The sequence below is a fragment of the Trichosurus vulpecula genome, chromosome 7 (genome assembly GCF_011100635.1).
Source record: "Trichosurus vulpecula isolate mTriVul1 chromosome 7, mTriVul1.pri, whole genome shotgun sequence".
NCBI classification, from domain to species: domain Eukaryota; kingdom Metazoa; phylum Chordata; class Mammalia; order Diprotodontia; family Phalangeridae; genus Trichosurus; species Trichosurus vulpecula.
The window spans coordinates 245,354,599-245,498,777 of NC_050579.1; the positions used below are offsets into that span (position 1 = coordinate 245,354,599).

The 144,179-nt window shown below is 45.9% G+C and overlaps 1 protein-coding gene across 2 annotated transcripts; it reads right to left on the reverse strand.

The window, feature by feature from the left end:
• Positions 1-19,523: 19,523 nt before the first annotated feature.
• On the reverse strand, positions 19,524-115,288 carry FOXP4 (forkhead box P4). Of its 2 annotated transcripts, none has more exons than XM_036768848.1 (17): positions 115,205-115,288; positions 88,984-89,233; positions 64,651-64,740; positions 53,391-53,513; positions 52,171-52,251; positions 48,285-48,432; positions 47,764-47,971; positions 47,358-47,462; positions 46,308-46,395; positions 45,300-45,383; positions 44,670-44,874; positions 44,474-44,550; positions 42,256-42,357; positions 25,572-25,693; positions 24,115-24,181; positions 23,210-23,379; positions 19,524-22,259 (listed from the first exon to the last, which is right to left on the reverse strand). In XM_036768848.1, the coding sequence occupies exons 2-17, from the start codon at positions 89,215-89,217 to the stop codon at positions 22,112-22,114; spliced, it is 2,052 nt and encodes a 683-aa protein (XP_036624743.1). In that variant the 5' UTR covers positions 89,218-89,233; positions 115,205-115,288; the 3' UTR covers positions 19,524-22,111. The 2 variants fall into 2 exon arrangements, with proteins under 2 accessions (XP_036624743.1, XP_036624742.1); XM_036768847.1 differs by having other exon boundaries at positions 52,171-52,257.
• Between the last annotated feature and the right edge of the window lie 28,891 nt (positions 115,289-144,179).

Sequence of the window (144,179 nt, forward strand, 5' to 3'; positions counted from 1 at the left end):
TTGACTGTTGGTTTATGAATACCAAATAACGCACCCTAGGTGATTGGTCCTTTTGGGGACAACTCATACGTGGGCAGGGTTTGCCTAGTCCTGTTTACTTTCCTCTTGAAATAAACCTGCTTGTTCTACTGCTGGATGAATATAGATTCCCCATACAGTGGCAGGAATTCTTTGGGGAGATTTTGGGTGTCTGGTAGGGTCCCAAAGGAAATTTGCCTGGACTTTCAAGGAAATTGTCCATGGTATAGGAACTGCTGGAAGAAAGTTGTGTGTGTCTTGTGTAGAAAGGGACATTGGGAGATTTTATCCAGACCCAAGTTGGATTGACCTTAAGCACTGAGAGAATCATGGAAAAGTTTTCACTCAGGAGAGTTTGGTTCCTCAGCTAAAGGACGAGAATATGATTTCCAATCAGCCTCAGATAGTGAATCTTGGTGAGAGTGCCACATTTTCTGGGAAAGCTCTATGGGGACCAGTTTCTTTCTGAGGTAGGAGTCTTGATTTCTATCTTTTTCTTTCCTTTATTGCCTTTGGATTTAGGAATGCTGTTTAAAGCACCAAGTTCTGCCCTTACTAAGTACTAAGCAAGCAATCATCTTTCACAAACACTGTAAAATGCTCTTTGTTGAATCTTCATAACTATCTATTTGGAGACAATTGTGATTTCTACCTACATGTATGGGGCTGTATAAAATCTATACCACCATGCCTGTTTTGAGACTCTTTCCTGTATGGCTCTGAGGAAGCCAACTTTGATTACAATACTTAGGCCTAAGATCAGAGAACTCTTCTGAATTGAATTGCAGATAGGGATAAGGTGTTCAAAATATAACCCAGTTGATTTGCTAAGGATGGCAAATTTCTAGACGGAAAGAAGAACGTAACAAGGTCAATGAAGACCTCATCCCTTGAGCATGCCCAATATTTTCTGCCTATTTACAATCCATGTAAAGACTTGGTGAACCTATTTCTAGAAATGTGTGATGGGGTAGAGGAGTTTCCTTTCTTGCCTGGAGCTTGTGCAGATACCCTCTTACATGGTGACAAAAAGCCTTCTAATTAGAAATGAGTGTGCATACAAAAGGCTCAAAGGGGCAAAAGCTATCTCTTCCCTGGAGGTGAGTGAAGCTAGAATTGTCGTGGACCTCTGGTGTGGTAAAGGCATGGGCCCTTTCTTCTACTTGGCTACCATGTGGCCATGAACTCATGACACTTGTTTCTTTTACCTCTCAGTGTTTATTCTTTCCTGATCTTAGGTGAATGAGTAATGGAGACAGAACAGAACAGATCTTTTAGATTCATAAGGTTGTAAGAGCTGTCGAAGATCCCCTCAGCAGTAGTAGGATCTGAGTTTGGTGAGGAGAAACTACTTGACTCAGTTCAGCAGTGAATCAACTGTTGCTAATGTCCGACAATCAAGAAGTACCCTTCCCACAGGGCTTTGAACACCAGACAGAGGTGAAAGGAAGGCCCTGGAGTTCATGAGTAGGGGACTTGAAGTGGTCAGGCCTGCTCTTTAGAAAAAAAAAAAACCTTTGACAACTGAGTGGAGAATGGACTGACGTGAAGGAGAGTCTTGTGGCAGACAGGCCAACCAACAGGCTATTGCACTAGTCCATGTCTGAGATGATGAGGGCCTGTACCAGTGTGGTCACAGTGTCAGAGGAGAGAGGAGGGCAAATGTGAGAGATGTTACAAAAGTAAAATTGATAGGCCTTGGCAATAGATAGGATATGGCAAATAAAAACAAGTGAGGAGTTAAGCCTAACCCCTAGTGCGGGAGACTCAGCGATTGGGAGCATGGTGGTACCCTTGACAACAATAGAAAACATGTCCATAGTTGGAGGCGGGTAATATTTTTTGTACTTTAGTCTTTTTTATTCATTCGCAACAAATCTTCTTTTGTAAAATCTAATTAATGATCCTTGTTGGCATTTATATTGTACCTACTATGTGCCAGGCACCATGCTAAGCGCTTTACAAATATCGTCTCATTGGATCCTCACAAGAACCTTGGAAGGCAGTTGCTATTATTGTCCCCATTTAACAGATGAGGAAACTGAGGCAAATGGAAGTTAAGTGACTTGCCCAAGTTTACAGAGATAGTAAGTATCTGAGGACCAGATTTGAACTCAGGTCTTCCTGATTCTGAGAATGATGTTCTATCCGTCATACCCCAATCTGTCTCCTAGAGGATGTTAATTGATATTAGACATCTGGTCTTTAAAATTTGAGTGTACATACTAGATGGGGGCTCAGAAATGATAATATTAAAAGATAAGCCAAGATGGCAGAGTAGAAGGAAGTAGTTCGGCTTAGCTCCCAAGACTCTTCCAACAATGACCTAAGAAGAACATAGGATTGAGTAGTGATTGAGAAATTGAAGGAGAAACTATAGTGGGCCATATTTCTAGCTCACGAATGTGATCTACAGACAAGCAGAGCAAGAACTTTGGAACAGGGAATATCATAGATTATGCACCCTGAGCTCCAGACTAGGCCATCAAGGCAAGGACAGCCAGAGCTGATTTCAGACTCAGCCCCTGGGCAGCAGCTCAGAGTCTCCCAGAGGGGCAGAGAAGATCAACTCAGAGCCTCAGGGCCCTTAACTAGGCTAGTAGCAGAGAGATGTCCAAAGCTGATCCAGGCGAGCTGTGCAGGGTCTCCCGGTGAGACTGGAACCTGGAACCTTTGGCTGTGCCAAAGAGACCATGGGCCCAGCTCCATAAGTACTCCCCTCACCATTATGCCTCTAAACAGATGAGATGAAATGGTGTGACAAAAACAGCTCTGACTCTTTCAAGCCAAGGAAATTCAAGGCTAGCCCTAGTAATTCACTTTTATCCTGCATTTAGAAGTTCTTTTCTCCTTTTGGAGTCCCTACTAACTTCATTTCTGGCTGTGGAGTAATCAAAAATGGGAAAGGGAGAGGGGTGAGGGACAGGTTATGAAGGGTTTTAAGCCAAACAGAGGAGTTTATATTTGATCCTGGAAGCAATAGGGAGCCAATGTAGTTTATTGAGTTGGGGAGTGAAATGGTCAGAATAGAGGGCAGAGGGAGCAAAGAATTTCACAGTCCTCAGACTTTCTCAAATACTCAAATAGATCTATAACCCCATCAACACTGGAGATCACAACTTATTCTTTCCTCCCCACCTGTGCACTTCTTGTCCCTGTCTTCCCTTAAGTGTCTATATTGTCAGTGGATCAATCTAATTAAAGATAAAGAAGTATATCACAGAGGACTGGCCATTATTAGGTGATGAATTCTTTGGCCATGATCACTGAGTCATGAAACAAGTGACCAAAATTTCCTTCTCCAGGAAGCCCTTGCCCACCATGGTAGGCAGAGACTCTTGTGTATCCATGCTATGTGTGTGTGTGTGTGTGTGTGTGTGTGTGTGTGTGTGTATCTCCTGAATCCTCCTTTATACCTGAAACTCCTTCAGTTTGTCAATTATTTCTTCAAATTTTTTTCCACAGTTACTATTCCTAACTGTATTTCCCTCCATCCTACCCCCCCCTTTATTCTATTTCCTTTCTCCTTTCACCCTGTCCCTCTTCAAAAGTATTTTGCTTCTGACTACCCCTTCCCCCAATCTGCCCTCCCTCATAATCACCCCACCTCCTTCTCTTCTCCCCTCCCCCTCCTACTTTCCCCTGTAGGGTAAGATAGATTTCTATACCCAATTGAGTGTATATGCCATTCCCTCTTTGAGCCAATTCTGATGAGAGTAAGGTTCCCTCATTCCCTCTCACCTCTCCCCCACTTCCCCTCTGCTGCAAAAGCTTTTTCTTGTCTCTTTTATGTGAGATAATTTGCCCCATTTTACCTCTCCTTTTCTCTTTCTCCCAGCACATTCCTCTCACCCCTGCCTTAATTTTATTTTTTAGATATCATCCCTTCATATTCACCATTATTTGTATATTAATATTCTTCCTATATTAATCACTCCTTGTGTTCAAAAACCCATGTTGGGTATTGGGTGTGTGAGTGAAAGGTGGAGGAAGGGGAAGGAGAATGTTGCAGAAGAAGGAAAGTTTTTGTTGTTTGTTATGTTGTTCTTGGGTGTTTTGTTTTGCTTGGTTTTTTTAAAGACTGAGTGTCCCTTTCTTACCCTACTTATAGGCCTGGTTCTACTCTCATCAGCTGAGGGACCATGGCCTACATGAGCCAGTTATCCACTCCTTAGGCAACCTAGTGTCCCTCATTCCTAAGGGCTCATCATGTTAATGCCAGACAGTGTGGATGTACAATTGGCTCAGCGTATTCCAGCTCAGAACTCCAAAGCTACAGATATCCCCCAGTCTAATTCGCCCTTGTAGCAGGGATTATAAGTATGTGGCATCACCTTATGTAGTACCTACATCTGGAAAATTTCTAGTCTTATTAAAGATACCCCTCAGAGGTCCTTCAGTTTGGGGAAGATACAGACCCTATCCTCCAAGTTTGATACGGGTGTCAATGAGGGTGTCAGTTTCCCTTCCAATAGGAGGTTCTCAACAAGATTGTGTAGACACAGTCCCTACTTTCAGGATACCCTCCAGGGGAGATATAGATTCTGATCTCAGGTAGTTATATTCTTATGGGATCATCTGGGGATGTACGCATAGGGGAGAACCTGAGAAAAACGCCAAAAGGCAGAATTGACAAAAAGGAAAATGACAAATGTTGGAGGGGAAACCAGGTACATTAATACACTCTTGGTGGAATCATGAAGTGGTCTAGCCATTCTGGAAAGCAATATGAAACTATGTCCCCCAAACTATCAAATTGTGCATACCCTTTGACCCAACAGTGGTTTACTGCTCATCCTATACCTCAAAGAGATAAAAAGGGAAATATGTACAACATGTATACAAAAATACTTATAGCATCTCCTTTTCTAGCAGCAGAGAATTGGGGCGCTCATTAAATGGGGAATGGCTGAACAAGTTCTTAAAGAAGTGATGGTTATTATGCTGTAAGAAATGATAAGGGGGGTAATTTTAGAGAAACCTGGGAAAGACTTGTATGAACTGGCATAGGGTGAGGGTAAGCTGTGCCAGGAGAACAATTTATACAATAGCAACAATATTTTGAAGACAAACAACTTTGAAAGCTTTAGGAACTCTAAACAACATAATGACCACCCACAATTCCTGAGGACTTAATTATGATACATTCTACCCACCTTCTAACAGATGGACTCAGAGTGCAGACTGAGACATAGTTTTGGGGATATGGCCACTGTGGGAATTTGTTTTGCTTGACTATACATGCTTATAATAGGGGTTTTATTTTTCTTACTTTCTCAATAGGGAGAGAGGTAAAAGGCAGAGAAGACAGAGTTTAGCGAAAATAAAATAAAATTTAATTAAAAAATAAAAAGCTGACCCCCCCCCAAATGATCAACGTATGACAGAATTCCTCTTCCCATACTTCATCACAGAGTGGAGGTGACCCTAGGTTCCTTTCAGAGGCTATATCAGCTGGGCTTCTGGTACGATTGGGTGACAGATTGTGTTTACTCAAGGGCCAACCTAATTAAGAATGCAGAAGTTCATCACCAGAGGGCTGGCCTGGTGATGAATTCTTTGGCCATGAAGCAGATAAAAATAATAAATGGTTTTTAGTTCCATGTAGCACCACTCTCCCATACCATCCTCCCCTGCTTTTTCTTCAGTGACAGTCTTAGAGCAGCACAAAAGAGGAGGCACAGAGTGTGAAGAAGCTCATATTTCTTAGACTTTTTCAAACAGATCTGTGATATTAGCAATATGGATGCTTTTCTGTGTAACAGGGCATTCAATGAGAATGTACCTGCTTCTGGCAGACCACATGCATGGCTAGCACAGGGTTTAGGCTCTTCAGGGATCAGGAAACCCTTGGCTGTGATGTAGCATTGAAAGATTTGGGCAATCAGAAGAGGACAAAGCAATGACCATATTGGTTACTGAGCAAGAAGGGCTATTGACTCAGTGTATTTTTTTCCTAATATTTTCTTTTTATTTTTAAAATTATTTTTATTTCATTAAATATTTCCCACTTAACATGTAAATTTTTTTAACAGTCATTTAAATTTTTTTCAGTTTCAAATTTCCTCCCTCCTTCCTAGCCTTCTGCCCTCTTTAAGAAGGCAAGCACTCTGATTCTGATGATACACGTGAGGTCATGCCAAACATATTTCCATATTAACTATGTTGCAGAAGAAAACACAAACAAAGTGAAACAACAAAAATAAAGAAGGGTTAAAATATGCTTCAATCTGTATTCAGAGTTCATCAGTTCTCTCTCTGGGGGTGGATAGAATTTTTCATCACGGGTACTTTGAAATTTTCTTGGATCATTCTATTCATCAGAGCAGCCGAATCTTTCACGGTTGATCATCTTTACAACATTGCTGTTACCATGTCATGTTCTCCTGGTTCTGCTCACTTCACTTTGCATCAGTTCATATAAGTCATCCCGGGTTTCTCTGAAACCATCCTGCTTGTCATTTCTTATAGCACAATGGTATTCCATCACAATCATATGCCATATCTTGTTTAGCCTTTTCCCAATTCATGGGCATCCTCTCAATTTCCAATTCTTTGCCACCACAAAAAAGCTACTATAAATATTTTTGTACAAATAGATCCTTTTCTCTTTTCTTTGATCTCTTTGGGGTACAGACCTAGTGTAGTGAGCGGTATTCCTGGGTCAAAGAGTATGCACAGTTTTATAGCCTGTTGGCCATAGTTCCAAATTGTTCTCCAGAATGGTTGAATTGGAAACTTCACCAACAGTGTCTTAGTGTTCTAATTTTCCCACATACCCTTCAGCATTTGTCAGTTTCCTATTCTGTCATGTTAGCCAATCTAAAAAGTGTGAAGTGGTATCTCAGAGTGGTTTTAATTTGCATGTCTCTAATCAATACTGATTTAGAACTATTGATAGCTTTGATTTCTTTTTCTGAAAACTGCCTGTTCATATCCTTCCCTTCAACCATTTATGAACTGGGGAATGGCTCTTATGTTTATAAATCTGAATCAGTTCCCTATGTGGCCTTTATCAGAGAAACTTGTTGCAAAATTTCCCCCCAGTTTCCTGTTTTCCTTCTAATTTTGGCTGCATTAGTTTTGTTTGTGCAAAAGCTTTTTAATTTCATGTAATCCTTGTATTTAATTATTATTTATTTATTTATTATGTAATCTATTTTATTTCTCATGATCCCTTCTATCTCTTGTTTGGTCATAAACTCTTCCTTTATCCATAGGTCTGACAGGTACATTTTTCCATGCTCCCCTAGTTTATTCATGATATCACCTTTTATGTTTAAACTATTTATCCATTTTGACCTTATCTTGAAGGTACACCATGTGAGATGTTGCTCTATGCATGGTTTCAGCCAAACAGTTTTCCTGGGAGTTTTTGTCAAATGTTGAATTCTTGCCCTAAAACCTCGGATCTTGATTTACCAAACACTAGATTACTGTGGTCATTTACCGCTATGTATTGTATAGGTAATCTATTCCTCAGTGGATCTTTAAAAAATAAAACGTTACCTGCCCTTGGCCACCCTCTATCTTTCCATTAGCTGAATGCGTCATTACCCTTTGACAGAATGTTGACTGCTCTTATGTGGCAAGTGGAACAGGGGACCCAACTTAACCTAGGCCACTGGCTACCTTTGTCAATTTGTGTTTTCTTTCCTGAGCATAGGTGCCCAAAGAGCAATACTGATATGGACATGTCCAGTCTTGGAGGCAATCTTGTGAGTTCCAGAAGTTGGAGATCCTTGCTTCTTTGTGCATTGGTAACTAAGGTGGGACTTTCTTACTGTTTTAGAATGATAAATGAATTAAGTCTCTTTGATTGAGCCTTACTAGGTGCAAAGCCCCAGGCCCAAACCCCTAATTACTAGGTGCTAAGCCTATGTGGGCATGAAGCCCTCAGGGTCCTAAGGGGAGTTACTAAGACCAGAGCCAATAGTAGGAGCCTAAGTTCTGGGTCTCAGATGACATTTGATGACAGCTAAAGAGTGTATAAAAAGAGAGAACAGAGCTATTTGCTTGGGGCTCTGAGCCACAGGAGGAGTGGTGTGTGACTCTGGTCCAGCTGTGGTTATGAGCTCCCCGGCTCCTGAACTCAGATGTTGGTTTCTTGGTAACTATGAATTGTATTTAGTCTGTTTATAATGTATGTTTGTAATTTGTTTGTATTTGTTCTGAAGTTCAGGGTGCTGGCTTTTTCCCCTGAACTAAGTGAATGATATTTGTATGTTGAATTGAAATAAGACTGTTAACCCCTTAACGTTGCTTTCCTTAGTAAAGCAGATCGAAAGAATCTGTGCTGGCAGCATTCTTGTTGTTGGGCTTGTGTTGGTCTTTCACCCCCACAACAGCTGCTAGCCGAATTGTTGTGACATCTTGGCCAGAGCTGATTGATGGAATAGGGAGTTTCTGCTCTCTGTCAGCTCCTCCAGAATTTACTAATAATTAACACTGCCACTTACTTAAGTTTTTAAGGCAATGCATGCTTGTGAGAGCCCTTTGTATTAAACATTTATTTTGTGTGGAGAAAATAAATACCTTTCCCATACCTGATTTATATTGTGCATTGAATATCTTTGCAAACTTCCATTATAAATAATTTTTTTCTTTGGTATGTGAAGGGAGGTGGTATAAAGAGCCAAGGAGATACCAAAAAAAAAGTCTGATCTCTCATTCTGGTTCTCAAATGCCTTATTCCAGAGTTGAGAAGGACCTTTTAGTGGAGAAGGTACCCAGTTCCTTGGGCCCAGTAGCTAGGTCATACAGTCGAGAGCTGGGCCTGGAGTCACGAAGAGTTGAGTTCAAACCTGGTCTTAGATATTTACTAGCCATGTGACCCTGTGGAAGTCACTAAACCTCTGCCTCAGTTTCCTCAGCTTTAAAATGTAAATATAAGTTTTATTCAACTTTAAATTTAAATTTAATGTAAAATTTAAAAATTTTAACTTTAAAATGTAATAATAGCATCTGCCTCACAGAGTTGTTAGAATAAAATGAGAAAACATATTTAAAGTGCTTCATAAACCTGCAAGCACTATATAAATACTACCTGTCATTATTATTATGACTGTTAGCTCAACAGCGATGCGAACTGAAGTCCATCCATGCCTCGCCATCCTGTGCATCTCTTACTATTGTTCTCCCATAAAGTCAAGAGATTGGGAGAGTGGGGGAGGGGGTCATTAACATGCTGGAGTCCTTACTTGATTTCTCTTCACACCACTGCTTTATCAGAAAGGAAGGAAACAAGCATCTATCAAGTGCCTACTATGTAGCAATCATTGTGCTAAGCACTTTACAAATATCATCTTATTTGATCCTCATAACAACCTTGGGGGTAAGTGTTATTATTATCCCTGTTCTATAGATGGGGAAACTGAGTCACATAGCTAGTAAGTATCTGGGTAGGATTTGAACTCAGGTTTTCCAGATCCTAAGCCTAGCGGTCAGTCAACAAGCATTTATTAAGTGGCAACTATGTACCAAGCACTGGGAATACAAAGGAAAGCAAAAGATAGTTCCTTCTCTCAAGGATTTCACAGTCTAATGAGAGAAATAATATGAAAATACAGGACAAATTGGAGATAATCAAGTGTGATTGGAATAAAGTCAGCTCACATCCTACCTTCTACAAGAAGCCTTTCCTGGGCACCCTCCCCCATGCTGCTTATTTCTTTATGAAATTACCTTCTATTTACACTGTGATTTCTTGTATTTCCATAGTTATTTTTGTGTTGTGTCCCCATTAAAGTGTGAGCTCCTTGAGATCAGAGACTGTGTTTTTGCCTATCTTTGTATCCTTGGGGCTTAGCACAGTGCCTGGCCTATAGTAAGCACTTATATCTTGGTTGACTAGCTAACTCTTTCTTACCATCTGGTTGGTCACTTTTCAACTCTCAATTATTCTGGCTTTAAACTATAGTGCCCTCTCTGGGAGTTATTCCCTCACCTCTCCCTAGTAGTTCAGATCCTCCAGAGGGAGGCTACCCTGAGAGTTCAATGGTATTCTGTGGGTCTCGAGTCCTAGCACTAGCAGTCATAAGCCCCCACCAGTGCATTTACCTTTAATAGTCAGACAGCAGACCTACTTAGCTCAAAGGAAAGGAGTTCACTAAAATGGTATAGTAAGAATAATAACTACAAAATAGTCCTCCTTAATCTAGGGTGCACTTATCACCAAATACAATTAGTATCTGTAGGAAGAATGGAAACAAACTTCTCTGACAGTGAGGTGTATAGTGTAAGGAACACATACTGTAAGTTAACTCATGCCTCTACTGCCACTGGGCCCCAGTGCCCTTTCTCTTTTTGTGGTGTTCTTCCTCTGCTCCGCTCCCTGGGTGCAGCGTCTCTGCCGGGATGGTTGCTCATCTGGGATACCAGGGCTTTGGACTCACAGCTGTCAGGGCTGATTCTCTCCATAGTCTGCCAGCCTGGTCTCTCCTCTGCTGCCAAAGGTCAAGATCTTTGAAGGTGTTTCTTGCTCTCTCAACTCCCTGTGTCTATGCCCATCAATGAACATTTATTAACTACCTACTGTGTGCCAGGCACTGTGCTAAGTGCAGGAAATACAAAGAAAGGCAAAAGACAATCTCTTTTCCTTTAAAAAAAATTTAAATTAAAAAAGTTGTAATTCTGACCTATGGGATTTCTTGACACTTTCTAGAAGAGTGACAGAAGTAGATACATCTATGTACTTCTCATTACCTGCCCCTTCTGTGATGTCATCAACTAGTCCCGGGTAGGGGGAATCCCACCCTTCTCCCGCATGGTCATGCTATTCTACTGAAATTGCTCTGTCAACAGTCGCCAGAAACTTCCTAATAGTCTAATCCAGTGCCCTTTCCTCGGCCCAGAAAGTAGAACCTTAACTTCTAAACACATTTCACATTATTGACTGCTTCCTCCTTCAGTAGATTCTTTCTTTCTGTTCTTGACTTCAGAGATTGCAGATTCTTCTGGTTCTTCTATCATTTCTCTTTCTTTTGAGGTTCCACTGCCTCTTCATATCCTCCTATCACAACCTCTTGTTAGTCGCTGAATTTCAAGCATCCTCTAAGGATGACTCCCTATGGAGCATCTACTACTGGGCCTTTCAGTTCAGTCATTTTCAGTTGTGGCCCCACTCTTTGTGACCCCATTTGGGGTTTTCTTGGCAAAGCTAATGGAGCAGCTTGCCATTTCCTTCTCCAATTCATTTTACAGATGAGAAAACTGAGGTAGCAACCTGGGTTAACTGACTTGCCCATGGTCACACAACTAGTAAGTGTTCGAGGCCAGATTTGAATTCATGAAGATGAGCCTTCCTGATTCCAAGCCTACTACTCTACTCACTGTGCCACTTAGCTGCCCTATACTGGGCCTTACACCTTGCTGAACTGATGCAGCTTCCTGGGGGCATCTGTTCCTCTTTGGAGCTGGCCCAAGAAAACTTGGTCTTGACCCTTGGACTTTTTTACCTTTCATTAATTTTAAGACACTGAGCCTCCTGATCATTTTTGGTTTCTGAGCCTTCTTAGCTTCCTGAGTTTGGACATCTGCTCTGGCTGATCCCTAGTTACCTTCATCTTTCCTCCTCTTTGTGCTGTTCTCATGATATCTTGACACCCACTGTCTCCTTCCCTTCTTATTCCTTCCTCCTCACAGTACAGATCATAAGGGTGTATGTTCTGAGGTATATTCACCAAGGAGAAGAGTCATGTTAAATTTAAAAATGGGGCTGCATTAATTAAAAGTACATGGGAAAGAAACTACCCAGCATAGGCCAGCTGGTATAGGACCACCCAGAATCACCATCTAGCTAAAATGCCCAGGGCTGAGTTGAGCCCTCACATGTTTGAGAAAAGATCCAGAGGTCTTAGTGGACTGCAAACTCAAAAGGAGTCAGCAGCGTGAGGTGACAGCCAGAAAATACTCTGCTTTGGTCAGACCACATCTGGATTATTGTGTACATCTCTGAGTGTCATGTTTTAGCAATAACATTGCAAGGAAGGCAAATAAGAGATGAATCAGGGCTTTGAGTCCCTAATATATGGAGGATCAATTGAAGGAGCTGGGGATGTTTAATCTGGAGAAGAGGAGACTCAGGGGAGACATGAGAACTGCCTTCCAGTATTTGAAGGGCTGGCATCTGGAAGAAGGATTAAATTTGTTCTGTTTGTCTCCAGAGGGCAAAGTTAGGAGGAAGTTGCCAAGAGGAAAATTTAGGATTGATGTCAGGAAAAAATTCCATTAGAGTTACCCCCAAAGTGGAATTGGCTGCCTTTTGAGATGGGAGTGGGCTCCCCCATCTTGGAGGGTCTTTAAGCAGAGACCAGATGAGTACTTGTCAGGCATGTTTTGGGGGGATTCTTTTTCTAGTATGGATTGCACTACCGAGCCTCAATCTCTTCCAGCTCTGGCATTTTGTGGTTCCATTTTCCTTTGTGGTCCCCCAAGTAAAATGACAACTCGTTTCAAATGCTACCCATCAATTTGGGATTCCCTTACCTGAGTGCTCTGAACTGACCTCAATCCTCAGTTCATATTCCTTCTGCTTCCCTCTTATCCCAAGCACAGGACCTCACTATTGCATCAGCCTCCTACTTGGTCTCCCTGCCTCCATTCCCTCCCCAGTCAGTGCAGAATAGAGAAAAGAATGCTAGATTTAAAGCCAGAGGACCAGAGTTTGAATCTCGCCACTGCCAACCTATTTCCTATTTGGCCTAGACAAATGGCTTCCTTTCTCAGGGTTTCAGTTTCCACACTTATGAAGTAAGAGGGATGAACTAATTCATCTCTAAGGTCCCTCCCAGCTCTAAGTTCATGATTGGTCTGGACACAGGCTTAAGACTATGCTGTCGAAAACACTGCCTCGTGCCTATGTTTCCATAAAGCTAAACTATTGGATGCCCTTAAAGGGTCTCCCTTCTGGTTCTTTGGAGGATTCCCTTACACTCCCTCCTTCCCTCCACAGGGCCTAGTGCAGAAGCGTGTTGTTGTTGAGGATGATGACGACGGCGATGATGATGATGATCGATGACGATGATGATGATGATCGATGACGATGATGATGATGTCCAGACCTGCTTATCATTGGATAAGGAACTCTGTCATCCATCTTCTAGGGATGACAATCTCCACCTGCCTCTACCTAGAAATTGAGTGCCTGGCTGAGGGTCACACAACCAGTATATGTCAGAGACAGGAATGAAGCTAGGTCTTTGTGACTCTGAGTCTCCTTCTCTCTCCATTCTAACATGTGGCCTCACGTTATTTTTATAGTAGATGACTAATAAAGGCCTGTTGATTAATTGCTTTGAGGTCTCAGCATTCAATCCCAAGGACTGTGAAGGACAAGAATACAGGTTTACCCCTAACCTCCTTGATTCCATCCCTATTATTGATTCTTCCTCTCCAAGAAGAAACAGTTTAGAGAAAGAAAGGCAGGGAGGGCAAGGAGAGATCCCTGGCATTGGGAGCTGAGCACAGACTGGCTGGGGCTTGGGTGATGTCAGGATCTGGGACCCCTTTAGCTCTTGAAGCTGCAGGAAGATCTGAGGTCAAATCCTGCTTCACACATTTGCTAGCTTTTGGCCCACAGGTGAGTCACTTAACCTCTCAGCCTCAGTTTCCTCATCTATAAAATGAGAATACGAATAGCACCTACCCTCCCAAGGTTGTTGTGAGGATGAAATGAGATCATATTTGTAAAGTGGTTTGCAAACCATAAAGCTAACAGGTCCATTGGCTATAATTGTTATTATGCCTATCTTTCACCCACCTCTGTGCCTCTAATTTTCCTCTTCTCCTAGGCCTGCATTAGCTCATTAACCCTCCTCCCTGCCCCTATCCAGACGAGCACAGAAGGCCTTTCAGACTGGGCTCGACCATGACATAGTCCCTTGGGAGGGGCTGTGTTATTCTAAACTTTCACTCCTGGCAGGATGCAGAACTGAAGAGGAGGGAGGACCATGGATGTGAGTGTGAGCTTGGGTGACTGATTTCATGTGTATATATGTGTAGCTGTGTATACGTGATCGTAGACAGAGGTATGACTGTTTTCGAAGTATGTATGGGCACGTGTGTGGCGGTGCCTGAGTGAGTATTTACTGTGTGGATCATAAAGTCATGGATTCTTTGAGCTGGAAGAGCCTTTGTGCACACATGTATGTGTGTGTTTAGAATGTGAACATATACATGTATGTTTATGATTTGTGTGTGTCTGTATATATGTACTTAGTGTCCTGTCTATGTTACTGAATCTGGATTTAAACTTCTGTGTGTGTATATCTGTGTGTGGCTAGGGGGTGTCTGTGCATGAGAGGATGTGCCTATGTGTGTCTGGCTTTACTGTGTTTCTAGGTTCAGACAAGGCCTCCTTTGTCCTCCCCATTCCTTACTCCCTTCTTCATATACATGGCCCTTGTTTGATTATTTTTATAGGATTCTTTAGCCTCCTTCACTACCCCCCACCCTCTCTGCAGTGGCTCAGCTGGTTGAAGTATGGGGGCTGTGGACAGGGACGCCAGGACCCCCTTCTCGACTCTGTAGAACTCTGTGCCTAAGCTTCCCCAATGAGAGTTTCTGGAAATGAAAGGTTTGGCGGAGGGAACTGAGGAAACCAGATTTACCAAAAATTGAGATTAAGCTGTGGGTGCCTACCCCCTCTTCCCACCCACCAATTTCTGAATATTTCTGTTTGTCTCTTTCCCTCTCCCCTTCTCTCTCTCTCTCTCTCTCTCTCTCTCTCTCTTTCTCTCTCTCTCTCCCTCCCTCCTTCACTCCCTCCCTCTTTCTCTCTCTGTCTCTCTCCCCCTTCCCTCCCCCCTCTCCCTCCCTCTCTCTCTCTTTGTGTCTTTGTCTGTCTCTCTCCTTCCCTCCCTCACTCTTTCTCTCTCTCTCCCCCTTCCCTCTTCTCTCTTCCTCCCTCCCTTTCTCTCTCTGTCTCTCTGTTTATCTCCTTCCCTGTCTGTCTTCCTTCCTCCCTCCCTCTGTCTCTCTTCTCCCTCTTCACACCTTCTCCATTCTTTGTCCAGGAGATTTCTGAAGGGAGGGGGTCCTGAAAAGACCCCCCAAAACATCAAGGGGCTTAACCTGTTTTTTACCTCATCCTGAAGCTGCAGTTTGGGGCCTTCTTAGGGCAGAAAGGAGTGTGTGTGTGTGTTGGTGAGAAACACATCCCTGCACCTCCTTCTTCTTCACTATCCTGATCCCTTATCCCCCGTCTTCTACCAAAGGTCAAGTTCAAGGGAGAAAGCTCAGTGACTGCTTTGTCCAACACCCCCCTCTGCTGGTCATTTACAGTCCTGCAATGAGAAGCCTACAGAAGGTGGATGGTTTGGGGAGGACTGATGTGTGTTTGTGTGCGTGTGTGTGTGTGTGTGTGTGTGTGTGTGTGTGTGTATGCACATTTGGGGGATTGTGTTTCTGAATGAGAGAGGGACCTTCTAGGAGGTAGGGAGGGGCGATTTTTCTTTTTTCCCCCTCTTCTTCCACTGTCTGGAAACTGGGCAACAAAGAGTACTCAGTGGAATTCCCTCGGGGACCAGCAGGGAGAAATTGCATTGACATCAGGAGGGGCAGGAATCAGAGCCACTCGCTTGCTCCCCAGAACTTCAGAGATAGCAAGCAGCCAGGAAGGAGGTTTGATCATTGATCAAAGCATGATGAGGAGGCAAAGGGACAGAGCACCAGCCTTAGATACAGAGGATCAGATCAAGCCCTAGTGCTTCCACTTACTATTCATGCCACCCTGTCCATTGTATCTCTCTGACCCTCAGTTTCTCCATCTAGAAAATGGGAATATTCATAATCCTAGATGCAGCATGGCACCATGGATAGAGTCGGACTCAGAACCAGGAGGACCTGGTTCAGAATCCTGCCTGGTGCATACTGGTTTTGTGACCTTGGGCAAGTAATTTAAACCTATTGGCATCCCAGACAACATTCAAAAACTACAATTTGCAGAACAGAAGACAGAAGCTGGTCTGCGCTGGTAGAAGTTTCCTCATTGGACTTCCCTAAATCAACTAAATAAAGATCTGGTATACATAACTAATAATACTTGCCCTCCCTGCTACACAGGGTTGTTGTGAAGACACAGAGATGTTAGGCATGAGAGGTGTTTTATAACTAGTTAGCACTAAATAAATAGGAGTGATCAAACTGCTTGAGACCCAGGAGTGGGTGAGTGTGGGAGGCTGGGAAACCTTTCCCTGGGATCTCCTGGCACAGGAAGGAAGCCAACTGGTCCTGGTTGGAAGATGGCCCTTCTGGTTTTGAAGCAGGAAAGGATGGATGAGGTGAACTTGAGAGAGACAATCCAGAAAGATGGAATTAAATTTAGGAGTCTAAACTTCATGGGGTTCAAAGATGGACTCCCTTCTTTTCTCTGGGCTCTCTGCTTTCTACCTGCCATTCCTAAATCAGTCTCAAAGGCATGAACTCTACCAGATTTCCAGATCCCTGAAGGGTCATCTTCTGTTTTCTGAGCACAAGACAGAGGGAAGTAAGGATTGAAACTTTGCCTGAAAGGCCTGGAGTGGAGGCAGCTTGGTACGAGGGAAAAGAACACTGGCTGAGGAATTAGGGGATTTGGGTTCTCATCTTGCCTCTGACTCTATCTGGGTGGTTGTGAACAAGTCATTTAACTTCCTTGAATTTCTTTCGTCTTCTGTAAAATGAAGAGGTGCATTAGGTGCTCTCTGAGGTTTCTTCTTGTTATAGTTCTACGATCCTCATGAGGTTATGACGTTAGACAACTGGGATGACTTTTTGGAATTTGGATGGAAGTAGGTGGCGGTGGTGAGTAGAGCCCAGCAATCTCATCCTTGTGAAGTTCTTTAGTACAGGGCAGACCCCTATGGAATGGAGCAAAGGCAAAGTTTTGGACCAGAGGCAGGGAGAGGAGTCAATTTGCCTCCAAAGCAGCATCCTAGATTCTTAGTTGCCTTTTGGGGGCATGGGGAGGAAAGAAGGGGGAAGGGGCATCATTGTAGGTAATTCACTTTATTGCATTATATATAATGCTGTTGTCCATACAGATTACATGCAGCTAGTTCTACTGTACAGGGTCCGCCTGTCTGCCGCCATAGAGCGGAGGGAGGGTAGGCGGAATACGAATACACGGCAATGCTATTCCTTTATACAGCACAGGATGGGATTGGGCCTGGGCTGAGGGGAGGGTACAAAATCCCCTGTCTATCCCACCTGACCCCCTTTACTCTGTAGCCCCCACTAGAGGAGAGGGAGAGAGGGGGACCCCAGCTCTGAGCATGTGTCCAGCAGGATGGAGGGAAAGAGTGGGGGAGATACAGAGCAACACGTATAGGGGCTAAGAAAGATCAAGCAAGAAAGACACACACATACACATACACACTGAGCAGACAGAAGGGGCAGGGACGGGGGTGCTTTAGACACACAAATAACAGACAGAGAAAGGCAGAGAAAAAGGGAGTGGGGGAAGGGGGAAGGAAGGAGACAAGACAGAAATCAGGCCAGAAATAGAGAAGGAATGAGGCCACAGAAGAGAGATGACACATTAAGGAGTTGGAATCCTCAGGCCCACTCCTCTTCCCCACTCCCCTTCAGTCTGCAGTCAGTGCTAAACATTTGACATTGCCTACAGTGAGGGTGCTGGGACCCAGTACTGTACTTTTCCCCAATGAAGGCTGCCCTCCCTCTCCCCAGGCCCATCCTCCCTCAGCCCTATCCCTGAAGGACCCTGGTCTAGGAGCTCCCTGGCCCCCAAAGTGTTGGGCTTTCTGGAAAACTCTGGTGGTGGTCATGGGTGGTGAAAAGGAAGTGTGAGAGTTGAGACTTGGGGTCCCTGTGACTGAGCCTCAGAGGAAGGTATATAGCACACAGATGGCATGAGAAGTAAACAGGCAGACTTCCTTCCATCTATCAGGTCCCCATCTTGGGGGTGACATTGGGGAGAGGAATGAGAGAACTCATGATTTGTAAGGGATGAGTGTAGCTGGGGAGCCAGAGTGGGGCAAAGTGAAAAACTGGTCAGGAAAGGACTTTGGTTTAAGCATTTTCAGGGTCCCTCCTGTCCCTTCTCTTTGTGGGAGGCCAGCAGCACTCCCCTAGGCATCCACTGACTCTACATCCCATCCTGGCTACCAGCTAGAGCAGCTAGTAAGTCACTACATGAGACAAACCCACACAATCACACACACACACATTCAAGTCTGTAAGCATGTGCCCATATACAAATCCTTACAGTGCTGTATATACATACATACATTAACACAATTGTGCATGCACACACACATACACACACCACCATAAGGATGTGGGCTTGCTGGCCCAATGTTCCAGGCTCAAGTCTTCAGAACCACTTTCCCTTGTAAGAGATCTTGTTTCCATCAAGGAAGGAAGGGATCTTTGATCTGATGGTCAGGGTGACCGTAAGGAATAGTCCAAGAGGAAACAGATTCTGGAAACTGCTTATGTCTCCCCACTTCCCTGTTCCACTCCCAGACACACCAGCCTGGGGAAAACAACAGAAAACTTGGGTTCCAAACATGTGTAAAAACATTGGATGGCATGGTGTGGGGTAGGGGATTTGATTTAGGAAGCAAGCAGGAGAGGGAGAGTTAGAGAGAAAGCTTTTGGGAGAGAAACCGTAAAGTATAAAAAATGAGGGGTTTAGGGAGAGATATGGGGAAGGAATAGGAACCTGGAGCTGGGATGGAAGGCAGCAAGAGGCCGTACCTCATCTACCTGGGAAGGGAAGGTATTAGGGAGGATGTATGTATGTGTGTGTGTGTATGTGTGCATCCTCAGCCTTCTTGGGGATGAGGATGTACGTGTGCGTGTGTGTGTGTGTGTGTGTGTGTGCGCGCGCGCGCATCCCCAGCCTTCTTGGGGATGAGGGAGGATGGACGTGTGTGTGTGTGTGTGTGTGTGTGTGTGTGTGTGTGTGTGTGTGTGTGTCCTCAGCCTTTTTGGGAGTGAGGGAAGACCCAGATGCTTGAAGAGCAGCAGACAGAAGTGGCAGTGAGGACTGGGGCCAGATCCAGAGACAGAGACCTGGGGGTGGGGAGAATGGTAGCCTGAGCAGAACCTAAGACTATCAGAAATATTGTTATTATCCAACACTCTGGCTCCTCCCACCTGACAGGCCACTTTATGGGGAAGCTGTGCCCAGACCTAGCTTGGTAGGAAGGGAAAGGAAAAAGAAGCTAAAGTGAGAAACTAGACTGGCAGTTCAATCCAGAAGCCTACCTTCCCAACCAATATATCCCTGTGTTCTATTGTGAATGATACTTTGAATCAGACATACAAAGGTGCCTGGACACACATGTTGGTTTTAGGAACCCATGGGTGCACATAGACATTCCTGCTCATTCATACATGGCTGAGTGTGGTCAAATGGACTCACATACATACACAGAAACACATACACACTCATCCACTCCTATGGAAATGTCCACTCCCATGCTTTGTGTTCCATGCTCAGGTCCTTCTGACTTAACCCCATCATACACCCTCCCACTAGGTGACACACACTGAGGGCCTAAGAGCAGAGGGCATTTAATATTTCTGCACAAGTCAGAGGGCGAGGAACAAAGTGGGATGTGTATCATGGTTAACAGGCACCAGGGACCTTTTGCCACCCAAGTCCTACTGGGGACTTGCGAGGATCACAGTCTGTGGTGGTAACTGGGTTCTTTCTAGACAATAGTCCATCAGGTCCCCCTCCAACCCCTTCCTGGTCCTGTCCCTATCAGAGGGACTAGTTAGGGGCAGGATGGGTGTCAGACATAGCAGCCTGACATCTTGCTCTTCACCTGAAGTTGGAGTCCCCCATAGTGGGGGGAAGGAATGACAGCTGGCTGCCCCTTTACCTGCTTCAGCTCTCTCCCCAGCGAACCCTCAGAATCCAGCCCTCCCCCTTTGTGTCTCCAGCTCTAGCAGTAGTAGGAGCATGATGATGGGCACACCAGGAACCAGCCCAGGGAGGACACTGGAGGTTGATCAAGAGGAATGGCTGGCTGAATGGCTGGCTGGCTGGGACACAATACTGACTGGAGGTGGAGGGGGGTAAGAGGGAAAGCAGGAAGAGCAACCTACAACTGTCCCCTCTCCCTAGAGGCCCTTGGAGACAGCCACTGTTGCCCCAGGGGGCCTAAGGGAGCTCATCCCATTGGAGCTCTTCCTTCCCCTCAGATCCCAAGCCCCGACTGAGAGGGGAAAGGGAAGGACAGCCGAGGGATAGAATGATGAGGAGGGAACAAGTGTAGGGAAGCTTGTCCCCAGGTCCCTTCTGTGGGCAGCTGAAGACCGGGGTATGGAAGAAAGCCATGGCCACCAACGGACACTGTCAACTTTGGTTTAAAACAATAACTTAAGTGGAGGGGACTCCCCCCTCCCTCCAGCTTCTAGCTTGGCAGGATGAGGGAGCCATGGGGGTGAGGGCGGAAGGTCAGATCAGGAATGGAGGGCAGGGGGTGACAAAGGAAAAAAAAGCAAACAAAAAGTTTTGGTTTCTGCTTCTGGCATAAGAAAGGTCTTTGGTCATCTGTTTAACTGGGGAAAGAAGAGAAGGAATTGAGAGGGGCTGTGAAATGGTGGGGGGCAGGGGGCGGGAGGAGGATTAGGAGGGAGAGCTTTGGAAGAGGTAACCCATTCCTCTGGCCTTGGCAGCTGGCCTGCTCCTCCCACCTTCCCCAGACCCCGCCCCACATACACAAGCCTCTTCTAACGCCACTGGAGGCTGAGGGGCACACTTCCTCCCTCAGCCAGCCAGCTACAGCAGCGAGCTCCATGGGGACACCTAGTGGAGGCCATGGGATTTTTACCTTCCACAAGTGGGGACCAAGGCCTTCAGTTTCGTGGGTGAATCCCAAAGTCTCGGGGACATTTTCCCTCTTCCTCCTTCTCCTCAAGGGCAAATAATCTATTCCCAACCCCCTCCTCACCCTCACATCCCTCCTTCTAGACCCTCAATATCTCCCACTCTTCCTAAGAAGACAGGATACATGCAGGACACAGTGGAGATGGGGGCCCCACAGCCCCTGTTTGACTTGAGATGGCCGGAGCCAGATATCAACAGGTATAGCAAAGACAAGGGGAAAGTGTGAGGGAGGCACCATCCCACCTCCCCTGGAGAGGCCTTATCCTCATTAGGGGTATTTCCATCAACAGTCCCCTTCTTGAAGTTGCTTTCAGTCCCAGAGCCCCAGCTGGTCTCACCCATGTGCAACCCTGAGGCTGCTGGATACACAGGGAAGGGAGAACTGGTTTGTCCTGGGGGTGGGGGTAGAGTCTGAGATGCTCCTTCCCCATGAGACTGGTGGCCGGTGTTGATCATTCACAGTATGGAAGAAGGGAGCCTTGTATAGTACCGGGGAGTAGAAAGTGGACCAGACTTGGAATCAGAAGACCTGGGTTCAAATCCTGACTGCCGCTTACTGTTTGTGTGGCTTTAAGCACGTCACTTCCCTTTTCTTGGGCCTCAGTTTCCCCATCTGCCAAATGAGGGGGTGAAACTAAATCATCTCTCTGGCCCCTTCCAGCTCTAAATCCTTTGACAAGGTTGCCTTGTGCCAGGCTTCTTGGAGAAGCGGGTGCAAGGTCAAAGTTGGGGCAGGGGAAGGGGGGGGAGACAAATGCTGCCTTGGTGGGAATGGGGGTTCGTTAGCCCCGCCTGCGGGTCTCGGTGTTGAAGGGGGCAGAAAGCAAAGGTGGTGGGGAGAGTCTTGCTGGTGGTGGTCATGGTGAGAGGATGGACTGGAGAGTGAAGTCGAGTGGTGGGGAGAGGGAGGGAGGTGCTTGGACACAGGCTGAAGTCAGGTACTGGGGGTCCACACTCTCCTGGCTCTTCCTCCAGTTCTAGACCACCGGCCGCTGGTCTTAGGGTGAGAAGCAAAGGTCAGTGGAAGGGGAAGGGGGCCATCTCTGCCAGGGAGAGTCCGTCAGAGTCACAGGTAGGATGGCATAGAAGCCCTCACCCCAATCTGCTGTCCTGGAAGTGCCTTGAGGTGGGGCTAGAAGGGGGCGTAGAGGAGGGGAAAGTGAGAGCCTGAGGAGGGGGTCTCCTGAGCGAGGGAAAGGGGGAATGTTCACCCCCTTCCTTCCCTGCTTGCCCCTCCCCCAGAGGCCCTTACGACAGTTCCTCCCCAGGCAGATCCTCTTCAGGGTCCCTGTCTTCTGGGGGAGCCCCAGTGCCGGGGTTGGTGGGGCCCAGGGTGGGCCCAGGCCGACTGTCCTCCTCCGCCTCAGCTGGCTCTTCCTTCACCTGTACCTGGTGACTGCAGCAGTGGGGAGAAGAGATGGATGGATGGATGTTTGGGTAAATGGACACAAACCCCAAGCAGGAAGAAAGACCTTTTACCCTGACTCCCCACATTACATTCATCCCCAAGACCTGCCAGTCCCTCACCCCTGGCTCTACGGACCATAACACTCCTGCCTTGCTGGGGCCTGACTCTCTGGCATGAGGTCCCAGTCTCCCACACTCCCTGGGTGCCTCAGAACCCCACCTATCTCACAAGAGAAAGGATCTGTAGAGAAACAATTTTATCCTGCTTAAGGAAGAGAGAGACAGAGACAGAGACAGAGAGACAGATAAATAGACAGACAGACAGACAGACACAGAAAGACACACAGCAACAGAGAGACACAAAGACAGAGAAAGAGTATGTGTGTGTGTATGTTTGCAAACATGTGCTGTCTGTGTATGTTTGTAAAGTTTGTATGTGTATGCGGGTGTATGTGTGTATGTTTCTCTTCATCTGTCCTGTCCCAGGGGAGCAAAGATGAACAAGGACAGCAATGTCTTAACTGTATTGAAGAAAGAGATGAGAAAGGGAGAATTTCACCTGGCCTAGAAGAGGGAAGGCAGACTTTCCTGAACTGGTCACCAGGGAGAAGTCCCCCTTGTACTTGGGTTGGGGTAGGGAGGGAAGGGGGCGCGGAGGGAGGCTCTGATGTGCTCGAGGTAGAGAAGTGGGGGAGTGGGCATGTCATCTCTCATGGTACCAGAGGGTAGTCTCCCCTGGAATAGCTGAGGCACATGTGTTGCACAATGGATGGACTGCTGGCCTTAGACTCGGGAAATGTGTTCTAGCTCAGACATTTACTCAGCTGCGTGACCCTGAGCACTTTGGAAATCTTAAAGCACCATAGAAACTCTGGCTTCTGTTATTATTATTCCAACTTGGGGGGAGGGTGGCAATGCCATTGGATAGAGTGATCTCACCTGTACTGGGGTGGGGAGAGGCGTGGGGGACTGATGCTGCCATTGCTGGTAAGGGGCTCTACAGTACTGCTCACGTCCTCATGTCCGAGGTGCAGTAGACTGCTGGTGGAGCCGGGGTTCAGCATTCCTGGGCTGTTGAGGAGGGGGAAGCTGCTCTCTGCCAGCGCGGCCTAGAGAGGGATACAAGAAAAAAGGGGGATGGGCAAACATATTAAAAGGAATAGCTTGCCATGGCAGATATTCTTCTCCCCCTCCCCCATCGCACCAGCTGGGGAACCTCCTATCTGTCTGTCTGGGCTCACTTGTTATCCATTAACTCTTCTCACCCTCCTAGCCCTGACGCTTTAGAGACTGTTCTACCAGGCCTCCCTGGCCTGCTCTTCTCCTTGGCCCCACCCCACTGCAGCCCTGACCTCCCACCTTCTACCCTCCCAGGTTCAGCTCACATCCCATCCAGGACAGAAAGGAGCCCATGGGGCAAGGGGCTTCAGATTCCTGGGAGATAGAAGGCCTCTCCTGTGCTGGGGCTAGTGAGAAGAGAGATGAGGGAGGAGGGTCTCACCTGTACTGGAGGGGAGAGGCAATCGGGGCCAATCTTCCCTCCTGTCCCCCTCCCCCAGCTCCAGACACAAGAATTGGAAAGAACTGGAGGCTGTGTGGGAAGGAGGAGATAGAGGGGGAAAGGGAGTTGGGGGGTCTCAGCCAACACAGAGAGAGGTCCCTCAAAAAAGGAAATAAGTCTTTCTTGGCCCTCAGCTACCCTGGTGCTCTTTGGAATGGGAGAGGACAGGTCTTTGATGAAGGGTGAGAGAGGGCTTTTGGAAGGAACTGGGATTGAGGAAGCAAGGGAGGGGAGAATGAAAGAAGGGTGAATGGGACCCCACCGGGGGACAACAATAAGTCACCTGATAGCTGGCATTAAGTGCTCCATAACTGAGACCCGAGATCATGTTCTTCACCAGAGTGGGACTCCTTGGGGAGAAGAGGGAGGGAGAAATTTAAAAGACTATCACTTTCCTAGGGTGTGCATTGTGAGTCAGGAGGGAGAAACTCTTCCTAGTCCAGATCCTGGCCCTGGTGGGACAGTCATCATTCAGTAGCTAGGGTGACTAGGTAAAAGAGGTCATTCTTTGCCTCATTTCTTACCTAGCCTTAATCACTGAATGGGTGTTGCCTCAGTCAAACTGAGACCTGGGAAAGACCTTAGCTTAGAAAGACCGAGGTCTCCCACAGCATCCTGGGCCATTGCCAGTCATCCTGATCTTTATCTTGCCACTGGACCCAGATGGCTCAGGAGGAGAAAGTGAGGCTGGTGACTTTGCATAGCCCTCCCTCAATTAAATCCAATTCACTTGCACATCATAACATCTCCTTCTTGATGTCATGGTCCTCTTTGAGAACAAAGGACAAGCAACGAATGAACAAGTGAATGAATGAGGGCGGTTGGATGAGTGGAGGGAAACTCAGGTGGAAGAACATGACTATGGAGACAATCAACTGTCCTGCTCACATCCAACACCTGCCCTCTCCCCAAAATACCTCTGACCCAAGGGGGAGAGTCTGGTATTTGCCCCAGCCCTGGGAAACTGGAAAAGTCCTATGAGACAAGTGACCAGACACCTGGAGAGGAGGGAATCGGGATAGAACAGTTCTTCCCCAATCGCCTCCACACACCTTGAAAACTCTTCTTCTTCTCTCTGTCTCTCCCCCACTCCAATATATACTTTTATATACATATACATCGGTATACATTTACATCTATATACCGATATATAAATACATACATACATACATATATAAATACACAGTGGTACATATGGGGTCTAACAAGGTATATGTCCCCTTAGATAGAGAATGGAGGCTAAACATGGAATGCATATATGTGAACATGTGTGTGTATACAACATCTTTAGCCCTCATTCTATACCTCTCTTTTTCTCTTCATGGTCCTCCCCTCCCTCCTTTGTTTCTCTATCCTGGCTGGGGGAATAGGACTGTCATGACCAAAGCAATTCTCCTCATCTCCCTTGGCCCTCCATTATTTAAAGACTCCATGTAGACCATTCCTCAGCTCCTCCCTTTTAATTTCAACTCATCCATCCATCCATCTATCCATCCATCCATCCATCCACCCACCATCCATAAATGCCAAACACTAGATTCATATGGAGTCAAGGCTAGGATAGATGGGTGAGATTTGTCCTTGCAGTGGTGGGGATGGTCATGTGTATTGGCAGAGGGTGTGGGGGGGAGGTAAATACATATGTATGAACCTAGTCACATAAACACATGAACCGAAAAAATCTTTTTGCTGGCCCAGATGGCTGAGGTCCATCTGACTCAGGGGACTGAGCTCACATACCCTGTCATCTTTGGTGGTCTCCGCTTTTGGTACTCATGCTCATCCACTGTCCACACGGCACCCTTGACATTCTCTACTCGTACAAAGCACTTGTGAAGGCTCAGGTTGTGTCGGACAGCATTCTAAGAGATGGGAGGGAGAGGAAAGGGGAGATAACAAAAAGGACCTAGGTCAACATCATCTCTAGCAAAAGTGGACATGGAAAACACCACCCACCATCACCACCTCCATTATCACCAAAAGATATTCACAGAATGCAAGAATCCCAGATTCCAAAGGATACCCAAGGTCCATATCTAGTGGAACCTGTCCCTAAACAGAAATCTCCCTTTGACTTCTCTGACAAGAGGTAGCAGGATCACAAGGTCATCCATTTAAAGTTCAGAGACCTAAAAAGCACTTTAGGCCAACCCCTTTCACTCTTCAGACTAAGAAAGAGACTCAGATGTTGATTAACTTCTCTAAGACCACAAAGGTAGGAAGTGGTAGAGCCAGAATTTGAACTCAAGTCCTCTGATTCCAAATCCATAGTTCTTTCCATGGAACCAAACCTCAGCTTGAAGACCTCCAGTAAAGGGAAATACCCCTATGACCTCCTGCAGGAGGCAGTCCATTTCACTTTTTTTGTTGTTGTTTCAGTCATGTCCAATTTTTTGTGACCCTATTTGGGGTTTTCTTGGCAAAGATACTGGGGTGTTTGCCATTTCCTCCTCAAGCTCACTTTACAGATGAGGAAACTGAGGCAAACAGGGTGAAGTGACTTGCCCAGGGTGACACAGCTAGTAAGTGTCCGAGGTCATATTTGAACTCAGGTCTTCCTGACTCCAGGCCTAGTGCTCTAGGCACTATGGCGCCACCTGGCTGCCTCCATTTCACTTTTGGACGGTTCTAATTGTTAGGATGGTTTTTGTTTCCTTACACAATACCTGCATTGGTCTCCTGTGAAACTTCCACCCTTTGCTCCTAGTTCTGCCTTCAGGGCCTCAGCAGAACAAGCCACTAAACTTCTCTTTAATACCCAGTCTCCCCACTTTCCCACTCGCTGATGCTCCTTCCCAAGCAGGTCATGATAGCCTCCCCTACGTGACTGCCAGATTCTATTTGAATCAATAGCTCCCCCTCTCCCATAACATCTGATCTTTTTAAAGAGCAGAATCCAGCATAATTGCCTCAAGACACGTCACACCTGATCTACCCACAATCGGTCCAGAAACCATCCCTGCTCAGAATGGGGGGGGACGGACCTTAAGGATCATCTAGTGTAACCCCCTTGTTTTACAGTGGTGGAAAATAAGGCCCAGAGAAGGGAAATGACCAACCCAAAATCACAAAGCCGAAGAGCCATTACTTGAGCACGAATACATCAGAGGCTCTGTCCTAGGGGTTGTAAAGAGTACTTAAATGGACAAGACAAGGCCCCAACCCAACAGGAATTTACCTCAGCAGGCAGAGCCCCTGAACAGAAGTGCTCCCACGCTGGATTTGGGGTATGACTGGAAGAGCTCACCCAACGTGCCTGGGATTATTTATGTGACAGGCGGGTGGCCTGGATGACCTGGAAGCCTGTTTTATGGCCCTCTCCATCATGATTCTTCCTTCTGAGCTGTCTAGTGTGAGTCCACTAAAGGAAAGCCCTCCCCACCTATCTGCCCCTATCTCTTGTCCTGGTCCCAAGCTTGACACCTGGAAGGGCCCACATTGGTCTGTAGAAGCATCATCACCTCTCCATTCTCACAAAAACTATCTGCACTAGTAGAGGAAATGTCCTCATCTGGGAGTTCCCTTTACCAATGAAATCACTGGTCCAGTCCCTAGACCTTGTATTTACTGTATTTGGGGTATCTTCCCCAGGAGAAAAGAAGTTGCTTGGGAAGAGACAGAGCCGGTCACGTTCTTTGTATACCCTACTCTAGCACAGTGCCTACACAGTGGGGTCTTAATAAGTATTTGTTGAATTGAATAGCACAATTTTATTTTCCCTTGTGACTATCAGGCCCCACCAGCTTCCCTCCCACCTTTCTACTCCTCTCATCCCTGCCATCCAGACCCACCGCCCTGCACACAAGCTCTGTCCTGATGCTGCCTCCCCTCACCCCTTCTCTCAGCCTTATGCATTCCAACTTTACTTGCCCCCAGAATCAAAGGATCTAGGAATCTGAAAATCTGGAAAGACCTTGGTTCTTAACCTGGTAGCCATGAGTTTTAATTTATATTTTATTATATCTCATCACAACAATATATAATTATATATTATATTATAATATAGCTTTATATTTTATCAATATATTTTATGTGTATAATACTTATAAATATATATGTATACATATATTTATGTTTTATAGATATATTTCATTATAATTAGTTTCCTTTGTAATCCTATAAATTTTATTTTATGCATTTAAAAGTCTTATTCTGAGAAAGAGTCCACAGGCTCCCCCAGATTGTCAAAGTGGTTCATGACACAGGAAAGGTGAAGGATCCCTACTAAGAAGCAATCCGTTCTGCAACACATGATGTGAAGGATGGCAGAGGCGTCATAAAGGTAGAATTGATTAGACTTGGAAACTGACTAAGTATTGGAGATGAAGCAGGGCAGGGTGGGGTAGGGGAAAGAGTCAGAGCTGATCCAAGGTTACAAAGCTGGATGACTGAGATAATTATACTGCCCCAAAGAGAGGTGAGAGAAGCTTGAAGAAGGGCTGGATTGAAAGGCAAAGATGTTGAGTTCTGTTTTGGACATACTGATGCTGACGAGACAGCACTGAGATGACCTGTAGGCAGGATCAAGTTCAAAAGAGATTCAGGCAGGATAAATAGATTTAGGAATCGTATAGAGAGGGATAATATTTGAATCCATAGAAGCTATCGAGATGCTCAAGGGAAGAGGGTGGAGAAAAAAAGGAAGAGAGCTCGAGAGGGAACAATTCCACTTAGGGGTCTGGAAATAGATGAGGAACCAGCAAAGGAAACTGAGAGAATGGTTAGATAGGTAAAAGAATCAGACAAGTTGTCTGGCCACAACTCCCCCATCACATACTGGAGAAGCTGACTTTTTAATGCAAGTGTAGCAGTCTACATTTATCTCAATTACATTTCATCTTTTTTAGATGCAGCCCACCGTGCTAGTCTGTCAAGATCTTTTTGAAATCTGACTGTCATCCAGTGGGTTGGCTAACCCTTCCAGCTTTGTATCATTGGTAAATTTGATAAGCAATATTATCTATGCCTTCTTCCCAGTCATGATTTTAAACAACCCCATTTCTCTGCTGCCCTCAGTCGACAACCTCACTTTTCCTCTATCATCTTTCCCCGCTCTTCATGGTTATCCTGCGCTGTCCTGGGTACTCTCCCACCTTTCTCTTTGGCACCTGGCTCCAGTGTTCCCCCTGCCCCTTTCCTCTGCCATCATCCTTAGAGACCCCCATATCTATGCCACTCTTTCCAACTTTTCTCATAATTCCTTGGATTTTTCACCTCATGGGACTTCCATATCAACCAACCAATTAATTCAACATTTATTAAGCACCTACTAGATCTCAGACATTATGTTAATGCTAGAGATGCAAAGAAAAAGCAAAAAACCACCCCCGCCCCCAATCCTTGCAATAAAAAAGCTTACACTCTAATGGGAGACAACATCAAGTCAGTATATACAAGACACATAAGAGCAGATGAAAGGTATCACTAGCATTACTCAAAATTCAAAACCGAGAATAAAGAGAGAGGCATCCAGGGATAGAGTAAAACCACTGGATTTGAAGATAGAGGACCTGGGTTTGAATACCAGCTTTGCTGCTTATTTATCTGAATGACCTTGAGGAAGTCATTTCAATTCTATGGGTCTCAGCTCCTCCCCTGTAAAATGAGGGAACTGCTCTAAATACATAATCTTATCTTCAATTTTTCCATATTTGTTAGTTTTTTCAAGTCAGCCTCCAAAAACGCCCAGGTCTCTCATCTTCCTTGGCCTCATTATGCCCTCAAAGCATGTTTCCATGTCTTTCCTCCCTTTCACTCCTAAATTTTTAGAAAGAGTACATTTATCCCTTCCACATTGCAGGGGTTAAGGTGCAGTGCTCTTGCAATCTGGAAAATCCACATAAACATTTTTGATCCTCTCTTCATACCAGAGAATAAATCAGAATTTTTTCTTTTTCTTTTATGGGATATTTACCTTACCTTATTGTAAAATTTGGGCTAAGTATTTGGCCATAGACTCTGTCTTCTGTTGGCCTTCACATGTCATCTGCAGCTTCCACAAAACTCCCCCAAAATTGCCATTTAATTTCTTCTGCTGACCCGAGATATTGCAAAACCATGATGGGGAAAAGTCGTGAGATGGAAGAGATAACTATAGTCACTCACCAACCTCTCTGAATATAACTCACATCTCTGAGACCCTATTGAGACTGCTCTCTCCAAAGTTACTAGTAACCTTTTTATTATTAATCCAGTAGCTTTTGTTCTGGCGTCATTGTCCTTGGCCTCTTTACACTGGTTGGCACTTCTGACCAGCCCCTCATTCTTGATACCTTCAGCTTTCACTGACTCCCAACATACTGCACTCTGTTAATTTCTTCCTCTATTTCTCTGACCTCTCCGTCCCCAACGGCTCCTTTTCTTTCTCCCCATGCACATGGCACCCTTAAACATCGGGGTGTCCATTCCCTCAGCTTTAATTATCACCTCTGTGTAGATGCCTCTTAAATCTTTATTTCCAGTTTTGACTTCTGAGAGCTTCAGTTGCCTATTTCCACCTGTCTGAGGAATATCTGCATCTGAATGTCCTTCTGGAAGCTCAGACTCACTGTGAAAAACCAAACTCATCTCTCCTACTAAAAAATGCATTTTCTTTGAACTTCTCTGTTTCTGTTGATCTTCAGTCATAAACCCTCAGAGTCATCCTGGTATCTTTCTTCTTCACTCCACACATGCAAACAGTTGCCAAGTCCTATCAAATCAACCTGAAAATATTTCTCCCATCAAACTCTCTCACAGTGCAGCCCCTCATCTCCCCTTCCTTTAATTACTGTCTTCCTGCCCCTGGTCTCTCCAATCCATCCTTTACACTGCCTCCCAAATAACCTTCCTAACACATTACTCTGAGCATGTTACCCTCCGACTCAAAAACCTTCCATAATTCTTCATTGCCTACTGAATAAAGAATAAATTCATTATCATTCTGACATTCAAAGCCAAATAGCCAAGAGAGTGATAATATCATTATATAGTTTAAGGTTTAGTTCTGGATCTTTAATAGATGCTGCCTGTGGACACTGGCCTAGAAGGGGGAAAGAGGGGGGGGGGGAGGGAGAGGGGGGAAGGGAGGGAGGGAGGGAGAGAGAGGGACAAAGAGGGAGAGAGAGAGAGAGGGAGGGAGGGAGAGAGAGAGAGAGAGAGAGAGAGAGAGAGAGAGAGAGAGAGAGAGAGAGAGAGAGAAGAGAGAGAGATATGGCCGGAGGAGGAGGAAGTGGAGAGGAGGGGAAGGAAGGGGAAAGGAGAGAAGAGGGGAAGGGAGGGAAGCAGTGTAGCTCAGTAGAAAGAGAATTGGATTTGGCTTTGGAGGCCCTGGATATAAACCTCAGCTCTGCCACCAGCTACCTTTGTAACTTTGGGGAAGTCACATAACCTCGAGAGTCACTTCCTTCATTTGTTAAAAGAGAGGGCTGATTCAAAGACTTTTAATTCAGGTGGTAGTAAGATATAGTAGACAGATGGATTTGCAGTCAGGAATATCTAGTTCAAATCCTGCCTCAGATATTTGCTAGCAAGTCAGTTAACATCTCTGGGCCTCAGTTTCCTCATCTATGAAACAAGGGGGTTGAATTTAACGACCTCTAAGGTCCCTTCCAGCTCTAAGACTATGATCTTTTGTTTTTCCAACCAAACTGCACCACTCTGTGTCCTCTCATTTACTACCTTTGCACCTTTGCTTATGCCGTCTCCTCAGGTCTGGAATGAACTCCTCCCAATTCCATTTTCTACTTTCTGAAGCACAATTCCTCATTTGGCAAAGCCCTACTCAGTTCCACAGTAAAATCTTCCTTGATCCCACCCCTAATGCCCCCAGCTGAAAGCCATCTCTTCTTTCTCAGATCATAGTACATACCTTAGCTTTCTCCTTTGCACTCATCATACTCTCTCTTAATAACTTAGGTCACAGTCATTTTTTGTATTGGATTGGAATACCATGTAAATTGATGTAATTTGATTGGAATTTGGTAGGGGGACCCACCTCTACCCCTCATTGGACTGTAAGCTCCTTGAGGGCAAGGAACATTTTCCTCTTTGGCCTTCGTATCTCCAACATTTAGGGCAGTGTCCAGCATATGGCAGCCTATTATTATATTAACTGTATTATTAAGCATGTTCTTAATAAACACATTAAATTGCGGCAGTTAGGTGGCACAGTGGATAGAGTGCCAGGCCTGAAGTCAGGAAGACTCATCTTTCTGAGTTCAAATCTGGCCTCAGACACTTACTAGCTGTGTGACCCTGAGCAAGTTAACCCTGTTTGCCTCAGTTTCCTCATCTGTAAAATGAACTGAAGAAGAAAATGACAAATCACTCCAGTATCTCTACCAAGAAAACCCCAAATGGGGTCACAAAAAGTCAGACAAGACTGAAACAGCTGAACAACCACAGAATTGAGGAGCAACAGTGTGGTGTAGTGGACAGAGAACAAGCCTTGGAAACACAAGACCTGGGTTCCAGTTCTGTCTCTGAGAGATCAACTAGTTTGACTGGCTTCATGACCAGGACATATCATTTAACCTCTCAGTGACTCAGGCAACTCTATTTATATGACTATAAATTGCAGGGTTTTTATTAATATACATCAATAGGTATTCCTTACACCAATGAAACTACATGTGTTCACAGCCTGCCTCAAATACTAGCTGTGTGACCCTGGACAAGTCATTTGACCCTCAGAGACTTAATTTCCCCACTTGTAGAATGAGTATAATAGTAGCCCCCATCTCACAGCATTGTGAGGATCAAACGAGATAATGCATGTGAAGCACGTGCAAACCTTAAAGTTCTATGTACAGTTTTGCTATTTGAAGAGGTGTTAAGAAAAAAATGAAAGGAACCATTATCAAATAATGCAAAAAACCAAAAGATTCTGGGGTGGGGGAGGGATGAATAACATGACAATAATATCAACAAAAAGATCGTCAGAATGAAATATGAAGAATCACAATAATCAGTCTTGGTCTTGATGAACGGATAACAGAATACATCTCCTCAACCCCTCTTAATTCTAGTGCCTCCCCTCTGTTAATTAATTTCCTATTTATCCTATATATAGCTCACTTTGTATTTATTTGTTTGCCTGTTGTGTTCCTTCCCCATTAGACTGCAAGTTCCTTGAGGCAGTATCGGTCTTTTTTGTATTCCCAGCATTTAGCACAGTGCCTGGCACACAGTAGGTGCTGAATAAATGTTTATTGAACTGCATTGAATTGAATCTCCCTCCTTTCAGTAGATTAGAAACTGCAAGATGGTCGCTGTGTCACTTGTTTTTGCTTAACTGTAGGGGTTTTATTCTTTTGTTACCAGAGAGGGCTTAAGGGGGGTTAGGGAAGGAAAATCCAGAAATGGTTCTGATGGTTTTTTAAAAGGCATTAATTAAAAGAAAGTAAATTAAATTATATAGCATCGTGAAGTAGAAAGAGCAATGTGTTGTAGAAGTCAAAGACCCAGGTTCTGCCACTAACTAGCTATGTGACCATGGGATTCACTTCTCCTGTACGAGCCTCAGTTTCTTCCTTTGAAAAATGAAGGAGGTGTAGTAAATAATCTTTCAATTGTCCCTTCCCAGCTCTGACATTCTAATATTCTTTTTTTTTTTGAGGCAATCAGGGTTAAGTGACTAGCCCAGAGTCACACAGCTAATGAGACCAGATTTGAACTCAGGTCCTCCTGACTCCAGGGCCTCTATCCACTTCACCACCTAGCTGCCCCTATTCTAATTTTCTATTAAGTAAACTGAATCCCTTCACCTGAGGAGCCCCAGAGAAGTCTGGAGCACCCTTCTTCCAAACTCCCCTATTTCTGCCAAGAGACCTACCATCCTTACAATGACCAGATGCACATCCTTGGGAGTCACTCTTGACTCCTCACTGTCATTCCCTATATCCAAATCTGTTGCCAAATAATGTCATCTCTATCTCTACAATATCTCTCACACCCGATCCATTCTCTCCACTCACACAAGCACCATCCTACTTCAGAATCTCATTACCTCTCACCTGAACCATTGCAATAGTCTTCCATTTGGTCTCCCAGCCTCAAGTCTTTCCCCATTCTATTCCATATGATTTTCCCAAAACACAGACCTGTACATATTACCCCACCCTTCTACTCAATAAACTCTCCCCTGGCTCTGTATTATCTCCAAGAATGCACAGAAGCCCTTCTATTTGACATTTAAAGCTCTTCCCAAGCTGACCCCAGCCTAACTTTCCAGCCTAATTACATCTTACTCCCCGCCATGCACATGATGATCCATCCACTCTATGATCCAGGGTTGTTCCTCACACCTCTTCTCCTATCTCTTCGTCTTAGTGCTAGCTGTCTCTCATGCTTAGAATGCATTCCCTCCTAAAGTCCATCTCTTGAAATCATTAGTTTCCCTCAAGCATCATCTTCTGCATGAAGCCATTCCTGATCATTCCCCGCCCCACCCCCAAGCTAGTCAGTCAGTCAGTATTTATTTGGTCCTTACTAGGTGCCAGGTATTGTGCCAAGCCTTGGAGATACCACCACCACCAACAATAACAAAGACAATAAACAATCCGTGCCCTCAAGTAACATACATCCTAATGTATTTCCCCACAAGTTTATTGTATTATCTGTTTTGTGTAGGTTTTATTATAGTTATATATTCGTGGAAGGCAGCATGAGGTACTCAGTAAAGAGTCAGTCTTGAAGCTAGGAAAATCTATGTTCAGGTCCTGTCTCTGACATACACTATGACCTAGGAAGGTCAAACTTCTCACTATTCTAGGCTATAATTTCTAGCCTTATAGTCTCTCTAAGGCTCTAGATGGCAGAGAAGATGCCGATTTAAATCAGTAAAGAGAATTTCCTCCCTTGGGAATTCTCCATACCAATGATATCACAAATCCAATCCTTATCTCCTATTTTATGTGTTTGTGTGTATCTATTGTTTTCCCCTTTAGAATGTAAGCTCCATATTGGAAACTGAGGGGTGCCCATTCTTTGGGGAATGGCTAAATAAGTTATGGTATGTGAATATGATAGAGTGCTGAAATGATGAAGGGGATGGTTTTAGAAAAATCTGTGAATACGTGTATGAACTGATGCAGAGTGATGTGAGCAGAACCAGGAGAACAACTTATTAACAACAACATTATAAAGGTAACTCTGAAAGACTCAGGACTCTGATGAGCACAATCGCCAATCTAAATTACAGAGGACTCATGATGAAACATGCTACCCATGTCCTGACAGAAGGGTGACAGACTCAGGGTGCAGATTGAGACACATATTTTTGGGGTGCATGGCCAATGCAGTAATTTGTTGTGCATGATTATCTGTGTTTGTAATAGGAGCTCCCCCCCTTCTTTCTTGCTTGCAGAAAGGAATGTGGAAGGGAGAGAAAGCAGATTTTCGTTGATTGCAAATAAACAAATAAATAAAATTTCATTTAAAAAACAGAATGTAAGCTCATTGTGGGCAAAGATTGTCTTTTTTCTTTGTATTCCCATCAAGTAGCACAGTGTCTGCCACATAGGGAAGAACTTTCTAAATCTTAATGTAATCTCCTTGAGGCCAGGGACTGGTTTGGTTTTTTTGGTCTGTTTCCCCAATGACTAGAACTTAAATGCTTAATAAATGTTTCTAGAATTGAATAGATTGTTTGATTCATTCATTCATTTACCCTGTTATCAAACACTGCATACAGAGCCTTGTGCTAGCCTGTAAAGTAAAACAGAGGTTCAAACATAAAACATACAATGAATATGCATGATATCACAGGGTAAGCTGCATTAGAGGAGTGTAAAATAAAGTGTCTGGAGGGGAAGGTTGTTACAGAAACCTTCTTCCCTAAGACTAGGGAAAACCTTCAGTTAACTCTGTACTGTATTTATTTTGCACACTCTCATTTATATAATGTTGCCTTCCCTGATAAAATAAATATAAGTTCCTAGAGGGCAGAGACAGACTTTTGCCTTTCTTTGTATCCTCAGCATTTAACACAATGCCTGGCTCTAAGTGTTAATTAATGGTTGCTGACCTGACTTGGCCTAGTGCCATATGCCAGTAGCTGGCACATGGTAGACACTTAATAAGTTATTACTAATTGACTAATTTATTCCAAAGGACACAGCAAAGGGGACACAGTAATTATTTAGGAAATATTTGATCGATGAATGGATATTGACTACCTTTCATATTTATCTGATGTTCCCTGAGCATGTGAGTAGATTGTAAGCACTTTGGGGTCAGGATCTTGTCTTATACTCTTCTATATCTGGCAGAGTAGCTTGCATAGCATTTCAGTACAAAATGCTAGGCATAAGACTAATAGCTGATATCTACATATTGCTTTGGTGATTACAAAGCACTTTATATACATTATTGCATCTTATCTTTATTACAGTCCTGTCAGGTGGACTACAGATATCATTATCCCCCATTTTACAGATGAGGAAACAGAGGCTCAGAGAAGTTAGGTGACCAAAGTACCCTCCAGGTAAGCTCCAGAGGCTATATTTGAACCCAGATCTCTCCCCAATCTAGCCATGATTCCACATCCATACACAATTATTGATATGAATAGAATTGATTCGACTGGAAAGGAGGACAGAAGTAAAAGCAAGCAATCCAACTCAGCAAGGATAGGGTATCCCCAAAGTCTTAAAGCAGTTTTAAGCTTTCCTAGTTTACTTATGAAATACCTACTATGCAGAAAGCTCTGTGCTGCACCCCAGTTGAAATGAGATTCAAGTCTAGTAAGTCTAATAAGGCCATAAGACATGTACACAGAAAACTCTAATACACAGTAGAATATAAAAATGTAATACGGAAGAAGCAAACAACAGAACACAGATTTCAGGAGATCATTTCTGCCTGGGGGACCAGAGAAGGCTTCACTAAAGAAACAGCATTTGGACATGGGTTGAGATAGGACAGGAGATGTTTCAGGTGAAGAACATTCTAGGTGGAGGGAGCAGTGTGGTTTGGGCAGCCAAGGGCACATTTCAGGAAAAGGAGTATTTCAGTTTGGCTAGGGTACTGATAAGCCAGGCTGTAGGCTGGAGCTACAATATGGAAGGCTTGGACCTTTTTACAGTAGGAGATAGGGAGTCATTCAACGTTCTCAGGTAAGGAATCCAGAAAAACCACCACCACTGACACTTTTGGGACTGCCTCTGATATTAAGGTCATCCCCTTAGAATGCGGGTAGCCTGATCCCTTCTCTCCCCCATCTTGAGTTTTAGGTGGGGCCATGCCAACGTTCCCTCCCCTCCCTCTGTCATCAGCTGCCCCATTCTCCTCACTGTGCCCCGAACATCGTTGGTGCTTAATAACTGCTGAAATGAATTGAATCCCTCTTCTTCTTTCCCACCACGTCCCCATCTTCTGACCTACTTCTCTCCTTGCCCCTAATTCCTTTCCCTGTCTCCCATCTTCATTCCTGTTGCCTGGTCCCTTCCTCCCTCCCCACACCTGCCCTTCTTATTCCTGTGTCCCCGTCCCTGTCCCTGGTCCCTGACTCCATCTTTACATTTCTAAACAGAGAAGAAAGCGGGCAGGGCAGGCAGGCGCTGTGCCCCCTCGAGATCCCCTCTCCCTCTCTCTCTTCCAACTCTTGCCACTTGCAACTGGCCCGATTTCATTACCAATTTTAATTTGCCTCTAATTAAATCCTGTGTATTTTTCCGACTCGCTTGCTAATCCACGAGGGAGGCAGGCGGCTGGAGTGGAATCTCTCGGAGCGATAATTACAAAGGGCCTAATCACGCCGGGGCTCCTGCCTCGGAATAAATTTCCCCGCATTACGGGGCTCGGATCCTCCGCTTTGCAAATGAGAATGACCCCAATTTCCGAGGATGGCCTCACCGGGGCTTTTTTCCCTCATTTCGAAGCCTGATTCGTGATGAGAGACTAATTCGTTACGCTGAAACATTAACGGCAATTTAAGGGGTCTGGCGGGGGCTTCGTAAACAAAGGGACGGGCCCCACAACAAGGGCCCGGGGAGGGGCCCGACACCAGGAGGGGGCGGGAGGAGAGAGCTGCGGAGGGGGCCCGGGAGGACAGCAGCTCCGAGAAGCAGATGGCGTCTCCTGTCTCCGGGATGGCCGGGCATGGCCCCAGGCCCCCTCCCCATCCTCTCCCCCTGACCTGGTCCTTCCAGCAAAAGGGATCTAGCAAGAAGAGAAAAAGGGGTGGGATGAGGAGAGAGGCAGAGCAGGAAGGGCTAGGTGAATGGAGTGGAAGGAGGAGGGGAAATCTATGAAGCCAGAACAGAACTCTGTTTTGCCCCAGGGGAGATGAGTAGCAGAGGCTGAACCCCAGTGGCCTGGCCTGGGAGGGGAAGGGAAGAAATGGGAAGTGTGGGTAGAGGGAGAGACATAGGACATAATAGCAGAAGATGAGTCAGGGTCCAGAAATGAGAATGAGTATGATCCTAGGACCTCTGCGCCCCAAGGGTCAGGGGCTGGGTGCAAGAGGGATAGAATATGGCCATAGAAAACCTGAGGTCCATGGTGGACCACCCTTCTAATGTGGTACATTCTACTGAGTTGTCCACCATTTTATAATGAGGGAAAAATCAGAGTTGAGGGAAAAGTTGAGGGAAAAATCACAGTGAGGGAAAAATCAGAGTGATCCCAGACTGTATTCCCAAGAGGGTGACTTTCTCTTGTTCCTCTCCACCCCACCCCCACTTCCACCTACCCCCAATGTTGACCAGGCCATTGTCTATGTATTATCGATTCAGATCCAGTAACAGGGTGACACTGTTGGGTCTGGGAATAGGACTAAGGAACAGATGAAGAATTGACTAATGAGTAGGAAATCAGAAATAGTAGGAAGAGGGAAAGGCATAGGCACTGTTTGGCCTGAAAAGGAGAAATGAAGAGGCACTGCATATCTGCTCAAGCTCTGAAAAGCTTTCTAAAAGAGGATGATAAAGAGAAGCTGTATAAAGAGCCCTGGATTTGGAGGACCCAAGTTTGAATTCTGGTTCCACCACTTACTACCTATGTGACCTTGTGGAAGTCACCTTCTGTTCTGAGCCTCAGTCTTTCTCAGCTGTAAAAAGAGGGTATTGGGAGGTCCATTTCAGATCTAAATCATAGGCACTCTAATTATTCTCCATCTTCAGAGAGGAAATGGACTGCACTAAGGTGGATATAAATAAAATAAGGAGAGTGAATGTAGAATTTCTAGTTTGGGCAGGTATGTGTAGTGCCTATGGAAGTGGGATGCACAGGAGGGATTCACCTCCTCCCCACATACAGACCCCACCCACGGCTAGCACAGTTGTTAAGTAATGATGACTCCTTAGATGCTGTTCTGTCTAGAGGCTAAAGAGTAAATGAGATGACCTCTAGACCAGCCTGAAAGGAACTCCAGGGTCCAGGAGCAGGATATGCAAGTCAGAGGAATGACATCACTTAGAGCCAATCACAAGAGCTGACCCAGCTTGGTTTGCCACTACCTCTTTGGGGCCTTAGCATTCTAACCGTGTGACCCTGGTCCAAGGAATAGGGGTGACATTTTAGTTGAGTGACTCCACTCACCTTTCAGTCCTGGGAGGAAGCACCATGCGTAACACCTACTATGGCCCTAAACCAGGCATCTGTATATTCACATTCTTGTCCAAGGCGTGAGGGACTTAAAATGCCATAGTGGCTGAAGGTTTGCAAAGTGCTTTATAAATGGGATATCATTTGATTGTCACAACAACCCTGGGAGGTAGGTGTTATTATTACCGCTGGTTTACAATCTGAGGCAAACAGAGGTTAGGTGACATGCCCGAAGCTAGTAAGTGAACTGGGGTCCGATTTGAACTCGGGTCCTCCTAGCTCTGGGTCTAGTTCTCTACCCACTGAGCTGACCTGCTGTTCAGAAAAGTTTTCTGAGTTCGATGAAGGGCTGAAATATTCTTGAGGCTCTTTAATGACAATGTCAAAACTCATCTTTCCGGAATGGTTTAGGTAACATTTGCCTAGAGCTAGAAGGATGGCTGAGATGACCCTTAGAATTCCCTTCCAATCTTATAATTACCTATTTTGATGTTTTCCATAAGCCAGGACAGTATTATACTGATAAGGCAGTATGACTTAAGGGTAAGAGACTGGATTTTAAGTCAGATGAGCTGGGTCTGAGCACTAGGACACCTTACGGATGATTGTAGTGCAAAGAGTGCTGGATTTGGAGTCTGAATTAAAATCCTCATTCTGCCACTCATTATTTTTGCACCTTGGGCAAGCCACTTAACCTCTTTACATCTCGGCTTCCTCATAGGTTAAATGGGGGGGGGGGGGTTGGACAAGAGAAGATGCCCATCAGGGTCCCGTCTTGTTCTGAATCTATGATCCTGTGATCCTAATTCATGGAGATGTTCCCTTCCACCCCAGCACCTCAGAAGTTCCAACACTGGCCAGCAGGGGGACTCAAAGGCCAAAGATCCTGGCAACTCCCTGCATAGTCACTGCCCTTTCTCTTAGCCACCCTGATGGCCATGCTCCAGCCCTCTCTCCACTGAGCCACAATGCCCACTCTACTTACTGTATAGGCACCAAGTCCCTCATCTGACACTTGCACCTGCCGTGAGTGCGCGCTTTCTCTCTCTCTGTCTCTCTCTCTCCTCCCCTCCCCATCACCTTCTTTCCATCTGTTTCTCCATCCCTCTTTTCCCATCTCTCCATCCCTCTGTGTCTGTCCCTCCATCTCTTTGTGTCTGTCTTTGTCTCTTTCTCTTCATCTCTCTATTTCTCCATCACTCTTTTCTCATCTCCATCTCCCTGTGTCTGCCTCTTCATCTCTCTTTCCCCATTACTCTCTCTCCATCCCTTTCTCTCCATCTCAGTTGCAGTCTCTCCATCCCTCTCTCCCCATTTCTCTCTCTCCAGCTTTCTGTCTTTCTCTCTTTCTGTTTCTCCATCTCTCTATTTCTGTGTGTCTCTCTGCGTCTGTTTGTCTCTTCATCTCTCTTCATCCATCTGTGTGTCTCTGTCTCTGTCTGTCTCTGTCTCCATCGCTCTCTCCCTCTCTCCACCCTCCCCCCTTAATCTTGGCAATGAGAAAACAGAAGGCACTATCAGCATCCGGCCCCTAACTCCCTGTCCCATTTTCCCTAGCCCTCCCCCCCCCACCTTCTCTCTCTTGTCCCCCTAGGAAAACTGTTATGGCTGGAGGTGTTGAAATGACTAATTGGACTGAGACAATTATCTTTCTGCTTCTGACAGCTGAAAGGGGGAGGGTGTATGTGTGTCCATGTCTGTATACGTGTCTGTGCCCATGTCCACAGACCCATATTTGGCCCTATGTCCAATTTTCCCATAAACTACTCTTCCTCAGTGAGGGGTAGGGTCTTTGGAACACCCCTATGCTACAGCCTTAGTAACTCTAGGGTCCCTCTGCATGGTTTGGACACGCCTCATTAGCACCTAGCCACAGGCTCACCAAGGGGCCTGTGCCCCTTGCAGTTGCCTCTGGAGCCTGTGTGGTCACCAGGGGTCAGATCCCATCATGTTTCCCTTTGTAAGAAAACCTTCAGTGGCTCACTAGTATCTCTAGATTAAAATAAAAAACTTCTCAACCTAGTTTAGAACCCTCCATAATCTAGTGCCCCACTACCAGTCTTATTTCACAATACTCTCTTTTAAAAACTTTATGTTCCCCTTAAATTGGACTGTAAGTCATCCCTGAATTTTAAACTCTATCTCTCACCTCCCTGCATCCACACAAGCTGTTCTCCACACTTGGACTTCACTCTCTTCTCATGGCTACCTTTCAGAATCCTTGTCTTCCTACAAGGCTCACTAGAGGACACATCCTCTTTGAACTCAATCCCTCTTAGATCTTAGTCCTTTTCCTCACCATTGAATTTTCCTCATTTTATGCTTATTTGTGTAGGCGTTTTATCTCCCACCTCCCCTAAAATGCAAGAGGAAAGTACGGACCTGCTCCCCAAAGACAGAGACTCTTCCATTTTTGATTTTTTTTATCCTGAATATCTGGCACAGTAATTTGCCCAGGGTTTTACTACCAGCATATGTAAGAAATACAGTTTGAACCAAGGTCTTCCTGACTCTGAGGTCTCCTCCCCATCTTTTATGCCAAGCTGGTGTTGTACATAATAAGTGTTTAGTAACTCTTTGTTGAATTGAATTAGGGAACAGGGCTTAGAATCCAGAGGATCTCTGAGTAGGCATTTGAGTTCTAGGGGTTCATGATGATGATGATATGAGGATCCCCAATGATGTGGGAATGTCTGAGCCAAAAACATTCCCAACTAAGCCATAAAACAAGGACAGGCCTGGGCTTCTAGAGGAAGGGAACCTGACCTTTGGGCTATATGGCATTAATAGTCCTTACAGGAATTTCCTATCCTAGATGTGAATCTAGGGGAGGGCCTGCCATATTAGTTGGGGCCTTAGGAAAAGGAGGAGAGGCAAAGCAAGGTAAGTGTCTCACCTTCCAGGTGGCTGTATTCCTCCGGAAATAGGCGAACATCCTGGTGAACCAGTTGTAGATTTCATTCAGAGTAAGCTGCCTGTCAGGGGTCTCCAGGATGGCCTTCAAGGGAAGCAGAGGTCAAAGGGGTTACCTTCCTCTAGGGATAGGAAATCAGTAGCACTGGCTTGTCGTTCCTAGGATTCCAACCCTCCCTTGGGCCCACAATTTTTGTCATTGAGTCATTTCAGTCACGTTTGACTCTCTGTGACCCCATTCAGGGTTTTCTTGGCAAGATACTAAAGTGGTTTGTCATTCCTTTTCCAGCTCATTTTACAGATAAGGAAATTGAGGCAAACAGGGTGAAGTGATTTGCCCAAGGTCACATAGCTAGTTCATGTCTGAGGCCACAATTGAACTCGGGCCTTCCTGAATCCTTCCAGTACTCTATCCACTGTACCGTCAAGCTGGCTCTGTCATATGGTGAGTGTTATGGCTGGCTGATCGGTTCTGCCAATGACCCAGGAATCATTAACTTTGTATGCATGAGTACATATATGAGAGGAAGGGAGAGAAGAGGAAGGAAGGGAGGGAGAAAGAGAGAGAGGAGGGAGGAGAGAGGGTGAGGAAGGATGAGGGAACAAGAAAGGGAGGGAGGGGAAGGAAGACAGGGATAGTGACAGAGACACAGAGAGAATATAAAAAAAAAAGATGTGTGGATGTGTAACACAAAGAATGTGGATATGAGTGGAAAGTGGATATAGGAGGACAGACACAGTAATGCACTGTCGCTGGGGCTATGGATTGGTCCAGCATTTCTGGAAAGCAATTTGGAACAACATCAAAAGGTCACTAAACTGTGCATATCCTTTGAAACAACAATATAACCAGAAGTCAAAAAAAGATGAAAAGTTCTCATATGTACATATTTATAGCAGGTGTGGGACTAGAGGTGAAGAATGAGACACATTTTTGGACATGGCCAATGTGTGGATTTGTTTTGTTTGACTATACTTATTTGTTACAAAGCAAGGCTTTAAAAAATGGTGAGGGGGATTGGGGGAAGAGGGAGTTTAGTAATAAGCAATGACAAAAAGAAAAGAATGAAAACGCCATTGAAAGATTTTAAAATTAATTTACAAGCAAAGAGAAAAAAGTTCAGAGGGAGGTACAGATAAGCAAGACAGCTTTGAAACTCTGTTGAATTTATTTTATGCTTAAAAAATCCTATATATAATAGAGACTCATGGTTTCACAGGCAATCCTCCTTTTCAGTTCTTCTTTGAGCACGGAAATGTTTGTATTTGTTGTTTGCCAAGTTTAAAATAAATAAAAATTAAAAAGTATTTTTTAAAAAAGAAAGAGTATTAGATTTGGAGTCCAAAAAAGTAGGTTTGAATCTTTGCTCTGTCTTGAATCTTTGCTTATCATCTTGGATAAGTAACTTTCCCTACCCTGGGACTCAGCTTCCTCATCTATAAAATGAAGGAATTGAATTGAACCTCTTAGTTCCTTATAGGTGTGTTTGTCTGTCTCTCCCTTTCCCTCTCCCTCATCCTCTTCCTCTCCCTTTCTCCATATACATGTACATATGATCTCGTGACCAAAGATTCTATAGGTGAACAGGTATGTGTATATGTGTGTAAGCATAGATGTGGGAGAAAGGAGTAATTGTGTGTGCCTGTGTAAGAGAGACAAAGTGTGCATATTTGTGTGAGTGTAAGTGAGAAAGAATGTATATATGTCTAAGGAAATATGTTTGGTATGTGTGTGAGGTGTGTGTGTGTGTGTGTGTGTGTGTGCACGCGCACGCGCACGTGTGACTGGAAGAATGAGCTGGTGGGTAATGGTGAGAGAAGTTATATCTGAGAAACTGAAGGTGGGACTGGACTGCCATATATGAGACCATGTGCACATTTACAATGTACAATATAAGCTGTAAGGGAATCCACAGGCATGGGCGCACGTGTGTGTGAGAGAGAGATGGGAGAAGGATGATGTGTAAATGGGAGAGACAATGAATGCTCTCAATGTCCAAAGGAGGGAGGCTAGGGTGGTCAGGGAAGGGGGGCAGGGCGGGGCTGGGTAGGATTTAGGTAGTGGGAAAGGCAAGGGAATGTCTTCATAGGCAAAAAGGCAACTGGAGGCAGATTTGGGGGATGGGTATGAGAAGAGAAGGGAGGGCTTTCATGAATTGTCTTATCCCCAGCACTTCCATCTTCTTCCCTGGGAAGCTCACCTGTCGGATGAGGGACGCATAGGTAAAGGGAGGTCGGACATCTGCATTCTTGTAGAACTCATGATTCTGGGCCAGTTCTGGGGGAGAGAGATGAGGGATATGAGGAGGGCCAGATCTGTGACTCAAGGAAGCCCCCTCCCCTAAACCACAATGCCTCCCTTCTGTGGTCCTCCTGCCCCCACCTCCCCACCCTCACCAGAGGAGATGGGGGTGCAGAACTTGTCACTACTCCTCCTGCGGGCAGGGCCCCCACTGTGCAGAGTAGCAGAGCTGAGGCCAGGGGGGCGTAAAGGAGTAACAGGGGCGGCAGCTGAGGTGGGGGGGTGGGCGAGGCCGTCCGGGAATGAATCAGCTGCTGAGACAGTCACCTTGGAGAGTGAGGAACCTGACACCAGGTTCAGCTATGAAAAATAGAAAGGGTGATGAGAGCAGAGCTAAGGAGCATGGCAGGGACGAGCAGAGAATATCTCCTTGGATTCCAATGTCTTCTCCACTCTTACAGATCTCATGGTCAGAATGGTGGAGGGTGAATTTTAAAATTTTAAAATTTTAAAATTTAAAATTTCATTTAGGAAAGGGGCTAGTGGGGGAGGGAGAGAGCAAGGTTCAAAGGAAGTTGGTTTCTGAAGGGAAGGATTCTGAGGGGAACAGATCTGAACCATAAGGGTCTAAGGTATGGAGGCAATGTCCAGGGGGAAGGGCTAAAGGAATGGTTGGGGAAAGTGTCTGGGAAGAGGGCTCTTGGAAGGTCAGGCCCCACTGGAAAGTACGAGGGGTCATAGGGACTAGAGGGAGCAGGGGATGTATGGGGCATAGAGCATCTCACCGGCTGGCTAAAGGGCTTGGGTTCTGAAGGCCTCATGTGCAAATGGGCCATCATCGCCTGAAGTCGCTCACTCTCCTTGGCTAGCTGTAGGGAGGGAGAGAAGGTGGGATAGAAAGCCTGGGTTTCAGAGTCTTTTCAGGGTTTATTCCTCTCCCCTTCCATCAGCATCCAACACCATCCTTCCCCAATCTTCTGCCTCAGGGGGAAAGGGAAGGAGGAACCAAGGGGAGAAAAGATGACAAACACAAGTCTCTTCAGCTGCTTGACCTCACACTGGTATCCCACAGCACTATCAAACTCTAGGGTTTCCCACCTTTGTTCATGCTATTCAGCCCATTTAGAATTTAGCATTTATTCATAAATGCTTATTGGCTGATTGATTTACCCCCCAAATATTTCCTGAGTGTCTACTACATTAAGGCCCTCTGTCAGGCCCTGTGAAGAATGCAAGGATGTATCCCCACCCTTAAAGAATGGGCAGTCTAATAGGGAGGTGATAGTGCATACATATTTGTTGACATATTAATTTCTCTCAGTGATTGATTGGTTCCCCTGATCTGTCTCTTGGGTATCTGCAGTTCAGGCTACTATCTTCCCTATGATCTCTTCATGTACTTCATTCTAACTTTGCCAAAACCATTTTTTTTTTTTGCCACAACCTTTGCTTAAGACAACCCACTGGAAAACTGAGCACATCTTGTCTCCTGACTCCAGTAGAACCCATCTGCCAAGAGGATTGCTACTTATGTTGGACACACTAACTATACTGCTTCTGATCCTCCCAGGGCAAGACCCAGACCACCTCTCCAAGCCCACAGTGTGCCCTCTCTAGAGTTCAGCTCCCCCATCCAAGATAACCAGGAGAATTTAGACAAGGTAAGGAGATTGCTTTGGCTACATGGACACACGGTTGAGTCCAGCAGACCCCACAGGAAGGTGAGACTGGGGCTAGGGAGAGGGTGAGCAGGACACAATGAGCACCCTACATATACACACAGAGGGTCACACCTGTATCTCCAGTTGCTGGACAACCTGCATCTGGACCCGGCACTGGGCTGTGCTTCTGTCGTCAAGTGCATGTTCTGTATTGAGGTGTCTTCGTGGGGGGGCGGGGGGAGGGAAGAAGGGAAGGTTAGACTCGGGCTTCACCTAGCATATGCTCCCCATCTCCCCTGACTGTTCTCCCCCATCTGCCTTCCCTGACATACCTTCGATCCCCTCACACACAAAGACAGAGAGATAGAGGGGGGCAGAGAGCAATGGAGACAAAGAGACAGAGAAGGTGGCCAAGCCAGAAGAAAGGGAAGACAGAAGCAGCATCCTCCTAGTCAGCCTCCTTTGATGTCTTTGCTAAAATCCCAGCTACAGAGAGATCTAATTGCAAATGAACTAATTAAGTAAACCTCTGACGAAGCGTGAAAACAATTTGTTTGACCCTGATGCTGCAAGGGGCTGGGAGACAGCAGAGTTAATCAGTCAGTGACAGAGCCTGGTACCACTGTGGCAGCGCCAACCGCCTGTCCGCCCCCCTGCCTACCTGTCCACCTGCCCCCTCCAGGCCCCATCGCTGCTGTCAGTTTCTTCCTAATCCTTGACTGGGGAGACTGGGAGAATATAGGAACTGGACACAGTTCTCTGCTCACCCCTCAACCTGCTCTGTAGCTCCTTAGGAGGGGGAGGGGTTGCTTTAGTTCCCACAAGAGCTGACTATAGGGGCTAGGAAGGGCTGGATGGGGGCCCAGGTAAGACAGCTGTGTGACTAGACTGAGAGCATCCACTCACACTCACACCCACACATCTCAGCACTCCCTCATTCCCAAAACAGAGAGCAAGTTCACAGATTCAGTGGCTGGGGGCCTATCCAGGACTCGAAATTCGAAGGAGAAGGAGGACAGTGGTACTTGTGGGAGTGAGGGGAGCTGAGGCTAACTGTGGTAGTTAGTCAGTAACCAAAGAGGGGCAGGGAGGCAGAAGTAAGATGTGGAGAGTCAAAGAGGTGAGAGGGAGGGAAAGGGGGAGGGGCTAGAGGGGAAGAGCTGGGGGCAGTTGGGCACCTACTTGACAAACTGTCCCAGGTCTTCACAAAGGGTCTCACAGCCTGGCCACTTGCACTCCCCATGGCCATACAGGGGATGGGAGCCAGGGGTGTCCTCGTGTGAGGAGCTGGGAAGGGAAGGAAAGCAGGAGGTCAGGGACCTTGTACAGTAGGCAGGGGCCCCTGTTGCTGACCACAACACTCTTTAGTCCAGTTTAGTCCCAGCTCCCCCTCCCCCTGTTTTCCTTTGGTCTACCTTTCAGCCCTCCAGGAGTACTGATCCCCACAATCAACCCCTAGCCCCGACTCAATTTCTCCCCCAATTTTAAAAACTCCACAGTTCAAAATTCAGATCTGAACTATTTACAGTGGGCTTCCCAGAGTCATCCCCCACAACAGCTTCCTCTCAGGTTCCCTCTCTGAAGGTACCTGTCTCGTCGAGGTGTGAGCACAGTGGGTTGCCCATTGGGCAGGGTGTGGTGGGAGAGGGGGGGTGAGACCTTAGGGGGAACAAACGAGGTAGCGGTGGCTGCTGCTGTGGTGAGGTCCAGCCCCTCCTGCTTCACGCTGTCTTCAGCCGGCTGGGCAGCTGCCCCATCTCCCTTCCACAGCTGGGGCAGGTCGGATGGGCACACGGCTGCAGAGAACAGGGCCAGATAGACATCCCTCCCCTCCCTTAACCCTTTTTGGACAGCACAGGAGACACCTAACCTATTGGAACTGAAAGTTGGGACTATCTCCCCAGGAACCCTGGAGGAAGGATTCTGAACCTTCAGTGTGGGCGCTAGGAATGTGGGGTCACTGTAGGGGTCCAGGGAGTGGAAGCATGGGAGGCTCAGTCTAGATCCTAGGGATGACAGGGTTTCAGAGCCTCAGGGTAGGGGCTCTGGAGGCTCAGTCTGGGCCTGGGAGAACACAAGAGGTATGTGGGAGCTACAAGACTCACTCACCCTGTGGTAGAGTTTGGAGGGGTCCCGTTGCCTGGCTGGGCTGCAGACTGACCAGACCCTGCCTCTGCAGGTTAAGCAGGTGCTGCTGTTGCAGCTGCTGCATCTGCAGGAGCTGTTGCTGGAAGGCCAGCTGCTTGTTCCCAAGTGCCTGGTTCCAGGGAAGTAATGGTGCAAGGGAGAAATGTCAAATCAGGCCTTTCCTCATTGGTGATGGGCTCTTCCTGCCCTCCACCACCTTCCAGCCCCACTCCCTCTGGCTCCATCCAGCCTTTCAAGATTCTCGTCTCCTCCCTACTTCTCTTTGCCAAACACTGAAGTCCTTCCTTTCTTACACACACACACACACACACACACACACACACACACACCTATACCAAGTCATTCTCTCCCATCCCTTGCCTTTCTTCCCAGGGGCCATACCCCTTTCTATTCACTGCAGTAGGGGTGGGGGGTGGATGAGAATCTCTCTCCCTCCCACACCCGGCCCATCAGAGGGCTCTAGGTGCCACTCTGGTCTAGAACACAACTCAACTGACTTGAGGTCTCACATCACCCCCTTCTCTTTCTTCTAACAGCCCCAGCTTTTGAAAAAGCCACTGGTCCATAAGGCAGTGCTGAGAAGAGGGACAGCTCTTCCTTTTCCCTGGTCTGTCCCTCCCTCTTGCTTTCTTTTCTATTGCCACCTTCTCTCTTTTCTCTCCTGTTGTATTTTTCTCTCCTCCCTTCCTTCCTTTTCACTACTTTTTTTTCTTTTCTTCTGATCTTTCTTCTCCTTCCTCCCCCCACCCCCCAAAAAGAGACAGACCATAGACATCATCTATTCCAATCCTCGTGTTTCCCAGAAAAGGAAACAGGCCCAAAGACGTTCAGGCCAAAGTTAGTAAGGAAAGTAATAAGGTTCTCCGTGTTCTCAAAATCTCTTCCTCTTTCCACCACTTTTTCCCTCTTACTGAATGACCAAACTTAGAATTAGAAGATGGTCTAGGCAGTATATCTCACACAGCTCAGCAAATCTCTTCTAAAGCATCCCTGATATATATGGTCCTAGATTCTCAGCTTGAATAGTGATCCAGACTAGCTTACTACCTCTCAAGGCAGTACATTCCATATTTAGCCAACTCTAATTATTTAGAAAGTTCTTCCTTATATTGAGCCCAAATCTTTCTTCCTGTGACTTCCACCCTTTGGTACTAATCTTATCTCTTAGAACTTTGAAGAATAAGTTTATTCTCTCTTTCATACAACAGGCCTTTAAATACTTAAAGACAGCAAACATGTCCCACTCGTCACCCCTCTTTCCAAGTTCTCCAGACTAAACACATGCAATTCTTTAAGCTATTCCCATTACAATGTGGTTTCCGGACCACTCACTGGCCTGGTCACCCTTCTCTGGATTCACTGCTGTTTGTCAATGTCCTTTTTATCTCCTGCGTATTATCAGAAAAATTTCTCTCCATAAGCTAGGGGCTCCCCAGGGAGGACAGGAGGTCACAAGCAGGCAAGATAAACCCTATAGTACCATGTTCAATCATTTCAATATACCACCACACGCACCCCCTACACCCTAAACACACAATCACATATACCTAGGCATGTTTCTGCACGGAACGACTGACCACAGTAACCTCTTATGATAGATAACATGCTGGGGCCAGAAATGAAGCTTATCATTTCTGTCCCACCAACTTTTCCCTTCCTTCCTTACACCTACTCAGTACATACACCTAGTCACACCCACACACACACAACTCTGCCTTCCACCCCCCCCCCCCCCCCCCCCCCCCCGTCCCAGCACACACAGATTCCCACGGGGCCATTAAGCCATATGCACAGGCAGAGACAAGTCAGTCAGTCAGCAAGTATTCATGGAGCCCTTCAGGGCTGTGCCTGCCCTAGGAGCTTGCAGTGATGTCTGTTTGGGGCTTGCTAGTTATTGGGGAAACAAAACACAGGATCACAGATTTATAATGTCCCCATTAGAGTATAAGCTTCCTGAAAGTAGGGACTGTCTTACTTTTCTCTTCGTATCCTAGCACTTAGCACGGTGTTTTTACACATAGTAAGCATTTAATAAATCATTTGTTCAGAGCAGGGAGAACCCTTAGAAGCCATCAAATGTAGTTCCCTCATTTTATAGATCAGAAAATGTAGGCAGAGAGATGTTAAGTGACTTGTCCTGGGTCACACAGCTAGTGAATATCTGAGGCAGGATTAAAATCCATTCCTGACTCTAAGACCAGTGTCCTATCCGCAATACCACGCTGGCAGACAGAGTAATTGAGAGGAGATACCAGAGATAGTATACCAATTGTAAGAGTGAGTTGAGGTAACAAAAGAAGCCATCAGTTGTCCTGGTATGTTAAAGAATGTCTGGTTCCAATCATGGAAGACTCCGTTGGAGGAAGCTGCTCGGTACTGTCACTTTTTTCCCAACATGGGAGGAAGGAGGTTGTTCTAGACACAGAGCAGGAGCTTTCAGGAGGGGCACAGAAAAAAAGTGTGGCTTGGATAGGGTGGGCAGGCTTTGGAGAATTCAGAAGGCCATGAGAGACAGAGAGATAAAGCAAGCAGAAGGAAGGTTGAAGGATGGAGGGAACTTGGCAGTTGGGAAGCTGATGAATAGAAAGCCACAGTACTCAGATCCATAGGAGAGATTTAAAGTGAATGGAAGGAATGCTGCAAAAGTATAAAAAGCATGTTTGGCCCCAAAGAAGAGACTTGAGACTCTCCTCCACCCTAATCCTTTGCAGAGGGGTGGGACTGGGGGTGGGGGCATATAAAGAGGAGGAGTCCATAAGTGTGGACCATTGCTTATAACGCCAGATTTTTTTCCATATGTTGAACTGTTTTGCTAAGTTTTCTTTTCTCTCCTTCACCTCAAAAAAAAATTCTTTGTTTTAAGGAATGGCTCTTGGGAGGCATACAATGAGAAATAGAGGTGATTTTTTAAAAGATCCATAAAAATCTATTTAAAAAATAATAGATTTGAAGCACAGGAAGGCACAAAGTGAGATGCACACTCATACACACACACCTCCAGGAAATGTATACATATATAATGACAGGAATGTACACACGACCCGAGCTACACACTCACAACTAAATTCCCACACCATTGTTCCATATGGAACCCAACTGATCAGATGGTGGCCTGGAGATAAGATGGCACATAGAATAGAAGGAAAGAAAGAGTCATGGAGCAGCATGGGGAAAAACTGATCACCAACTAGACATCTAGGCGGCACAGTCAGGAACTTAGAAGTCAGGAAGACCTGAGTTCAAATACAGCCTCAGATACTTACTAGGTGTGTGACCTTGGGCAAGTCACTCAATCTCCACCTGCTTCAGTTTACTCAACTGCTATCTGGATGACCCAGATGGCTCTGGAGGAGAAGGTGAGGCTGGTGACCTTGCATAGCCCTCCCTCACTCAAATCAAAGTCAACTGCAAGTCGTGTCATCATCTCCCTGACGTCCTGGTCCTCTTCCAAAACGAAGGACGAACACAAAAACTCAACTGCAGAATTGTTGTGAGGACGAAATGAGACACTGGTTGGAAGGCACTTAGCACAGCGCCCAGCACTAAATCTATTACTATTATCATATCATTATAGATATTATTACTTTGTTCTGTGTGAGCCTGGACAAGTCACTTAACATCTGCCTTAGCTGCCTCAATCGTAAAGGGGTGATACTAATAGCACCACCTCCCGCTGTACTGAGGATGAAATGATATAATCCTTGTGCCTGGCACGGTGGAGCTTAATAAATGCCTCCCATGGGCCTCCCTGCTTCCTAGGATGGGCAGGAGGTAACATTAGTTGGGGGGAGTGGAGGGAGAGAAGGGCACAGGGCCCGGGCTGCAGCCCCTCAGGCCAGCTTCTTACCTCTTTGGGTTGCTGTTTCCCAGCTTGCTGCTGGGTGAGGAGCTGTAAATGAAGCTGTTCTTGTTGTTTCTTGTAATATTCCTGTAACTGGGCACAAGGGAAGGGTGGGAACAGGTCACCCAGGGAAGGAAAAACAAACAAACAAACAAACCAAAGTCTGGGTTGCTTTTCTTCTTCTTCTGCCTCATTCCCCAAAAGTGGATTCTTCACTGTCCTAAAGCTAGGGTGGGAAATTGAATCTAACTTGCTTGGCAAACTGGATCTAGGAGTTCGAGCTGGTAGACCCTGTCCCAGGGAAAAAGCACTGACTGGATTCAGAGGACCCAGATTTAAAACTCATTTCTGATGCTTACTACGTGAATGACCTATGGCAACTTAGCAGGGCCCCTGATTCCTCATCTGTAAAACGAAGAGTTAGACTAAAATGGCTTGGGAATGCCCTTCAATCAGTCTCTAGATCTCAGCTCCGATCCTATGACCCCTGCCTACTGAGAACTATTTTTGGGGAATGTGGCAGGGCAAGAAGAGAAGAGGTTGGCGAGAGAACAGACTTGGTGTCTAATGTCAATCACCAGGAAAAGGGATTCTTCATAAAGGGAGGGCATGGGTTCTTCCTTGGCCTCTGGGCCTCCTAGAGGAGAGATGAAGGCCCCCAGATATGGCTGAGGCAGGGGTTCTTAAATCCTTTGTCCCAGCCCTCCCCTCCTTGTAGGGGTGGAAGGAAGATCTATATAGGTCAGGGAGTTCATTTTTTTTTCCCCTCAGGCCCAGAGCTCTGGAGATGGGGGTAGGACTGGCACCTTAGGAATCCCCAGGAACTAGGGAGTAGAGTGTGAGAAGTATAACCCTTAACAAAGAGAGAAAGAAAAAACGACCTTTGACCTACACCCAGCTCTTCTAAAAGAATGCAGGCCTGTCTAGCCTAAGTAGTCTCCCTGACTGTCAAACAGGTTTCCGTCACCCTTCCAGGCCCCACCCCTCCATTGGAGCTGGGGGTTCCAGGTAGTGAATTGGCAGTAAACAAGGACCAGAGGCAGGAGACCAGGCCTAAGGGTAGAAAGGGGAGACCACCAGGAAGAAGGTGAAGAAGGTGGGCCCCTTGGTCCCATGCCTTACTCTACTCACTCAGTAACAGCCCTGCACTTGTGCAGCCGTCCAGGACACTGGTAGTGAGAGATGAGGAGAGGGGGTAAAGAGGTTGGGGATAGGTGGGGTCTCACCTGTTGAAGCATGATGGCCTGTTGTTGCTGCAGCAGGGCCTGGAGCTGAGGCGGTGACAGGATCTGCTGCATCTGCTGGGGGGTGATCATCTGAGGGGACATCATGGCCACAGACACCGGCACCTGGGGGCAAGGGGGAAGATACCATCCTGCTCAAACGCTGTCTCCACTCAGCATTCTCCAAGCCTTTCCCATTCCTGTTCCCAGGGGTAGGCATGCCATACCCCAAGACACAGAACCCCAGAAATGGAAGAGCCTCAGAGACCAACTTGGCCAACCCATACCTGAACAGGAAGCCTCTCTACAATGTTCCTAAAAAGTGGTCAGTCAATCTATAAGCATTCATTCATTCATTATTTATTTAGTCTACAAGACTACTATGTATGTGCCAAGCACAGTAGTAAGCACTGGCGATAGAAAGGCAAAAGACAACCCCTGCTCTCAAAAAGCTTACATTCCCATGACACCTTACTCTCCCCCCTTCCCCCAATCTCTTTAATCCAGTAACACTAGTCTCCTGGTTTTTCTACAAGCAAGACACTCTACCTCTTAGCATTCTCTCTGGCTATCTCCCGTGCCTAAAACACTCCCTCCTCTGTTCTGATTACTGACCTCCCTGGCTTCCTTTAAGTCCCAACTAAAATTTCACCTTCTACAGGATGCCTTCCTCAATGCCTCTTAACTCCTATGCCTTCCCTTTGTTAATTATTTCCTAATTACCCTGTACATAGCTTGCTTTATATATATTTATTTTATGTTGTCTTTTCCATTAGATTGTAAACTTCTAGAGGGCAGCTAGGTGGCGCAGTGGATAGAGCGCCAGTCCTAGAGTCAGAAGCTAAAACAGTTCCTAGCGTGTCTATTCTAACGAGGGAGACAATGTACAAACAACTTTGAACAACCAAGAGCTAAGTGGTGGAAATGGGAGGTAATCTTAGAGAGAAGGGACCACAAAGGGGGAGGGGGAGCAAGAAAGGCCTTCTGTAGACAGTGGGCATTCCAGGCACAGGAGATAGCCACTGCAAAAGGGGATGGGAAATGGAGTGATGTGTGCAAGAGAACAGCATACTTGTTGGATTGTTGAGTTTGTGGAAGCGAGTAAGTAAGATGTAAGAAGCCTGGAAAGGTAGGAAGGGCCCAAGATAGGAAGGAAATCTTTTCTTACATCAAGCTGGAATCTTCTACTCTCTAGCTTCTACTCATTGATCCCTGGAGCCAAGCAGAAGAAGTGCAATCCCTCTCTCCCAATACTTGAAGACGACAATCATGGCCCCTTCCTTCTCACCTCTATCCGCCTTCTTTTCTCCATGTTAAACATCACCCATTCCTTCAACTGAGTCTCATCTGGGCCTTGTTTCCAATCGTCCTGACATTCCAGTCACTCTCCTTCCCTACCTTTTCAATGTTCTTCCTAAAATGTGCCAATACTCCAAACCCAATACTCCAAAAGTCGTCAGACCAAAGGGACCATCTCCTCCCTAATACCAGACACCTCTCTTCTCTAAAAGCAGCAATAGCTTTATTGGCTGCTGTGTCATGCTGTGGACTCATGTTGAGCTTGTTGGAGAAGATGCTGATGGATGCCAATGCTTGGGTACCCATGGGTGACCAGGAGTTCTTAATGTGTGAAGAGAATGACTAGAGCACGGTCAACATGACCTAGGTGCTACTTTGGTTTTCTAATGGTGGGGATGGGCTGAATGGAGCCATCCTCACTCTCATATAGCCCTACTCCCTCCGAGGCAGCAGAGATACCTGGGTTCAAATCCCAGCTCTGGCATTTAGTAGCAATATGATTCTGGGCAAATTTCTTAACCTCTTTGGGCCTCAGTTTCCTCATCTGGAAAAAGATTATTATAAGAATATAGCAATATTTGTAAGTTCTACCTCACAGGGATGCTTAGAGGGAAGCACTTTAAAAGCTAAAACGTGAGTTGAGTTATATATTTGTTATTATTAATATATTATTTTTATATATTTATAGCCCTAGCTAGTCAGAGTCAGTGATAAAATCAGTCACTATGGAACTTACAGGCCCACAGTGGGGTTTAAATGTATGACCCCAGCCTACTAAGAAGAACAACCATTCCCATTTATATTACATTTTACAGTTTACAAATCACTTTCATCTCAACAACCCTGTACAAAGATTAGTACAAGTATTCATTATTTAGTTATGTTCAACTCTTCATGACCCCATTTGGGGTCTTCTTGGCAGAGGTACTGGAGTGGTTTGCCATGTCCTTCTCCAGCTCATTTTACAGATGAAGAAACTGAGGCAAACAGGGTTAGGTGACTTGCCCAGGGTCACATAGCTAGTAAGTGTCTGAAGACAGATTTGAACTCAAGAAGAGGAGACTTCCTAACTCCAGGCCTAGCACTCTTCCAACTACCTAGTTGCCTAGTAAAGCATTATTGTTCTCCCTTTACAAGGAAGGAAACTGAGTCCCAGAGAGGGGACTTGTCCAATGTCACATGGGTAGTAAATAACAAAAGTTGAAATTCCAACCCAGGTCCTCTGATTCCAAATCCATAATGGCATATGTGTGTACAGACACACAAAAGTACTCATACTTCGTGGACTCCTAGACCCCCCCAGAGACAGCTGGGTTTGAAAGTACCTAGGATGGAAGAGAAAAGAAAGCAGAAAACTGGATGGATAGATGGGGCCTGTACTCCTATCCTGCAACTGGCTCCTCAGCCACTTTCTCCAGGGGGAGAATTAGAGAGCCAGGCTTAGCTCCCTCATTTAGCTTTCAATTTCCATACCTGGAGGGGACTGTGAAAAGACTGGAGACCCTGACCCTCAGGTCTACAAGCCCACAGTACCGGTTCACAGCCTAGGGCTCAAAGGAAAGTTTGAGATCATCTAACCTTTATCTCAAACAAGAGGAACTGAGGCCCAGAGAGGGGCAGCGTTTGCCCAAAGTCTCTCAGTTAGGAAGCAGCAGAGTTGGCATTTGAACCTAGGTTTTCTAACTCAAAATTCAGTGTTCTTTCTACTCCATGGTATGCTAGCCTTTCCTGGCCTGTACTTCCATGCTCCTCTCTCTTATCAACCAATTTGAATTCTACCCTGACTGCCTTCGAGGCCCAGATGCAATTCTTCCTCCTCTGTGACAGACAGCCCCAGCCGGGCCGGTCTTACCCTTCTCCAAATTCCTGCAGTATTTGGCTGTCTTCACTGTTTTTATGCATATATTCTCCTCTCCCCAACTACAATAAAACCTGGTTAAAAGGGAAACCAACTACAGAATTCTCATTAATAAGAATTGTTTTTCTTCCCTGAACTCCACTTTTGGAGAAAGAGGCAAATGGAAAAAAAAAAAGGGTGGGTGGGTGGGTGGAGAGACTTTCAGGGATTTGTTTAAAAACAAACAAACAAACAAAGCAAGCCAAACAACTTCCAGGCTAGGTCCTTGGCTCCTTATATATCTCTCTTCTAAAGCCTTCCCTCCCTCCATTCCCCCTCCCCTCCAGATGAGAATTCCTGATCAGCAACAAAATTGGGAAACAAAACCACAAATCCACACAAAAGAATAAAGGCTCAGGAGACCGGGAAGCAAACAGGACATTTTTGTTCTGATTTTGTTCAAGTTAATATACACATTGATTTGAACAAATTGTAAATAATTTTGAGTTTTTGGTTTTATGTATGGATCATTTTCTTTGTTTATCTGAATATTTGTTTTTGTTCTTGGTTACTTAGGTTGGGAGGGAGAGAGGGAGGAAGGAAGGGAAGGAGAGAAGGAAAGAGAGAGAAAGTGGGAGAGGGAGGGAGGGGGAGGGAAAGAGATAGAGACTGAGACCGAGAGAAGGAGAGAAAAAGAGAGGAGAAGAAGGGGAGAGAGAGGGAGGAGGGGGGAGAGAGAGAGAGAATATTTATTTCTACGCAGAGTGTTAGGACCTGACCTAAAAGATTTTCAATCAGCAAAGAAAGTTTCCATTGTTTTCTGAGTACTATACTTAATAAGTCAGGAAAGTGGATTGAAAGAGAAATCCTCGGCTGTAGTCAACGGACTTAAGTTCAAAACCCCAGTAACACCACTAAGTACCCTGTATGACCTTGGACAAATCTCTTCCCCTTCTCTGAGCCTCAGTTGGAAAATGAAGAGGTTGCACGAAAATGATCACTATGGTCTCTTCCAGCTCTAAATTCATCAGTCTGGGATCGTAAGAAGACTTTCAAGAGTTAAAGATTATAAAATATGAGAAGAGTCATTGTAGGGAGTATTGGACCCCTAGAACATCGACTCTGCATATTCTATAATCTTTGGCCTTTGAAGACAGGCATGTTAATATACCATTGATGAAAGCAGGATTGGTTTAAGTTTTGGAAAGATATTTGAAATTGTGGTTTTAAAAAAAGTGACTACTATGTCCATACCCTTTGACTCACACCCTAGGCATATATGCCCCAAGGAGGTCAAAGATAGAAAGTAAGTCCAACATACACTAAAACATTTATAGAGACACTTTTTATAGAAGAACTGGAAACAAACTAGACCCTGATTGATGAAGGAAGAGTTAAACAAATTGTGATACAAGACTTTGATTATGAATGACTATATTGTAAGAAACAATGATTTTGAAGAATACAAGGTATAGGAAGACTTAAATAAACTGATACAAAGTAAAATAAGCAGAACCAGGAAAATTATATGTACAGTGACAACAACAATGGAAATGAAAAGAACAACAAAAACGGAAACTGAATGCTTTATAATGAAAATGATCAAGCTTGGTCTCTAGAAAAAAATATAAGAATACATCTCCCTCTCTTCTTTGTAGAGGTGGGAGACTATGCATGTGGATCACTGGATACATTGTCAGAATTGATTAATGCATTGTTTGTTTTGTTGAATGGTTTTTTTCTCCTTTATTTTTTATTAGGAATTGAAGGTGATTAAAACAAAAGATATGAATTAAAATTTCTGGAAGCAGTCGGAAGGAAAGAGAGAAGGAGGGAGGTGAGGAGGGAAGAAGGAAGGAGGGAGGGAAGAAGAGAAAGGAATGGAGGGAAGAAGAGAAAGGAATAGAGGGAGAAAGGGAGGAAGGGAGGAATGGAGGGAGAGAGGAAGGAAGGAAGGGAAGAAGGAAGAAAGGAAGGAGGGAAGAAGAGAAAGCAAGAGAGGGAGAAAGGGAGGAAGGGAGGAATGGAGGGAGAGAGGAAGGAAGGAAGGAAGGAAGGAAGGAAGGAAGGAAGGAAGGAAGGAAGGAAGGAAGGAAGGAATTCTTTAGGATCACTAACTTCCCAAGCTTTGCCTTCTATGACCCTGGGATACCTGAAAAAATGAGACCCCATAAGCTGCTGATGTCTTGCACATAGTAGGTGCTTAATAATACTCTTCAATCTCTGAAGAATCTAGAGAAATGAGAGGCAAGCTTTGTCAAGATTGGAGGTGGGAGAGAGAGGGACCAACTTACAAGTAGGAAACTGGTGGCACAGTATAGCTGGAAGAGTGCTAGATTTGGAGTTAGAGGATCTGAGTTTGAATCCTGACCATGCCACTAACTACATGGGAAACCTCAGGCAAGCCATCTTACCTTTCATTGCCCCAGATTCTGCATCTTGAAAATGAGGGAGCTGGATTGGATGGCCCCCCGAGGTCCCTCCTAACTCTGTAAGCCTATGGGCATAACCTCTCTCAGTAGGCTGAGACAGTTTTTCGTTTGCTTCCTCCATCTGAATTTTTTCCTTCTCTGAGACTGTCATCCCTTCCCTCTAAGCCCATTACAGATACTCATTCTCCCTTCTTTTTTTTCTAGCTGTCTCTTTCACTTTTAGTCTTCACTGTAGCCTACTATTGACCCCTGTGGGTCACTGCTTGACTAGAAACACATAGAACTAAAGAGGTTAGTTACCTAGCCCTGAGGAGTCAATTAGTCAGTCAACAAGCATTTATTAAGCACTAGAGTTGCTCTCCATTTGCAGGGGTCCAATTTGGAGTTAGAGAGTTCCAGAGTCACAGCTCAGGGGAAACTCCAAGGCCATCTAGTCCAACCCCTTCATTTTTCAGGTGAGGAAACTGAGGACAAGAGAGTTTAAGTGAGTTGTTTAAGACTATAAAGTGACAGAAGTGAAATTCGAACCCAGGTCTTCTGATTCCTAATCACTTGCTCAATTCACTGAACCACACTACCACTAAGACTGATGCTCAGAGAGAACTGTCCTGCCCAAAGTCACAGAGCTGGTAAGTGGCAGTTGTGAATCTAGGTTCTGAGATCTAATTCCAGTGTCCTTTCCATCTACACCATGCTTCCTTCTGGGGAGATGGGGGTGGGGGTGGAACGCACAGACTTGGCCCACAGCAGGAGAATTTGAGGTCAGACACAAGGAAGAACTTTCTGGCTAGGAAAAGGATGAGTCACCAGGAAGAATAAGTGAGAGAGGCTATGGGGATCTGTTTTCCAGGGAGAGACTAACCCTCTTCCCCTTTGGTTGTCTCATCTGGAGGTAAAGGAATGGATGAAATGATTCTTTAAAGGCCCCCGCATCTGAATCTGTGATTCAGTTTATCAAGACAACTGAATCTCTGGACCTGAGCCCAACCCCCCCTGTCTTAGTCCAAGAAGTTACATAGGATGAGCACCGCTCTCTAAAATGGCATAGCTGACATCATGATGCCTTTGGCCATACCAAGGAATAGTTGGCTACATCCCTGACCTTAACCCCTTTCTCAAGGGGCCTTACTTCCTCTGTCTCATGAGAATTGGACTCCAGCTTCCCCCAGGCTCCTCCCTCAGCTTCAGAGGCCTGGGTTAGGGATGTGTCAGGATGGGCATCTGCCAGATAGTGAGCTCAGCAAAGTTAATGAGTCACCATCTGGCCAGGGGCCAGCCCAGCAAAGTGCTTACTAAGGCTAAGAGTCACAGGCCACCCCTCCCCTAAACCCTCTCCTCCCTGTCCCAGAGCTAAGAGCCAAGAATCCCCCCCACAATCCTGACTTCCCCCCTTCCCCTGCCCCACCCACCCCCAGCCAAAGATCATTTACACTGAGAGAGGCTTGGCTGGAAAAGACTCAGGAGAGAGGATCATAGAATAGTGACAGAACAGGTTCATGTCAGGCTGGGGTCCCCCAGATGAATGAGACTGATGCAGGTTTGCGGCTGGAGCCAAACCCTCAACTGAACATCATGGAGTGGATAGGAGATATCTTGCTGTGAGATGAAGTCAAGAAGACAGACTAAATTAAGTGATTTCTTTTGCTCAACTATACTTATTTGTTACAAGGGAGGATGTGTGTGTGTGTGTGTGTGTGTAATCTTTGGGACATGACCAGTGAGGGAAAAAACCATCAATAAGATATTTTTTTTAAAACCTGGGTTAAAATACTATCACAGGCACATGTTAGCTGTGTGACCCTGGACAAGTCACTTAACCTCTGTCTGCCTTAGTCTCCTCTTCTGTAAAACAGGGATGATAATAATAGCACCTATCTCACAGGGTCATTGAGAGGATCAAATGAGATGATGCTTATTAATAGTGTTTTATAAACCTTAAAAGCTATATAAGGATTCCTTTGCCCTGGAAAAGGATGGAGAGAGAGAAAAGATCCAAGCTTAGGCTTGAGCTCTGACGGAAAACAATTGGGAGTGTCCCAATACAAGGTACCAGGAATGACTATACTCTCTCTACTCTGACGAACAGAGGACCAGGCCTGAATTTGAAGGAGGAAAGACTGAGGTGAGATAGTGGGTGAAACTTCTGAAATGCTGGAAGGAAAAATATCCTAGACATTTTTGCAGGGAATTTGAGGCTGGGAAACAGTGGGTCCTCAACCTCCATTTTTTTCAATGATTGAGCACCAAGCCCCTCATTCCCTCCAAGTCCTGGCAAAAGACATTGACCACCCCTCCCTAGGCCAGAGTCAGAAATTTAACACCAAATTTGGGAACTCAATTGAATTTGGCTGGAGAGATGTTCAGGGAACCCTTGGGAGTAGGAAGGGCGGGGGGAGGCCCAAGGAACAGGGGGAGGCAAGCAGCGGAGCAAGAAAAGAGCTGCCATCGATCTGTCTTCATTACCCATTTCACTCAAGTTTCAAATCAACAAAATACACTTTTCCGCTTCAGTGCAGTCTCTGTTCTCTCCCCCCCCCACACACTTCTCACCCTCCCCACATCTCCCTACCAGCTTCTGAGCTCAGAAGAAAAGCAATTTCCCCAGAAAACCTCCAGATTCCCCTACTCCCCAGACAGAACCTCCTTCCTTTGGAGTCAGGATTTAGGGAGCAGGAAAAAATAGATTAGTGTGTTGTGGGAGGGGGGGAGGGTCTTCCTTCATATCTGTAGAGAAAATTAACATGTCTAGATGATGAGTGAGGAGAGAGCAAAGTCTAAGGGTCCTAATTCAAATAAACATACCAGGGTGTTTCTCTAGACCCCCATTCTCGGAGGCCACCTTCCCTCAGGACACAAGGGGAGGCCCAGACTGGGGCTCTGTTCTCAATCATTGGAAGATATGACTTGGGGGAGTAGGGGAAAAGGTTCTGAAAAGAACCCCATCTGGCTCTTTGCCTCCAGTTACAAAGATCCCTCACCAAGTCCATACTGACTAGGATTGCTATTATCCATTATCGAATGAGACAATATTTATAAAGAGCTTAGTGTAGAGTCAGGGATATAGTAGGTGTTTAATAAATACATGCTCCAGTCCTTTTCTTCCACATATTGGGAGAGTCTCCTAGGAAAGGGATTTCCTAATCTCCCCCTCCCACCTGAAAAATCTTTTCTAATGCCAGACTCCAATCCAGAGTTGGGGAACCTGTAGCCTTGAGGCCACTTGTGGCCCTCTAGGTCCTCAAGTGCAGCCCTTTGAATCAAACCTAGAGGGCCACATGTGGCACCTGCTCTAATCAATCCTGCTGCAGCTCAACTTTATTTTCCTTTGTCCTCTCCTTCACACTGTTAGCAGCCTGCGGAGTTTCGGAGATTGATCTCCACCCCATGGGGTAACATTCGTAAAGAGTCCCCCCTCTGCCAGGGGAGGGGGGTATTTTTCCTGAGGATGGGTTTGGATGGAGGGACAGTGCTCCTCTATTCATTCCAGATAAGAAATTCCAAATTCCAAATAAATAATTCCAAAAAGTAATAGACCCAAGGCTATTTCCTCTGTTTTCTTTACCTTTAGGAAGGATCATGGGATAGCAGGTATCTAATTTAAAAGGCCCTTAGAGGGGCAGCTAGGTGGTGCATTGAGTAGAGCACTGGCCCTGGAGTCAGGAGGACCTGAGTTCAAATTTGACTTCAGACACTTGACACACTAGCTGTGTGACCTTGGACAAGTCACTTAACCCCAATAGCCATGCCTTCCCCCCTCAAAAAAAAAAATAAAAGGGCCTCATAGGTCATTTAAACCCCTCATTTTACAAATGATAAAACTGAGTCCCAGAGATTAAATGATTTGCTGGAGGTCCCCAGGATTTGAACTCAGATGCTCCATTTCCCTCCTCCCTGGAGGAATTGGTCCACTCAGCTTGAGCTGTCCTAACAGGTGAGTGTGTACAAATTTACTGGCCTACTGTAGTGTAGCCAACCCAAGACAATGTTTCACGTCCCATTCACACAACTACGAGGAAACCCAGGCCTACCTACAGAGGCTCTTTGAGGGTGTGAACTGTCTCCCTTTTGTCTTTGTACCCCAGAACCTAGCAAAAGTGCTGGCATACAGCAGGTGCTTAATAAATGCTCTTTCATTCATTCACTCATTTTTTCTGACTCCAAATACAGTATCCTTTCTACTAGACCACATGGTGGCCAACATCTTGGGTGGGAGGGCCTAGGCTGATTATTACGGTTGGTTTAGGAAGCTATTTCCCCCTAACCTTACCCACTTCTTCTCTACCAGCCCTGCTCTGGCCCCTTTGATCAGGACTTGAATTACTGTGATGATGTCTTACATCTCTGTGCAACTATAAAACTTCTCTCAACTATTTCAAAAACATGTCAATGTGCCAAATCTCCCACATGGGGGCGCAGCTCAGCCCTAGACCCTTCTTGCCATCTCCTTCCACTCTGCAGGCCCCCACTAAAGAGTTGGCCCCCTTCTCCCCAATCTCACATTATTCTCCTCTGTTTCCCCCCAACACACACACACACACACACACACACACACACACACACACACACACACACACACACAGAGTCTCCCACTCCCTTAGGACCCTCCTCTGTCCTCTCCCTGGCCCCTCCCCCCAACTCTCCCCCTTCTTAGCCCCTTCTCTCCTCAGCCCCCCAACTGTTCCACATCCCCTCCCCCCAGCCCAGATTCCAGATCCCCTCCTGTTCAGAATCACTCTCACCCTTCCTCTCTTAGATAAACTTCCTTTCAAAGCAGCCGCTTAATCCTCTCCCCCTATTCAGAGCCTCCCCCAGCTGCTGTGGGGAGGGGGGCACAGAGAGAGGGGAGGGGGGGGGACCACAAGGCGGGTTAAGGGAGGGAGGGGAGGGAAAAGGGAAAGGGGGGGCTGTCTGAGTTATGACCCATCCCTGACTCATGTCTGCAATTCTCCCAAGTTCTTTGTGACACAAAAAGTAAACAGAAGGCTGAGCTTCCTTCCACCACCACCCCCTTTCCCCTCCCCCTACCAGCCAGATGGACCGACAAGCTGAAGGGGGTGGGGGGAGCAGATTGTGCAAAGGAAAACAAAAGAGACAGAGAGACGATCACATAGAGAGACAGGGATATGGAGAGACCAGGAGAGGCCCCAGAGGCAGAGAGACACAGAAAGACAGGACGAGTTTCAGAGAAACAAGTTGAGAGAGAGAGAGAGAGAAACAGAGAGAGAGAGAGAGAGAGAGAGAGAAATAGAGAGACAGAGAGAGAGGGGAGGGAGATCATTAGGGGCAGAGGCAGAGATTCGGGCATGGAGACAGGACAAGTGAAACACTGAGAGTCAGAGATCCAGAAAGATAGAGAGAAGCACACATGTTGTAAGAGACAGCGGCATGGAGAGGCAGAAGCAGACAAAGAGATGGGCACCCTGGAAATGGAACCAGGCTCAGACAGTTAGGTGGGACAAACACTTTTGCCAGTGACCACGGCGGGAAGCCATCCAGGTGAGGTCAGCCCTGGCAGGGGGGCAGGGAACTGGGACTAAAAGCTGCCCCAGCTGTAGCCTTCTGTTTATGGTATTCAGGTTCCCCTTCTTTCCTGCCCGAGCTATTCTCCCAAGGGCTGTACCCCACAGTTTACCTTGACCCTTCCTGACCAATGCCTTCCCTTCACACCAACCCACACCTCACCTGATCTCCTTACCTGTACTGCCGACTGCTTGTTGTCATTGTTCCCTGGAGAGCTCAGGCCTGAGGCTTGCTGTAGCAGGAACTGCCGGGCTACTTGGAGAGCCTAGAACACAGGGGGGCCTGGGTCAGTGGAGGGGGCTCATTGGTGAGTCAGAGATTGGGGGGAGGGGGAGGCATCAGGTAAATATACAGTGAGAAGGGTGGTTCCAGGATCTGTGGGAGGATAAATGGTAGGTCAGAGGTCAATAGGTGGGTCAGAGGGTCACTGCAAGAGGACCACAAGAGCAAATAAAAGGTCAGGGGGTTAGAGGGTAAATGAAAGAGGTCAGATAAAAGGTCAATATGAGATCTGGAGTGCTTTATAAGGCCTAGGATTCAGTGGGGGGTTCAAGGATTGGGGGGAGAATCAAGAGTAAGAGGACAGAATGTGGAACCACTGTAGGATATGATAGGTCAAGATAGACTCGAGGAGTTTAATGAAGAGAGGTCATAGAGAAAAACATGGGGTCAGTAGTCAAAAGCAGGGCCTAGCAGTCAATATAGGGCCAATGTGAAGTCAAAGATCACTTTAGAGTTATTATGAGATTTGAGTGTAGATCTGGGGGATTGAGAAGCAGGGAGGCACTTCCATGAAAAGCACAGGGGTGAGTGTGGAGTCTTAAGACCAGAAAGAGTTCAATTTGGGATCTAGAGCAGTCTAGGCCTTTACAAGTCAGAATTCAGTCTAAAGAGTCATTGTATAGTAGGACAGAGTTTACGGGATTAAGTAAATTAAGTATGGGGTCTTACAAGGTTGTCGATAAGGTCAGAGGGCCAGTGTGTGGTCAAAGAAGATAGTGTGATTTATATGGGACCTTTCAGATCAGTGTGGATTCAGAGGAAACAACATAGCATGGGGTGGGGGGGGTTGGTGTCATTGTGGGCAACCCTATTCAGGGTTAGTTACTAACGGAGCCAGTGTGTGATATGAGCAGGTGGATAAGAGGCTTGGGATGGGATCAGATGGATCTTTGTAGTGACTGGGGGTGGGCAGTGTAGGCTCTGGTGGGTCAGGATGAAGCTGATATATCAGTAAGAGACTAGAGATTGGGGAAGAAACAGTGGCAGGTCCAGGGATGTCTAAGAAGTAAATCTAACTTGACTTTATCCCGACTCCCAGCACTGGGAAGTTTAAGCACTATACTCCTTAATTCAACTCAACAGCTATTAATGAATGGCTCTTACATGGAAATCCCAGTGCCAGATTCTGGACGTACAAAGACAGCACCAAAAACCCCAAAATCTCCTCTCAAGCAGCTTAGGCTAAGATAGCTCCACAAGGACATCTCATGGTCTAAAAAGAGTCAGTCAACTCAATAAAGCACTCACTACTGTACTTAGAGGTACTATGCAAAGAAGGGCAAAAATATGGTTCCTGCCCCCAAGGAACTCCCAGTCTAAAAGTGGAGGCAACATGTAACCCATTTATATCCAAGATATACACTGTGTAAAGGAGAGATAATCTCAAAGGCAAGACACTAGTAGTGTCTTTTAAATACTTTTAAATACTCCTCCTCCCCCTTAAAAAAAAAGGCTAAGTAATAAGGGAGAGTATGGAATGAACAGAGCCTTCCCAATCTAAATCTATGAAAATAAGGTGGTGTGGCTCATTGGAAAGAGCATCAACTCTGAAGTCAAGGCCTTGGGTTCAAACCCCACCTCTGATCCTTATTGTGTGTGTGTGTGTGTGTGTGTGTGTGTGTGTGTGTGTGTGAGACAGAGAGAGACAGACAGACAGATACACAGACAGACTTTGGGCTAGTCACTTAACCTCTCTAGGCCTCAGTTTCTTCATCTGTCAAGTGAGAGAGGTGGCCTCTGAGGGCTAACCTTACATCTATGATTCTACCTTCTGAGCCTCGTTTTCCATATCCCCTCATTCACACCATACTCACCTTTCAGATAAAATATGTTCCCCATATATACACCCCTGGTACAGAATTTAAATCTAGCCTCAATCGCTTACTAGCTGTGTGACCCTGGGCAAGTCACTTAGCCCTGTTTGCCTCTCCTCATCTGTAAAATAAGCTAGAGAAGGAGCCTTAGAGTTGAAATGAACTTCACAGATCCTCCAATCCAACAATAGCTCAATAATAGCCCATCCAACATTATCAGGGGAAGGTTTTTTTTGGGGGGTTGTTGTTGTTGGGATGACCAAGGCAGCCTGGCTTTTGACCCTGTGTGATTTCATTACTAAGGTTTCCCTTTTTGGTAAGGGGAATTTCCAATGTGGAAACCCCCTCTACTAAAGTATTTCAGCAACTCATTATTAAAGAGTTACTTGGGGGCACCCCTCCCATAGGATAAGTGACTTCTCCAGGGTCCCACATATATTATATGTCAGAGGGGAAATGAAAGTCTAGGTCTTTCTGACACCAAGGCTCACACTCAAAACACCATGCCACAGTCATCACTGTCATTCTTGGCTTTGGCCAAGGTTGTCACCACATGTTTAGAGTGGGTGCCTCTCTCTTAGTGGCAGACCTAAGGAGGTTGGTGTGCAAATATAAACAGATTGATCCAGGCTGACCCCACCCTAAGCAAAGCTGGAGGCATTCCAGCTTCCTCTATCACCCCACCTCAAAATTCAAATTCACAAAGTTTGTGATCAGCAGACCATAGGGTCAACAGATCTGGAGCTTAGCTGGGACTTAACCCATCAATCTCCTCATTTTATAGAGGAAGATAATGAAATGCAAAATGGAAAAATGACTCAAAGTCACACAGACAATAAGTGGCAGAACCAGGATTTTGGTCCAGATCTTTGAACCCCAAAGCAAATGTAACTCATCAACCATTGTTCTAAAAGCCTAATTGATGGCCCTCCTCACCCCCCATTAAGATATTTGCTTAATAGGGGTGGGGAAGGGGAGAGAAGTCTTAGGATAAGGAGGGTTGAAGAGATGTCCCACTTAAAGGGCAAAGTGTCCTTCCAGCCCCCAATTCAAATGTCCAACTCCAAGTTTAGCATTGTAGACAGTGTCACTGACCTCCCAGGTGGCAGTATACTCTGCCCTGCACCCACCCTGGGAGAATAGGGAGAAAACCTGACTGGAGCCTCAAAGCCAGAACATATTCCCACTTTTGTTGCCTTTCCTCATTCCTTCTTTGTTCAGTCTAGGGAGTCTTCTCCCCACCTCACCCCACCCCACTCCCTGAGCTCCTGAAGCAGGAGATCCAGAGTCCAGCTTTACTCATTTTGACCAATATAACCCTGAGGAAGTCATTTTCTCCTCTCTGGGTCTCAGTTTCTTCATCTATAAAATGAGGGAACTGGACTAGATCAGAGGTTTCTAACCTGGGATCCAGACTTGGGTACGGGAAAAAAAAATTAAACTTTTTTTCAAGAGGTTTCCTATGTATTTTACTTTACGCACCTAAAAACATTCTGAGAAGTCTGTAAGTTTTCTTGCACCAGACTGACAAAGGAGTCTATGACACAAAGAAACCCTTCAAGGAGACAGAATCTCTAAGCTGTCTTCCATTTCTCTAAGGACCCAGTGCCTAGCACAGTGCTTTGCAGAACTGGGGCTTCATAAATTTTGAGTTGAATTGAATTCTAGCTCTAAACCTTTGATCTCTTTTCCAAGGAGTTTACCAGAGTCTTGAGGTAGGGTACAATGGGTATGTTTCCTAAATGCAAGATTGCCTTCCCATCCATCCCACCCATTTAAGTCAGAAGAAGAGGTGGCAAGGTCAGGAGGAGCCGGTCAGAGACTAGATGCTGTTGATGGGAGAGCCTGAAGGAAGGGAAACAGTTTGCACTTCCAATCAGGGCAAAGATGGTGAGGGGGCCATTTTTCTCCACTCATCATTTCCAGGTTTGACACTGGTTCTTTGTTTGCCCATGAGGATTGAAAGGGGCTCAGAATACAGAGGCCAGGAGGAAGCCAAGGAGTTACAGAAGCAGTCCGAGGGGAAGTGGCCAGCAGAAGACATAAGGATAATAAACTGGTCTAGGGGAAGGGGAGGGGATAGGGCAGAAGCCTGATAGAAGAGGGCTGGGAGTTGGGAGGGGGGTTCGAGGAGGAGAGCACTTGGTTCCCAAAATCCCAGGGAAGTTGGGGGGACAGGAGAGGGAGGGGTATATTTCCAAGGAGAAATTGAGACTGAAAGTGGCTGACTGGCCCTTCTTGGTCTCTTGGGGCAGAGGGGAGCTGGGGGAGTTTGATTCACTCCCCGCTGACTATCTCACTTTGTTGTCCTCTGGAGCATGAAATTACAAGATTTACAGGAAAAAATGACACGGCCTTACAATATCACATGGGGACCTCCTTGTGACAGCCCTCCATTCCCCCTCCTCCTATTTTCAACCCTTGGACCTCCAGCACCAATCTGTCGATCCCAGGCTTTTGCTCATCTCCCTGACCCTCTTTATAGACTCAGATGAGTGGATGGGGCTAAGAATGATCCCTCATCAGGCCAGGCCCAGCTCTACTCCTTCTATGACTTTCTTTCTGCCTGTTCTCAGTTCCTCTGGATGCCCTACATACCGGGGACCCTGGGGTTTGAAGATCTTAGAAGCCACATGCCTGTCACTTTGGACCACAAAATGTCACCATTTAGCCCCAAAAGGGCTGGACAAAGGATAAACAAGATCAGTAATCCTAGAGATGGGGAAGTAAATGACCTGGCTATTTTCCTATCTCAAAAGATGGAAACATCAGACACAAACTGCCTCAACTACGGGGCTTCTGTCCTCACCACTACCATCACTACATACATGAGTCCTCTCTTCCCCTTCTCCCGCAAAATCAGATTTAAGTGGTTGACAGTTACTCCCCCAAATCTTTGACTTGTGAGCCTGCTGGTCCAAAGTGGCCTAAATTCGGGGAGCAGCTCAAGTTAATGGCCAGCAATCACTAAATCTTGGCTCTATTCCTTATTATCTATATGACCTCAGGCACGACATTTAACCTTTGTTGAATTCTTGGCTAAGTCATTTATTTCACCTCTCTGGGACTCAGTGACTCATCTCTAAAATGAGGGGGTTGGATCCTATGATCTCTAAGGTCCCTTCTAGCTATAAATTGTATGATCCAACAAAGCCACACGAAATCACTGAATCGCATTTCATTATTTACCTGGCATTTGGCATAATGGATAGAGCACTAGAGACATTGGTTCTAATCGCAGCTCCATCACTAATCTGTGGATCAGTCTTGAGTAGATCATTTCACTTGCATGTGACTCCATTTTCTCACCTTTAAAATGACAGGGCTGGTATTGTAGACAAAAATTTGGAATTACTTGAGAAAAGTTACTGACTTGCTTATACTCATATTGGGTCAATACCCTGCATTGACCCTCAACAGAGCATGTACCAGGTCAGAGAAGAAGAAGAAAAAAGAACTGGCCTATATTTACCAAAATATTCATGTCAACATATTCATGGTAGCAAAATACTGGAAAGAAAGCAGGTGTCCAGCAATTAGGAAACAGCTGAACAAACTGAGAGATACAGATACAGATATAGAAATGGATACCTGTATATGTGTGTGTGTGTGTGACCACTTGACTGTGGGCTAAGAACTGACAAATCTGAAGAATTTAGGGACACAAAAGATCATGGGATCGTAGGTTTAGAGCTGGGAGGGACCTTAAAGGCTATCAAATCTGTCCTTTCATTCTACAGATTAGGAAACTGAGGCATGGAGTTATTAAATGACTCGTCCTGGGTCACGCAACTAGTATCTGAGGCAGGATTTGAATCAAGTTCTTCCTGACTCCAAGTTCAGTGGCCTCGAGACTATGCCATGTATTTGGAGCCCAAGATGTGATGTAATGAGAAGGAAGCAGAAACAAGTGAACAACAAATTATACAAAATTACTACAAAATAAAAGATTTCAGAATTTAGAATCAATTTTGCTTCCAATTATCAAGTATACTTCCATCACCTCAGAATCAAGAGGTCAAGGAGCAAATGAGATAATATTTGTAAAGTGCTTAGCACACAGCCTAGCATACAGTAGGCGCCTAATAAATACATCTTCTTTTCCCTTCTTGGTAGGAGTGATAGAGTACAGGTACGGAGAGTCAACAGACCAGTAGGTGCTGTCTCAAAAGGCCTCCTCTCTTGGCTCCTGCCCTATCCTCTTTCCCTCTCCCAGACCAGTCCCTCTTGGCCTGCTTCTCCACCTCTTGGTTTAGATAGAATTTTTTTCTTTGTTGTTACAAGGCTGGGTTCTGTGGCAGGAGCAGGCTGATTATTGGGAAGTCATAGGGGTGTAGAAAATAAAACGCATTAATAAAACATTTCAAAAATTAAAATAAAATGAGGGGGTAGACTAGATGATATCTGAAGTCTCTTGCAGCTCTAACATTGTTTGATTTGCATATGAAGAAGTGCAATCACATGTATACATATATGCTTTTCTTCTAGCCCTCTGGATAAAATCATTGAGTCATCTTTTAAAGCATAGGAAAAAAACCAGGAGCGTTTGTCCCTATTAGGCCCAACCTTTCTCTCTCCCTAGTTAATCCTAACCAGGTTGTAAATTCTTTGAGGCCAGTGACTGTATTTTTTTTAATCTGCCCACAGATAAAACTGTGCTTCGGGCACACAGCAGTCGCTCAATACACAGTTGTCAAATTGAATTGTGTTTAGGTTGAATACAGGGGGCAAGTATAGACAGATGTATAACTTATGCAAATGATTTACATGTTGGTGAGGTCTTGAGGATGATAGCTGTCAATCCCCCTTCTCTATTACATACATTTCTTCTGTCAACCCTTTCATGTGTGTGCCATTAAGATAGGGCAGGCGTTAGGAGAATGAGAGCAGGGGCAAATGGTTTGGAATGGAATGAAGAATCTCTGAGGGAGGTCATCTGGGATCCACCTTCCTTGGTAGCCAGGGAAATCCCTTGCAATGCTTACCAAATCTCAGCCCCTGATTAGGTGAAGGCTAGACTTACTGACCTCTGGAAGGGAGTTATCTGGGAAAATACTGAGATAGGGGCTGGCAGACATAGAATAGAGATAAATACATACATGATTTAGGTTGAAAAAATCTTACTTTTCTACCCTTCCAGTTTCAGAGATAAAAAAAAAATTAACAGTACGGTAAAAATGGGGGGGGACTGAGACCCTCTTTAGGGGCATACACATCTGACAGAGGATACTTCTTCCTCAAGGTTATTGTCTGGATCATTGTTCCCAGACCTCAAGGCCCTTCACTAGCCCAGAGAGACAAAGAGCCACACCTAAGAATCCCACCCCTCTACAAAGTTCTACCTTTCCCTATCTACTATCTTTCTCCCTTCCCACTGCCTCTTTACCAAGGCTGTCATATATGCCTCTGAGGCTGGGGCTGGGTTCTCTGAGAGATATGCCACCGACCCTCAAAGGGACTTTCCCCTTTGGCCTTGCCTTCCCTTCCCCGAACAACTGAATTTGCTGGGTAACAGAATTCCTAATTATGACTCTGAAAATCAACACCCTCAAGTCTTAGGATGATAGAATTTAATTAGAGATCATATGTAATCCAACTATCTCATTTTATAAATTAAGAAACTGAGGCCCAGAGTGAGTAAGTGATTTGTGTAAGGTAGCAGCTTGTAAGAAAGTCAGAACTTAAACCTCTAACTATAAATCTGGAGTATTTTTTTCCTTATGACATTCATGTGTGTGTGTGTGTGTGTGTGTGCGCGCGCGCGCGCGCGCACGCGCTCTCTCGAACTCTCTCATGCTTCTCTGGGAAGGCCTTGGTCATTTTCATAGTGCCAAGCAGAAGGTTTTGCTCTTTTTTATTGAGAACTGATCTCCCTCTGTTTCTCAACTCCCCCCCTCAAAAAGTCCAGAAACCCAGTCCCCACTAATGAAACCCAACTCCTCCTCCTTCCCTCCACCCTGTTCAGGAGTCATTAGCAAGGATCTCCACAATTAGGAACAAATGGTTTATAACGGATGGCATCAGGCCGGAGGGAAAGTGGGAGGGGAAGCAGGGCTTGGGATGTATGTGATGATGACAGCTCCTGAGACTTTTCCCGTCCAAAAAAAAAAAAATTCAAAACCACAAACCAAGGAAAAAATAGGTCTAACCCCCTTTCTCCTCCAATTCTTCTCTAACAATAATAACAAGGACTGACGTTTATATAACGCTTTAAGGTTTTCAAAGCACTTTACCCACATTTACTAAGCCAGATAAGTTGATGGGGCCAGGAATAATTCCAAACCAGGTTAGGCCATGCTCCACCTCTGACTCTCCTTCCCTTCCTTTCACCTGGTCTGACTTCTTCCATGTGCCCTAGATACAAGAGGATCTAGAATTGTGCCCCAGAATTTGAGGATCTTAGAAGCCATGTGACTATCACTTTGGACCCCTGAAATGTCACCTTTTAGCTCCACATTGGTAGGTCCAGAAAGGATGGGTGATCCTAGAGATTGGGGAGTTGATCCTTAAAACCATTCTGTGAGTATCATTATTTTATAAAGAAACTGAGGATCCTGGATTAGTTGAGTTTAGAGAAGAAGAGGTCCTGGGAGAGGTATCCTCAGATGATGGATGGTAGCCCCACCTTGCTCTGGACTCCCAGGCTAAAAACGGCATTTTTGACAACCCTTCCCCTTCTGTCTACACATGCACTAGAAAGCAATTCTTCTGCTGCGGAAACTTCAATTCTGTTCAATTCAATCCAATTTGACAAATATTTGTCACACCTACCATGTGCTAGGCACCACAGGCAAGGTGTAGTGGCCCTGGGATAAAACAGCCCAGATTCCTGTCTCAACTCTAACTTCATACCTGTATGTCTTCAGCTAAGTCATTTCCTTCCTAAAGGTTTTAGCTTCCTTGGCTCCATAATGAAAGAGTTCCCTTTGTTGTTGTTTTAGGGTTTTTTTTGTGTGTGTATTCAAGTTCAGAATTTTTTTTTAAAAACCACAATATGCCACTAAGGTCTTTAAGGTGCCTTTCTAGCCCTGATGTTTTATGATACTGTGGCCTTGCTTTCAAGGAGTTTACAACTTAATATGGAGGGAAAGATGTTTGTCAATAACTATATTGGAAGAGAGAGTTCAGTCCATGTAAAGTGGAGCTCATCCCGGAAGAGAAGTGGTAGGCTTTAGATGGGAAACACAATACATGTTGTTAGACATGCTCAATGTGTTGGTTTATTTTTGTTTAAAATAAAGTTTGTTTCAAATTTGTTTTAAAAATAATCATGTAAAATTTTAAAACAATTAATTTGTTTCTAAAATAATCCATCTTTCCATCATTGCAATGGAAGTTTCTTTTATCTGGAAGTGAGAAAGCACTGGAAAATAACAAAGCCTCAATAAAACACTAGATTTTTTTGAACTGAAAAACAACAACAAAGAACATTTAAAAATAAAAATATATATAAAGAAGAGGTCCAGGTAAAATGTTAGAAGAAATATGACTTCTAGAAAATTCCGAGATAACAATCACCAAAGAATAGTGGATAGAGGGCAGGCCTCTGAATCAGAAGATCTGGGTTCAAGTGTCACCTCTGACTATGTACTATGACCCTGGGAAAGTCACTTAACCTTTGAATGTCCCAGGCAGGTCTCTAAGACTAAAAATTCCTGAAAAGGTACAAATTGATAGAAGCTGTTTCTCTCCTAGAGCTTACCACATAGATGAGATCACAGGTCTGGTCCAAAAGAAGAAAAAGAAAAAAAAAAGTCTAGGTCCCCTCATTCCTTTCATCACCCCTACCACAAAAACTCCTTAATCCTCTTTCCCTGGGAGGTCTTCAAGTGGAGCCTGAGTGAGACGATGGAGGAGATTGGCCTAGATGACAAGTGTGGTCTCTTCCAATTCTGAGATTCTATGGCAATGTGGCTCTATAGTTGTTTTGTGAATCTAATTCTTGTCTCACTGCTAATGTGGAAGCCCAGCCATTAGGGTGGAACGTGGCAGATGCCTAACAAAACAGCTTGAAGTAAACATCACAAGGAACCCCTTCTCTTTCACCGTGAGGGTCACCTGCCAATACAAGAAGGTCATTGGCAAGCATGTGGTGAAGAGCACCTGACCTTGGGAGGGAGGTGGGGCAGAGGTCACTGGGCCCCAAACTATTGGAGAGAGCCTGACCTGGAAGTGATCCAAATTTTAAATCAGGCTTTGTCCTCCAGTAAAGGAGAGTGAGACAGAGAAAGAAAAAGAGAGAGAGAGACATAAAAATGATATTAAACAGTGAAGGGGGGATGAAGGGAAGGAGCTGAGGGGTGGGGTGGGGGGGAACCATAAAATCCCGTAAGTGATTCTACACCTTTTTCCCTTAGAAAAAAAGCTTTTTGGAAAAGGCTGTAAATTATTTTTACACCAACCTCGTAAAAATGACATCGGCACATTCCCGAATTAGAACTATTAAGATAAAAACCAGAAACACACACACACACACACACACACACACATTCCGCAGAATACTGTGGTACACATAGTCCTACATAGGGAGACAGACACATATACGAGCATGCACACAAACAGATAAAACACACAAGCATACATATCACTAGCTATTTTGGAATGAATTTTCCCCAGAAGCAGAAGCAGCTGGGAGAAGGTAAGGTGGGGGTGGGGGTATATCTAGTTTGGGGAAAATCCCTTTTCCAATTCTCTGGCTCTGGATCAGCTCCAAATCTATGATCTTATGATCTCTGAATTAATAAATGACCTACTTGGCAATCAAAATGTATAAAAGAGAAACTCAATCTTCTGAAAGCCCATTTCAGACCTCCCCTTTCCTTCTTCAGTTCCCTCTCCCCTCCCACCAATAGGCCAACAGATCATAGCTTTCTTTTCTCCCAAAAATATGTCTTGCCTAGGCTACATTGTTTTCCCCTACATCTAAAGACCAGGGAGAATTATGGAAGGGCCCCTTACTAGCTCTGTATCTGCTGCCCTCCTGAGGAGGGAAGGTGGGTGGGCATTCTGAGATACTTTCAAGGACTGGAGTAGGAGACCTGATGAGTCTTGGTTGCACTGAGAGAGAGAAATAAAGCCTTGACAAATTAAACTTATTTTTGGAAGAATCCAAGAAGTCTGACTATCCCCTTAGGAGCTGGGTTCCCAGGAGAGAATCCAGTCATTTCATTTTGTCTGAGTTCACTCTCCTTACGTTGTCTCTGGAGGCTCCCTGGAATGCCTCTTTAACCCTACCAGCTTCTCTGCCCACCAGGTGGACTTGGGGTGAAGAAGCAGCATTACAGAGGACCTCCTAACAACTCATAGGGAGCAGAGATGCTGCTTCCATGTGAGCTGTCCCCAGAGATGACAGGATCCCTGGACAGAGGGAAAAGCCAATTCTCTTCTGATCCTTGTTCTCCAGAACACCTGTTGGGGGCTTGTCGAGGGGAAGGGGCACATACTCCAGAAGAGTAGTGGAGACCCTTCACTAACCAAAATGCTGCACCCTAACCCAAGGGTAGTCTCTATCAACATGGCTGACTCCGGGGTCACCGGAACATGGTATAAGCGAAAGAGGACTGACTTTAGAGTCAGAGATTCTTTGTTCTTATCTCACCCCTGATACTCCCTGAGTGAACCTACACAAGTCAGTTTACCTCTATAGACCTCAGTTTCCTTATCTATAAAAGGATTGGACGAGATGGACTCCAAGGTCCCTTCCGGCTCCGGATCTATTATAATCTTACTGAACAGCCCAAGATCTTCTTGAAAGAGTTGGGTGGGTTGGTCAGAGAAATCTGATAAATTACAGATAGATACTCAACTTCCCAAAATGGAAGGCAGTGTACAATCTCCCCCCCCCCTTTTTTCCTTTGGGACCTCTGTCCTATTTTGTCTCATCGTGAAAGTGAGGGGTTGGAAGTAGGTTCAAGGTGGAGAGAAGGGAAGGGGAGGGGTAAAAGGAGGGACTGATATTTCCAAAACAGAGCAAGAGACAGGTCAAAGCTTTTCCAGGCAGACATCCCAGAAAGATCTCTCCATATTGGCCATGAAATGAAAGCCCCCAGTACCCTCTCTTTTTATCCCCTCACCTCTGTCTCCATAATGCAGTTGCCTCCGGTTGGAAATGTTTCCTTTTTGTTGATCAAATGAGATAATATTTGTAAAAAGTGCTTAGCACAGTGCCTGGGACATAGTAGGCTCCATATAAATGCTTCTTTCCTCCCCATCCCCAACCCCCTTTCCTTGTCGAGAACTATAGTTCCAAAAGGGGCACCTGCCTAAATCAACAGCTAGCATGGGGTGAGAGGAAGAAGGGAGAGTAGGCTTCCCTCCCACATATCCCACAGTCTCTCATCCCTTGCTTCCCTCTCACATTCCCTTCAACCTTCAGCACTAAGTTTCTTCATTCTCTACCACCAACATTATCCCACAGCAGCACCACCCACGCCTAGAAACAAAGGGAGAGACCATGGCAAGCAGAAGGGTGTGGATAACCCTTCAATGTGGGGACCTAGAGCGAGGTTACAAGGGTTCCATTTGTCTTCAAGGTCTCCATGAACTCTGCTCTCCCAACCTCCTTCCCACTTTCACCCTTAGGCACCTCCCAGGTTTTGTTGAGGGTGGGGGGTGAAATTCAGGGAGGAAAGGGGGTAAAGGACAGAGTAACCTAGGCTCCCCAAGGCTCCTCTGTCCCATGGAATCAAGGGAGACCTCTCCAGCCCTTCAAAGCATGCTTCAGTTCTCCAAGGTTGTAGTGGTCAGGGAGAGTGCAGAGGAATGTGGGGTGTAGGATACAGATAGAGGAAGTGACCCTGGGGAACCCAGGCATGGAAAGTCAGGACAGAGATGAGGAAAGGGATGCTATGAAAGAAGAACCTTTGAAGAGTACCCAAAACTAATGGGTGAATGAGAGCAAAGACTCACTAAGGAGAGGGCTCTGGGGGTCAGCCTCTACCGCCGAGGCTTCTGTCAACTTAACTCAACAGATACTGATTAGGCACCTTCTGTGCCCACCCACCAAGGCAGGGGAATCATGCCAAGTTCAGGGGCCTCAGGGACCAACCTCCTTGTGTTACAGATGAGGAAACCGAGGCCTCAGAGACTCCAGAGACCAGCAAGCCAAATCACCGCTCCTCCCTCCTTTTGACAGGCCAGGAAACTGAGGCCCAGGGAGGGTAAGCGCCTTGATCAAAAAAGGTTTGGGGAGACCTCGGAGGCCGTCGGGTCAATCCCACCCCTCCTTTTGACAGAGGAGGAAACTGAGGCCCAGAGAGGATGAATGCCTTGCTCGCGGAAGGCCTGGGGAGACCTTAGGAACCATCAAGCCTATCCCTTCTCCCCATTTTACAGATGAGGAAACTGAGGCCCAGGGAGGGTGGCTTGATCGGGAAGGTTTCCGGGAGAAGGTGTTATAGATGGGCAGGAATGTTTAACGCCCGACCCCCAAGTGGGCCCTGGAGAGAGGCAAACCAGAAAGTTTATGAAAGTCCAACATCCTCCTTTCCCTCCCCACGCTGCCCCCACCCCCACCCCAGCTCCATTTTCCTTTTTCTCCTCCCCCAACTCCTTTCCTCACCCCCCCCCACTTGTTCCAAGGCAGGGAGAGTTAAAAGCTCATTAATGTGCAGGCACCCCCGGCCCCTTTGAATCTCCTCACAGGATGTGAACGGGCAGGAGCTGGCCCCTGTTGCCACAGCAACTTCGGTGGGAGTTCCCAGACGCTAGGCAACCCTCCCATGACCCTACCTGACCTTTCACCCCGAGTGACCCTGGGGACAATGGGAGTGCACGCTAGAGGGGCCCAGGACGCTTTTCAGCCCGGCCGCCAGCCGGCTCAACCCGCCCCCCTCCCCCTGGGCAGGCTCCACCCCCTCCCCAGGCTCCCGCACTGCCCAGCCCCCTGCAAGCCCGGCATCCTCCCCCTCCCCCGCTTCTCCTGGGGGTAGTGGGGCTGCTGGTCTCCTCCCCCTTCCCAAGCCTCCCCGAGCTGGCTCAGGCTGCTGTGCCCCTCACCCCTCACCCCATCATGACGCTGGGGAATCCTTGAGTGCCCAGGTGTACGTTAAGATAGGGACCCTGCCTCCATGGAGCATACAATCTGGTACAGGCACAGATGTAATTATCAAAATACATAATAGGACATGGGAAAGGGTGTTAAGAGAGGAGGCCAGAACAAAGGCTGTGTGACATCAGAGGGAGAAGGATGTTACTAACATGGGGTGATCAGAAGAGGCTTCGTGGAGAATGGGCCATTTGGGGAGGGGGCTCACCCCAGGCCAGAGTTTCCTCTTTGGTACAGTAAGGGGGGATGGACTGGACAACTTCTACTGAATTACCGTTGGGTAGTAGAGGGCTAGTGCTGGCATTGACAAGACATGAGTTTGAATTCTGCTTCAGATACTGTGTTACCTTGGGCAAGTCACTTATCTTTCTTCAGCCCCAGTCTCTTCATCTGAAAAACAGGGCTCATAATCGGCCCAATCTCCCAGGGTTGTGGTGAGGATTAAAGATAATGGATGTAAATCAAATGAGATGACATGTGTAAAACTCTTTGCAAACCTTTAAAAAACTATTTTTTAGCCATTATTAGTCATCTATAACTCAAGAGCCCTGGCCACCAAACAGCCTGAATCCTTACTCTCAGTACATTCTAGGGTGCTCAGAACCCTGGCAAGAGGTGGGGATTGCCTTGGAATACTAAAGTGGCTCTCCCTACCAAGGTCTTCTTCAGTGGGTAAAGGGCCTAAAGCAAATCCCTGGTGGGATCTCCTGCTGTCCTTAGAATACACAGCAGTACAGCAAACATGTTAATACAGGTCCCATCAGAGTAAGGTTAGCAGCCTAGGGGGAGAGGGCGGAGATAGAACCAGAACTAGTAGTTGGATAGGCAGCCAGCAAGGGCACAAAATGCAGGGACAGAGGCTGGGTGAGGAGGGGAGGCCGTTTTGAATATTTTTTTTTTACAAAAGCACATTTTTAAAGACTAGAATGTCCCACCTTCGATGGTCTTTATGTTATAAAATATTAACAATGTAGATCTATGGTGGACAGTAGGAGAGAAGGACATGTGTGTACTCACACCCTTGTACCATCTTCAAGCCTTGCCCTGGGCCTTGACAAGTGTCTTGTCCCAGTTCTGATGGATTGTGTTAAATGGCAGATCCTTTTTTTTTTTAAAGCATTTTAAACCCTTCACAAACTACTTCCTCCTTTCCTTCTTTCTTTCCTTCCTTCCCCCCCCTTCCCTTCTTTCTTTCTTTCTTGCAATCAGGGGTAAGTGACTTGCCCAGGGTCACACAGCTAATAAGTATCTGAGGCCATATTTGAACTCAGGTCCTCCTATACCCCTCCTTACCTTTCCATGCAGATTACATGCAACATATGTCACGCACACTCACGTCCCTTATGCCTGGAATGTTCCCTCTTCACCTCTGCCTCTTTGAACTGATAATTTCTTTAAGTCTCCGTTTTAAGAGCCACCTTTTCCCAAAGGCTTTTCCTTCAGTTGTTAGTACCTCCCCACTCCACCCTCAATCCCTATGACTTTATCAAATTGAATTTGTATATACCCTCTTTTTCCTATTCTGCAAACAGGTTGTATCCCCCAGTAGAATCTAAGTTCCCCGAAGACAAGGACTAAATTGACTTTTCCATGTGTAGCCTCAGAGCCTAGACCAGTGCATAGTACATGGTAATGAATCAATAAAGAATTGTGGATTGATTGATTGAGCACATGTTATCCCAGCTGTCTGCTTTCCTAAGTCCTTTCCAGAGCCAACAACTGGAACTATGACTCTGTCTGCCCCGCTGAGCCTGTTAGTCCCATTAACACTTGCTTAATGAGGGAAAAAGGAGATTTTCAGGGAGAGGATGGAACTGGAAGAGGTGGAAAAAATACTGACCCCCTCCTCTCCCCCTTTACTGAGGCCATTGGGCAGGATTGAGGGTAAGGGGAGACTTGTCAGAGATAGAGGAGAGGTAGGCTATGGAAAGGGGTGGTTAGATGGAGCAGCCCAGGCCTCTTCCCTTCCACGTCCTGGTCTGGCCTTTTCAGGCTTCTCCCCCTCCACTGTCTCACTCTATTTGAACAAGTTTACCAACTGCATGGAAACAGGGGCTCCCATCATGTTTCAAGGTGAAGCAGGCTCCCTCTCTAGCACTGTGTGCTTTGGCCTAAACTATTCACCAGCCTGATTTCTGACTCTCCCTGTTTATCTCTTTCCTTCTGTCGACTCATTGCTATGGTAGGTCCTCTCTCTTTCCCTCCCTCCCCACCACACCCCGAACCATCCAGGCTTTAGACCTCTCCTGTTGCAGCCGCTCTCCTGAGCTCCATTTCTACATTTCCAACTGCCCACTGGATCTGTCCTCTAGGAAAGATGTCCCTCTGGTACCTACAAACTTCACACGTCTGGTTAGGGTACCGCCCTCTGCCTGATCTCCTGGGCAGGATGCCTCAGCATCCTTTTTGACTCTTCCCCTTCTTTCATCCCCTAGATCCAAACAGTTAACAAGTCTGGTTGAGTGTACTCCATTGTATCTCCTGTATCCGTCCCCTCCTCTCTATTTTCTACCCCCCACCATTCAGGACCTCATCACCTCTCGTCTGGATTATTGTAATAGCTTCTTAACTAGTCTCCCTGACTCCAATCTCTCCTCTGGATTCTTGTAATAGTCTCCTAACTAGTCTCCCTGACTCCAATCTTTTGCCTGGATTATTGTAATAGCCTCTTAACTAGTCTTCCTAACTAATCTCCCTGACTCCAATCTCTCATCTGGATTATTGTAACAGCCTCCTAACTAGTCTTTCTGACTCCAATCTCTCGTCTGGATTATTGTAATAGCTTCTTAGTCTCCCTGACTCCAGTCTCTCATCTGGATTCTTGTAATAGCCTCCTAACTAGTCTCCCTGACTCTAGTCTCTCGTCTGGATTATTGTAATAGCTTCTTAGTCTCCCTGACTCCAGTCTCTCATCTGGATTCTTGTAATAGCCTCCTAACTAGTCTCCCTGACTCCAATCTCTTTTCTTTTCCATCCAATCCATCCTTTGACTTAGGCTATCCAAGTAATCTTCCTAAGGGCTCCTGCACCTGCCTGCACATAAATAAAAATATGAAATATATTAAAAATGACTTCCAAGGTAATTAATGCCTTGGGAAAGGGGAGAGGACACTGGTTCCTTGGGGGAAGGGCTTCATGTTGCAGGTGTCGCTTAAGCAGAATTTTGAAAGAAAGGATTCAAAAGGCAGAGGTGAGGAGGGGTGTATTCTAGGCCTGGGAGCAGGCAGTGCTAAGGGGAGGGGACAGCACCCCTGGGTGGAACAGCAGCAAAGCCCATTTGGCTGTCTGTAGTATCACAGTGTGTGAGAAGGGGAGTAACGTATCACACGGTTGGAAAGGTATGTTGGGGTCAGGTTGTAAAAGGCTTTAAAGGCTAAACATAGGAACTTATATTTGATCCTAGAGTCCCTGGATAAGGCACCCCTGGAATTTGTTGAGTAGGGGGAGTGTCGTGGTCAGATCTGTGCTTTAGAAAAACCACTTTGGCAGCTGAGTGGAGGATGGATCAGAGAGGAGGAAGTTTTGAGGGAGGGTACTCAATTAGAAGGCCATTGCAATAGTCCAGGGGAGACCTGATTGAGGGCTGAAATCAGAAAGGTGGTTGTGTGAGTAGAGAGCAGGGGACAGTGGCAAGACATACTGTTCAAGTAGAAAGGACAAGATTTGGCACCAACTGTACATGTGGACCAAAGGAGGGTAAGGAGTTAAAAGGCAATGCCAGGGTTGGGATCTTGGGTGACTGGTGGGATGGTGCCCTCCGGAGTACTGGGAAGGTGGAGAGTGGATGGGGGAAGAGATCCTGAGTTCCATTTTGGATACCCTACACTGGAGCCAGGCAAGATGGCAGGCCAATTTCAGATCTGGTCCTGTACCCTCCAGGCTCTTTGCACATGGGCAGGCAGGCAGGTCTGCATGGTTGGACACCTCTTCTCCTTTCTGCTTTTTGGAATGCCTTTCCTTCAAGGCAACACTTTCATAAAGCCTTCTCCAACCTCCCTTCCCTTTCTGCCCTCTAAAATCAATATCTCCCTCTTTCAATTTTCCTAGAGCTCTTTATCTGGATCCTTCCTTTGCCCTTATCATACTTGATCTTGAAACTTATTTGAATATATGCTGGACTCCCTTCATTAGATTATAAGTTTCCTGAAGGCAGGGATTATGTTCTTTTCATCTTTGCATGTCTCCACAGTACCTTGACATAAGCAAATCTTTGTTGACTTGACTGTTTACCCAGTAAACTTTCCAATAAGAGATTGGAATAAGAGAGAAAGAAGGGGAAGAACAGAAAGACTTTAAGCGGTAACAAGAGACTGTGAAATTAAGCACAGAGGGGCAGGAACATGGAGACAGGGGCAATCACACCTGTCCAGTTGGCGAAAATTATTTAAAAAAACAACTGGGATAATATTGAAGGATTTTACACTAATACATTCTTGATGGAACTATGAGTTGGTCCAATTATTTTGAAAAAAATGGTTTGGTATTATGGGAGAAAAATCACCAATTGTTTATTTTCTTTGACCCATTGATCTGACTACTGGGCATATATGGCTAAAAGGTTAATGACAAAAAGAAAGGTCCCATATCATAAACGATATTTGTAGCAGTGCCCTTTGTGATATTAAAAAAAAATCTGCAGACAAAACAAGTAATTATCTATTGGCAGAAGTTTGAGAAAATTATGATATACAAATGTTTTAGAAAATCATTGCTCTATAAAAAAGCTATAAATAAGAGGAATTCAAAGAATTCAGGAATTGAAAGTAGAACCCAGAAAACAGTATACACAATGACTACAATAATGTAAATAAAAACAGTACTAAATGGTAACTGAACCCAGATTAATTGCAGTGAAGGATCTTCGTTCAGGAAACAGAGGATTAAATACATATCTTGTCTCTCAGAGAGGTGGGGGACTATGGAGGTGGAACACTGTATATGTTGTCAGATGTGGCTGCTCTGTGCATTGCTTTCGCTCATCTGTTTTTCTTTGTTACAAGGAAGGGTTCGATGTATGTGTACTCATGCATGTGCATTTGGGGAGGAGTATATAAAAAATTATTATGATGTAAGAAAATGACTCAGTAAAAAATAGGGGAAAAGATATAGACTAGAGGAAGGTCTACTCATCCTTAACTCAAGTAATAAACTCTTCATTAAGAGTCTGTCCCAGAGGGTCATTTCCTATCATTGGGGGAGGGATGGGAGTGTTGGGGGAATGGGAGCTAAACTTCCTTGCTTCTTTCCTTCCACAAATATTTAATGAACACCTACTAAGTGTATTACACTGTACTTTCCTCCCCCTTTTTCCTAATGGAGAGGCAGACTTCAGAGATGCCATTCAAAGAGTATTGGATTGTGAATCTGAAGACTGTCTGGATCCAAGTCTTAGCTTTGACACTAATTAGCAGTAGGCCTACAGGTAAGTCTCTTAACATGTCCAGGCCTCTGTTTCTTCATCTATAAAATGGAAAAATAATGCCTATTTGAAAGGATCAAATGAAATCATGTATGTGAAAGTTTCAGCTCTATAGAGACATAATGTATTTATTTATTTAAGGAAAGGCCTCCAAGGACTTCCTCATAGATGCTGGAGCATGGGAAGGGGTAGTGGAGGAGGGATAAAGGAGTGGGAGAAGGAAGAAGGGGCCCTGTCCCTGGGGCAGCTACCAGGGTTTCTTTCCCACAGTCCCCTCTGCTTGGCCAATTCCCAAGGCAATGAGCTGAAGGGGTTATATGGGTCCCAGAGAGTTCAGGACCTAAGGCTCCCCAAGTAGCCCTAATAAAAAGCAGTGAGGGAAGGAGTGATGGAATTTATATTCCAACCTTCTCCTCTCCTCCCCTCCCCACCCCCATTCCACTCCCTTCCCCGCCCCTCCCTCCCCTCCCCCCCCTCACTGGGCTGTGGTTAGCTAGGGCCCCACCCTGTGCATCACATTTGGGAAACAGAAGGATTGCCTAGGGCATTGGGCCATTTAAAAGTCCAAAGAAAAACAAAAACAGGAATAAACAGAACACATAAACATGGGCTGTGTATACATAGCTCTCTTGAAGTGGAAAACTGAAAACTTTGGTAGAAAATGAGGCACCATGTGGTGCAAAGGTAAGAACACTAGGTCTCAGTCAAAAGAACTGGGTTCAAGTTTTAACCCTACTGCTGACCTTGGTTCAAGCCTTTTCTCCTCTCTGAGCCTCAGTTTCCCAGGCTGTGAAGTAAAGAGCTTGGACTCTATGTTCCATAAAGTCCCTTCCAGTCTTACAACACAGCTCACAACTCTTATCTTTTTGGTCCTGTCCCACTCTTGGTGACCCCATTTGGGGGCATTTCTTGGCAAAGAAATTGAAGTGGTTTGACATTTCCTTCTTGTATTGCTTTACCCTAAAAGACCATTTTACATATAACATCTTATTCACACACCGCGCCCCCCCCACACACACCAGCTTCATGTGGTAGGTTGTCTGATTTTACAAATCAGGAAACTGAGCCTCAGAGATGGAAAGTCATCTACCCTAGGTGACATGGCTAAGAGATGGCAGGAATGTCACCTGACTGGGCAGCCACCAGGGCTCCTTCCATCATCCCAGACTGCCTCTTTAAATATAGCTAGCCCAAGAAATTCAGGCCCTCCACGGCTACAATTGTGGGGGATTTTGAGAAGACAGACTTAAATTATCTAGATATCTGTGTCCATACTTTACTCTATCGGTGCTCCTCAAAGCAAGAGGTACTTTTTCAAATACTAAATAAATGTTTTAAAATAAGACTTTGCCCTAGGTGATAATTTCCCCTTGCATTCAATATTCCTGGCACAGTTCACACACTTAGAGGGAGGGGGAGAGGGAGCATGGTACAGGAACCCTTGCCGGAGGGGGTATATAGCCACGTAAAAATGGGTGCGGATTGGGGGACTTTTTCTGAAGTAGGAGTGCTTTGTTTTTTGTTGTGTTTTGATATAAAGTTTGTCTGTCTAGGGGTGGGGTAGGGAACATTTGCACTTTTGTTACGGGGAAAACCAGTTGAGTTTCTGCTTCCTGCTCCCCAGGAGAAAGGGGGCTCTGATTCGAGGGTTCCTGATGTGCCTTTGGAGACCTTCTCTTATTGGGATTTTTGAGCATCGCTAGGGACACTCCGAGACACTAACAGACAGTATATCCGCCTAGAATGGCAGACGGGGGCTTGGAAACATCTCTTGTTCTGTTCCAAGAGGTAGGGAAAAGGAAATTATTTTTTCAGCGCTCAAACTCTTCCAGCATCAAATGATACTAAGAAAGGCAATAATTTCTTTCAGAGAAGTTCTAGGTTCATCTGACACACACTCCAGTGGTATAAGATGACCTTAGGCCAGTTACTGCACATCTGTGCCTCAGTTTCCTCCTCTGAAAAATGGGAGAAGTGGGAGAGGCTAGCCTAGAATCTAGATGTTTGAGAAGCCTTAGTTTTCTACTAACCCTCACCCTTCTATGTTCTTTGTTATAACTCTGTACATTCTGAGAGCCCTGTGTTCTGTGTTCTAATATTCCATGTTCTAAGGTCTTTTCCTGCCCAGGTAATCCCATGTTCTGTGTTTAACATTCTATATTTTAAGATGGTTACTACCCATTTCTCAAAAGAAAGTTGAGATGCACATATTTAGAGAATCCACCCCAAATATTCACATGGGCTATTTGTGCCTGATCTGTGGTAGAACATTCGGAGCTCATATTGGTCTGATCAACCACAATCGGACACACTGAAGCTTGACTCTAGTATAGTGATGTCATTTTGGTCCTCTTCGAGAATGAAGGACAACAACCACCCAACAACCTGTATGACCATGGGCAAGTCACTAACCTCCATGTGCCTCAGTTTCCTCATCTGCAAAATGAAGCAACCCACATTCTTTCCAGCTCAAAGCCTATAATCTGATGATTTTAAGATTCCAGTCAGCTGTTACTCCACGTTCTATGTTCTAATATTTGATAATCTAAGACAGGAGGTGTCATGGTACTAGTGGTAAGGTCTCCTGGAGTCAGAGGTCTTGGGTTCAAATCCCACCTCTGATGCTTACTGCATGTATGACATTGGGTAAGTCACTGAACCACAGTTGCCTCATCTGTAAAATGAGGGGGTTGAATTAGATGCCCTCTAATGTCCTTCCTGGCTCTGACTTTCTGTATCTAATACTTGATGTTCCAAGATCCACTTCAGGTCAGAACAATGGTCTGAGAGTGCCCAGAGGTGGTTCCGATGCTTATTCTTGTAGCTAAAATTAGCAGAGTGACTTGAGGCAATTTACTTTCTCTTTCTTGGCCCCAGTTTTCTTATCTGTAAATTGAGAGGGTGCTGGTAGATTAAATCACTTTGAAAATCTCTTGCAATTCAGATTTGAAGATTCCAGGAGCCTCTCTTTCCTCTCAGGGTCTCAGGATCAATGTGATTCAGAGTGGGCAGGATTAGTGTCCGGGGTTAGGGTTGGGGGCGGCAGTGGCAGTGGAGTGATTGGAGAGGGGACAGGCTGGGGCCTCAGCTGGGGCCTGGAATGGCAGGGGTGTGCCTCCCTTTCACATCTTTGTATTTCCACATTCACCTTGAAGCCATCAGGGCTAACAGGGGCAGCTTCAGATGTGAGAAGCAAAAACAAATAAATGAAGGAGAATCCCAGGCTGAAGGCTGGCCCAGCCGGTTTTCCCCAAACAAGTAAAGCATGATTCTCCCTCTTTTCCCCAACCCATGAGACCTGGGGCCCCTGCCTTGTCATTATACATACAGCTGAGCTCATTGGGCAGTGTCAGTGGCTCTAACTGTCTTGTAGACACAGTTCTGACCTTAATTATTTACAGGAAATAGGGTGTGTGTATGGGGAAGGGAGGGGGCTGGCATAATTGAAAGGGGGAATAGGATACGGAAGTGGGGGTGGTATTCAAACAGAGAGGGACCCAGAGGATCCCCATGAATTTGATCTATCAAAAAATTAGGTACTCAGAAAATATTGTGGCACAGTGGATAGAGAGCTGACCTTAGAATTAGAAAGACCTAATTTCAAGTCCATGTCCTATAGGAAGTCTTTCCCAACTCCTTTTAATTCTAGTTCTTCATTGCTTATTTCCTATTTATTCCGTATATAACTTATTTGTACTTAGTTGTTTGCAAGCTGTCTCTCCTTTAGACTGTACGCCCCTTGAGGGCAGGGACTGTCTTCTGCCTTTCTTTTTATATCCCCTTAGCACAGTGGCCCATAGTAGGTGCTTACTTACTGACTTACTGACACATACTGGCTGGAGGAGTCACTTAATGTCTGAGTTTTCTAGACAACTCTCTGAGACGATAAGCTGTAGGAGAGGTGCCTATCTTTATTGGTAGAGAGAATTTCCTGGATTGAAGAGGATGACATGAAAGGTCTAGACATCATTTCTGCCCCATCCTCAGATGAGGGGAACATACTGGATCTCTAAGGTCACTTAACTCTAAATCCTTTATCTTCCCTTACCCTACCCCAAACCTGCAACCTAGAACTGGAGGCCTCTTCCAGGCTGCAAGGACCACATCATCTTTGGATGCCTGGGCCCCCTGGAACCCTGAGGGGACAAAAGAGGTGGGGGTACTGGCCAGAGAGATTTAGGATCATAGTTCATAAGATCATAGATTTAGGGCTGGAGGGGACGTAGATGCCAAAGCATTCTTTCAATTTTATAGACAAGAATACTGAGACCCAGAGAGCAGAAAAGAGACTCATCCAAGATTACACACAGTAAGTGGTGGAGATGGGATTTGAACCCAAATCTCTTTTAACTATACCTTGCTGGGAAGATCAAAGTAGGCGGATCTCTACCCAGCCAGCCTCAATCACAGGATACCCCAGAAATGGGCCACATGGTCCTTAAACCATCTATCCACTCACATGCTGAACGTGCACAGACTCTGGTCCTTCTAGTTCCCAGATGAGGGCACAGTAACTCTCCAGTCAATTCAGGCTCCATCCAAGCCCCACCCCCTAGAGTTTCCTCCCGAAGGGAGCCTCCTTGAAGTTAGACTTAACCCATTCCCCTGGGCCCCATCTCCTCTGCCAGTTCCCAGCCACCTAGAAGACTAAATGGTAGCCGATGCCTGGCAGGGGCGCTAGAAGACTGAACCTTTTCGAGATCAGAGAAATGAGGCCGGAGGGATGGAAGAAAGGCAGTTTGTCACCGGGCAGAAGCTCCCTTCTCATTAAGCCGGGGGTGGGAGTAAGGCCCAGTTCTCCTTCTTTCCCCTCCCCCCAGCCTGAGGGATCAGAGGAGACAGACGGATGGAGCTGAAATGGGATGGGGGGGGGGGCCGCTGAACGTGGGGGTCGGGGGGGGGGGGAACGAGCTGGGTGGGGGAAGGGGAGTGAGAGACGGCTCCTACCTGTTGCTGCTGAAAGTGCAAGAGCTCCACAGGGCTCATCTCGCCGTTGCTCTCCCCGCCGGTTCCTCCATCCCTCCCTGCTCCTCCTCCTCCTCCTCCTCCTCCTGCTCCTGTCACAGTTCCTGCGGCTCCAGCGCCACCACCGCCACCATCGCTCTGGCTGGAGAGACTGCTGACTCCGTTCTGACCGGACGGGGCCGACCTGATTGTCTCCGAGGCGGATTCCACCATCATGTCGCTCTAGCGGGACCTGGAGGAGGGGATGGGGACGGGGATGGGGAGGGGGGTAGGGAAGAGAGGAGGGGCTGAGACTCGGGACCTGGGCCGGCAGGGCTGGCTCCCGATCTCAAGGCAGTTTTCTGTCCCCGATACCCACATGCCCCAACTAGAGTCTGCTTCTCAGGCACCACCCCCACCCTATCCAACCCCCTCCCCCAAATTCTGCAGGCAGACATTCCCTTGCTTGTAGCCTCCTCCCTCTTGGCCTGAAGCTCCCCCAAGCACATGCCAAGGCAGAAGTGGGGGGGGGGGATGAAAGGAGAATCATCCCCAGAGTGAAGCTGGTATTAGGTGAGTCTTCCATCTCTAGTCTAACATTGGGCATGTGGAGACCCCAGTACTGGAAGGGCTGAGCAGGAAGAAGGCAGCGGAGCGATGGCGTTACTCTCCTACTCCTTGTTAAAAACCTATTAACTTCTATTTTCTCCAGTTCTTAGGATAAGGCCCTTAGGAGTTTAGAAGAGCTGTATTCCAGGTCTGCCCAGCCCTGTCCCCAACTCTCCAACTGACCCTCCTCAAAAAATTCACAGGAGGAAGTTCACAGTATGTGGAGATGGCGGGGGAAGGAGAGAGATAGGAAGAAATTAACTTGACTCCCCCCTCCCTGGAAATTAACGTGAGGTGGGGGTGTGGGGGTTAGAAACCAAATTATAGGACTTTAATGGACTTTAGAGAGGGACCAATCCAACCGAATAAACATTTATTAAGTGCCTACTGTGCGTCGGGCATCGTGCTAAGTGACGGACAATTAATAAAAGAGTCAGAACCTTCCTTCTCTTCACCTTCCCCATTCTATTCTACAGGTGAGGAAACTGATGTCCCTGAGGGGTTAATGATCCATATAATTAGTCATACAGCTAGTTAGTTGAGCTGGAATTTTAATCTAGACTAACCTCTGACTCCAAAATTCAGGGTTCTTTCCATTCTATCAGGCGGCTTCTACATATCTAGGAAAAGAGAAGCGTCCCACTACCCTTCCCAATTAGACCAGCTCCTAGAACTGTTCCCTGCTTCTCCAAAACTGCTCCCACACCCACCCCAGTCAATCCCAGTTTTCTTTTGGGAAAAGGGCCAGATATATCTTCCCAGTGTCTCTGATTTAGAACCCAGTATACCCAGGATGGAGGGCTGTTCTTCCAATCTTGTTTTGTCATGGCTTCATAGAAAATTAGGGAATGAACAGTTGGAAAACAGTCAGATATTCAGAGGACACATCAACAACTCAAGCCTCTGCCAAAGCTATGGCTTCAGGATTTTTCCCTCTTCCCTGAAAGGAGACAGAATTCCCAGCCCTTCTTTGGTTGACCTAGAATGGCTAGGTTTGGGTTTCTGTCTTTGTAGATGACCCTTGTCGTTGAGATGTGAGAGGACTGGGGAGACCTTCCAGTCAAATTCTATGGAGAGTGATGGATTTGGAAGCGAAAGCCTTGAGTTTGAATCCTGTGGCTTTAATTTACTAATGTGTAATCTTGGGCAAGTCATTTGCCCTTCTCTGGGCCTCAGTCTTCTCATCTGTATACTGGGGTGGTTGGACTGAATTCCTCAGATTCCTGCCATCTCTAAATCTATAATCCTATGATTCTAGGTGCTACATTTCAATTCAACAAACATGTATTAAGCAGCTACTGTGTGCAAAGGTATTTGGGGGGGGAGATATAAAGATTAGATAAGACATGACCTTCCTCTTTACCCCCTATCCGAGGCCAACTTAATTTCCCTGGATTTCAGTTTTTGCAACAGTTAAATGAGGGGGTTGGAATAGATGGGTTCCAAGGTCCAAGGTCTTTGGTTTACGGTACCTTGAACCTACTTGCTATAGGCCAAACTCAGCATTCCATCCCCTGCCTTCATAATTTTCTTTTTAAATTTCATTTTAAAAATAATATTTTTCTCCCAATTATATGTAAAGGCAATTTTAAGCATTCATTTCTACAAGAGTTTAATTTCCAGATTTTTTTCTCCCTCCCTCCTCTCCCTTCTTCCTAAATTTGATATAGGTAATATACTTCTTGCCTGTCTTAGCACAGCCTTTCCCCCATGCCTAGAATACGCTCCCTCCTCACTTCCATTTCTCAGAAGCCCCAGCTTCATTCAAAGGTTAGCTCATGAGGCACCTCCTAATTGAATTTCTTGATTCCATTGTTTATTTATTCTCTTTCCCACCTCAAGTAAATTTGTGTATATGAATCTGTTTACACATTATATCCTACCAGTACACTGTGAACTCCTTGATTTTCATTTAATTTTTCTTTGTGTCCCTAAAATCTAGCCTTGTACCTTGCCCTTAGTAGGTGCTTTATAAATGCTTTTTAAGGGTTAGATTGAATGGTCCTTGTGCTCACAAGGAATATTAGGAGGACATGAAATGTAGTGGAAAGCACGCTGCATTTCAAATCAAGGGACCTGTAGTGAAGTTCTAGCTTTGTTCCTAACTAGCTATATGACTTTAGGTCATTTACTTTTAGTCATTTACTCTGCCTGTACCTCAGTTTACTCATCTGTAAAAGGAAGGGGATTGTACTAGATTATCTTTAAAGTCTGTCCCAACTCTAAATCCTATGATCCTACATTTACCCAGATAACTGTGTGATAGGAAATAATTTGTAAATGTACTTGTTCAGTCATTTCAGTTTCACTCTTTGTAAGCCCATTTGAGGTTTTCTTGGCAAAGATACTGGAGTGGTTTGCCATTTCCTTCTCCAGTTCATTTTACAGATGAAGAAACTGAGGCAAATCAGGTTAAGTGACTTGCCCAGGGTCACACAGCTGGTGTTTGAAGTCTGATTTGAACTCAGGAAGATGAGTTTTCCTGACTCCAGGCCCCCCTCAATGTCCCACATAAGTGTACTAGGGAGCTGTAAAGTTTGAGCTACCAGTAGGAAAGGTCATTACCAACCTGGGAGATCAGGGAAGGCTTTTTGTGTTTGAATTGGGTTTTAAAGAATGGCTAAGAATTCAACAGGTGGGGTGGGCAAAATATATATAGCCATATAAGGAAAGGAACTGGGGCACAAAAGACGGAAGGTACATGATCTAGTTTGGATGAAGGAAGAATATGGAAGAATAAGGAAGGATGGCACCAGATTGTGAGACGCCTTGAAAGCCAGGCTAAGGAGTGTGAGCTTTATTTGGTTGGCAACAGGGAGCTAGTGAAGAGAAAATGACCAGATCCATACATAAGGATTTATGTCCTTGGTGTGTGTGTGTGTGTGTGTGTGTGTGTGTGTGTGTGTATCCATGTGCTTGCTGCTTCTGTGTTTGTGAATTTCCCTGTGGGTTCACGCTTACATTGTGCTACAACCTAGACCAGCCTCCTGTCACCCCAGGGGGAGGGGGGCTAAAGTTGTGTGGCTAGGGGGCTGCAGCAGGGGCAGGGGCCTGGCCCTAGTAGGGGTGATGGTTTGGAAGAGATTGAGCACTCTGGTCTCCAGCCTTAATGGTGGTGTCAGCCTGAGGGCAAGCAGCTGAGGTGTGATTGATGGGACTTCTGTGGCCTTCCTCCACAGGCTCAGCTCACACCAAGAGAGCTGACCCCCACCTCTGGCCACCACCGGCCAGACTGCAGGGCCTTCCACTCCTTCCCAGACTCAGGACCAGGCCAGATGAAAATGTGATCGGGGAGTGAAGAAGGAAAGGGAGGGGGACAATTCACAGGCCTCTATCTTCTTGGCTGATGCTGACACTCAAACCTATGGTGGGGTTCAGGGACCAGTGAGCAGAATTTGAGAGATGTGGAAGGAGGATCCAATAGCTGCCCTCCTAGGAAGGAAGAGGACACCCCCCTGTAAACACACATGCATTTACACACACACACACACACACACACACACACACACACACAAACACTACTGAGTCACTAATCAAACAGCTGGGAAATACAAGTTTGGAGAAAGCTACAGAGAAAGAGGAAGAGAGAAGAAAGCCTAGAGCTCCCTTTCTTTTCTGCCCCCTTTTTTTTGGGGGGGGGTGCAGAAGACAACCAGTGAACAACATAATTGCTGCAATGTGGCGTGTAATAATAGCTATTCAAGGGCCGATCATTCATATTAAACAGGGTGAAGCAAGCCTCTCATTTGCATGCTTGAGATTATATGCATTTGAAAAGTCATTTCCGCAGGGTGTATGAATGACATTAATTCCCATGTGGAGTTCTCTGTTCCCTCCTGGAGCCCTTGCACTAGCAGACACACACCCGCACACCTCCTCACACAGTCACTCACTCCCACCCACATACCCCCACACTCACTCCCCCCATGCACATTCTGTACTCTAACACACACCCTTACACTCACACAACCAGACTCCACACCCCCTGCCTTCCTCTCCTCCATGTGTTGCAATGGGGCTGGTATGTTGGGTAAGCTGTGAGGGAGCAGGTTTAGATGTAACTGGGTTCAGCCGGCAAGAAGGGCGGGGAGGTTAGGGTGGGCAGGGAGCAGAGGCTGTTTGTCTTGACCCAGCCCCATGGCTCCAAGAGTCAGTCACCAGCAGGGGAAAACAGAAGAAGAAAAGAGAGAATGGAAAGGGAAAAGGGAAAAAAGAGGAAAGAAAGGAAGAGAGAAAAAATGACAGAGAAAAGGAAGGGAGAAAAAGAGGAGCAAGGAGGGGAGAAGGGAAATAAAATGTGAATATTAAAAGAAGTCCTTGCAAAAAAACCTCCTCAGGGGAGGACTAAAGATGAGGGGAGTCAAGTCCAAATCCTGAGTTCTGTTGGGTGACAGAAAGACCTAGAGCCCAGCTCCATGGGCGGCAGCCACAGGGGCCAATTTGACACATGTGCTTCCTTGCCTGCCTCCAGCTCACTCCTTTTCTTCACAATCTTACTCATAGGTCTTCAGTCCGGACCTAATGGATCTAAAGAAGTATCTCCCCTTTTCTACCTAAATACTTAAATCGTCCCCCAAATATCTCCCTAACATCCTCTGTCCTTCCACTTTATCACCCTCCTTCCCATTTCCTCCCTTTCTCTCCCACATTTATTCATTCAATCAACGAATATGAAATATGTGTTAAGGGCCTAGTCTATGCAGAGCACTATTCTAGGCTCTGGAGGAAAGGCAAAGTTTAGTGAAAACAGTCTCGCCCCCAGGAAGCCTGGTGGTTGAGCAGTGACACAAACACTAAAATATATAATATCGCACTCTTCTTTTCATCCAGCAAATATTTTTGGGAGTCAATTGAACTCAGTCGGCTTCCGGGGCTCCAATTTCCCAATGCTTTCATCAGGAAGATAGCACGGTATGATGTATAGGGACGGCGGGTCTTGGAGCCTGTTAGACTTGGGATAAGCAAGTTTCACCTCTGACATATTGTCTCTGTGACCTAGGTCTTCTTCACTTAACCTCTTCGGGTGCTGACCTGCACTGGTAGATAGTTCTCTCATGGGGTGGGCGGTGGGGTGTCCATAAACCAATGAAATCCATGAGTCGCTAGCCTTTTATGGCCTCTGCTCCCATCCCCTCGTCATCTCTCTAAGGAAAGGAGAGCAGGTTTGCCCCGCCCCGCCCCATCCCCTCCCCTGATTCCAAGTGTGACTTCCCCAGGGGGAGCAGTCAGCCCCTCGCAGCTCTGAGACCTGGAAGCCGCTGGGGCTCCTCCGGCAGCAGCCAGCCAGAAAGCTCAGAGAAAGCAAGCCAGAGCTAGAGCCACCTTCTCCAGCTCCCTGGGCTCAGGAGGTTCCCGGAGCTACAACTTCCGCTGGGAGGGTTGGCCTCGAAATAAAGAACAGCAGAGCGCCGAACTTAAAACCTGGCCTAGCCATTTCTACAGAGCCAGAATCGGCGGTGACAATATCAGAAAGAAGAGGCAAGATCACTGGGGGCAGGAGCCAGGACCACGCTAGGCGCTTTGGGAGAAGAGGGTGCTGGGGTGGGGGTAGGGGCTCGGGAGGAGACACAGAGAAACCTTTTGTGTCTTTTAGCGGGACCATATGGCAGCGGGAGTATTAATTACCGTTGCTTTTTAATTAACAATCGCTTAATCTGAGCGGTAACATTTGCCACGACACCCTGTGACTCGCCGCAAACCCCCGCCGCCCGCCCTGCTAACTCATCAATTAATTTTTATTGACGTTTTCTTCCCCAAACAGGCACAATACCAGGGTTTTCCAATTAACACCTCCACGATCTCTAATTAGTGCAATTAACAGACTGATGGATGCCCAGAGTTTCCCTGGGAGAGAGCGGAGCAGCCCCTGCGGGCTCCCCCAGGCGCGCGCTCCGCTAAGCGCACACATGCACACAAACCGGCCCAGCTGGAGGGTCTGGGTGCGTGTTCCTGCGTGCGTGTGCACACACTTGGAGATTGATTTTGAAAGTGCACATGCACCCCGATACGTGTTGCACCTCGTCTACTTACGCAAACTCACTTTTTGGCCCCTTAACGCCGAAGTACATTTTGGCCAGGAAGAAGTGGTGAAAAGAGCCCCGGATTTGGCGTCACAGGACCGAGGTTTAAATCAGTTTTACTTCCCACTAGCATGGAGTTCTTACAAGCGCAGGAGTTCTTAAACCTCTTTTTGTATCATGCACCTTTTTGGCAGTCTAGGGAAGCCTAGAGACCCCTTCTCAGAATACTGGTTGTAAATGCATAAAATAAAAGATAAAACTACAAAGCAATGTAATTGCGTTGTAATACAACGTGTATATATATATATATATACATATATATATACATACACACACACACACACACACACACACACACACACACACACACACACAGTTCACAGACCCCGGGTTAAGAATCCCTCGGCTAGGTAACCTCTAATCTCTAAATTCTAAGAACCTGGATCTATAAGGGTCTTAGAAATACATAACATAAACACCTCCCTGGGTGAGCTTGCTTTCAGGTGTAGTTTGAAAAGACAAAGCCCGACCCTTAGGACTTAGGGGCAGCTTTTCACCGAGAATATCCAAACAGAGGTAGAGGACGGACGTCCCTCTGCGTATAGACAATCTACAGTAATATATAATCTCTAGTAAAGCCACGTCCTGACCCCTTATCATGGCGTGGAGGTGATCTTAGGTTTCTGAAGGGCAATGATAGCAAAGCACTGATTCGGATAGGTCCTACCAAGCTGGAAAGCTTCGAAGGTGAGCCCAGCTATCAAGTGTGTGCTGTCTCCCAAGGATTAACCTATCTAACTTCGAAGAGGGTCATCACTACAAAGTTAGCTACCTTCGGCCAAAGCAGCTCATGAAATCATGTGAGGCAGGGTGGGACATGCAATTGTGGAAGGCCAGCAGCCACCCATGAAATCACAGCCAATTTGAAATCTCCAATGCAGTTTTCTTTTTGGTCTGGACCGTGATTTCAGCTGTGTAGAGGAGATCCCAGGAAGAAAACTCCCTCTACCAACGCAGCAATTCTGCAATTTATTGTTTTGGAGAGTTGTTCCTACCCTGATAGGTTGAGATTTAGTCAAGGTCACACCCAGTATGTGTCAGGGGCTGAATTTGAACCTAGGTGTTCTTGACTGAGACTTCATTCTCTATACATTTCACCATGCTGCTTCTCCATATTTTGTCTATTTTCCAGGAAAAGAAGGAATTAGAGCTAGGTGGAATCCTAGGCAGACCTTTGCATCCAGACACCAATCTCAGGCAGTTCAATTTAGTGGAATGAACAATTGACTGAGATTTGGGAAACTTGGGTTCTAGTCCTGGTTTGCTGTGTGACCTTAGGCAAATCGTTTCATCATTTCTCTAAGTTCAAATTTCAACAAGGAAAAAAGTGAGGTGGAACTAGATCGATTAGCATTTCCCAACTTAATTTTGGGCTAATGTTGAGTTTGGAATATATCACTATTCCCAAGGAACCCATAAATACTGATCCAGGATTCTAGAAGGATAAAATATTCTTTGAAATAAAGGAGGAAAGGGGAAATTTGGGACAAAAAATGAAATTAAGTCTATTTTCATAGCCCAAAAAAAATTGTCTCATGTATTTAGTGTTTCTAAAACATGGAAATAAAGGGGGAAGAGGGGAAATGTGGAACCAAAAAAGGAAATTAAGTCTGGTTTCATAGCAAAAGATTCTCATGTATTTAGTGTTTCCAATCCATGCATAATGCCATATTTAATCATTTGGGTTGGGATTTCATAACTAAAAGGGAACTCCCCAATGAGGAAATTTCCTCTAGTAATGCAACTTGTCACCTGCTCTGAAACTTCTGGTCTTAGAGGGTTTCCCAGAGCACTGACTGCCCAGGGTCACACACCCACTCTAGGTCAGTGACACAAGTTGAGCCCAAGTGTATTTGGCTTTGACACTGATCAACTATTTGGTGCTGCCTTTCATACTTAATACTTTACAAGAGAGGGACCCGGGTCTTGGGGAATACAGCTGGTGAATAGAGAATCATCCCTCTAAGGTCCCGGTCCCGGGTAGCTTTAAAAGCCTTGGAGGCCAGATTCAGGCTCATTCAGAGAGTTGACACTCTGCCCATCTGAGGTACCATCTCCCCTTCTCTAACCATCCAACCTAGTGGATCTTGACCTAGTAAGATTACATTGGAGAGTTACATTCCCTGACCCTTCCCCTCCAAAGGCATCACCACCAAGCAGCAATGAGAAGCAACTAACCCAAACCAAAGGCAGCTCATGGCCACTGGTTAGAATGCTGGACCTGGTGTCTGGAAGATCTGGGTTCAAACCCTGGCTCTGTGTTTGCCAGCTGTGTGACCATAGGCATTATCTTTAATTTCTCTGAGCCTCAGTGTCTACACCTTTGCCACGTATCCACCTTACACGGCTACTGAGAGGCTCAAATGAGATGATCTGTGTAAAGCACTCTCCTTAAAGGATTTCTTGGGAGTTAGGGCCTAGTGATGGGGCTAGAGCACATATCAGTTTGTATTTGGGTTTCCTGTTTATAAACTACACCTCTCCAAGTTCCATCCCCCAGGTAAATGTTGGAACCAGGAGAAACTGAAGCAGTAGTGAGAGATATGAAAACACACAGCACTCTAACACAGTGCATGGCCCACTGTAACTGTTTAATAAATGCTTGTTGATTGAAAGTTTACAAAGAGCTCTTAGGATCACAAATCTACAATTGGCCTTAGAAGCCATTTGTCCATCCTCTTCATTTTATAGATGGGGAACTGAGGCCCAGGGACTTGCCCAAGGTCACTCTGGTAGTAAGTGGCAGAGTCTGAATTTGAACCCAAGTCCTATGCCTCCAATTTCAACACTCTTTCCATTGTATCACATACTGAGGAAACTTCTTCTGACAACCCTGTGAGGTAGGTACTAGTCCACTTTGTAAATGAGGAAAATGAGGAGTTAAGTGACTTGCCTAAAGTTGTATTGCTAGTAGTAGATGCCAAAACCACAGACTAAAAGATGTTGAACCAGAGTCTCCTGACCAACCTCCCAACAAGCACTCTTTCCTCGGGGTTAAACATACTGATACTTCACCCAGTATAACTCAACAGACATCTGAGGGTGGAGACAGGGGGAGTGAGTTCCCTGGATAGCTAGCTGCCCCTACAACCCTGCTATGGTTCAGACACACAAGGGCCCTGGAGGAATTTCTTTTGTACCATTTTCCTCCTCCTCCTCCTTCTTCCTTTCCTTCTTCTTCTCCCTCTCTTCCTTCTCCTTCTCTTTCTCCTCCCCCTCCTCCCCAGCACATAGTCTTCGGTGCTTTGGAAACTAGCCTTTATCTGGTGAACATTCAGTACAGAAGGGGCTAAGCTTGAGGGCTTCAGGAGGGGAAGTCTGGGCCAAGGTGTTTGGGGGGCAGGTGAGAAATGGGAATGGCAACAAGGATTGGGGGTGTGTGGGTGTCTTAGATTGCAGGGTCCACTTAAGAGCAGCATTTATTCCTTTACATACCACCTTGTAAAACCCAGGGAAACAAGAAGATAAATCAAACAATGGAGGAGATTAAGTATGTGGGGGAATGAAGAAGAAAGACCCATAGCTCTTCTCAAGCTCCCAAACTAAACGTAGGGCAGATTATTACTATATATTACATATTATATTATTATATATTATATAGTAAAGAAAATCCATACTCCCCTCCCCATACATGTTTATGCTAGTAAACTCTTTCCAACTTAACAGCAGTTTCCCCAAAAGAGAAGTATGACCTGCACTCCCATGGCACGAGGTCCTGGTGCCCCTGAGATTCAACCTGACAGTCCCTGGGGCCTCAAATCCCAGAGACAGGCATGCTAAGAAATCTCCCCCATCTGCTTTGCTCCTCTCTGTTTTCTCACTTGAGAATTGAAAGCAAGTGACTGTGTTGGTTGGAATGAGAGCTGCTTTGCCTCTGTCCATGCTTGTTTGATCGTCACTCTGAGCCTTCCCCTTGTCCCTTTCATAATGCGCTCAACGCCGAAGACCCTTACTTCTCCTTGGGGACCAGTCAGTCTGTCAAAGCTTGACTGATCCCACAATGAACACAGCATCATAGATTTAGAATTGTAAGGGACCCCGGAGGTCATCTGGTACAACCTCCTCATTTTATGGACAAGAAAAGCAAGACCTAGAGGGGTTAAAGAATTTGTCCATTATCACATAGGTATTAAATGGCAGAGCTGGGATTCCAAACCAGGTACTCTGGCTCTAGACCTGCCATTCACCTCCGTGTACCATGCTCCCTCCCCAAAAAATAATAATAACCCCCCCCCTACATTTGTATCTAGGATTTTTAAACTTTTCAGACTGTTCTTATATCTGCTTTCTCATTTGAGCCTTATCTAACCATTTCAGGTTCTGTTTCCTCATCTGTAAAATGAGAGAGTGGGACCATATGACCTCTAAGGTCTGGTTTAGCTTTAAACCTATGATTCTATGAGCAAACCTATGAGGCTGGCAGAGCAGTTACTGTCTTTTTAAAGAGAGAGAAACTGAGGCCTAGAGAGGTTGTGATTTGTCCAAAATCACATAGCTCCTAAGTATTCAAGCCAGAATCAGAATACAGGTCTCCTGTGTTACCTGTACAGGGCCACATGTGGTAAAAAATTGACTCAGTAGCTCCCATATTGCAAGTGTTTATTGTACAATAAGAGAGTCTGGACAATCATCAGTGGAAACCCATGATGACCAAATTAGAAAAGTAGCTCGAGGAGGAAGAGCATAGGACAGAGATCTGTGGGAGCCAGGTAGAGAATGGGCAGGGAATCTGAGGCTTATTAGAGATGGCTGACTTTGAACTTAGATTTAAGGGCTGGGAGGGATGCTATACACCACAGATTAGAAGAGAAAGCTTATTCCAGGTATCTGAGCATAAGCCTCTCTTGATGCATCCTCCATCCCAGACTCCTTTCTTGATCCTGGGGAAATTCTAGAGAGGGAAAGCTTATTAAGTCTTAGACATTCCTTCCTCACTGCTGAAAGGGCTCTCTGGATCCCAATGCACCTCTACTCCTTTGGGGGAACAGTGGCCCTTGGAATGATGGGATGTGCTGGGAGGGGGGGGTCTATCTGAAAAAGTAGGTCATATCATAGCTCCAAGGACTTTTTTTTTAGGCTGAACTCATCAGGAGATGAGTTTAGGAAGGGGTCTGGTATCTGTGGGAGGCCAGAGTCATGGATGAGCTTACTACCATAGCAGGAAGGGGGAGAAATAAAGATTACCCTGTCTCTGATTCTCAAAATCTCCTTCGCCATAAAAGTTTAGTCCTTAGAGATAGCTTTAGATGTCAGCTTGGGGTCCCCTCAAATTATTCAATGAACATGTACACAGCACTGCATAAGGAGTTATAGAGGGGGTACAGAGAAGTGTCTCTTGACCTCCCCCCACCAAAAAAAAAAAACTTCACAGTTTAGCTGGAGCGTCAAGACATACACATATGCAAAGATAGCTAGCAGTACATGCTAGCTGAACCGTAGATACAAAATCCCAGAATGTCTGGGTTGGAGTCCACCCTAGAGATTATCTAGACCAGCCTCCTCATTTTATAGATGTAGATGTTGAGATACAGGCAAGGGAAGTGAGTTGTCTAAAGAAACATAGTGATAGACGTGGGACTAAGATCCAGGTCTACTGTTTCCCAGTTTGGTGGTCTTTCCATTACACCTACTGGCACAGTCAACACTACCCCAACTCGAATGCTACCTCCTCCAAAAAGGGCTCCAAGATCCCCTCATTACTAATTACTAATGAAGTAATCACTTCGGTTTGTGAGTTCTCTGAGTGACTGTCTTTTGCCATTCTTTGTATCCTTAGCACAGTGCCTGGCACATGGGAGGTGCTTAATAAATGCTTATTGACTTTCTCCTCCTCCCCTTCAGAGTCCACAAAATGCTTTGTTCGATAACTCTCTGATGTGCCTCAACCGCTATTATATAACCATTTCTTACTCTCTCAGCCCCTGCAGGACTGTGAGCTCCCTGAGGGCAGGAACCGGGTCTTATCTAAATGTGAATTTCCTTTAGCATATAGGGGATTGCCAAGCTTGGAGCAGGCAGGTAAATATTCAATGTATCATTCATTGTATCATTTTATTAGACAGGGATTCAGAGAGGGAGAGATCTTTGTGGACCAGGAAACGCTCAGTGTACAGGCTTGGACTTGAGTTTCGAAAGGGCTGGTTAAGAGTTAGATAACGTTAAGAGTGAGGAAGAGGAAATAAAGACTGTGGGAGTAAAAGTGTAGACCAGTCTGAATGCAGGGCACTTAGCTGTGGTGTCACCTCCCAGGAAACACCCTAAAGGTGTAAGGAGCCCCTAGCAAGAAATCTTTTTGGAATTTCTCCTAGTGTCTTCCCCTCTCTTTTTCTCACCTCTCTTCATCTCATCAGTTGCCTCCAGCTTCCTCCAGCCAATAGTTAAGCCCTCTTCACTTCCCCACACACCACCCTTGGCACACGCCTTGCAGGCCCCACCTCAGACACTTGAAGACCCTAGCAGGGTAGCTTCCCCTTCACTACTCATTTCTTGCCTTCATCTAGAAAAGAAGAATTAACAAAAAAAAAAAAAAAGAAGAAGAAGAAGAAAGAAAAAGAAAAAAAAAGACCCCACTCCATCTCATTAAGAAAGTAAACACAAGAGCCGTCTAAGTGTCTAATTAAGCTTCTAATTAGTCCCTGCTTGTTACTAATGCAAATTAGATTACTCCGCTTAACTACAGCATGTCCACAACACCCTTGTTAATTGCGGCCTTTTGAAATTAAATTACTCCCTAATTAGCATATCAAAGCCATTGATTCGGAGCCAGGAAAGATGAGGGCAGGAGAAGGGGAATGCCAAGTTTGGTTAATCAGAGACCGCTAATAAAATAGTGATGTCTTACGTGGGGGCTGAGTTTGGGGGTGCCCCATTGCAAAGGGGTAGGAGAAGCTTAGTTCAGAACCCCAGGTGTATTTTTGAAGTCTGGTTCCTAAAAGGACGCGTAGCACCAGGAAGCTCCAGATGGGCACTAGGCAGTGGACACTGGGCAAGTAGCCAGCTGCAGCTCACCAGGGAGGGGTCTATCTTGTCATATTGGGCCTTGGTTAATATCTTCTCACCCTGATTCCTCTAAGCCTTCTCTCTTCTCAGAGCCTCTTTCGTGACCCAGGGGAAAGCCCCAGGGGTCAGAAGGCCTGGGTCCTAGTGTTTTCATACTATCTGTCTGGCCAAGGCCCAGTGCCTCTCTGAGACTCAATTTCCTCATCTGCAAAATGGTAACCATAATACTTTCACAACTTATCTTATTGGGTTGTGAGGTTCAAATTTGATAAGGCGTGTAAGTATATTCCCATTATCCCACAAGGAATGATACAGGGAATATTTACCTGCTGGCTCTGAGCTTGCCTATCCCCTCAATGCTAAAGAAAATTCATATTTAGATATCCACACCCCACTATATTATTTAGGGCCCCTGCTTAGGCGTACCACCTATATTGGCACTGGATTTCAAGCACCAGGCCTATTCTCCCCACTGGCCACGTCCGGAGAAGTCAAAGCCACCTCCATCCACCCCTGATGACTGCTCCCCTGGCCTTATACTTTGGAGTTTCCCTCTTTCCTCCCTCACTTCTGAAAAGTTCTAAAGGAAAAGTTCAGGTGGACTGGATTGACAGGCTCTTGGGCTCCTTTCTGTCCCTAGACCCACTCTAGGCATCCATCTCTCCTAGGGCCCCAGAATTCTGTCAGACTACTCTGGGCATAATGCCAGAGGAATAGGGACATCTCGGGGCATCTCTCACCACCTCCTTGTTCTGGCTAGCACCCAGCACCATGCTAAGCACATAGGAGCCATTCAGTAAATACTCCATTGGTTGGATTCCAGACCAGGTTTGCTGAGCCTCCAGTCCCTACCCAGGCCTCTTTGCAATAAAGATAAGGGTATTGGGTAGAAGTGAGTAGGGGGTGGGGGCATAGAAGAGGGCGTTAGAGGGGACGCAGGTTGTTCTGCCTTCACTCTTAGAGCTGAAAGTCAGCTTCCCTGATACAGTCAGAAATGCTTTCTTTCCTCTAACCTCAAATACCATTCTGCACTTGCCTTAGGCTCATACTATTTGGCCCTATGATCACTGCTTCTCTTTCTCAATCTATCCTTCGTGTAGATGCCAAATCAATTTTTCTAAAACACAAATCAGACAATTCCCTTACTTAAAAAATACTCACTGGCTCCCTATTGATGATAGGAAAAAATGCCGACTCACTAAAGGCCCTCTAAAAATTGGTCTCCAATCTACCTTTCCAGTCCTCTCTGCATTTCTTAACTCTGCATTCTTAACCAAACAGGACTATAGGTCATTCTGAAAGTTTGTCCTGACCTCATTTTACAGATGGATGCAAACTTTCTGAGGCCCAGGTCTCTTTTATTTTTGTTTTTTATCCCTAGCATCTAGAACAGTGCCTGGCACACAGTAGGTCCTTAGTAGCTATCGAATTGAGTGAGGAAACTGAGACCCAGAGAAGGAAATGACTTGGCCAAGGTCACACAGCCTGTGCCAGAGATAGGAGTAAAAACCAGTTCTAATTCCAGATCCAGCGTATTATCTGTGGCCCAGTGGCCAGCTCCATTTCCAGCTCTTCCATTAACCCAGAAATGGGTTAGGAATGACCTGAAAGGTTCAATTCTGTTGACCTCCCCCTGGGGGAGGGGGTGGCCCACCAGGTAAGGGTAGGTAGAGATATTGGATCTTCCTCCCTTGACACTCCCTTCTCTTGTCAGGAGTTGGGGCAGGAGTCGAGGGGCAGCTACCTGAGTTCCTCCATAAGGCAGGGGCACAGCAGGTGACAGCCAGGGATTTTTATTCATTTATTTAAGTGGGAGATAAATATGGGACAAGTGAGAAGGGAAGGCAGAGGCAGAGATGCCGAGAGGCTGAGCTGTGCAGTGGGAGAGGTGGACAGCCCTGCAGCAGCCTGGCAGGAGCTGCTGGCATCAGGAAGTCTGATTCCGTTGGTTTTATTTTAGGAGATGAGTGAAATTAAAAGAGAGAGAGAAAGAGAAATGAAGTGGGGGTGGGAAGATGTGAGCAGAGGGAGGGGGGCACTCTGGTGTCCCATAGAGGAGTGTGCATGTGGGGGGAGACAAGATGGCTGTGCACAAGGGCCCAGTCACTCCCCCCCCCACCCGCCCCCGCCGCACTGAGCTCTCCCAACGAGATTCAATTAATTGATAAGAAGAGGCATCAAATTAATTTCTCGAGGATGTGAGATTCTGATGAAGGGAAATCTCTTCGATGGGAATCAGCATGGTGGGGAGGGGAGGAGGAGGGGGCACAGCCCTTTCTAATCAGGCCCTAGCTACTTAATTGGGAGGGGGGGGTCCTACTCCCTCGTGGACCTCATTGTCCCCCACCCACACTGCACCTTGGGAGAAGCTGGGGCCTATGATTGCACACACTGTAGGGTTAGGGTTCTGGACATGTCAGAAAAGTAGTACTCCTCCTCCTGCCTGTGCCACCCGGCCCCTTCTATTTGCTCCAGAAATTGGAAGGACCGTGGTCCAGGGGAAGGAATGGGCCAATGGACTAGGCTGGCTAATTCCTGCTGTGATTTGGGCAAAGCAGTGTGTGTGTGTGTGTGTGTGTGTGTGTGTGTGTGTGTGTGTGTGTGTGTTCCCAGTTTGCAGGTTCTGCTGGATACACTCTACACTTCCGGAGGGCACGAAGGTTTACAAGGCATTTGTCCTAGGTACATAGTGCAGTTATTTTAGTTTTCTGAGATCTGTTAGGGAATGAGACAAACCCCCTCATCTTACAGATGAAGAAACTGAGGCATAGAGGTGAGTGATTTGCCCAAAGTCACACAGGTTAATAAGTGGCAGTACTGAGATTCAAACCCAGGTCTTCTAACTCCAGAACCAATGTTCTTTTCCCCCCAGGTTACCTCCTGCCTGAATATATTTATTTGGGCATAGAGCACATTTTGCACACTTTACTATGTGCTCAGAAGCACCCAGAACTCTTATTTCCCTAGCCTCCATCTGCCTCCATGTATACTCCATCACTTGTGAACGGGTCAAGGGGATGTAGATTCCTATGGTTTGGGGCAGGAGTTAAGGGGAATATGTCCTCCACAGTGTGAGGGGCATCCCCAGTCCTAAGGGTTCCTTGATGAGGACTGAAAGTGGAAACCTCCACACCAAGCCCTCAGCTACTTTCCTCCCTCTTCCTTTACCTTACTTAGTTCCAGGCAGTTGCTCCCAGAGAGATGGGAGTCTAGGCCTTGCTCTCAGGGAGCTTTAGCTCTGAGAGATCAAGCACTTACAAAGCACTAGACCCCTGAGATCAGTAGGTTCAACCCGAGGCCCGAGGAATGACTTGTCCAAGGTCAAACAGATAATAAATGAAGATTTGAATCAAGGTTGTCTAACTCCAAATTCAGGGAATCTTTTTTCTAATACACCATACTGCCTCCCCATTAAAACATTTACCTAGAGCAAAGAGGCTTGGGTAGTTAGTGTGAGGAGTGAGACTGAGGAAGTCTTTTCTCTTGATGTGTTGAGAGATGATTCCTGGAGGGGGTGACACTCTCATACTTATAGATTTCAGCCCCCAGAGCACCAGAGAAGCAGTGTGATCCAATGAAAAGGGGTGGGATTTGGAATCAGGGAACCCTGGTTCAGATCCTGACTCTACCAATCGCTGCCCACATGACTTTGTTCACATCACTTCCTTTTCTCTTGGCATCAGTCTCCTCCTCTAGAAAATGAGGGGGTTGAATGAGATCCATCTCCAAAGGTTTTCAACTCTAAACCCCCGATTGTATTTCCTGGTACTTCCGTGAAAACTTTAGTGATGAACCAATGAGTCCTGATTAAAAACTTGGGTGCCTTCTTCAAGTTAGGGTACTCATTCTCTTTCTCCCCTAACCTGTTCTTGCCCAACCCTCCTGGCAAACCATGATGTCCCCACTCCCCTTCCTGGGGTTGGATTCAGTTCAGCGACGATGCTACCCATTCTAGTATCCAGGGAAACCTCATGCAGCCTCTCTGGTCCAAGCAGATTTCCCAAAAAACAGAAGCCAGTAGACTGAAGAGGACATCCCAGAGCCCCCAGGCAGTGATCCCTTACCAAAAATGATCAGAGAAGAAGAAAGGAAAGGAAAAAGAGAGAGAAGGTTCTTTCTGATCTCCTTTTCTCTGTTCCCACCCCCAGATGAAGTAGTTGGGGGAGGAAAGAAAGCGGGGGGCGGGGGGGAAGCTGTCAGGGCTCATCCTGTAGACAAAATAGGAATGAGGTAGTAGCCACAGACCCCGGAGGGTCCCCAATAATAAAAACTAATATTCATGGCAATTTAAGGTCTATAAAGCACTTTCCTCACAATAATTTTGAGAAAAAGTTAGGGTTCTACATTTGCTTCCAATTGTAAATCCTACGATCCTCATTCTAAGGTAAAATTACTCACATAGGCTTACACAGGCTTGTTGGCTACAAGGCAAACCCATTGTTCTCAGCACTATGCAGCTGCCAGATTCACCTCAGAAATACAGCTCAGGTCCCTCCAAGAAAGTTCGAACAATCGACATTTCACTACAGAAGGGTGTGAGTCTAAAAGGGAAATCTATACCATCACACCTTGAGGGATATCACCACTAGCCAGAGAGCTTCTCAGGTCTCAAACCCTAAGGTCTTGAGGGCTTTTCTTTATTTCTGCTTTCCTCCAGCTCCTAGCCTTTTGTGCGCCTACATGAAATACAGGCTGATTTTTTTTTTTATAAATATGTTTTAAGGAAATGATAGGCAGCATACTGCAGGAGAATACAACCCAAGAATCTTGGTTCCAATCCTGATTGGGCCATTTTCTACCTGTGTGACCCTGGGCAAACAACGCCACCTCTCCACCTTAATTCCCCTATCTGTTTAAAAAAAAAAAAAGCAGTTGGCCTACATGACCTCTGAAGTCCTTTTCAGCTTTAAATCAAAGGTGCTCTAAAGTTATCCGGGATCTTCACTTTCCTCAGCCAATAGAAAATGGCTTTCTCCTACCCACCCTCCAGATCTCCCCCCAACACACACACACACACACACACACACACACACACACACACACACACACACACACTTTGGGAATAATAGAATTTAGAGCTGGAAGGGACTGAACCAAGGAGATCATCTAAGTCTACTGTTGGGGTACTTTGAAGTGGAGAAAGCCTGCTGCTTCTGCCCAGGCCCCAACAGTTCCACCAAAGGCACCCCCCACCTTCATTTGAATTTCAAATGCAAACCACTCCCCTAAAGCCCCTTTCTAACCAAGTCCTGGATAGAGAGGCAGAAATTTATCACAATTTTTCCTACTGCTGTAACTGTCCTCCCCTCCCCACCCCCCACCCCTCTCAACCCATACCCCCAACCCACCCTCTCTACGGCTGAGGACACAGAACAGGAGGGAGATCTGCCCAGAGGAAAAGCCAAGGGGTGGTGAAGTATGTGGACTGAAAATCTTTGGCTAGACTGAGATCTGGATGACCCAGGTGTGAGACACCAGGCAAGGTGGAGGGGAGGCACGGAGCAATGGCCCTCGGGGCAGAGCTTGACTAAGACACAGAATTAAAAGGACAGAGGTCTGGGGTTAGAACTGTTGGACTGTGTCCTGAGGAACAGGGAGGGGGTTGGGTGGGTGGTGTTATAGAAAGTTCTATAGGATTTTGAATTATAAAAGACTTTAGAGAACATCTATTCAAGCCACATAATTTTACAAATAATGAAACTGAGGCTTGGAGTAACCTGTTCAAGGTCAAGCAGCTATGGAATGAAATATGTCTCCAGGAAGATGGCATCTCATCCTCTGGACTCCTCCTCTCTCCATCCTGGTCCAGGAAGCCAGTCACAGATCCCTGCACCCTTGAGGAAGTGGCCTCTGGCATTGGACCCCTAATATCCTGCAGCAGCTTGGACCTCAGAGTTCAAGGAGGGAGCACAGTGAAACCAGAAGGGACAGCCCAAGAGCTCAGCAATGACCTGTCATGAGAAGGTGGAAGAGCACAGCCATATAAATGTTCAGGGAGCCAGACACTGATGGAGAGGGAGTGACAGAGAGGAAGCGACAGAGAGGGAAGAAGTGAGGGATTGAGGAGTTGGGGAAAACATGTGAAGAGATGGATGGAAAGGGACCAACCACAGCATAGGGGAGGTTGGAGTGGACAACAGGGAGCACTAGGTGGCAGAGGAAGAGAGGTAGCCAGGCTCACCTATGGTGCTATGGTCCCCCCACCCCCAGTTCTTCTTCCTAAGTTTCTATACTTCTTCAGGGGGTCTGAACCCACACGAAGTCTCTGCACCAGTATGAAAGAAGAGGTCTGTCTTTATTCCCCATTTTCTCCCCTCATCTGGGCAGCACCAGGAGATTGGAGGAGGAGGAGGTGATCTCTGAGTAACCACACATCCAGGGGTCTGATCAGCTACTGGCTGTGGCCACCCTAGACTCCCCATTGCCCTTGGACTACCAACTTAGCCCCAAGTAGCACAGTTATTCTATGTCAGTGCAAAGAGGAAGAGAATATCATTATAATACTGGGACCCCAAAATATCCACCTCTGAGGCAGATTTGGGTCATATCCTCATCCCATTGCCATACCCAGCATAAGCCCCATAGTTTAGTGTCCCTAAGACAGCATCACAACAGGAGCTCAGAGAGCTCTAATTCTGAACAAGATGGGGTGAAGTCAGGAGGTAGGGCGAAGGTTTGCATCTCTTCAGAGGATGCAGAGGAGCTGGGAAATCAGAAGATAAATGCTTTCTTTTTCTTCTTTCCTCTCTCTGCCTTTATCTAGAGTGGCTAACTGAGAATCCCAAATTGGCCAAGCCCATTTGATATTAAGTTTATGCACACTGGCATCTATCTGTCTTTTTGAAGGGACATGGTAGCATGCAGTGGTAGGAAGGGGACAATGTTCTACCTGCCTCCATTGGCTTCCTCTAATCATTCCCATCTGTCTCGGGGAAGGGGAAGGGGAAGGGGAAAGGGAAGGGAGGGGAGGGGAGAGGAGAGGAGGGGAGGGAGGAAAGGGGGAGGGGAGGGGATGGGAGAGGAGAGGAGAAGAAGGGAGAGGAAGGGAGAGGAACAGAGGGAGGAAAGGAGGAAGAGAGGAAGGCTGGACCTTGTTCAGTCTCTCTGTTACAACAGGGGAAACCTGTAATTTAATTCCAAGTGTGAGGGTAAGGGAGTTGACAATGTTCAGGGAGAGATAGGAAATCATTTTCCAAACGGGGAAAGTGAGGTCCAAAGAAGTCCAGCGTCTTGCTCAAGGTCACACATGTAGTAAGTGGTAGAACCAGGATTCAAGTTGTATCCTCCTGTCCAGTGCTTTTTTTTTTTTTCCAGGCCAAAAATTTGATTACTGAACCAGCCACCCATTCTCTGGAAACTGCACAAGGCATACACCCCTCATAGCAAGAGAAAAGGCCTAGATACTAAGAGCTAGGAATACTAAGACTGGAGATGTCTTGGAATATTCTTCTTTATTGCCTCATACAACTCCTAGCTTTCCAAGATCCCAGGTGATGCTGCCTCCTTTTAAAGACCTATTTAGGCAGGTAAGTTCCAGAAGGAGAGGGAAAGGGAGGGGAAGAGAGAGCTTATTTGAGAAATCCTTGCAATCAGAATTCTCCTCTTCCCTTCTCTCCTCTCCTTTTCACCAAAGGTACAAGCAGTCAGGAGGAGGTAACTAACTGCATCCGAATTTACTAATCCTTCCTATACACACTTTCCATTCATCAACTCACTAAGAGCTTGAGTCCTTATAGTCAAAGATTTTATCTGTGTCCAGGAAGTCCCACTGGCCCTTACTTTTTCCCTTTTCCATGGTTGCCTCCACTTCTACCATAGTTCTCATCCACCTGAATTTAACTTACATTTATAAAGTGCTATGTGCCTAGAACTGTGCTGTTAGGTATAGTCTGCAGAGGCTATGAGAAGTACAGAAGAATCAGAACCACTGAATGTCAAACTGAGGACAGAAGAACTTTGGAACAGGATATTAGAGCATAGTAGAGTATCTGATCTAAGGGATCTCAGAAAATAGAATGTCATAGCTCAGAAGTAAAAATATTTGAGCTGGAAGGGGTATTGGATGCCATCTAGTCAAATATCTGTATTCTACAGATACAGAAACTGGGACCCAAAAGATCAACTGATTTGCCCAAGGTCACACATCCAGTTAGTGTCAGAGCTGGGACTGGAAGCCATCTCTGGTGCCCAGCTCTCTACAGCATCACAGACAGGGTACTTTCCATGTAGGAATTTATACTCTGGGTGGTGGGGGGAGGGGGGAAGGAGAGAAGGCACACGAATGAAATATGTGAGTAACAATCCACAGGATCATAATAGATTTTGAGTTGGAAAGAACCTTGGAGTCAATTAATTAGCAAGCATTTATTAAGCACCTACTACAGGCATTGTGTTAGTAGACTCCATGCCCCACCCCACCCCCACCTGATGGATGAGGAACAGAGGCACAGAGAGGCTTGCTCTTGGTTAGGCAGGTAACAAGTGGGAGAGACAAGGTCAGGACTCCTGTCCTCCAGCTCCCAGTTAAGCAGGCTCTTTCCACTGTAACACAATTCCAAGACAGGACTAGAGCTTTTACCTAAGTGGAATGTGTAGTTGGTGAAGTCAGTCTGGGAAGGCTTCTTGGAAGAGCTGAATCTTGAACACCCTACCTCCTCTCCAACCCAGATCTCTCTCATCCAAGCTCACAGATTTTTAAGGGTAGATAGTGAATATGCTGAAACTAACAGAAGAGGATTGGGGATTGGCATTGAACAAGAGGAGTAGCCTATATATTTTGCCATACTCCTCAATCATAAGGAAGAAGCTTCACATGTGCCCATAAAGGAGCTTTCTGGATCAAAAGCAGCTGTGGCATAGAGGGCTTTTTTTGGGGGGGGGGCAGGGAGGGCTGGGGTGTTAGGGGCAAGGACCACTCTCCTACTCTGCTAACTTCACCAGACATGACCTGAAGCAAGGCCCTTACTTCTTTAAACCTAGTCCAGTAATGCCCTGAGACCCTTGAGGGAATTGAGATGTTTGGGGGTGGGATGAAGGAGAAAGGACAGACATGACCAGCTCCATTTTAACTTTGCAGGGGGTTGTTGGGGAGTAGAGGCAAGGCAGCCCGGATGCAAGTTGGCTCCCGCCCATGGGCGTTTCCCCTTCCCAATGCCAGGCTCTCTCAGCCTGCAGGGCTCAAGGGTTCCCCAGTCCTTCAGTTCCCGAGATAAACATCTGGGACTTTAAAAAAAAATTAAAAAAAACATTTGGTGAAAAAAAAAATCCCTGGGGTCGATGCCAGAAGAGAAGGTGCTATCTGCTCTCTTTTCCCCAAGGTGCCGCCCCCCACTCCACCCCTCCATCCCATTCTCAAGGCAAGGGAGGAACTCGGGGGTGGGGGGAGATTGGCAATGAGTGTTGCTGGTGGGGTGGGGCGTGAGGAAGACTGGAGCGGGGACTTGTCAAGGCGGAACTCGCCTGAACTAAGCTCTTCTTTCCGAATCCTAAAAGTGTATGTATTTGAGGATGGGGGGAGGGTTGAAAGTGTGTGTAGAGGAAGCAGTAAGATACCTGCGTTTCATCCTGACCCGAGACTCACAGTGGGCTGGAGTGTGAGTTCGAAGATGAAAAAGACAGAGACCCAGAGACAGATTTTCAAGAAAGTGGGGGGAGAAAGAGATTGAGGCAGCTCAGGAAAAAAGCTGCCAAGAGAAAGACTTTACTTCTGAGTCTGGGGGTCTCTCTTGAAAGGTGACAAAAGACACTCTCGGCCTGCAGCAGCAAAATTTCAAAATTTTTCAACTTAAAAACAATGAAAACTTTCACATCCTCTCAGAACAGCTTCCTGGGGGGGGGGGGGGCGGGGGAGTAGGAGAGGATCTACAGTATTTGTGGGGCAAAAAGCCGGGATGGTTGAGATGGGGACAATTGGGTGCTGAAGTAGGCTATTGATATTCCACCAAGACTCAGGGCGAGTAGGCTTCCGCAAACTCCGAGAAGAGCCATATCCCAATACCTCGTCGTGCCTACACCCGCCGCATCCCGGGCTTTGGGGTGGCGTTTGACCCCAAGCGGGAGAAGAAAAGTGGAGAGACCCAAGAAAGGAGTTGGAGGTGGAAGACTTAACTTGCCTTAGGCGCTTCCCCCGGTATTTGCAGTCCAGAGAAGTCAGTAGCTGTAGACTCAGTATGGCCTCAGAGCTCCCAGAAGAGCTGCAGGGTCGTGGGGAGCAGTTTCTCCGGAATGCCCAGGATGAAAGTGGAGGGAACTTCGGGTGACTTAATTACCCGAATAATGGTTTCAGTTCCCTGGGTTTGGCTTTAGCTGCAGGAACCGGGTCGAAGCTGCCAGTTTTCTCCTCCATAAAGGTCCTGCCGCTGTGGCCCAAAGTGGTGTTTTCGCATCTGACTCTTGGAGCTAGCTAGGATCATTCCTGACTTCAGCCTTCCTCCGAAGGTCCAGAACTACAAACGCTAGGAAGGGATTCACCTCTAGGTTAAAGGGGCCTTAGCCTGTCCCCAGATGGAATGTATTTATTTATTTGTTGGGGTTAAAAAAAAAATCCGGCCTGGTCAGACTGAAGGAACCAAGAACTTGGGTGATGATCCTTAAATAGGGCAAAAACCCGCATTGGCCAAAAGAGCATTTTTCTCGAATCCCCTCTGGATGGTAATTTCAGTTCTCCCCTTCTTCAATTGGAGGTGGGGAGGGGGGAGAAGACCTGACGTCTCTCATCCTTTTTCTTCCATACTGGGTCCCCTCATTTGGTCCCTCTGTCCAGAAGGGGAAAGTTGTTTGGGAAATTCTTGGGGTTCAACTATGGCTGCTGGACTGGCAGACAGTCACTTCGATAGCACCCGGTTACACCGCAGTACTTTCGATGGAGACATGAGTTTGAAAATGGAGGGCAAGGGGGTCATATATGGGTGGGGAAAAGATGAGAAAAAGCAGGGGGGGAGAGGGAGTTTCTGCGGTCAGATGCTGGGGGGTGTCACAATTTCTCTCTCTCTGTCTCACTCCCCCCCACCCCCATTTCACTCACTCTCACAATCTCCCGGGGGCCTCTCATCTTCACACGAGAGGAATGGGAAATCGGAGCAGCCCTGAAGCTCAGAATCCGCTTCGGACGAAAAGACAAACTTTCGGGGTTCGGGGGAGAGGGCGAGGTACAGAGAGGACTGAGAAACAGGGAGAGAGGGAGGAGTTGTTTGACACTTTTTAGGTAGGGGGAAAGAGTACCTGACCCTGGAGGGACACTCTCAAGCGCCCGACATCCTCACACCCCAGTCCGGGACCTGGCGCAGTCTAAGTCTGCTTTTCGTTTCTCTGACATAGGGCTCAATCAAGGGAGACAGGATGAAGGACCTGAAGACTTCATAGTGGGGGGCACTACTTGGAATCGAGGGGCAGGAGCCTGTAGCCAAAGGCAACAAGTAGGTGGGGGGGGCTTTCTCATTAGGTTCCCCCCACCCCAACACACCCGAGAATACTCCTCCCTGCTAGGATTCCGGTCTGGCAGCTGTCCCCGTTGGTCCAGCTCCCGGCAAAGCCCCCTTTGCCTCTCTCTACCAACCTGGTGGTGGGGGGGGGGAGGCATCATGGTTAAGGGCACTTGGAGCAAGGGGATCAGTTGGACAGCTCAGTACCTCCCTCCAGACCTATCAGAGGGACCTCCCTAACTGGAGACTCCCAGATCTTCGGGAAGTTTTTCCTTTCCATCTCTGCCCCAACTAGGAGATTGATTCAGGGTATAGGGTGGGGGTGGAGGAACGACTTAAGACCGTACACTAACCATAGATGCACGGGTATCCATTTTTCCTGAGTTTTGGACTTAGTAAGACCAGATTCCTTTCTTACAGAAACTTGAGCGGCTCCTGGCTCCTGGTTGCACTACAAACCCCACATCACAGCTCTGCCCTATAGGGAGAGTCCGGCACAGCCCGGGTGGGGTGGGGGGCCAAGGAGGAAGGGGAGGACGGAATAGGCCCCTGTATTTCACTCTCCCTTCAGTCCAGCCGGGAAGTTGTCTTTGTCTGACTCCCCGCTCCCGGGGGGTCCGCTTCCCCCCTCTCCCCCCGACTCCACTAACCCAGCCCTGGAGGAGGCGGGGCTGACGCCTTGGCATCGTGGTGGTGGTGGGGTCTACCAGGGTGGAGATGGGGTGGGGGCGGGATAAATAGCCTCTTCTCGGGTGAGGGGGGGTGTGCGACTCCGACGGTTCCCCGCCCCCACTGACCGGCTGCCCCCACCTGTTCTCTCGACAACGCTAGGACTAAGCTCAGTTTGCGGGGGGCGGCAGGAAAGGGGGTGCTGGGATGAGGGGTACGGGTATCTGAGCGGTGTGGTCATTGCCCGGCAAAGCACCCCATCTCAAGATTTAAAAAAAAAGTCAGCACCAAGCCCGGCCCAGTTCCGTCTCCCGGCAGTTTGCAAACACAAAGTGAGTGGTGAGTGAGCGAGCGAGCGCGAGCTTCTTGCTCCCTGCCCACTCCGCCCCCCGGACCCCGCAGCCCCCCACCCCACCTCCTGCCCCCCACCCGGGTCCCAGCACGTACCTTTCCGGGTCGAGGCTCCACTCTGGGTTTCGAATCCCTCAGCCCGCCCGGGGCATGGGGCTCTCGCTCCGGCCGCTGCCCCGGCCCTGCCGCTGCTGCCTCCTGCTCCTGCTCCTGCTTGGGCTCGGGCTCCGCCGCCTCCCCCTCCCCCCGGGGCAGCCCCGCTCCGCTCTAGGCTCCGGCGCCCGGCGCCCTAGCCCCTCCGGGGCATCGCACTGGGGGGGGCGGCTCCCGCTCGGGCTCGGGTTTGGGCTCGGGCTCCCTTTCGGGCTCCGGCTCCTCGCTCCTCGCTCCCTTCGCTCGCCTCTTCTCCTTCTCGCGTCCTCCGCTCCTCTCGGCTCCTCCGGACCCCGGCGTCCCCGCCCCCGGCCCAGCCCTTGTTCCGGCCCCGGCTCCTCCCCGCCTCCGCTGCCGCCTCCGCCGCGCCCTCCCGGGGCTCGGAGCGGGAGGAGGGGGGGCTCCGTCCTGGGCCGTCCGTCGGCGCTGTCCAGTGCAGAGGGGCAGGCGGCTCAGGACTCCGGGCTAGGGGCTGCGACTGAGCAAGGGCTGCGAGTGAGTGACTGCGAGCGGGAGGGGGCGGGGGCAGGAGAAGGAGGAGGAGGGAGGGGGGAGGGAGGGAGCAAACCAGGGAGGGAGAGAGGGAGAAAGGGAGGGAGACAGGCAGGGAGGGAGGGAAGAGGGGGAGAGACTAACTTCCAGCGCTACCATAATTCATCTAAAACAGGTGCAGCCGCTTTCACTCTTACTGAAATAGCCGCGGGAGAGGAAAGACTAGGAAAGCAGGGGCTTTTGGGGAAGGAGAGCGGCAAGCCGAGAGAGAGGGAGAACTTAGGGTACGGGTCTGGAAGATTCTCGGACCAGAAGGATAACCCAGGGATACTTTGGCGATAGCCTCTTTCTACTCGCTTTTCTGGGCTCTATCCTCTCTGCGTCCCTTCCCCGCCCACCCCCTCCCCCGCAACTGCTTACCACCTCAAGCCAACCTCAGGGTGCATGTTCTAACTCAGATAGCCACCCCTAGTTCACTGCTGATTAGCGATCGTATTCGCCCTAGAGCTCGAGCAGCTGTACAGCGTGGCCCCCAGCCTCTAACCCGCCCCCCCCATTAGATCCAAGAGGCGGAGGTCGGGAATGGGAGGTGTGGAGTGAGCTACTATGTGGTTAAGCAGCTCTAGACCCCAACCCCACGGGCTCCGCGATGTCTCCGGGCGCGCTCCGAAGCTACAGCTCAGAGGCTGCTGCATTTCGGGGCGTTTTCTTTGGAGAGGAGTTTGGGTAACCAGCTTTGAAATACACAAGGGAACCGATCAGTGGATAGTTCGACCCGATCAAAGAGAAGTGGGAACTAAAGGAAATTATCCAGATAATTTACTTTTAGAACAGCCGGGGACGGGGGAGGGGGCCGTTAGGGAGAGAGCTGGGGAGGTGCTGAAACAAACCAGTTGAACTGTCTGGTTGTATGTGGGGAAAGGAGGGGAAAACACCCCATTAGGACCCGGAAAAGAGGTCAGGTTTGGAATTGAAGCTCTTCTGCGAGGTTGGAGGTGGGGGGCGGGGAGGTAGTATTGAGGGAGGGAGCATACCCTTCCCTCTTCACATAAATAATCAATCCAGCTAAATCGGACCATTTTCCCCTTCCTCACGCAGCACTCCTATCTCCTCACTTTTGCATCAGCTGTCCCCCATGTCTGGAGTGTACTCTCTTCTCACTCCATATCTTAGAATCCCTGGTTTCCTTCAAAGCTCATCTCAAGCACCACCATTCCTGATTCTCCCAGCTGCTAGTATCTCCCTTTCTCTTAACATACATATTTTGTATAAGAGGCAGCAGGACCTGGGGAAGTAATTTAACTTCCCTTGGCCTAGAACACCTTTCAAAGGCTATAAGTTGCAAAGTAGGTGCCAGCCTGCATTGGCAGATTAGATGAAACTGCTTACTTGGAGCTCCCTACACAGATGTAATCACAAGTCTAGTAAATGTGTGTTATGCATATATATATATATGTATAATTGTGTGTATATGTAAAATATTTTTTTCTGTTCATATAAATATACAGAAAAAATATATGTTCAACATGTTGTATCCTTCTAAAGAATGTAAACTCTTTGAGGCACTGTTTCCTCTGTGTGTGTGTGTGTGTGTGTGTGTGTGTGTGTGTGTGTCTCCAGAGCCTCAGCACAGTGCCTGGCACATAGTTGTTGTTATTCAGTAGTGTCCAACTCTTAGTGATCCCATTTGGGATTTTCCTGGCAGAGATACAGGAGTGCTTTGCCATTTCCTTCTCCAGCTCATTTTACAGATGAGGAAACTGAGGCAAACAGGGTTAAGTGAGTTGCCCAGGCTCACACAGCTAGTATGCATCTGAGGTTAGATTTGAACTCAGGAAGAGGACTTCCTGATTCCAGGCCTGGCACTGTATCCACCATGCCACCAAGCTGCCCTAGACCACCTAGCTGGCACATAGTAGACAATGAATAAATGCATGTCGATTGCATCTCTCTCCTTTCGCAGAAAAGGAAACTGAGGCCCATGTGACTTGCCCAAGGTCACACAAATGGTAGAGTGGAATAACAGGTATTAGAGCCAAGGTATCCTGCCTCAAATCTTTGGGTTTCCCACTATAACATACTGCTTCTCTCCCCAGGGAGGTCACTGATGCAGATTCGAGCCTTAGTTCTGTTATTTACTAGTGTGTGAGCCTGGACAGGTTGCTGGATCTCCATGAGCTTTGCTTTCATTCCCTATAAAATAAGAATGACAGTGCACTTGGTTTGGTGGAAAGCACTGTGTCCATCTAGAAGTCTATATAAATATGAGCTATCATTATTGCTAAGGAATTCCAAGGCCCTGTGTCCATAGTTTAGACAGCCACTAGGAACGCTGCTATGGGGAGTCAAGTGCCAACAACCAGGCAGACTAAGTTGTAGGCATTCCCTTGGGGAAGCTCACATTCCAGTTCAAATAGGCCAGATGGACCCAGGATTGGGACAGGGAGATGATGACCTGGTCCAGATCGGGTTAGGCAGAAAAGTCACATATCATTTAAAAGTTAGAAGGGATCTCAGGCCATTAAGTTCATCCTGTACCTGGCTGAGAATCCTCTGTACAATACCAAGCCTCGCTTTGAAGAGCTCTGTTGAGAGTCAGCCCATTGGACTTTGGATGGCTCTAATTGTGAGAAAACAAGTGTCCTTTTATGGAGCAGGCTGAAGTAGCATCTTTGCATCTTTCTCCCATAGAACTTTGTTCTGCTCTCTAGGGCCAAGCACTATGAGCCCCTTCCCTCTTCCCACTGACAGCTCTTCAAATACGTGAAGCCAGTCATCCAATGGTGGTTTGACTGCCCTAGAAATACACACACATGACACACATGTTTATACAAACACATGTGAACACGTAAACATAGCTATACCTATAAAGTCACTTGTACACACATGTATAATATACACATATATGTGTGTATGTTATACAACACACACTCTTTTTTACTGACTAAACAAATGAAAGTTCCTTACACATCATGATCTCAAGGTCCTTCCTCGTTCCAGTTGCCTTTCCTCCAGATGATCCCCATCTTATCAATGTTCTTCTTAAACTGCAGTGCCTAGAGCTGAACACAATACCCCAGATGTCATCTGAGCAGGGCAGCAGAGTATATGAGGACTCTCTTAAAGCCCCTAAGTGGGGCAGTGGATAGAACACTGGGGGCAGAAAGTTATTTGGTCATCAGCTGGAGTGAGGAAGACCTGAGCTCAAATCTAGCCTCAGGCATAGTTTTATGATCCTGGACAAGTCACTTAACCTCTTTCTGCCTCAGTTTCTCAGTAGACAGGGTGCCAGGTCTAGAGTCAGGAAGACCCATCTTCCTTGGTTCAAACCTGGCCTCAGACACTTACTAGCTTCGTGACCTTGGGCAAGTCACTTAACCCTGTTTGCCTCAGTTTCCTCATCTGTAAGATGAGCTAGAGAAGGAAATGGCAAACCACTCCAGTATCTTTGCTAAGAAAATCCCAAATGGGGTCACTAAGAGTGGAATCCGACTGAAACAAACAAACAAACAAAAACTAACTGAACAAAACGGGGAAGATAATAGCACCCACCTCCCAGGTTATTGTAAGGATCAAGTGAGAGGATATTTGTAAAAAAAATATGTAATTGCTAACTATTGTTATAATGAACACAGCCTAGGATACAGTTGTTTAAGGCTGAGATCAGTTCTAGTTTAGCTTCTCTTGGATAAAAGGGGTTTTTAGATGGATACAGAAGAAGGGGTACAAGGCCTAGGAGTGATTAATGCTCTTCCAACATAGGCTGCCCTCTCTGGCTCAGAAGGAACAGGATGGTGACTCTAGCAATATCTGCACTTTTCCAATAACTACCTTAAATGGACTCTAAGGTTGTAAAGTTTGGCCTTGAGTCTCCACAAGCTAATTGGAAGCATGAAGAGCATCCTCAAAGACCACTGAATTGCCTGAGATCTTGAGGGGTGCACAGGAGGACAATGTGTCAATTTCTATTTTATTTAGCACTTTCCCAGTGGAATCAAGAAAGGAGTTTACAAGCTTCTCTTTAGTGAACATTTCTGGCTCAGCAGTCACCTGGAAAGGATGAAGAAGAAAAGAATGTTATTGTCTATAAAGGGTTTGGGCTCATGCTCTGACTGGTCCCATCAAGTAAGTTCTGCTTTCAGAATGTCTTGGGACATCTTTGGCCCTGTGGTCACAGTCTTTAGTCCAGGTTAATGAGTCATATCTTTTTATTGTTTATTTTATTTTTTTGCAGGGGGGAAGGCAGGGTAATTGGAGTTAAGTGACTTGCCCAAGGTCACACGGCTAGTAAGTGTGTCAAGTGTCTGAGGTCGGATTTGAACTCAGGTCCTCCTGACTCCAGGGCCGGTGCTCTACTCACTTCGCCACCTAGCTGCCCCATTTTTTTTTTAAATAAAATCAGCTGGCAAGATGCAGAATGAGATACATTTTTGGTCATGGACAATGTGGAAATTTGTTTTGCTTGACTATTTATATTTGCTAGGGGGGTTTTCTTTTTTATTTTAATTGGGGGTATGGGAGAAAATAAATCCTTGTTCATTGGGGAGAAAATGGGGAGAAAAAGGTCATCTAGCTCAATAGTTATGCTCTCATTCCTACCTTTCTCAGAAAATAAGTGATTTCCCAGACCTTAGAGGTCTTTAAATGGGGATTGGATAACCCCTTCTCAAGGGTGTTACAGAAAGGATTCTTATTCAGTTAGGGGTTGGTGAATAATATATATGACCTTTGAACTCCCAACTCTTTATATTTTGTGATTTCATAATTGTGAGTTAGGGACATGGAGGATGGAGTTGCCAATAACCTTCTAGGCGACCTCGGGCAAGTTATATGTCCTCTCTAGACCTCCTTTTCTCACCTTCAAAAGGAAGAGATTGAACTAAGTGGTCTCCAGGGTGTTTCACATTCCTGCAATTCTATGGTTCAATCACTTTAGACACTAGAGAAGAGAGTTCTTTGGAGGAAGTCGGAGAACCCAGCTTCAAATTCCACCTCTGAGACTTACTTGTGTGTATTTGGGGAAGTCCGATGATCCTGTGACCTTATGTGATTCGATGATCCTTTGCCAACTCTTTTCTCTCCAATACCTGTCCTTCATTTGTCCTTCTCATCAGGATTTCTCCTGGAAAGATGTCCTTTTCATTTCGATCAATCTGTCAGCAAGTATTTATTCAATGCCTACTATGTGCAAAGTCCCTTACTGGGCACTAGGAAATATACAAGGGGACCATAAAACAAGGACCTTAACCTTAAGGAACTTACTGATTAAAAAAAAAAAAAACCAAAGCCAAAACAAACAAAAAACCTTATGAAAAAAAATTTACAAAACAAACCCAACCAAAGCAAAGCAAATGACCCAAAACATTTCCCTCCTGGTGAAAGGATGAGAGGGAAAGTTCAGAATAGGACTTTCCAGCTTCGAGTTATTCTTCATTCTCTTCCCAAGAAGTCTGCAAAGGTTCTATGTAGGGCCTCTGGGATCTGCTCAGAGTATCTTCTCTGTCCTTTTCAGCTCTCCCCAACTCTATTGTCTCGATATGAGTCTTTCCAAATCATTCTTTGGGAATATTCAATCTACCCCCACCCCCGATCTGCTTTTCTATTTCCCTAGCATGGGAGAAGAAGCCTAGGGGAAGAAGCTGATTTCCTTAGTTGGTTGTTAACATCATGGTCATGGGGGCAGCTAGGTGGTGAAGTGAATAGAGCACCGGCCCTGGAGTCAGGAGGACCTGAGTTCAAATCTGGTCTCAGATACTTGACACTTACTAGCTGTGTGACTTTGGGCAGGTCACTTAATCCCAATTGCCTCACCTTCCCCCTCAAAAAAAAAAAAACCCAACACATTGTGGTCATCAATCCCTTAAGATCTATGGTATGGAAAAGGGAGGGACTATTTGGGTTTCTCTCAGGATTTTGTGTAAATCATGTTATAACTCTGGGGCTGTTACCCATTTGCAAAATGGCTGGACTAGAGGATCTCTAATGTCCCTTCCAATGTTAAAATCTTATGATGTGATCTATGATCCTGTTCCAGACAGGAAAGGGATTTCTCAATCCCTTGTATTTAATGACCTCAAAACAATGATAGGCACTCACTGATCAGCTAGAATCGTAGGCAGGAGGGCTAGGCTTTTCTGCCCTGTCTCTTTTGTTAATTAGATCAGAGGACTTCAGAGCTGAACTGGACTTCGCAGATCTAATCCAATACCAACAGGAATAACCTCTACATAATCCCTAATAAGGGTTCATCTAACCTTTTGGATTCTCCTTCACAAACTCATCTTGGCATAGTGTATGAAGAAAACCCATTGCTCATCCTGAGGCCTTCTGGAGAGGGCAGATTTCCCTCCATAGTGTACGCAAAACCTAGGTTTCTTCTGTCTTAGCCCCTTAGCTTTCTTTTCCCTCCATGTAAGTACTTTCTTTTCTCCTCCTCCCCACTCATGCCTTCTAGGGCTGGCCAAAGTCTCCCACTGTATCCTGGGCCATCTCCAGTCCTCTTGATCAATACTTGGATGCAGGTGGCTCTGGAGGAGAAAGTGAGGCTGGTGACTTTGCACAGCCCTCCCTCACTCAAATCAAATTCAACTGCAAGTCATGTGATCATCTCTCTGATGTCTTGGTTGTCTCCTGTCCTCTCCTCAGGTATCATGCCCTTATGAGAGGGTGTTCTTCCCGAAGGAGAGTAAATTCTGATGGCCAAAACCTACCTAGCTAACTTGGGGTTTACTGGCTAGATTTCTTTCCCAAAGATCAAACCTTAAACCCAACTCCCTCTGGAGCTCATTGATTGGACAACAATAGGTCCCTGCCCCTCCCAAGCACCATTTCTAGGGGTGGTATTGGCTCAAGCTTTTTCTAGGTTCTAGATTTCTACTCTTCCTCTTTTCTTCCAATGCCTCTTGCCTCACCTCCCCAGTCCAAGACTCCTCTTCCACCTTCATTCATGCCTTCTTCTTTCCCTTCCCAATGGTCTAATTCTGGAATCTTATCAGATATAAGCAGTGGACCAAAGAAGCTAAGGCAATTTCCAACATTTGAAGCCTTAGCCATAATAATAATAATAAATTTAAAAATAGAAAATCATATTTATAAAAGGTTTTCCTCACAACAACCCTATGAAATAGGTAGAGTAAGCATTATCATCTTGAGAGATGACATGGAGTAGTAGCCAGGACACTGGATTTGGGGTTAGAAAGACATGGGTTCAAACCCTGCCTCAGACACTTAATCTGTGAAATTGAGAAAGTCACTGAATTGTTATGCTTCAATTTAGTCTTCAGTAAAATGAGGAGGCTGGATTCCAAGACATCAAAGGTCCCTTCTGGATATAAATCTATGGTCTCCGTTTTAAGTTAAGTAACTTGTCCAAGGTCACACAGCTATTAAGGGTTAGAAGCAGAGTTTGGCTCAAGGTTCTGAGACTGGGTCAATTCAGTTCAATTCATTTCAACAAGCCTTTATTAAATCCTCCCCAAAGCCGGCACTATGCTTGGGTCTGGGGATACAAAGATTAAAAAAAAAAAAAGCTTTAAAATACAAAAGTCTTTGCCCTCAAGGAACTTACAGACACTACTTCCACTAGACCTCATCATTTCTCTAAGATACATGAAACTAAAATAGAGAAGCCCGTGAGACATAATTTGAATTTTTAGCTTTTTTTTTTTAACAAATGAATTAATTATGGCAGGAAATCTACCTTCTGTGCACTGTCATAGTTGATATGAAGCATAGTGAGACCATCCTTACCTAATAGCTCTTGTCCCATCCTTGCTAAATTTGAGACCCTCTGTGAGCTAGAGGACTGAGCCAAATGTCCATTCTGCTTCCCACCTCTCCTCCCCATTTGGTTCTGGTTCTTCCTTTTCATCCAATTCAATTCAACAAACATTTATTAATCTCCTACTGTGTACAAGGGATGCTAGGGATCCAAATACAAAAATGGACACATTATGTAGCTCCCTCCCTCCTCTCTGTAAGAGACAGGCCAGGGGGATCAGCGCTCAGTGAAAATTAGGGTCCCTGGACCAGGAAGGAGCCCAGGCTTTCCTCTCCCCCGCAATCTCCCCCACCCAAACACACTGTTCCCTGCAGATCGGTGAATATTTTAACAAAGAAATGTTTCATTAAGGAGTTGATACCTTAATGAACTGTCCCCAGGAGCCGTCAAAAACGCAAAGCTTCACCCCACCCCCCTTTAAAGCAAGGGGGAAAGTCTTACCTTTTGAGTTGGTTTATCAAATTACCGTAATGGCCGGAATAGAGGCCGCAGTTGTGTGGGAGAGATGGCCTGGAAAAGGGCGGGGGGGGGGGGGGGCAGGTGAGGACATTCAGCCTGGGGGTCGGCCATGACTCCACGCAGTAATTTGGTCCTTTTAATTCCTGGATTCCACCTCCCTCCCCAACACTCCCCCCACCCCAACTTCCAGGCACAGTTGCGGGGGGTGACCTACCTGTTCCCTTAAGGTATTTTCACCAAACCCTCGCCCCTATCCAGCCCTAAGGGACTGTGCAGCCTAAGGGACAGTGCGGTGGCCGAGCGGGCGCGGGAGCGCAGGCTGATTGGTGGAAAATCAGTCATTAAGGACCAGGAAATGAACAATAACCTGACAAGGAGCGAGCAATTTTCCATCAATTAGAACCCGGCTGCGTCTTTGGGTCAAACTGAGTTCCGCGCCTGATTCCCGAAGGTGGGGGTTGGGGGAGCGGAGGGGGGCGGCGGGGGGGAGAAGACAGCACAGGACTGAGTCTGAGAGATCATTATCTTTCCCTTCCCCCCTCCCTCTTCCCTCTGTTACCCACATCTCAGATTTTCACCCAGAGGCAGCTGTTAACTGAAGACCCAGAATGGAGTGGGAGAGAAGCTGGGGACAGGAAGAAAAAAGGGGCTGGGACCCAAGGACAAGCTGGAAGAGGAAAAGATAAAAGCTCTTCTGCCTAGGCAATGCTTACCCATCCTTCAGGCCCATGTAAGTTCCCGGAGCACTCCCAGCCCGCAGTGAACTTTTCCTCCTTTGAGCTCCCAGATAATTTATTGACAGCACCCATCACGTGACCCTTACCAGGCCCCACCTTCTGTTTCGAGTAGCCTTTTCACAAGTATGGGTCTCCTTCCCCAATCCTGCTACCTCACAGGGCACCCTTTGTACACACCTCTTAACAGCACATAGATATTTGTGTATACTTCATTTCTCCTTACTAAACTGTAAACTGCTTGAGGGCAAAGACAGACAAGTCATGTTAAAATTTCCTATTGCTTGCAGATACGAATAGACCTGAACTAGAAGAACTGAACTAGACTGTGACCTCTTTAGGCAAAGAATTTGTCTTTTGTTGTTCAATTGTGTCTGACTCTTCATGACCCCATTTGGGGTTTTCTTGGCAAAGAAATACTGCAGTGGTTTTCCATTTCCTTCTCCAACTCATTTTACAGATGAGGAATTGAGGTAAATAAGGTTAAGTGACTTGCCCAGGGTCACACAGCAAGTATTTGAGGTTGGATTTGAACTAAGGTTTTCCTGACTCCAGACCTAGTGCACTTGGTCACCTAGCTGCCCCCAAATCCTGGAAAGCCTGAAAATCCAACCCCTCACAATACTAGCTGTATGATCATGGGGGAGTTATTTAACCTTCTTGTGCCTCAGCTTCCTCACCTGTAAAATGGGGGATACCAAGAGCCCTTACCTCACAGAGTTATTGTAAGGCTCAGCTAGGATAATGTAAAGAGATCTGCAAACTTTAACCTCATACTTCAATACCATTTATTATGATTTGTATCTCTCACTGTATCTAGCACAGTGCTGTGCACGGAGTAGTTGCAAAGTAATGGCTTTTTGATTCATTGATGGGGGAAAGGTAGAAGGAGGGCAAAGGAGAAAAAAAGGGGGGGGCAAGGAAGGAGATGAGGAAGAACCCTTTCCATTTGATCCAGCCTCTTGGATAGTCATAGTCAAGGTCATGGTCAAAGATCATAGTCTTGGAGGGCCCATCTTTTCCTCTCTGTCTCCACTTTTCTTTTTCTTTTTTCCCCTCTGGACATCCCTCATGTATAGTAGAAGCTCCTGGAACTAAATGTGTAGCAGGTAGTGAGAACTAGTTTTAGACATGACTATCTAGGAGTCCCCAGAGCTCACTTATACACATTCCCTTCCTGCTCCTGTTCCTGCATCTCTAGCCTCAGCTTCATGTCTTATGTTCCCATCTGTCCCATGAATACCAAAGACAGGCCAGTTCTTCCCAGATCATAGTCCAAGTCACCCCTTTCCTCTGGATGTGCAGATGGAAATTCTAGGAATGGGCCAAAGATCAGAAAAGGGAAGCCCTTTCCCTGGCAGAGCTTAAGTATGGCAGGAAACCCAAGTTGCTTAGTCTTGGATAGCATCAGGGCCCTTTGATGGGGTCTGTAAAGTCAGGGAACCTAAGTCCTGCAAAGTGCTACAGTACCAAAAGGATTCTACATGTTGAGTTCCTCACCTCTCAGGAGGTAGGAAAGGTGCCTCATCATTGGTCCTTTCTGGTTGTGGTTGTCCATTGCCTTGATCGGAGTACTTAAGTCTCTCCCAGTTGTTTTTATTTACAATGTTGTTATTGTATATATTGTTCTCCTGGCTCTGCCCACCACACTCAAGCAGAGATAGTCTTGAGATATCAGGCCCCAGTATTCTCTATTACTTCTAAGTTTCTAGTAGAAGGCCTATTGGATCATTCACAGAGACCTGGGGGGAGACAATTCCCTTGATTAATCATCAGTTTGACTATTAATAGAAAGCTTCACTAGAGAAACCAATGGACTATATGTTACAGCCATGAGCACTGGCATGAATTCAAAAAGAAGGGCCATATCACCATTACCAACCCTGCTTAGAGACGTTTTACAGGTCAGATTTATCTCTCCTACTCTAGACTGTAAATTACTCTTGGGATTTACAAGATTTATATACATCTTTGGTACTAATAGTTGCTTGATAGAGTATTTCTATTTGTTTTCTCTCCCTTAAATAAAACTGTTTTGTTTAACAAAAAGACTGGAAAAAACCTTGGGTATATGAATATAATGGAATACCATTGTTTAGAAAGAAATGATGAACATGAGAAATTCAGAGACATATGGGAAGATTTGCACAAACTGATGAAGAGTGAAGTAAACAGAGGCTGAAGAACTATTTACACAATGACTTAACTATGAAAACGATCATTATAAGGAAGTCAAAACTTTGAGTACAGAGGAAATAATGAAGGTCTGGGGAAATAGGTAATGAGCCACGCCTCCCTTTGGGGCAGAGAGGTGGAGAGATGGACTACTAGGAGAGAATATTGAATACATTGTCAAGTTCTATGACTTCATCAGATCTTTTTGCTTAATTGCTTTCTGTCACGGGGGAGGGTTCAGCCCAGGGTTTGACGTAAAGGAAAGGCTGTGATGTAAAGACAAAAATCATCAATAAAATGTAAAAAACAACCCAGTTAATTAGTCAACAAACATTTACATTTACATGGCAAACATGACCCTTGTCTTTGAGGGCCTCACCATCTACTAAGGCCAAGGGAAGATGAGACCAATCAGTTGACTTGTATTATTACAAAATTACCATAATTCACTGGGGCAAAAAGAGGCTAATAATATAGGGGGAAAAAGGGATAGCTCCGGTGTTTGGGGGCAGATGGCCAGGGTCAATCTAGAAAGGCCTCTTGAGGCCTTTCACTATGATGTCATTAAGGACAGGGACATAGTTTGGCAGATGGAATGGAGGGAAGATAGAAGCATGACTAGAGCACGGCATGGACCAAGGTTTGGCCATGGGGAGAAGGAAGATTGGGCACAGAAAAGTAGCTTAACATGAGGAAAAAAGAGTGCTGGATTTGGAGTCATAATGGTTTCAATTCTCGATTATGTTAACTTCTTAACTGTGTAAGTTTGGATGAGGGATTTTCCCTCTCTGCACCTCATTTTCTTCATCATAAAATGAGGAAACTGAACAAGATGATATGCCAAGGTCCTTTCTAACGCTCAATCCTATGAGAAGGAGGATATTAAAATAACCTTTTGAGTTAGTATGAATGGAAGCATATTAAGGTAGTGAGGAGAGATGGGAGAGGACAGCCAGGGTCTTTCCTAAGGACATAGTAATTATTTGGGGTTCTTCGGTTAGTTTTATAGGGCCCCGTCACACATGTTCCCTGCCCTTGACTATCTTCTAGTCTTAAAGTCTAGACACGCAGACAATAGGGCATACAATGATCAACAAATAATTCTTTTAAAAAATAATTTATAAATTTATTCTTATTATTTTTAGTTTATAACATTCAGTTCCACATGTTTTTGGATTCCGAATTTTTTCTTGCTCCTTCTCCTCCCCCCTCCCCCACAAGACAGCATGTAATCCAATGTAGGTTCTATATTTACCTTCACATTGAACTTATTTACATAATTGTCCAGTCGTAAAGAAGAATTATAACCAATGGAATGAATCATGAGAGAGGAAAAACAAAACCAAAAAGGAAGGAAGAAAAAGAGAGCAAATAGTTTGCCTCTATCTGCATTCAGACTCCATAATTCTTTCTCTGGATGTGCATAGCTTTTTTCATCATGAGGCTTTTGGGGCTGTCTTTGAACCTTGCATTGATAAGAGGAGCCACACCTATCAAAGTTAGTCCTTAGAGATACCGTGTGTCTGTAATTGTGTATATTGATCTCCTGGTTCTGCTCCCCTCACTCAGCATCAGTTCATATAAGTCTTTCCAGGTTGTAATGAAGTCTGTCTGCTCCTCATTTCTTAAAGAACAATAGTATTTCATTACATTCATATACCACAATTTGTTTAGCCATTCCCCAATTGATGGGCATCCCCTTGATTTCCAATTCTTTGATACCACAAAAAGAGTTGCTATAAATATTTTTGTACATACTTTCGTTTCCCACTTGTCTGATCTCTTTGGAATATAGCTCTAGAAGTGGTATTGCTGAGTCAAAGGGTATGCACATTTTTATAGCCCTTTGGGTATAGTTCCAAATTGCTCTCCAGAATGTCTGGATCTGTTCACAACTCCACTAACAAAGTAGCAATGTTCCAATTTTCCCACATCCTCTCCAACATTTATCATTTTCCCGTTTTGTTAAGTTGGCCAATCTGACAGGAGAGATATGGTACCTAAGAGTTGTTTTGATTTTCATTTCTTTAATCAATAGTGATTTAGAGCATTTTTTCATATGACTATAGATATCTTTAATTTTTTCCTCCGAAAACTGCTTGTTCATATCCTTTGACCATTTCTCAATTAAGGAATGACTTGTATTCCGATACATTTGGTTCAGTTCCCTGCATATTTTAGATACGAGGCCTTTATCAGAGACAGCTTTGTTTATACAAAAACTTTTCAATTTAACATAGTCAAAATTATCCATTTTGCATTTTGTAACAGTTTCTATCTCTTGTTGGGTTATGAATTCTTCCCTTTCTCTTAAATCTGACAGGTAAACTATTCCTTGCTCTCCCAGATTGCATATAGTATCAGCCTTTATTCCTAAATCATGAACCCATTTTGACTTTATTTTGGTATATGATATAAGATATTGGTCTATACCCAGTTTTTGCCCTACCATTTTCCAGTTTTCCCAGCAGTTTTTGTGAAGTAGTGAATTCTTAACCCAGAAGCTGGGTTCTTTGGGTTTATCAAAGAGTAGATTGCTATAGTCTTTGACTCCTGTGTCTTGTGTAACTAACTTATTCCACTGATCCACCACTCTATTTCTTAGCCAGTACCAAGTAGTTTTAATGACTGCTGCCTTATAAGACAGTTTAATATCTGGTATGGCTAGGCTACCTTCCATAGCATTTCTTTTCATTAATTCCCTTGATATTAACAAGTAGTTCTTGTCACCAGACTTCCAACTTTGGCTGGCTGGGAAAATATCAAGAGAAGAGTTGTAGGATATTGGGTCCTGTGATGACAGCATGGAGTTGTACCTTTCCCTTGGGCAGGGTAAGGAAAGGGTTTTATATTTGATCCTGGAGGTGACAGAAAGCCACTGGAGTTTATTTAGGGAGAGTAGGGGAGGGAATTAGGAAATTCACTTTGCTGGCTAGATGGAAGGTAAACAGATTAGAGTGAGGAGACCTGAGACAGAGAGACCCACCAGCAGACCATTGCAGTAGTCCAAGCATGAGTTGATGAAGGCCTGCACCAGGATGATGGCAGTATTAGAGAAGAGAAGGGGGCATATTGAAGAGATATTGCAAAGGTAAAATTGACAGACCTTGGCAACAGATTAGATATGAAGAGTAAGAGTGAGAAGTTGAGAAAGACACTTAGACTGCCAACCTAGAGGATGGTGGTACCCTCAACAGTAATAGGAGATTTAGGAGGGGCAAGAATGTTGAGGAAATATAATGAGTTCAGTTTTGGACATGTTGAGTTTATAATGTCTGCTGGACATCCAGTTCGAGATGTCTGCCATACAGCATTTCGAGCTGTGGGACTGTAAATCAGCAGAAGGGTTAAAGGCAAGACAAAGCAGATTTGAGAATCATCATTAATTAAATTAATTAATTAATTAAATCCATGGGAGCTGATGAGCCAAGTGAAGTAGTATAAAGGAAAAAGATTAAGAGGGCCCAGGACAGAACTCTGTGGGACACCTACCATTACAGGGAATGATCTGGAAGGGAATCCAGCAAAGAAGCCTGAGAAGAAGCAGTCTAATGGGTAAGAAGAAAACCAGGGGAGAGTAGTGTCCTAAAAATCTGGAGAGAAGAGAGATCAAGGAGAACAGAGATCAACAATGTCAAACAAAGGCTGCCAGGTAGCCAAGAAGAAAGAGGATTGAGAAAAAGGCATTGGATTCGGCATTTAAGAGATCACTAGTAACTTTGGAGAAAGCTGTTTGGGTGGAATGATGAGGTTAGAAGCTGAATTGTAAAAGGTTAAGAAATGAGAGACAGCTCAAACAAAACCAATGCAGTCAAGATTAGAAGGAAAGCAGGAAACTGGGAAAAAAAATTTACAGCCAATTTCTCTGATACGGGCCTCATTTCTCAAATTTATAAGAGTACAAGTCATTCCCTAATTGATAAATGGTCAAAGGATATGAATAGGCAGTTTTCACAAGAAGAACTCAAAGCTATATATGGTCATATGAAAAAATGCTCTAAACCACTATTGATTTGAGAAATGCAAATTAAAATAACTCTGAGGTACCACCTTACTCCTATCAGATTGACCGATATGACAGAAAAGGAAAATGACAAATGTTGGAGGTGGTGCGGAAAGATTGGGACACTAATGCGCTGTTGGAGTTGTGAATTGACCCAACCATTCTAGCGAGCAACTTGAAGCTATACCTAAAGGCATAACTGTACATACCCTCTGATCCAGCAATACCACTCCTAGATCTGTATCCCAAAGAGATACAAGGAAAAGGACTTATATGCACAAAAATATTTATAGCAGCTCTTTTTATAGTGGCAAAGAATTGGAAACCCTTGGAGCCTTGGGTATTCATTCTTGGTGTATACTGTTGACATCAATAAGGCAGCATGTTATAGTGGATAGAGAACTAGCCTGGGAACCAGGAAGACTTGGGTTCAAGTTCCCCTTGGGACATATTTATTGGCCCTTTTCAGGGCTGCTCATCTACCTTTGGTGTTCATCTGACACCCAGCTCTCACTTGTGCCTCCAAGAAGCTGTAGCGTGGGCAACAGCCACACCTTGGGTAAGACCATCTCAGCAGATGGGATGCGCCAGGTTGAGGGTAATCAGCAGCCTCCAACCCATCTGTAAGTTAAGAGGATGTCTACCCCAAGCATGAGAAGCCTCCCCCCAGCAGATTGGGAAGATTGGGAAGAAGAATCTATTCCAATGGCCATGAAGCAGGCACTGTGGGGCACTTAAAGCTTGGTCAAGCATGGAAGATGCAAGGTCACCCATGGCATCCCAGGCTGTCAGTAGTCATTTTGACTTTTGTCTTACCACTGGACTTTGATGACTCTGGAAGAGAGAATGAGGCTGACGGCTTTGTGCTACTGTGCCTCACTTTAATCCAATTCACCCACAAGTCAAGATATCACCCTATGATATCACTGATCCTCTGAAAATGGACAAAACGACAGTTAACAATATTGGCTGTATGGCCCTAGACAAGTAAGTTAACCAGTCAACATCCTAATCAATGATCTAAATTGCACAGGCCTAAACCTGTACATGAGAAGAGTTTCCTCAACAGGAAGCTCCCCTGTTCATTGGTACAAATGAAATCATTGGTCTAATTCCTATTCTTATCCTCATTTTTGATGCTGTGATGACAGTGGGACGTGGGATATTTAGGCAGCCAATTACAGGACTGTCTTTTCTCTGGAGTTGCCAGTCAGGGACCTCTGGGGATTTGTCCTAAAGACAGAACAAAGAACCCAGGTACCTTTGAAGGGGGACCGAAACACTAGGATGTGGACATCTAACACTGGGCTTCTGGCATCCCTGTTTGCTTCTTCCTCTCAATATTATCCTGGTTGGAGTCATTCTCTCTCTCTCTCTCTCTCTCATACATACATACATACATACATACATACATACATACATACACAATCATACTTGAATATATTCCCATCTTCCCCCTAGAGCCTCACATAGAACTTTGTTCTTCATTTCTTTAATGTATTTAAAGTATTATTGTGTAATGTAGCTTATTGGCATAAGAAAACAGGTTATAGTGGATAGGGCTGGGTTGGTGGTCAGGAAGACCCAAGTTCAAATTTGCATTTTCTAACTCTTATGACATGACCCTGGGCAAGTCACTGTAAGCCCCTCTGTGCCTTGGGCATCTCTCTTAGCACCATAGGTTGCTATCTGGGTTGTGGAAGGGAAATAGTACACCAGCAAATCCTAGGCTGTGACAAACTGCAGACCTTCCTTGTATTTTCATTATTTTTGTACATTTCTCATCCCCTGATAGGCGATAAACGCCATGACAGACAGACAGGTATAGTGGAAAGATTGCTGAATTTAGGAATAAGAAGGCCTGGGTTTGAATCTTGGCTCTGCCACTCACACCACCTATGGGATGTTGGGAAAGTCACAATTTTGCCCTCAATTTTTTTTATTTGTATAATGAGGGGGATAGTCAAGACTTTTTGAACCTCAACATCCCTTCTAAATCTTGATGTATCACCCCAGAGGGCAAGCGTGTCTTATCTTGTCTAAAGTTTCCATCATAGGATTATATTATTTAGAATTGGAAGGTCCTCAGACATCATCTAATTTACCCCACCTCCTGCCTAATTTTAGATGTAAGGAAACTGAGGCTCAGAGATTTTAAGTTATAGCCTGGATCTGAGCCCAGCTCAGATGCCCAAGCCAGCGTTCCTTCTGTTATAACACACCATCACAATATTCTGTGGGAAGTAGGGGCTTAATGTTTGTTGGACAAATGAATGCTTATATACACACTCCTATGTTTACATGTACACATCCTCATACTAACACATTTTCTTTTTTATATTTTAAATTCTCCTCTTTCCATGAGCACTCCCTAGGAATGAAGACAAATAGGCAAAATCGAACTACAAAGTGTCCCTTCTCTGTGTATACAGCATTCCCATCCATAGTCCCCCATTCCCTATGGAAAGGAAAATGCTCTCTCATCTCCCTTTGGTGCCAAGGTTGGTGGTTACCATTACTCAGCCTTAGGCTTCGATGTAGCGTTGTTTTCCGTTTACATCGACGTGGTTGACTCACGGTCTTTCATAGGTATAATCTTATACACATACACACTGCCAAGCTCCATCCAAATGCTCACTCACGTGTCCTTCCAGGTTCACACACAAGCGCTCTAACACTTGCACTCACGAAGAGACACAGTTCCTCTAAAGTCTCATCTCTAACCGGCTCCTCCCTTCCTCCCCGCCCCCCGCAAGCTTTCCACTACACAACCCACCGTGTCACCCACAAATGCTCAGGGCCCGGGGCTTAGCACCGGGGCCAGGAGCCACCCCGGTTGTTTCTTCCCCACCCCCCTCTCCCGAGCCACTCCGCAAAGTGCCCTGTGGCCTTCTGCTGTCCCACGGCCCTCCACGCAGAGCCTCCTCCGTCCCGCTCCCACGCCGTCCCCCCACTCCACCCCAAGCCTCCACTCTCTCTCCCTCCCTCCCTCTTTTCTCCCGGCTGTGGCGGCGGTGGCAGCCGCGGCAGCATCGCCGCAGCCTGTTCTCATTACGGGCCAATGAGGCTGTTTACTCACCCAGCTGGAGATGGTTAGATAGTGATAAATAATGAAAGAGAAAACAGGCTTTTCCCCTCTGCGGCTTCTATTTATGTAGCATGTGTCACAGCTCACTCACAGACTTTGTTTCGGAGTTGGGTGCAGGAAATCGTTTATTTTTTCCGGACAGTGGCTGGGGTGAGGGTCCTATGTCTTGGCTCACACCCATGGGGTGGGGGTGTGGGGACGATTTTTCGAGATCAGGCTCCCAGGGTCTTATCCCCTCCTCTCCTCCCAGAGCCTACTTCACTTTAGAAGGCCCTTCAAAGGGGAGTTGTCACTACTCTCCTCCTCATGCTGTTCTTTGGCAGGATTGGGGGTGGGGCAGGGACCCCCCCCCACCACTCACTCCAGTCCTCCAGGCAGGCTTTTGGGAGCTCAGAGAACTTGGGGGGCTGGGATTCCTTGAGCAAAGGCAGTTGGAACAAGGCAAAGTGGGTGGGCTGCACCTGCCTACAGGGCAGGGAGTGAAAGGGAGAAAGACCCCAAACCCACCCCTGCTTCCTTTCCCAGGGAGAAGGAACTACCTTGGAAAAGTTCATAGCAAGTTTACTGACCCTGAGTTGGAGGTGGGGGAGTAAGGGTATGTGTGTGGGAAGGGGGGGGGCACAAGAATGATGAGGTGGAGAATCTCAGAAAAGCTTCCTCATTCTTCCAGGAGTATGGAAAAATAGGAATTCTTCTGGGGACATAAATGATGACAATCATAAGTTAAGATTTATAAGAGTGCTTCCCGGTACATTGTCCCAATGGAGCCTCACAGCAGCCCTTTGAGGTAGGCACTACAGGTATTATTATGTGCATTTTCCAGATGAGAAAACTGAGGCACATGTCAGTAATTTGCCTTCCTTGGGTCACCCTCCTTCCTACCCCCAGTTAGTGTTAGGGGGAGTATTCAAACCCAGTTCTCTCCTGACTCAGTCTAGCACATTTTCCACTATACCACCATGTTCCTCTATGCTAAAGGAAAGGAAAAAGTGAGTTTAGTTTTGTTTTGTTCTGAAAGTAGACATAACTTCGCAAACTCCCCTCCCATCTCTCAAGGCCTGGCTACCCTAGCTTCCCATTTTCAATACTGGCTGTACCTTACCCAGTCAGTCTTTCAGAAAACTGGGCCAAATGTGGGCAGAAGCCTAGACAGAACACTAACAACAGTACCACCTTTAGTATGGCCCTTTACAAAGCATTTTAACAGAGATATTCTTTGATTCTCACAACTGCCCTGTGAGGAAAGTAGAGCCCCGGGGGTCAGTTACTTCATCTCTCTGAGCCTCAGTTTCCTCGTCTGTAGAACGGTGACAAAAATGCTTTTGGCACCTCCCTCAAAGGGTGGCTGTTGAGGTTCAATGGAGATAATTCATATAGAGCACCTAGCAAATAATGATTTGACCTTTAATAAAGTATTATTTAAATGTCAGTTCTCTTCTTCCTCTCCTTCCTCCACCCCCTCCTCATTCTTATTCCCATTTTGCAGATGAATTAACTGAGGGTCAGTGATATACTCAAGGTTTCTTAGCTAATAAATGGCAGAAGCGAAGCTGCGGTTCAGGTCGTGTGCTATTTAGTCCAGTGCATTGAAGGGAGTTGTGGTCTCCCTTGGGGGACTTCCAGTCTTACAGAAAAGATGTTACACACATTCACAGACACAAGGATGTAATTTTTTTTAAACGTATGAAGCAATGGCAAGGACAAGAGGCAGCCTAGCATGGTCAAAGGAGCATAGGATTTAGAGACAGAAGGCTGGGCTTCTACTCCTGACTCTGCTTCTTACTGACTGTATCGCCCTGGACCTGTCACTTCTCCAGTCCTAGCTGTCTTCTTTTGTTTGTAAGATGAGGAGGTTGAAATTAGTAAGGTCCTTCCCAGTGCTGAAGTTAGGAGTCTCTGACGAGAACTGTGAATAAGAATGCGATAAACCCGAAAGGCACTGGGAGTGATAGAGTGTTGGGAGCTAGCTAAAGTCAATGGAGCAAGACTTCCTGCAACAGGTGAGTTTTCAGTGAGTTTGGAAGGAGGGGTAGAACAGGAACTGAGGCTGGGGAGAGGGGAAGGCATCCCAGGAGAGGAACGCGTGAGCCTTCAGAGGATGGGAAGGAGAGAGTCCTCTGAGCGACGCAGCAATAAGAATAATTGATTGGAGTGGAAGTGCCATGTTGGGGAGAAAAAGGATCACAGATTTCAAGCCAGAAGGAGTGTTAGAGTTCATCCGATTGAGGGCATCTAGTACAACCTCTTTATTTTACAGGCCCAGGGAAAAAGAAGTGGCTTTCCCAGGTTTATATAGATACCAAGTGACAGAGCTAGAATTAGAACCTCTGACTCCAAACCCATCATTCTTCTTACTGTATCACATACCCAACTTCTACTCATCTAGAGGGAGGATAGACACTTGGGGATTGGAGCAGGGTCCTAGAAGTCTAGATCCTATTTTCAGCGCTATCTCTGGGCTACCTTTTCTAAGTCTCAGTTTCCTTCCCTGTGGGACAGGAGAAGAGAAGGGTAAAAGGAAAGTATCTTGGGGTGGGGGTGGGGAGTGGTGGTAAGGGACTGGGAAACAAGGCCACACTCAGCCAGTCCATGCTCTGATCTCTGACCTCATCACATTCAGTACTTTAAACATCTGCCAACTCTATGAGTTATCAGGGGAAGGGATGACACATCCAAAGGGGTCACCAGCAGTGTACTCAGTTCATAGGGTAGAATCAATTCCAAATAGAGACATATACAGTAGATTTCATCATGGGACACACAGGTCTTCAAGAAGCTACTAGTTGGAGTTGCTAGAGAGAAGATCTCAGGCTGGATGACTCTGGAGTCCTTGCCAGCTCTGGGGTTCTAGGATTTTGACATAACATATACACAATCTCTATACCAATGTTTGGGAGGCTCCAAAGGAAAGTGTGGGAGAAAAGAGGTATTAGGCTTCCCAACAAACTGAAGGTCTACAGAGCCATTGGGATGACCTCATTGTTGTATGCCTGTGAAACTTGAACAGTATACCAGCACCATGCCAGGAAACTGAGGTGCTTCCATTTGAATTATCTTTGGAAGATTCTAAAGATCACCTGGCAGGGTAGGGGACTGGACACTAAGGTCCTTTTTTGGGCTGAACTGTCAAGCTTTCAAACCCTACTACAGAGAGCATGACTCAATGGGCTGGCCATGTTCCTCAAAGTACGATTGTCTAAAAGACTATTTTATAAAGAACTCACACAAGGCAGGCACTCACATGGTGGTCAGAAGAAGCAATGCAAGGACACTCTCAAGGTCTTTCTGAAGCACTTTGGGATCGGTTGTGGGACATGAGAGACACTGGCACAGGACTGCCCAGCATGGTGTGCCCCCATCGAAGAAGGTGCTGTGCTCTACGAGGGAAGCAGAATTGTAGCTCAAAGGAAGCATGAGCTGCACAAATTTAGAGACATCTCCACTCCAAATGTTCATATGGACTATTTGTGCCAACCTGTGGTAGGACCTTTAGAGCTCATCTTGGTCTGATCAGCCACAGTCAGACACACAGTGCCTTGACTCCAACATAGTGATGCCATTTTGGTCCTCTCTGAGAACAAAGAACACCAACCAACCAACCAATCTATATCAATGTGTATATGGGCATAGGAACATACTCACATATGATGATACCTCCCACACATAAACATAAATTCTAGTTTGATTATAAGCTCCTTGTGGGCTGGAAATGTAATTTATATTATGCTTCTATGGCAGGCCTGTATAACACGTGGCCACTTGCAGCCCACCAAAGGATTTCAGACAACCTGCAGAAAATGGAGGGCTGCCACTACGCACTCTCCTGTTTGTCACATGACCCTCAGCAACCAAACATCGTCAGTCTGTCTCTAATCTGACCTATCTGTGGCCCAAAGAAGTTTAGCCTATTTTGATTTTGGCATCTACCTACTGCCAAGTTGTGCAGGTCTATTCTATGTAACCTCCGCACCACCTAGGGCAAGATATTGATGTCCAGTGAAGTCTTGTCAATTGATTAATATGAGCACTCTTTCAAACATACACACACATGTCTAATTGAAGTGGCATGCTATATAGAGGTAATGCCAAAGATGTTGGATTTGGAGTCAGAGGCCCCAAGTGCGAATATTGACTTGACCACTTATTAACTTATTAAGCCATTTGACCTCTCTGGGCCTCAGTTTCCCATCTATAAAGAGATCTCTAGCCGATCTCTACAATACCTTCCAGCTCTCGGAAGGAGAAAGTAGGATTATATAGATCTAGATCCTGAAGGAACCTCAGAGGCCAACCAGTCCAACCCCATCATTTTACAGACAAGGAAACCAAGGCCCAGTGGTGCAACTGGCTCAAAGTCATACAGTAGCAAGTATAAGAGAAAGGACTTGAAAGCAGGTCCTTTGACAGCCTGTGGTCTTTCCATTTTCCTCCAAATTCTTTGAAACCTGAGTCCTCTCATCCTCCCAGCCTACTCTAATCTGCCTCATTCATAGAGCCACGGGGCATAGAATGTCAAAATTGGAAGGTGCCTTTAGATACTGTCTTGTCTAACCCACTTATTTTATTAAAAAGTTGTTGTTCATCCTTCATTTTTGAAGAGGCCCGTTGACATCATGGAGTGATATCTTGACTTGTGGGTGGATTGGATTAAAATGAGGCAGAGTTGTACAAAGTCATCAGTCTCACTTTCTCTTCCAGAGTCATCAAAGTCCAGTGGTAGGACAAAAGTCAAGATGACTGGTGATGGCCTGGGATGCGGTGGATGACCTTGGCATCTTCAATGCCTGGCCAAGCTCTAATTACTCCACTGTACCTGCTTCAGCCACCCTCATGACCATTGGAACAAATTGTTCTCATCATCCAATTCCACAGGGAGAAGTCTTCCTATGCTTGGGGTAGATATCCCCCTCACTCACAGACAGATATGAGGCTTCTTGGTTACTCTCAACCTGATTTAGCCAGTCTGCCCAACTGTTTTGCTGGGGTGTGGCCACTGCCCGTGCTACAGCTTCTTGGAGCCATAGGTGAGAACTAGGTGTCAGATGGACACGAAAGGTAAATGAGCAGCCTGGAAAAGGGATAACTCAGCTCTCTGAGCCCTAGTCCAGGGGTTAGAGTCCACATGGAGTGATTGCTGGGCAAACTAATCTAGAAAGGTTTTAGGGCACAAAGCCCTCTTTCCCGCCATCTCCATGACCAGGCAAGAGCCAACCCCTGTCTAGGCTGAAGCCTCAGTTTATTCTGTCTGTCCCATAGTCTAATGATGCCTAAGCATGGACCTCCCCAATCTGGGGTGGAAGGAACCCATAGCATAGGCCCTAGTCCAGGCCTCTCTTGTAAAACCCCAGGTTTGGGGGAACCTGAGGGCTGTAAGGAGGGCCCCAGTCTAATTCCCTAGTTCCTCAGCACTCTCACACCTTCCCTCGGCAGGACTTTCATTCTCTATCCACTGCCCTCTCATGTTCTTCCTCCCAGCCCCTCCCCACCAGCCTCCCTCCCTCCTCTGCAACCCCCCAAGGGGCTCTGGCTTCGCTTGAGGGCACGGAGTGAAGCAGCCTGTAACAGAGAAATCTCAGGCTCCTCTTTAGACGTCCCCCGAGGAGGCAGATCTGAGGGAAAGCTTCGGAGAAGGCGCCTGCAGCAATGTCAGCCTGAGAACGGCCCCGCTGACAGGATGCTGAGCGGGGGGATTAAGGTCGGGATCAGGGAAGCTGGGGAAAAATGAAGGAAGGTTCTGGCTGTTTCCCGGGGCCAGTTCCCTTCTGCCTTGTTTTCTTCTTGTTCTCACTCTGGGAAAGGAGGCTCAGAGGGGAGATAGAAGCAGGAAGGGGAAGGGACAGATCCTTGGACTAGGTGCCCGGCCGAAGAGGAAGAGAAGGGTTCTTAGAGCTTCCGGGTGTTCTGCTCCCTTCCCTGCCTTCTTCATCCTCACCTGTGATCTCCAAGCACTTCCCAGAGACACCTGCTTCAGCGAGTGAGTCCTGAGTAACAGATCTTAGTAAGTTCCTGTCTTGATCATCCCCACCCTGTTTCCTCTGTACTGGGTTCTGGAGGATAGATGAGATAGGACTGAATTTGTAATTTCATTGGCACGGGTATGGGTATGCAAATGGACATTTGAGCTGCAATTTATAGTCTTGAAGTTATGTGAGATACTGAGAGGTTAAGCTATTTGCTCAGCTAGGTGGCGCAGTGGATAGCATGCTTGACCAAGTGTCAAGAAGACATGAGTTCAAGTCTAACCTAAGCTGCTTACTCTCTCTGTGACTGTAGGCAATTCACTTAACTGCTGCCTATCTCAGTTTCCCCAACTGTAAAATGATTATAATAATAGCACCTACCTCTCAGGGTCATTGTGAGGTCTCAAATGAAATAATATTGTTAAAGCACTTTGCAAATCTTAAAGCTTTATATAAATGCTAGCCATTACTATTACTCAACCAGTATGTGTCAGAGATGAGGCTTAAACCCAAGTCTTCCTGATTTTAAGGGTGACTCTTCATTCACTACAACGTGCTGCTTCTAAGTAGGAATACTGAAGACCAGAAATGGTACCAGAGATTACGGAGTTTTCATTCTGATGGGGGAAATATAGACCCTTACCTAAGGGAACTCCCAGGGTGATGAGAGTGTAACATCCTTGTCACCAGGGAGCTCCCACTCTGATGGGGAAGGCAGAGGGACTGAAAACGAAAGAGGAGGTAGAAAACTGGTCACAAATATCTGCCTAGATGAATAGGACAGAGTGAAGCAGGCATGACATAAGAAAACGAGTATCAATGGAGGGGACCAGTAATTCTCAAAAGACAAACTCCAGAGGAAAGCTAGTAATGTGAAACCAAGGCTTCAGCTATCAATTTGTAAAGTTCGGAATATAGATGATAAATAAGGTGAATGTCAAAGTCTCAATACAAAGGAAGACCCTGAGCCTCATAGTTATCACTGAGATTTTATGGGGGGTGAATAAAGTCACTAGAATATGGTCATGGAAGTATATTCTTCATTCAAAAAGAATGGATTAGATAAAAATCAGCAGGATTGAGAAGTATCATGTATTAAGAACATATATTCATGTAAGAAAATACATCCACAGCATGGGGGAAGCATGGTGGAGAGAATTTGGGTGAAGAACAAAGTAAAAAAAAAAGAAGAGAAAATAATATTGTAGTGTGAATATACTGCAACCCACCTGGCCAGAAAGAAATCACGGACGATAAGTCCTAGAAACATCATAGACTTAGAACAGAATTTAAGCACACTGAGCATCAATGGGAAATCTCATTCTTCTAAAATGAGGGAAGCTGCTAAATTTTCACTTGACTTAATGGCGATTTTATTTATTAAAAAGGAGAGGAAATAATGCAGAGAAATGCTATTTTGGATTTGCTTATGACCAGTAATTGGCTGCTGAAAAGAAGTGAAAGGAAGCTTGGGAAGAAGTGAATATTTGATCCACCTAGCTGCCCCAAAGAAGCTTCTAGTTTTGCTCATTTACCGGGCACAGATGAACTACATTCCAAGACACTAAAAGGACTTACAGATGTTATTGTTTAACCATTATTGGTGATCGTTGGAGGAAAAAGAGAGGGCACTCAAAGCTGGTTATGGGTTAATATAGTCATTTTTTTAAATAGCAGAGGGCAGATTCTTGCTGGTCTTATCCTTGGTAAAATTCTAGAAATTACTAATAAAAGGATTGTAAAGGAACCTTTAGAAAATAAAATGGCAATTCCTAGTTGCTATCATAGGCTCGCCAAGGGCAGAGTCATTCCATTTCAATTTCTGACTGGTCAGCAATTGACCAGAGGAGTGTTTTTATATATATATATATATATGTGTGTGTGTGTGTGTGTGTGTATACATATATATATACATATATGTACACATACATATATGTATATATGTATGTATATATGTATAAAAATTACTTGGATTTCTTGGATTTTTCAGTCTTTCTTGATGAACTTAAAAGGAAGGTAGAACAATGTGCTGTAGGTGGACTTGGACTTAGTTGATGAATCATTGCTAAATATTAGAGATCAGTGGTGGCATTACATTTTAGGAAAATCCATGGATAATGTGGAAAGTGTCCAGGAGAGAATAATCAGGACCATGAAGGGCTTCAAGTTCATGCTATATGACAACAAGTTGAAGAAATTGGGGTTGTTTATACTGAAGAAGAAAAAACTCAGGGGAGATATGATAGCTGCCTTCAAGAATTTGAAGGACTATCCCATGAAAGTGACAGGGTAGCTAGGTTGCACAGTGCCTAGAGTACTGGGTCTGGATTCAGGAAGGCTCATCTTCCTGAGTTCAGATCTGGCCTCAACACTTGCTAGCTGTGTGACCCTGGGCAAGTCACTTAACCCTGTTTGCCTCAGTTTCCTCATCTGTAAAATGAGTTGGAAAAGGAAATGGCAAACCACTCCAGTATCTTTGCCAAGAAAACTCCCCAAATGGGGTCATAGATAGTTTGACATAACTGAACAACAACATGTGGAAGAGATACTAGATTTCATCCAAGCTATCTAGGTTCAAGACCTGCTTCTACCACTTACTGCCTATTTAACCTTGGGCAAGTCTCTTAGCCTGTGTTGGCAGTTTTATGATCTATAAATGAGGTTGGACTACATCACCTCCAAGTTCCTTCTAAATCTTTGCTACTATAATATTTATTCTACTTGAACCCAGAGGACAGAACTAAGAGCTAGAGGTGAAAGCTTCACAAAGGCAAATTGAGGTTTGATGTCAGGAAAATTTCCTAATACTTGGAGGAATCCAAAAGTGGAGTAGTTTGTCTTGGGAGGATCAGGGAACAACTATCTACTTTATTTGGGGAGGTAGAGATGGTGAGGGCAGCTAGGTGGCATAGTGGATAAAGTGCTAGGCCTGGAGTCAGGAGGACATGAGTTCAAATCTGGCCTCAGACATTTCCTGGCAGTGTGACCCTGGTTAAGTCACTTAACCTTGACTGCCTCAGTTTCCTCATCTGTAAAATGAGTTGGAGGAGGAAATGGTAAACTACTCCAGTATCTTTGCCAAGAAAACCCCAAAATGGGGTCACAAAGAGTCAGGCAAGACTGAAAACAACTGAACAACAGAAAGGGTTGATGAGCTCTTCTTTAGGATTGGTTTAGATTAGATGGCCTTGAGTTCTCTTCCAATCCTGAAATTCTGTGATTCTGTATGATCCCGTGGAGGGAGGTTACTAATAGACTGGGTCAAGTCTCTGTTCTTGACCCTATATAATCTGTTCAACATTTTTATCATTGACTTGGAAGAAGGTATATACAACATGGTTATGAATTTGCAGGGGTAATGGTAATCAAGGCGGTGCTTTTTGATGTTCTTCTCTTAAGTGCCTTTAATGATCCTTGCCTTTCAAATGTAATGGCCAGCAAAATGGGACTTTTCACTGTTCTTTGTTTGAGTGCTTCTCAGCACTAAGGTAATCAAGTGCCCCAGGGCCCTGAGATGGGGTATATAAGATCCAAGGATGGCATTTGACTTTTGGGGCGCAGTCATAGAAGGAGTGTTGAGAGTCTGGGCAAACTGTAACTGTCCCCCTGCTTTGTAATCCAGATAGATGTTGGTGATTCTCTGGTAACTAGGAATTGTGATTTGAATCAGAAAAGGTCTGTCTGTTGATGTTTGTAATTTGTATTTGCCTTGAAGTTCAGGGAGCTGATCTTTTCTCCCTGAACTAAATGAATGATATATGTATGTTTGAGTAAACTGAGATTGTTAACCCCTTAAAGTTACTTTCCTTAGTAAAGCAGATCAAAAGAACCTGTGTTAGCAGCTTTCTGTGTGCTGGTTGTTGTTGATCTTACACAGTCATATTAGCTGCTAGCAAGATTGTTGTTACACTAGGTGACACAAAACTCAGAAGGAGAGCTTGCTGACACATCAGATAACTGAGTCAGGCTCCCAAATAAATAAGCAAATGAATGAATGAATAAACAGGCTGGAACAATGAACCAAATCTAATAAGATTAATGGCGATGAATGTAAAATTCTACACTTGGATTAAAAATCCAACTTCACAAATATAGGCTGGGGAGGTATGGCTAGATAGCAGTTAAGGTAAAAAAGATTTGGGGTTTTAACATCAGTGGAGTCTGTAGCAGTCTGCAGTGTGATATGACAACTAAACCACTAGGATCTTGGACTGCATTAGAACGGCA

Bases quoted from the DNA above. Each gene is read 5' to 3' on its own strand.
- FOXP4 (XM_036768847.1), bottom strand. From the start codon at position 89,217: ATGATGGTGGAATCCGCCTCGGAGACAATCAGGTCGGCCCCGTCCGGT. The intron at 46,396-47,357 runs GTAGGTGCCCAA...CCCCCCACGAAG, and splicing joins GACCTGGGACAGTTTGTCAA to ACACCTCAATACAGAACATG. The intron at 42,358-44,473 runs GTGAGCTTCCCA...CTTCCCTTGAAG, and splicing joins ATGCGTCCCTCATCCGACAG to GCCATCCTGGAGACCCCTGA.